The 144,179-nt window shown below is 36.0% G+C and overlaps 3 protein-coding genes across 4 annotated transcripts; 2 read left to right on the top strand and 1 right to left on the bottom strand.

Moving 5' to 3' along the window:
- Positions 1-4,268: 4,268 nt before the first annotated feature.
- LOC129270687 (major facilitator superfamily domain-containing protein 1-like) lies at positions 4,269-24,282 on the bottom strand. Of its 2 annotated transcripts, none has more exons than XM_064106437.1 (13): positions 23,790-24,282; positions 21,852-21,952; positions 20,198-20,307; positions 17,766-17,821; positions 15,964-16,107; positions 15,324-15,409; positions 14,841-14,996; positions 12,994-13,127; positions 11,359-11,473; positions 9,900-10,037; positions 9,104-9,243; positions 7,875-7,989; positions 4,269-4,814 (listed from the first exon to the last, which is right to left on the bottom strand). In XM_064106437.1, exons 1-13 carry the CDS (start codon positions 23,812-23,814, stop codon positions 4,650-4,652), a joined length of 1,485 nt encoding a protein of 494 aa, XP_063962507.1. In that variant the 5' UTR covers positions 23,815-24,282; the 3' UTR covers positions 4,269-4,649. The 2 variants fall into 2 exon arrangements, with proteins under 2 accessions (XP_063962507.1, XP_063962508.1); XM_064106438.1 differs by having other exon boundaries at positions 4,560-4,814; positions 24,177-24,257.
- A 30,456-nt stretch (positions 24,283-54,738) lies between these two features.
- Positions 54,739-82,007, top strand: LOC129271261 (uncharacterized). The gene is made up of 6 exons (XM_064106482.1): positions 54,739-54,796; positions 59,138-59,224; positions 62,001-62,122; positions 70,927-71,046; positions 73,414-73,515; positions 79,653-82,007. The coding sequence occupies exons 2-6, from the start codon at positions 59,160-59,162 to the stop codon at positions 80,135-80,137; spliced, it is 894 nt and encodes a 297-aa protein (XP_063962552.1). The 5' UTR covers positions 54,739-54,796; positions 59,138-59,159; the 3' UTR covers positions 80,138-82,007.
- A 29,579-nt stretch (positions 82,008-111,586) lies between these two features.
- On the top strand, positions 111,587-132,064 carry LOC129271379 (disabled homolog 2-like). Its single transcript, XM_064106529.1, has 5 exons — positions 111,587-111,672; positions 117,704-117,834; positions 118,487-118,576; positions 119,326-119,457; positions 129,265-132,064. Exons 1-5 carry the CDS (start codon positions 111,651-111,653, stop codon positions 129,427-129,429), a joined length of 540 nt encoding a protein of 179 aa, XP_063962599.1. The 5' UTR covers positions 111,587-111,650; the 3' UTR covers positions 129,430-132,064.
- The last annotated feature ends 12,115 nt before the right edge of the window (positions 132,065-144,179 follow it).

Raw genomic sequence — 144,179 nt, forward strand, 5'->3', positions numbered from 1 at the left:
CCCATTTGAAAGGAATATATGACTGTGTTATAGAACCTTTCTAAATGGACCACCTGTCTCCAGTGACCACTTTTTTATCTTTCCTTTGGATGGCCTACATACATAAAGAAATACAATTGAATAAACATGAAAAACATCAATAAAATAGTAACAAGACAATTGCATAAACAAACAGTAAAATATAAATCTGTCTAAGTCAAATCACTTGGAACCATTAAAATCTGTTTGACTTGGGTGACATTTGACCTAAAGCACATCTTGATGATAAGTTAGAAATGATAAAAGCAGCAAAAATAACGAAGAAATAATGGTGAAACTTTGATGAATATCTGGCAAATAAAAGAGTTATGAAGTTTTAATGTCTTTTTTTTTGTGATGTCACAAACAAGCAGCTCCTCTGTTTATTGTAGGATTTAAATTCCCTAAATTGCAAATTTAATATATATATAAAAACAAGAATTGAAGTGATTTCATCTGTGAGGTGATGTATCACACATTCCCTAGCCCCTTTTATAAGAAAACTATTTTCATTTTTCATAATCCATTATAAAAAACTGAAATGAAAATTATATTACATGATATATGGGGAAGCTGCTCACATATGACATCATGAATTAAAAAGTATAAAAATGCATATCTCTCTTATTATTTGATGGGTTTCATCAAACCTTCACCAATATTTTATTTTTTCTGTATTAATTAAGACCAACTTATACCTCATAACTTTAAAATATTCTCTAAAAATTTGAAGGACAGCTCAGAAAAAGCTTGTTTTGGGACTTATGGCATAAGATGCAAACCTCCTTTGCTTAGAAAAGGTTTTCTACAGGAGTTGGAATGTTTTTAGACATGAATTACCACCATTGCTAAATTTCTCAAATATATAGACTTTAGCTGCCTTCAAAACTTTTAAATTTTGAGATACACAGTTTTAACAGCCGAGTGACGTCATAATTAATTTGATTCAACTTAGACAATTATTTAACCTAGAGACATCAACTTACGATACAGATTTGAGTTGGTTTGACTTATCCAAAATCACTCAATTCTATGCCACTATTCAGATCATATTTTTTTTTTTTTTGGTTCAAACAGTCCAGATACATCATTGTTTTTACAAAAGATGAGCAATAGATTCTGTAATATATACCTAATTAGCATTGATTATATACATATTACAAATAAACATAAATAATGTAAATATAAGTTATATTTCAATTGATATGCAGACTACTCTCATGGCTAAATGTGACCACTCATCCCAAAACCAACAGTAAGTCACCTAAAATGAATTTTAGAACTTTATTGAGTTTGAAAGGGCACATCCTGAGCTTTAAATGATATATAACTTTTCAAAATTGATAAACAATAACCTAACAATTACTTGATTGTATACAGTGGAACCAACTCCCCCTTAGAATTAGAATGTCCCAATCTGTACCTGCTTTCAAAATATTATTGAAGACACATCTATGTAGGGAAGCGTTTAAGTAGACCATCGTTTTTGTTTTTGTTTTAGTAAGTAGTATAAGCAATAAGAGTAACCACAGCTCAGTAGAGTATAATATAGTGGTTGAGCTACACAAATTTATCATATTATTATTATTAAGCTGAAGCTTCACAGAATAAGGAAAAAACAGTGTTTGAAGTTCACTCAAGCATGAGATGTGGATACTGTGCAATCTCAATGAAACTTCCCAGCAGTATGAGAAAAAAATAACTTGTTTCAAAGAAACTCTTGTATCGTGCTTTCTATTCAACTTTACAACCTGAATATTTCACAGCATGAATAAGAAGAATTTACCCTTTCAGATAACCTAATTTTTAAATTTTTGCTTTTTGAAGACCAAATTCCTATTTTGGCCATTTACATAGAATCTTTCCTGGTGACTTATTGTTGGTTTTGGGGTTGGGTGGTTGCTAATGGTCTTATGGGTAAAACAGTAAAGCAGAAAATCATGAGAATCTGAGTAATTAGTGAACTGAAATCATATAAAAATATAAATTCTGATACTACATTGATAATTGTGCAGGCTAATACTGGGTCCTGTATGAACAGAAGGTCGTTTGAACTCAAATAGCATGGTGGTACTTTAATATTCAATGAGATAAACACCAACTTTGATATCTTGAATTGTGGTTCAGCCTTCTGATCCACTGGAAAGCAACAATGAATCCATTAGCAACTGGTATTTAATAGTTGACCAAGTACATTTTAATAGTAACATCATGATGCATTCAAAGTAGAAATGTAATAAATACTTTCATAAAGAGTTCATTGACACGCCATTTTAGTCACCTGGTATGAGCAATTTCAGCATCCTGCTATGTCAGGCATGCTTACATAAAATCTTGCTTTCAAATTTGCCTATCCTATTTGAGAAAACCTACCCTGAGTTATCTCCAAACTGGTCTATTACGATCAATCTTTACAATCAACTTTCTGTTAGCAATTACAATTTAGTGAATTGCCAATCCAATTGTCTTGAAATCGATTTCATCTCACTTGAAATTGATTTTAGTTGTTAGTGAATTTACCCTGGTGTTTACACACTAAGAATATAATATACTGTATAAAAAATAAACATATCATACATTCCTATGTAGCAATTCGTGTAGCATAATACCCACTACTTCAAGAGTGGAATGTACGATATATACCACATGTGTAGGCATACTGTCAAATGGCCAAAAATGTCTTCCCATCTAACATAAAGAATTCCTTTTGACCATCCCCACTCCCACAGAACAATAAGGCAAGATTTTAAAACTAATAATACTAACTCTATGAAATAGGAAATATATATTATTTCAGAATAATTAATAATGAAAAGAACATGACATTTAATACTGGTATTGCTTCTCTGCATTCCATGTCTAAACTAAATATGATACTTTCAATATCAAATTCATTAAGTGTATTACAACTTGTTCTATGTAAATGTAATAAGCTTTAATAAATAATTATCAAATCATAATCCTCTGATTTTTTTTTTTAATTGTAGCCTAATTTATGATATGACAACACAGAGATAACTGTCTGCCTTCTTCACCAACACAAATATAATTGTACAAAGTGTGTGAATCATTGCAAATGACTATAATGAAATATTTGATATCATTAAATAAATAAAAAACTATTAGTTAACACTGTGATTATAATTACATACCTGCCAACCCTAAAACTCAAGATATTGGAACAAGTGGGAAGACAGAAGCTGAAATTTGGGACAATGTAGAGTTTCCTATATATTAGTATAGATACATAAATATCAAAACAGTGATTGACAGTGGCTCTCTCTTTCATCAGGCGTACAGAATGCTGCTGCTCGCCTGCTAACTGGTACAAAGAAATATGACCACATCACCCCTATTCTCACAGAGTTGCATTGGCTACCAATTAAGTACAGGATCGAATTCAAAATCCTCCTTCTTACTTTCAAGGCTGTGCATGGTGTAGCTCCAGGATATGTGACTTCCCTTATAGAACAGCGCCGTGTACGTCCTGGCTTGCGCTCATCTGGTACTGGCATCACTCTTCATGTACCCATCACACACCTAAGGGGATTTGGAGACCGTGCCTTTTCTTCTATTGCTCCACGCCTTTGGAACTCCCTCCCTTCTTCACTTCGTGAAAGTGATAGCATAGAACTCTTTAAACAGTCTCTCAAAACTCACTTATTTCGGCAGATGTGTAGTGATTAACCTATTGGATGAGCCTGCGCCTTTGAATGTTTTTAACAGATAAATGGCGCAATATAAATGCTGTGGATCAATCAATCAATCAATCAATATCAAGACCAGGGATAGTTGACAGGTATGCTATTATTGATTTATTTCGCGTTTCAAAATTCAATGTTATTTACATCCCTCTATCAATTTAAGACCTTGTTAAAGACCCACTTTAAAGTCTAGATATTCTACTCTGGGTATTAGTTGTTGATTAGTCTATATGGTGATGCACATATTTGCTTCAATTCCTTGTTTTGCTTTAAATTTAAGTTTTGGTAATTTATTTATTTATTAATATTACAATTTTGTTTTTACAATCCAGTAAATAGTCAGAAATTTGAGAGATTAGAAACATCTGCATTAAGCGCCTTACAAATTTTATAATTATTATTATATCATTATTATTATCACCATTATCATTATTATTATCATTATTATTATTATCATATTATTATTATTATTATCATTATCATCATTATCATTATCATTATCATTATTATTATTATCATTATTTTTATATTATTATTATTATTATTATCATTATCATTATCATTATTATTATTATTATATTATCATCATTATTATCATCATATTTAAGTGATTGAATAATATACTGGAAAATACAGGGTAGGCCTAATGCACAGATCTAGATTAAAATCAGTTCAGTAAAGAGATAAACAAATTGCAATTACTGAAGTCAAAATAGGCAGACACAATCAACAAATTATTTTTCATTGATGCATCAATTTTGCAAAGAGAACAATGGGCTCAACAGCCTTGATCAAAGCAGTGAGAGTTTGATCAACATTTCAAGTTCCGATAACATTTCCTTGATATTGATTACTGAGATTACTGTGGTAAATATGGAATAAAGCATCCATTTCATGATAAGCTCCCAAGGAGACCCCTGCACAGCTTCATATCTTCCTGTTAATGGTTCCTCGACATGGACGCAGGAGAGGATCAGGCTCATAAGAATCTTCGTAGTCTGTGATTTGTGAGCTCCTATCATCAATTTCCTCTTGAAGTCTTTGGCAGGCGATGGCAAGACGCTGTTTCTTGCTTTGATTCAGAACACGCCCCTAGAGGATAAAGATAAAAAAGATAAAGACAAATGATATAAAACTTCATGCGGAACTTCTCACTGCCTGGTAATTTGTACGTTATTCAGGGATTGCATTATAAACACTTTTCATCTTGTGGAATAGGCACTATAGATTTATCAACTTATCAAAATTTCATTATTTTGTTTCAGCAAGATATGCATCCTGTTTATGATTACAATAAAGTACTTACAATTCAGCTATGCTACGTGCTTGCATTAGTGAGATATGTATCCTCTTCATGAATTCCCACAAGCACTTCTTGAAATTTCACCTTTTCAGGTCGGTAGGACTATATCAAATATTTCATCGGTTTGTATTCGCAATACTTGTTTAAGTTAGATACTTATTGTGTTCATGATTACAACATGATTACAAAAAGCGCTTTGAATGTACTGTTTTGGGGTTTAATTCGCAAACAAAAAATTCAGCTCAAACTTCGTGGTCGCATCATGTGTAGTGATATCCATATCCTCTTCATTTTGAACTTTTGGGTCAGTATAAATTTTTTTTAAATTCACTTTGTGTTTCACTTTTGCATTTATTGAGTTACACAGCTTGTTCTGCATTTGAAAACATGCCTGAAATGTCCAGTTTTCGGATGAGAATATAAAAAAAAAAACGCTCATGCTTCAAGCTCTCATAATTTATTTTGAAAGATACCCATTCTTTTCCTGATTACACAAGGTGAATAGAATGTCCTGTGGATTAACTTGTCAACAAGAAGAAAAGCCTGGCCGTCGTACAGTTAGAGTCTTTGGTCAAGTATGAAGTCAGGATTCAGTACACTTATGTGCTCAAAAAAATTGATTTGATCCATCAATTTATATAAGAATACCTGAATAGCATAATGTTACATAATATTGGATGGATCACGTTCATTGCTCTGCAGTGCAATGACATTCTCCAGAGGGGTCCTCTCATAGCATCTTGACACAAAGAGTTACAATCCATCCGATCAACCTCAACTGTATGGAATTCCATTGATGTCATCATTTTTCCTCAGAAAAATTTGCAGTGTCCTTTGTATGCAAAGAGAAGCACTCTGAATTTTCTAGAAATCACTGAATGTATGAATTTACGCCATATCTAGAAAATATTTCGGAACAAACATGGATTTTAGATTTTGACATTGCTGGCTTTCCATAGCTGCGTTTGATTGGATTAATCGCAACTCTTTGTAAGACGGGCCCAAGATCTTAATTGCAACTATTCTATACACACTTTCCAACTGAATATTACAAGTACACAACTCCCATAACAATTATAAAGGGAATGAAAAGAATAAAGCAATTCTCTCTTAACTGAAGTTCTGTAAGAAATATTCCTCGCTCTTACTGTACATATATTATACTACACAAAGTATAATTACTGCAAATTATCACCGTATAACCTTACCAACTATTCTTTCATTCGGGAAAATCACTATGCATATGTATTTCACAGCATTTACAACATAAAATTTCATTATTATTCAGCATTCCATAAACTACTCTCTATTTCCTTCCTCAAATAAATAAGTACAAACATATCTCACAAAACTAATTGGTAAAAAAACTAATTGAGGTTTCATTCAGCATACATACCATAATCTATTGAACCATGTAGACAAAGTCATGAATTTCACATATTAATCTTTCTTTAACTCTTAACATGCCATACACACTACTAACCCAACGCCACAGTGCTAATCCGATGCTAATCCCCTGTGCCAGCCACAAAACCCCCCTGTGCCACATTGATTTGGGGATCACGAGTCGTATTCACTCCTTTCAATAGTCATGATTACAATTGCTTGTAACTCTCTAACGATTAGTTTATCCACAAAATATTGTGTAGTAAAGTTGTAGAAAATTTCATACCCCTTATAATGGTGTCCTCATTATATGGATTGGTTATTATCTTTACTGCTAAAATATGAGTTGTATCAAGTAGTTCTATTTTGTGGAGTGTTTTGTATGGATCAAAAAACCTAGGTCTCTTCCCTCTCGGAGGCGGAGCCATATCTTGTAAAAAATGTAGAAATACTCGAAAAAGTCGAATGTAAACCGCGTGAGTAAGTTGATCTGTCAGAAAGCAGAGTTCGCACTGCACACAATAGTGCTAATTACGGCGTGCATGCGATGCGCAATACAATGCAAAACGGCGTAACAATGATTGTAATTCCGAATGTGCGCAGTCATGCACGAAGCAGGCGAGGGTAGGAAACAATGCAAGCACAAAGCAATCAATAGTAGGCGTGCTAGCACGAGTGTGGCATGTTATAGTAGGATACGTAGCGTGCACGAAGCACTCAATGAGTTAAGGGGAAGTTAAATCTGGCATGAAGTTGGTTTCAATAAAAGAAAAGAAAAATAAAAGAGGTGAAAATTTTACAAAATCCCACTAAAGATCAAAAAGAGTTAACCGATCAGGCATGTGACATAAATTTCATAACAAGTTTCATGAACTAGGTCCATATACTTTCTAAGTTATGCTGTCACTTCAAAAACTTAACCTTTGGTTAAGATTTGATGTTGACGCCGCCGTCGTCGAAAAAGCGGCGCCTATAGTCTCACTCTGCTATGCAGGTGAGAAAAAAGTGCAATTTTCCAACAAAATTGATAATGAATGTATATGTGCATTCATGTAGTCATTAAACACATCATTTCGTACCCGTTTCTACAAGAAAAACATTTTCAGTCATCACGAACCATTACAAATTGAAAATTAATGGAATCATACAGGTATTACTTGACATATGGGTCAGCTGCTGGCATGTGGCATTGGAAATTCAAATCTTTGAAATTCCTCACTCTCTGTAAATTGTTAGATGGATTATTTTTCTACTTTTATCAAACTATCTATATCATCAGGGTGAACTTCCCTTTTAAAGGCACAAACTTACCCTTCTTGAGTCTACTATATTTAAAGGCACAAACTTACCCTTCTTGAGTCTACTATATTTAAAGGCACAAACTTACCCTTCTTGAGTCTACTATATTTAAAGGCACAAACTTACCCTTCTTGAGTCTACTATATTTAAAGGCACAAACTTACCCTTCTTGAGTCTACTATATTTAGAAATACAGTAGAGACCACACAGGCACCAATATTAGCAAAAAGGTAGATCATTGTTAGGGTCCATTTATGTAAGGTCTCTTGAGTCGTTTGTCTGCAATAAATAAACAAAATTATAAAACAAAATATAGTCGCTTAGTCTGCATCCACTTCATCTACTTTCCATTTAGTCTCATCCCACATGGTCTAATCCTACCTACACTGTAGTCTCATTTCATCCAATAAACATTTTTAATTGCCATTTGGCCTATTTACCAGTTTGTGTACTAGTAATCAGGATATACCTATTTCATCTAATAAACATTTGGTCTGACACCAATTAGTCTATTTGGTTAGATGAGCTGTTTTTAACAAATTGTTCATTTGACAAAGAAAAAATAATGAATATATATATATAGAAAACGGGTGTTAGGCGAAAGGATGTTATGTAGGTACAGTATTAAACCAAGATTAATTGTTCACAAAAACACCATTCATATAATGATAAATACTATGTTCAATGACCCTAAATGACATTTCACCTTGATCATAGTACCTATTTTGTACAAGATGATCAGTGATACTTGATTGCCCTTATGTCCACATTTCATGAACTATCCAATGATGGGAATTCAACAAATACCCCCAATATGGCCAAAGTTAATTGATCTCAAATGACTTTTGACCTTATCATAAGTAACCTCTTAGCCCACACACACACACATCTTTTATTTCAAACATAAGCATCTTAGCAAATTGATTTAATCTTTGTTCTGGAGCATTAAATTCAATCACAGGTATGGAATCCCCTAACAAGGAATCATTTCATGAAAGGACTTTTCAGATGTCTTATCCAACAGTCACTGAGTTTCTCAGTCAAACAAAATGAAGGAAAGTTGTAAGATGACAAAACAATGTTAAAACACTCTCCTGGAAGACAGATTCCCAAAACCCTTTCAACTCTTTGTTTATACACACAAAAACAAGAAATCCTTTTATGACAACACAATAGTACTGTGAATTATTGAATGCTACAAGAGCAAAGTTTACAAAATTGCAGCTTTTTAAAAGAAAAACATTTATAATCTTAAATAATTTTAATATTTCAAGCTAATGTATATACATGTATCAAGGAAATCAGATTTTTTTTAACTGTCTTGAATAACATCAATGACATCTTCTTTTTTTTACTAAAAGTAAATCTTTTCAAGATTTTTTTTAAAACTTACGAATTTGTATCACCAAGGATTGCACCAATAACAACGTTAGATATACCGATACCAATCATTTGGATTGAGGTTGCGATACCCATCGCCGTGCCAACCGTTGACTGAGAAACCACCAACGGTATGGAAGGCCAAAGACTAGCCTGAAATAAAGATCAGAAGTAACATAATCATAATCGAAATGTTGATTTATAAAAGACACTAATTCAACTATGTGACTAAAAGACAAACTCATTCTTTTGGAAGACTTTGTACAGGTAATCTTTGGGTAAGAGATATTGGTATCTGTGCATTTCCTATCACACTTACTCTCAAATTTAGATTAAAACTTTCTTTGTGCAAAAGTAAAAATATGAAAAAGGCTTGATATAACAATAATTTCATTATAAATAGTAGATTTTGTGCCTTTTTGAAATAAATATTATAAATCAATTGTGATGATTCACATCTCCAAATTATCTCACTAGCATAGTACGGCAGTGTCAAATATTAGACATCATCATGTCACTCTCATCTCTCTCTCTCTCTCTCTCTCTCTGCAAAATATTCAAAATTTAAAATATTGTCTATAAAAAAAAGAATATATAATTGGCAGGTGTCAAACTTATAAACATAACCATTCATTTATGCAAACAGAACAAAAAACACAGCAGCAAAAAGTACATGAACATCTACAAATTTAAAACCTGACATTAAATATTTCTAATTTAGTCTAGACATTTAAAAAATGTTTTAAAAGTGTTTTGAAGATATGGAGTCATTTCATGGAAAATTGAAAATGAAATGGAATGATTCTTACCGCAGCAAATGAGTATGTGATCCCTAACCATAATGTAGAAACAAGAGGAAAGACTGTAGTAAAGGCTAGGAGACCAAAGACAGGTAGGGTTCCTATAGCACAGGTGAGAGCTAAGATACCTCGCATACCAAATTTATCCTATAGATAAAACAAAATATGATTATTTTTTTTTGGCAAAAGGTGTTGTTTTTTACCTGATTGGTATTAAGTGATCTAAAAAAGCATGAATGCTTGACAGCAAGCAACCAGAGGACAGACGTCTTAAGGTCCTCTCCAAGGGACTTGGTAATGAGGATTCATGCCTTACCAAAGTACCAAAGGGCACTAGCACACCACTTTACAAGAGACAAGTAGAATTCTAGTCTTCAATCATATATGCCAAGGGGAGGGGATTAAAACTGGTTAACATTGAAGGCAATGTATCCACTATTACATGGCTCAGCATGGCAATACTATGAATAATTATAACTCCTTTATTTCTAACTTTGGTCCAACTTCCACCCTAATGCAATTGCAAAGTATCAACAAAAACCGGTGTGTTGGCTCAGTTGGTAGAGCGTCCATCTCACAACCAGGAGGTCGGGGGTTCAAACCCCGGCCGGGTCAGACCAAAGGACGTTAAAAGATGGGAGTTATTAATTCCCCCAACATGGTCTAAGTTCATTGACCCCAAATGACCTTTGATCTGGGTCATGTGACCTGTAACTCGGGCAGAATCTTCAGTAATACTTGATTAACCATATTTCCAGGATTCATGAACTAGGTTTGTACACTTTCTAAGTTATGATGTCATTTCAAAAACTTAATCTTTGGTTAAAGGTATTGTTTAACTTTGTGAGCAGCCAATTAAAAAAATTCTCAAACCAAGATGAAACATGTGTACAAGTGAATGTATTAGAACTAATAAACCCTGAAAACAACCATTATTGAGAATGAAAAGCTAAAACTACAAGGCAAACCCCGATTTTGTAAATAGGTGTCTAATAGACGCCTAAATAGTACACATAAGTGTATGGGATGAAAATAAGATGGTGTTTTCGGTCACTTTATATTTCAATTTTTGAAGCACTAAATAATTATTTTCGAACGCAATTTTTTCTGGGCTTCATTTTTGTAACATATCACAGACACAGGTGACAAGTGTGACCTTCTAGCTCAGATTTTTAAAAGTCAAATCAATGTTAGCCAATCACTTTAAGATTTCAATGTTGACGCCACCACCGTCGGAAAAGGGGCACCTATAGTCTCGCTCTTATATGCAAGTGAGACAAAAATGACCATGTAATTGTGTTGCTTTGCATGGTCAGCCCACCCACTTTAAAAACTGTTCTACGGCTCTAATAAAGATAATTTACAATATCTTGAATTACAAGATTTCCAGAATGGTTTACTGTACAGTGTACCGAGTCAGCCTTACATAAGTCAAACCCGGGTCATCTGATAGTTCAGGATCACTTACTATAAGTACACCAAGAAATGGTGAGAGAAGAAGGGATGCATCATAGACAGCACCAGCAAGATAGGCAGGTACAGTAGAATCAGAAGAGTAACCATATTTCTGCTGGATAAAATCACTACAAAGAAGATAAAGAAAGGATTATCAGAGCTGCTCACCCTTCTGCAACCCCCCAAAAAGGAATCATATTGGAAAAATAAAGGAAGCTCAAACAAAAATAAAGAATTTCTCAAAAGTATCCTTAAAACCAGATCTGCCTACCTCTTGGATGAATGAGAGACTGTATTCAGTGATCCTCAAAACTGTATTTTGAATTACTGACCCACAAATGACCTTTGACCTTTGGTCTAGTTACCTGAAATCAAATTCATCCACTTACCTAAACTGGTGAAACTTTTATGAAATAGAGACACATTTCTCTCAATAGGATATGATTTTCTTTTTTAAAAAAACACAAAAAATATAGTATTTTAAAATCAATGAAAACATGCCATAATATGGTTGCAAGAACAGTTATAATTATAAAAGTGTAATGGTTGGCAGGTCTGAATCATATTTTGGGCCTGTTAATAAAGCCTAGAATCAATAATAAATGCAAAAGAGATATTTGAAATCAGGCAATCCCATGCTAGTTTGTTACAAAAGATCTTTATGAAACAAGACCCTCTGCCATTTTTCATAAAATAGGCTATCAAGTGCAAGTTAAAACCAACAGGGTTTCGGGCATCTGATCACAATAAATCTTTCTTTTAAAATCATATCCAATAATTATTTATTCATAGCATCCACATCATAACAGATTCAGGATCCGCCAGTGAGGCATTCATACAATGAACTGGAATAGTGACAGTCACTTTTTGGAGGTTTACCAAAATTTAAAAGAGACTTTAAACTTTACTTTCCCAGGCCTAACGGTATGAGATGCAGTCTAAAGAATGAACCTGATGGGACATAACCCCTAAAATGAAAGATACAGAGCTCTCTGTTACATTTATTTCTGTGCTTTTCACAGAGTCTGGCTACTCCACATGAAAGTTCAAGACAGAGTCCCTTTAACCCTTATCTAACTGGGGGATCAATTTGGCCCCCCCCCCCCTCGATAAATTTTTTACTTTCAAGTTTGCACATTTTTCGAGACCAAATTTGCGGCCCCTGACACGGTTTCAAAATTACGCAACGTTTTGTTAGCGCATGTCAGACCCAAAATTGCTCAAAAACGTGATTCCGTGTACAAAGTCAATGGAAATTGTGTTTGCATTTTTTTTTACCACGCTGCTAGCTGACTTTTTACTTTCAAGTCTTGCACATTTTTAAAACAAAATTTGCGACCCACGACACGGTTCCAAATTTACACAACATTTTGTTAGCGCATGTCAGACCCAAAATTGCTCAAAAACTTGATTCCGTGTACAAAGTCAATGCAAATTGTGTTTTTCAACCAAAAATCTTAAATGTATGATTATTTTTACTTTTGTTAGTTTAAATGGATTTATTGTATGCTACTTCACTATTTAGGCGATCAGCGGCCAAGATATGAGGGGGTCAAATTGACCCCCCCCCCCCAGTATATATTGGTCTGAAAGAGCCCAGTTAATATAGAGTTACATGTAAACAAGTAAACAATAAAATAAGAATTACCTTGCATCAGCTACAAAAGGGAAAACACCATTGTAGAAGAACATGATAGAAAGAGCCAAGAGCCAGTATGGTAAAGTGAATTCTAAAATATCCCTTAGTCTCACTTTCTTTGAGTTCTCTTTCACTTCATCTTCCTGTCATAATAAAAATAAAAAACAAATGCCTTTAGATGAATTTGAAACACACTTATTAATTTTGTCATCATTGTTTACTTTTATCCAGTGGCAAACCTAGAAAATGTGATCGGGGGGGGGGGGCAAAGCTTTGAAGGAAAAAAGAAAATTAGAAGGGTCATTAACATTTTTGAAAGCCACTATCCCTTCAAAAATAATGTGAAAACAAAATGAAAGGTCAAAGGTCACCACCATTTCAGGAAGCACTTTGCTGAAAGTGAAAGTGTCTGGTGGAGCACTCTGTCCCCTGTCAGGTACAGAGCTTTTATCACAGCAATCATTCTACTTTAAATGCTTTGTCAAAATACATTATATTTAGCAATCAGAAAACATCTTACACATATTGTAGCCACTTTCCTATCACTGATATCCCATACATTTTTCCCCCAGGATTTAAAATGAGACGATTAGGTGTGATATCTATTTATCAATTGGCAAAATCACTTTTTCTGGCTTGCTGGGGAGGGAGGGGGGGGGGGTCAATCAGCTTTCCTAATTCCTACCTTTGTGTCATGTTTTCTGAGCAAGAAAAATTTACAGAAACAAGATATATCTGATAATGCTGCTCATCTAAAGAACTTGAACTCTTGAAATTAATGGAATCTGTAAGCTGATGTCTTATAGAGGAATTTCAGAGGGTAAACACATGAAGAAAAAAATAGGTGCTGCATGCACGATGTCTGCATGCTGGCTCAGTAGTTGAGTGCCTGCCTTATGAGCAGAAGGGTATATGACTGATCCCGGCTGAGTCATAACAAGGATTTTAAAATGGGACCCTTATTCTTCTAGCCAGGTGTTTGACATATTAGAATGGATAAAGGGTAAGAACATTATGTGACCAGCCACACAACAACCAACAATAAGTTGCCAGGAAAGGTTTTCTGTAAGTGGCAAAAACAATAATTTGGTCTTCAAAAAAGCAAAAATTTGAAAAATTATCTTATCTGAAAGAGTAATTCTTCTACCATGAACTGTCAAAATTTGAAGTTTTGAAATTAAATAAAAGATGAGGTACAAGAGTTTCTTTGTCAGTATGGGGGATCGTGGTCTCTTGGTTAAGACTCTCAACTTTCAATCTGAAAAACGTGGGTTCAATTCCAAGCCATGGCGTGTTTTCCTTCAGCAAGAAATTTACCAACATTGTGCTGCACTCAACCCAGGTGAGGTAAATTGGTACCAGCGGGAATTAATTCCTGAAAAAAGCTGTGCACACCGGAATCGGTAGACCAGCTTAGCTGGGGTAATATAGGAGCGCCTTGAGCACCTAGCAAGATGGATATGTGCGCTATACAAATCCTTTATTATTAGTATTCTTTTTGGTCTGCTTGGACGTTTCACAATGATTGCACAGTTCACACAATGCTTGGGTGAACCCTAAACTTTGTTTTCTTCTTCTTTGAATCTCTCACTGAATTTCTTCTCCATTCAATCAAGTACTTGTTTGGGTTACTGTTGACCAATTTTGACAAGTTATACATATCATTTTAAAGTTTAAGATGTAGTTTTTCAAGCTCAAAAATCACTTAATTCACTTAAATGTTGGTTTGGGAAGGTCAGGTCACATGTTATATTCTGCAGGGCTCACTACACGACCAGCTGATAGTGGTTAACCTAAACTGATATTACCATTTTTATTATCATTATTATTCAGGTAAATCAACATGGTCTAATTACCAGTCCAAGTTGTTTGACTCCTGAGGTATCCATGATGCTTGTTACTATGGCAGCGATGAAGCCAGTCAAGCAAAGTACAGCCCCACCCCAAAGGGTCCACATCAATCCCATGGTATCTTCAAACTCCTTGGTGAAGAAGAAATTCAGCACACTTCCCTAGATGGAAGTATTTCAAAACAAAACTTCATTTCATTAAATCTTTTGTTAACATATTTATTTTTGAGATACAGGATTACCAACTCTTATTCCTAATATGATTATATCAAAGACCACACATTTAAGAGCACACATTTGGCTTGTCAAATTTTTAATTTGTCATAAAGTTGTTCATCAATGAACAAGCTGCTTCATGATCCATCCCCCCATAAATATACATTTTTTTCAACATAAAAACTGCATCTATAGTTACATATGTCTAATCACAGTAGCCAAAGAAAGCAAAATAAAGCCATATAAAGCAACAGAAAATAAATATTGTCTCACCAGTCTTGAGAATGTCAGTGTTATTCCAAATGCAAAAGCCAACTCCTTGTTCTTGAACCAGAAAGCAGTAATTCTATTCTGAACAACTGTGGAGAAGATAATAAGATATTATTTACTGATATCAAATGTCTAATAGTATTTGAACAGGGGACTGTGGATGTTTGAGAGAAGTCCCAGTGCAACTAATTAATGCAGTACACGAGGGATTGCTTCAATTTGAATTTTGCAATATACTGAGGAAATTAAGCCTTATAAACATAACGTTTTCATCAATCCATAAGCTAATAGCACATCATCGCTGGTTAGGGGATTCACTTTCAATACAGTAAATCAAGACTGTTGGCTAAAAATTTTGAAAAGTAAACAGAGGTTAATTCACAAAGCATCCCACTGACAAACCTGGGGGCCATTTCATAAAACTGTTTGTAAGATAATAGCGACTTTAAGAACGACTGGTGAACCTTTCTTACGCACTTAACCATCACCAAGGAATATACCATTTACCACAAGAAAGGATCACCAGTCGTTCTTAACTTTAGTCGCTCTTAACTTACGAACAGCTTTATGAAACACCTACCAGCTGTCAGTCATACACAAATATTTCAGTAGCTACTAACAAATAGATTGCCAGGACACTCACTTGTAAGGGATCCATTGCCTGAACCGAATAGGAGACGACCAAAGAGCATCACAGGAAACATGGCTGATGATCCTTTGAAGCTAGCACCCAGGGCAAAGATACAAGACCCAGTCAAACATAGACCAGAGAATAGAAATAGACCAACTGATGATAATGATAGAGAGGGAAGGAGGAAAGCAAGAAAGAATTAAAAGTGATGGGAAATGGGGGAGAGGGGTAGGAAGAAAGGACAGACAATAGAAAGTGAGGAAGAAGCAGAAAAAAAAGAGAGGGAGGGGAAAAGTGGGAGGTAAGGAAGACTTTAATAAATGATAAAATTGGGAGGGAAGGAGAGAGGATAGGGAGGGGAGGATGGAAGAAAGGAAATAAAGAGATAACAGAGTGATAACATGAGAAAAGTGTGAGGAAGAAGGATGAAAAAATGTAAATGGGGAAAAATAATAACATCATGAAAGTGAGAAAAAGAGGGGGGAAAAGAATTAAAAAGTGAGTGATCATAAAGTGAGAGAGTGTGGTTAGAAAGAATGAGAAGAGGGTAGTGAGGATAGCAGGACATGAAGGAGAGAAGATGAAGCATGTTGTAAAAAAGGATAGATGAGGGAAGCAAGAAGAAATAATGTAGAGATAGGATGAAGAGAGGGTAGGAGGGTGAGAAAGAAAGAGAAAGTAAATATATATATGACAAATTGTTAAAAATAAACTCTCATACTGGTAACAACATGAAATAAAATAAAATATTTGCAGAATGGAACAAAACTTACATAGAATTATAAAAACTACAGATGAATGATATCTGTCGAACAATTTTTCAGGTAAAATTAAAATCACAGAGTAATTAGCAAATGAAGATCAGAAATAATTATTGATAAATACTTAACCGTTTATAGTTTGATCCCACATGTTGTTTTCTGTACACGTTAGCTTTACCAGGTAAAGCATGTGGGAATGAAATGAATAGAATTTCAAGCAGGCTTGGATTTTTTAATGAAATTTTCTTGTTCTAATTAAGCATTCTGGAGTATTATAAACACTTAAGGGTTGCTTCAAATCATTTCCTATACTCAAGCCACTACTAGAGATTGCAGGGATCGAATTAAGAATTCAAAGGGGGCAAGGCCCTTTTTTAATAAGGCACATAAAGGAAAGAGAAGATGGTGTAAGGGGCATCCAGGGTTATTGAAAATGGGCATCAATAGTAAAATGGTGTTTTCTATGGGATACATGAACTGAATTAACACACTACACCAAGGCCTTAGCCCAATAGAACACTTCAGTTTGGCATCAAGTCTACAAATATTTGATAGGCATTGGAGGGCATTAGATGGCCTTGGGCAGTTTTGGGCTGATACTAGCCCTTAGCTTGAATAAGGTATCTTGTCAAAAGTCACAGCGGCATCATTCACTTGGGAATCTCACAAGCAGCCTTTCATTACCAATGTTTACATTTCACCATGAACCAAGCAATGCAGAAAGCAGGAAAGTTGCTATGAACAGTGCCTTTTGGGCAGGGTTCTTACTAAGTCTTGGCACAGATTTTGACAAGGTACCTATACTGTTTAAAAGATAGATAAATCTAAATTCTATAGAAACTATACAAATATACTTTACAAGCAGTCCCTGAAAACTGGAGTAGAACTAAGGTCAAGTAATCATAAATTGACAAAGCATAGTTGAGATATGTTATACAAAACATCATCTTTCTAACCCCCCCCCCCCCCTCCAAAAAAAAAGGATCAGGAATGAAAAATACATGAATCTGTAATGTATACATGTAAGATCTCTTTTGAAAAGAAATGTCTCACCAGGATTTCCAACTTTATCAATGAGGAATCCAGCACCAATAACAACCACGGCATTACTGCAATAACAAAAGATATGAAAAGATAACATAGAAGGTATCATTGAATATAACTTGGTGATAATAAAATGGAAGGAGTAAAGAAAGAAAGAAAGAGAAAGAGAGAGCAAGAAGGAATAGAAAGTTTTTTTTTAGCATTTTGACATAAGATTTAATGCCCTCAATAATTTAATTACATTCTCTTTATATCTTCATTTTCAAAATATAGTACAGCCCTCTGTCTGTGTAGAGTATTTTTGTACTTTACTCAGTCCTGAAAAGTAAATGTGCGATATTGCACTGATGATTCTCAGTTAAATATGAATGAGGTTACATAAGGACAAGTGCTCCCTGTGCAAATTTTGGTCCTTTTAATTTGTCTCGAATTGACAGTCTTCAGCAATTACAAAAGATATGTGCATGGCTGATTTGTAACTAGTCAACCTACATTTCCTAGGAATTACCCCTATCTTAAGTGATCTGCAATACACTGTAGTTTCCAAGATTTTTTTCATTGTATACAAGGCACTAATTGGCTAAGCCCTTGTTATATTTCAGGGATGGTATTCTGAGATCAATTTTATCTGAGATAAAATATCTTAAAAACCAGTAAGATAAAATACCTTTAAAATCTCTCCGAATTGGTACTCTAATACCTCTGTAAGACACACATATTTTTGAAGCAATTATCCGATGAGAAATGTTTTATAGCACTCTCATCTCATTCAACCAATGAAAATCCATTCCGCCAGGTGTGGCAAAGGAGCGTGATTGCATCAATTTATTGAATTCAGATGCACTTACACTATACACTAGCGTGACTTTACAGAAATTTTTTTTTTCCAAATTACAATCCTCTCATCATTTTTATTAATTAATGTCAATATTAAAATAATTACAAGCATCATTTCAAAGACAATATTAGTCAAGAAAAGTCTTATGAAATAATTCTTTATTCTACAAGACCAATGTCAAGGTATTGCTTACAATGATTACACCAGTTTTCTTTCTCAATATTTCAAAATCTGGAGCTAATTCACCTAGAAACATGTATCGCTAAAATGAACAGAGACAAAATAGCCCCCAAACTATTTTATGGTTATTATATATTTCATTCAAAGTAACATGGGTGCAAGCAGATCATCCGTATTGCAATTGTGAGATATGCAATGGATATATGTCTACGCAGGCACTGCTCTGTTGCTTATCATCTTTAGATGCAAGATAAAATTTATTACAGATAGAAATTCATATTATATCTCTGATAAAATACCAATTTCATTTTAAAACAATAAAATATTTTAAAGAAAAAATCACCCCAGAATAATGCCCCTGAACTTTTACAATGCAAAGTCCACAGATACTTTGCTTCTTCAAATCCCTGTCTGTAAAACAAAGACTGCACTACATGTTGGAGACCAAGCATTTTCAGGTGCAGCCCTAAAATTGTGGAATAATTGGCTATATCAAATGAGGATTTCCTCATCAGTAGAAACATTTAAAATCAGACTAAAACATATATATCTAAAAAGTTTTTTTCCTTTTCTTTTTTATTTGATTTCCCAAGCATTTCAGGGTCTCTTACAGCACATAGGTAGATTTTCTGCTATATACAGTGTATTATCATTTATTTATATTATAAAAGATGTACATTATGACATAGATGGTGTCCTTCACACTCAAAATAACGAAAGAGTACATTATCTCATTTTCACCAAACAATTCACAAATTGATGTAGGAAAACTGCTGCCAGGTTAAAAGTTGCTATGTTATCAAAGGTCAAGTTCACCTCAGAAAAATGTTGATTTGAATCAATAGAGAAAAGTTAGACAAGCATAAAAGTTTCATCAATATCGGATACGTATAGTGACATTTTAAATTTTCGCTTGTTATTTTTCACAAAATAGTTAAATGCACAATTTAGTCACATGCAAATGAGAGAATCGCTGATGTCCTTCACTCACTATTTCTCTGTTTTTTATTGTTTGAATTATACAATATTTAAATTTTTACAGATTTGACAAAAAGGATCAACTTGACTGAACTATAAAATATTAAACAATGGTAATTCCACATGTTCAGGGCAATAAAGGAGAAATTAGAATATTCCATATTTCATATAATAAAATACAAAAGAAATAGTGAGTGAGTGATGTCATCAATTCCCTCATGTGTATACTGACCAGGATATGTATATAACTATTTTGTGAAATTAAGTGAAACTTTAAAATGTCATAACTATCTTATTTTACATCCGATTTCAATGAAATTTTCACTGCTATACTTGTTGGATTTTTCTCTTTTTATCTTAATCAACTTTTTGTTGGGGTGGACTTGTCCTTGAAAAAGGATGATCCCTTCTGATAAAGGGGAATTATTTCTTTAATGGAACTTACGTCCAAGCGTAAATTGCATACAGAAGGTTATATTGTACATAGGACATTCCTAATCCTTCTTCACAGTCTGATGCATTCCAGTGTACAGATGCATTATCGCATGTAAGGTTCTGTGAAATAAAAACAACATACATTAAAAAGGCATGAGACAATCTCACAACCACCATCAAACAAATAGGCCTACTCTTTTTATGTAATGTAGGTCCCACTGGTAGACAAGGGTAATTAAGAAAGATGAAAAAATGGAACACAACCTCAATTCAAAATATGAATATTACCTTATCAGAATTAAAGGAGAAGTGAAAGTCCACCCTGACAAAAAGTTTATTGCAAAAATAGCAGAAAAATACTAACAAATATTGCTGAAGGTTTGAGAAAAATCCATCAAAGAATGAAAAAGTTAATTATAATTATTTGATTTGTGACATCATATGCGAGCAGCATTCCTAGATAGTGATTGGTAAAGAAATCAAAGAAATGTCATTTTCTCAGAAAATTGAAAATGAAAAAGGTTTTCACTGTACCTTTTGTACATCACTAGACAAAACACTTCACATCCAATCATGAAAAGAAAACAAAAATAAGTCATCAGGGTCCATTTAGAAAAAAAATTAAATTCATGCATTTTATTTTACATAACATACACAGCTGATGGTTTATAATGACATCACAAATCTTATAATTCTAATAACTTTCTAATCTATAACAGATTTTCCTCAAACCTTCAGCAATTTTTTTAATTACTTTTTTCTGCTATTTGTTACAACAAACTTTTCTTCAGGGTAATCATCCCCTTTAAGACAATGTTCAGCAGATGTTATAAGGTCAAGTTCAAGAATAAATATGTATATTTATACATGTACATGAAGGCCTAACTATACAAACTTCAGATTCAGATTCGAGTGTATTGATAGAAACAATTACCTTGCATTGTTTGTACTGAAATTCATCCTGTCATTCAAGATGTTACTGTATCATTTTGTATCTTTTGGGGAGGGGGGGGGGGGGCTCTCCCCCATCTCATTTGTCTTCTCTATATCTTTTTTTCAATTCTTTAAACATCGCGCTGATTTCCGATCTTAGCAGAGAAAAAACGCAAGAGAGAGAGAGCCAGGGTGCCAATATATAGGTATGCCATTCAAAGTCATTATGGAAAGCAATATTAACCAAATTAATAGCAGGGTGCTACATAACTTTTTAGAAGCACTTGCCCAGTCGGGCAAGTAAATTTTTAAATAGTTGGAATATACTTGCCCAAAAATCTTTTTTCACTTGCCCGAAAAAATCCTTGAAAAAAAGTTTTAACTCTTCAAAAGAAAGGTTGGCGGTTTTATAAACCATTGACCCTTTTCTCTCTTTTGACATGAACTGATCTACCTTGTTATTGCATTTCTCTTCCAGAGTGATTTTATCTTGCCTGCCATGACCAAAATTAGGGACAATATCATATCATATCGACCCTAATTTTGGTCATTCTACTGTGAGAATTTTGCTTGCCCAATTCGGGCAAGTAGTTTTGGTCTTTACTTCAAAACACTTGCCCGACTCTAACTTTTACTTGCCCCGGGCAATCGGGCAAGTGCTTATGTAGCACCCTGTAATAGTAAGATTTAAGATTAGTTTTGACCCTCTCGGAGCCTCTCTTCATGCTTACCCCTTGAAAGACACCCTGTAACACACTAGGCATGTCAAAACAGAAGTATGTTCCAAATGTCAACATGCAGTTGAAGAACAGAACCACAAACCTGTAATAAGCTGGAGGCCGGAGGAAAGACAAAAAAAAAGAAACAATATTGTATTGATTATTGATTGAAGGGGGAAAATCAATAATCAAATTAAAAAACCTGGGCTTATCAAATATTGGATCTGAAGAAATAATAATCAGATCAAATAATGGTCTATTCAGATTTGACATGAAAATAGTGTAAATGCCAGTTCTGGTAATAATTTCAAATGCACACATAAAGAATCAAATTTTAGAAAAATAATCGTTTCTAGTTAGTAGTATAAATAAAAAATGTGCGCCAAAAGGATTCTGGTCTCTGGAAAAAATTATGTAGGCCAATCTGAGCAACATAAAGCATGTGTTGTGTTGACGTTGGTGATCATTTTTTTATTGTCGCCACTGCACTGCCTCTGTTCTGTAAGAAAACTGGCAACTTTATAGTCTCCGAGCTTTCTGCGCAATGCTGGGAAGACAAAAATGAAAGACAGAGAATGAAAATAGACTATTTTTTTTGTCTAGAATATATCACTATGGAGTACAAGTAGATACTGTATACTGTGTATTTAGACCGAAAGCTTCACTATCACAGCAAAGAAGTTTTTGATGGTTCAATTTGGTTGTTCCACTGCAACTGGACTACGGTATGTTGTAGGCCTCAGTAATAAAAGTAAAAATGTTTTACACTTACAGATTTGAGCTGTCTAGCAGCACGAGCATGGTCCATGGATGGTCATGGACAACTGCCAATGCATGATCAGAAGTATTCATAAAATCATAAACTGAGTCTGACTGAAGCTCAACATCGAGTTAGTCACTAGTAGTATGCCTAACTCAGGGACAAGGGTAGATTATGGTCAAAATATCTAGCAAGATAAATTGTGAAAACAGAAATTATGCACTTAGGCCTACCACAATTATATGGATGAATCATAACAAAATGGACGAACGAGACTGGGGTAGTAGAGAACTTTTCGGTTTTTTGAGGTTCCAGTCTGTGCCTCGATGTCAGGATTCTACCACTCGATAGACCTTCATCCATATATATAATCGTGGTAAGTGCATAATTTCTGTTTTCACAATTTATCTTGCTAGATATTTTGACCATAATCTACCCTTGTCCCGTGAGTATGGGTAAATACACGGTTACCTCGAGCGAAGTTTGTGCAGGCTCCACTCCACTTCACTACCGCTACACTACGCTTCACCTACCCGAACTTCGAGACCATGAACTCGATCGGATATTCCGAGTGACAAAAGGTGGGATTTTATGGGGAGAAAATACAAAATTCATGCAACATCACGATCTATACAAACAAGTACAACTAATATTTTTACTTTACACAAAGTTTCACTTCTTTTCCATGCTTCTATCAGTCTCAAAATTGATGATTTAGAGCCAACATGAAGTTCCTCACACGTAATAATTCGCTGCCGATTTCAGAACATCGCATGCGCGCGAGGGTCCGAGCTCGGACCAGACCCGGTACCTCCCGCATGCGATGTTTTGAAGTCGGCAGCACATTAATATTTATACGTGTGAGGAACTTCATGTTGGCTCTAAATCATCAATTTTGAGACTGATAGAAGCATGGAAAAGAAGTGAAACTTTGTGTAAAGTAAGAATATTAGTTGCACTTGTTTTTAAAGATCGTGATGTTGCATGAATTTTGTATTTTCTTCCCATAAAATCCCACCTTTTGTCACTCGGAATATCCGATCGAGTTCATGGTCTCGAAGTTCGGGTAGGTGAAGCGTAGTGTAGCGGTAGTGAAGTGGAGTGGAGCCTGCATGAACTTCGCTCGAGGTAATACACGGTGAGCTCCTGGGTTAGTATGCCTAACTTTAGTCAAAGACAATTTAACTTACATTTTGATGCGTGTAGAAGCACCATTTTTTCTGTCTCACTCTGACTTTTGTCACGACAAATTCAAAGAAGTTGGATTCAATTCAGATGTGTCAAAAAAAAATATGTCACAGCCACGCCCACGGGCACGGCTAATGTGGGTCGATTTCTCAATCTCACTCTCACTCTCAGTCTCAGCATCCACCACCGGGAGCATCCATTTCTGGCTGGCTTCTGCTATTTCTTGTCTTTGAACTGAAGTGAAGTTTGATGTAAGTTAAATCCAAAGCAGGCTACTGTCTTACTGGCAGAAATTAGCAAATTCGAGTTGTCCTACATGTATTGTAGGCCTAATAATAGTAATATTTATATAGACAGTCCTGGCTCAATCGAATAACAACAACGCTTACCGGACACAAGCGACAAGTCACAACATTAACAACGTTACAGCTTTTTGTGTCGCATGCACAGTTAGTAGCTCACAGCATCATGTGATCAAAAGAAAGTCATGTGAGCAGTCACCTGAGGTCATGCGTTATTAGTATATATCTCTATGTGCCAGTGGGGCCAGTGCCCCTGTAGGCCCGTATTCTGAAGTCGGATGGGTTTAAAGGAAAAGTCCACCCCAACAAAAGCTTGATTTGACTAAAAAGAGAAAATTCAACAAGCAAAACACTGAAAATTTCATCAAAATCGTAAGTAAAATAAGAAAGTTATGGCATTTTAAAGTTTCGCTTCATTTCACAAAACAGTTATAACTTATGCACATCTCGTTCAGTATGCAAATGAGGAACTGATGACAACACTTACTCACTATTTCTTTTGTATTTTTTATGATATGAAATATGAAATATTATCATTTTCTCGTCATTGTCATGTGAAATGAAGTTTAATTCCTCCCTGAACACGTGGAATTCCATTATTTTAACATTTTGTGGTTCAAGCAAGGGGGTCCTAATTGTCAAATTCGTAAAAATTGAAATATTGTAGGCCTATAATTCAAACAATAAAAAACGAAAGAAATAGTGAGTGACATCATCGACTCTCTCTTTGGATGTAACTGGCTCGTTCATATAACTATTTTGTTAAAAATAAGCGAAGCTTTTATAACTTTCTTATTTTACATCCGATTTTCATGAAATTTTCAGCATTGTGCTTGTCTGATTTTTCTCTATTGATTCAAATCAACATTTTTTCTGAGGTAGACTTGACCTTTAAAGAGATGGTCCGGGCTGAAAATATTTGTATGTAAATAAATAGAGTAAAATTCATAGAGCAAAATGCTGAAATTTCATGAAAATTGGATAACAAATAACGAAGTTATTAAATTTTTAATTTTATCAATATTTTGTGAAAGCAATTATGTGCACATCGTCATGAATATTCAATAGGTGGGCTGATGATGCCACATCCCCACTTTCCATTTTCTGATGTTCTTACATGAAACCCGGACATGAAATCATAAATGTTTCATTTATTATGTGTAAATGATGTGTCTCCATTATGATGAAATCGGGGATGAAATAGGATATGTGGCAATAAATGCACTTACTCAGTTGTCAATCCAATTGTTTTAATTCTTGCATGGTAGAACATTTTTGAATAAACATAATTTTATATAATAGAATACAAAAGAACAATTCAGATTCAGATTTATTTCCAACAGAAATGACATAAATATTGATACAAATCATTTTTCATACATTATAACAAATATTTACAAAACATTAATGATAATTAACATCTGAAGTAATACAAAACATTTTGTAGTAAAATTATAATAAATAGTTTAGATAGAAGAAAGGTATATGTGGAAATGGGAAATTCACTCAAAAGCATAGCTTGTATAATGTGAACCCCCTTGGGGATTTGACATCATCAGCCCACCTAAAGAATATTCATAAAGACATGCCTAGAACAGTTTCACCGGAATAATGCAAATCTTTGAAATTCAATAACTTCGTTATTATCCGATTTTGATCAAATTTTCAGCATTTTGCTGTGAACTTTACTCTATTTATTGAGATATAAATATTTCCAGCCTGGACCATCCCATTAACCATAGAGATATATATATATCACAATATCGTATGGGTTTAACTATATATAAGACCACGGTCTACTGTACTAGAATTATGGGGAGCCAAAAATTAAAAAAATCTGTTTAAATTGTATATTTCTTATGTATACTATTTCAGCGACTGTTCTGCATGATCTGTAAATTTTCCTAGCTGGATCCCCTAGCAAACTGGAGACTCCAACTTGATGAGCGCGAAGCGCACATCGCGAACGCGAAGTCCTTTTCGGCCGGGGTCCAGCGAGGTCTCGTTACTAAAGGGCCAAGGAAGCTCGAGGGTTCTGCTCTCTCTTGCTATCTCAGGCTAATTTTTCAATATATGATGGCAGACCAGTGGTGTTATGAGCCAAAAATTTGAGGGGGCTCTATATGGCGTATCGCATAAAATTAATAACAAGTTGCGAGCAAGCAAAAAAATTAACACTTTTACTTTTGAAATCCAACTTTGTGATAGATTTTTGACATGATATTAATGAAAAGATCATAATTCACCCTAGCTCCGGGCCCTAGCTTCTCTCTTTCCTTTTCTCTTTTGTTCTTGGTCGTGATATTTTTGGGGGTGTACGCCTTCGGATGGTACTTAGTATATAATTACCAATAAATATTCAATGAATCAAAACACAGGAGGGATCATGATAGCTAGCTTGCTCGCGCCCGCTAAATTTACGAGTATACGAGTTTTTATTAGTGCAGGCTTTGCACAGATTTTACACACAGGCTTTGCACAAGCTATGCACAGAAATTAAGCAGGCTTTGTTATATACTTTGCATGCAATTGGTGAATTTACTCTCTTGATAAAATAATATAGGGTATTTATATTGCGCACATATCCACCTTGTTAGGTGCTCAAGGCGCTCCTATATTACCCGGCTAAGCTAGGCGTTCATAGCGCACACAGCTTTTTAAGGAATTACTTCCTACCGGTACCCATTTACCTCACCTGGGTTGAGTGCAGCACATTGTGGATCAGTTTCTTGCTGAAGGAAATTACGCCCTGGCTGGGATTCGAACCCACGACCCTCTGTTTCAAAGTCCGAAGACTAATCCACTGGGCCACAGCGCTCCACCATAAAACCAATTGGTATGTTCATTGTTCAAAATTAATGAAACCACTACATGGTTCATTGAGTAGTAGTATGATATTTTCCCCTTACATTAGTCCTCTACAGTACTTGAGTGTTATCTTTAACGTTTAAACAATTTTTGTGTAATTTTGCTCTGATCAGGCTATGTTCTTGTTTTTTTTTATGATGATGATGATGATGATGATGATTATGATAATGGTAATGATTACGATAAGGGCAATTTTTATTGTATATTTGGTTTCCTATTCCAGTACTGACTACACATAATATTAAAAATCAAGAACAAAATGTACAGCTGAAATAATAAGTAAAGCGAGGTATATTTATTTGATATTATGATATCTATACTATTTAGTAAAGTTGTCTTGAACTTTATTGCAAATATACAGTATTTTATATGTCCATAAACATGAATGAATAGGAACTAAATTATGTTTTAGTAATTCTAAAGCTTTTTATCTTCTTGAATTGTAAAAACATTTTTGATATTGATTGCTTTTAAGAGACAAAGCAGTGATTTACAGATTATTAAAAGTGGGGTATATAAAGTTTGGTGTTGACATTTAGGTGTTGTTTCGATATTGATATCAGCATTGCACCAAACCTAAACTGGAGCCGGTCTTGGGGTTTATCTAACAAGGTGTTGAGCTATAGTAATGAGTTTAAACCTAAACTGAAGAAGGTCCTGGGATTTATCTCACAAGGTGTTGAGCTATAGTAATGAGTTTAAACCTAAACTGAAGAAGGTCCTGGGATTTATCTCACAAGGTGTTGAGCTATAGTAATCAGTGAGTTTAAACCTAAAGTGAAGAAGGTCCTGAGATTTATCTCACAAGGTGTTGAGCTATATTAATGAGTTTAAACCTAAACTGAAGAAGGACCTGGGATTTATCTCACAAGGTGTTTAGCTATAGTAATCAGTGAGTTTAAACCTAAACTGAAGAAGGTCCTGTGATTTATCTCACAAGGTGTTGAGCTATAGTATTGAGTTTAAACCTAAACTGAAGAAGGTCCTGGGATTTATCTCACAAGGTGTTGAGCTATAGTAATGCGTTTAAACCTAAACTGAAGAAGGTCCTGGGATTTATCTCACAAGGTGTTGAGCTATAGTAATGAGTTTAAACCTAAACTGAAGAAGGTCCTGGGATTTATCTCACAAGGTGTTGAGCTATATTGATGCGTTTAAACCTAAACTGAAGAAGGTCCTGGGATTTATCTCACAAGGTGTTGAGCTATAGTAATGCGTTTAAACCTAAACTGAAGAAGGTCCTGGGATTTATCTCACAAGGTGTTGAGCTATAGTAATGCGTTTAAACCTAAACTGAAGAAGGTCCTGGGATTTATCTCACAAGGTGTTGAGCTATAGTAATGCGTTTAAACCTAAACTGAAGAAGGTCCTGGGATTTATCTCACAAGGTGTTGAGCTATAGTAATGAGTTTAAACCTAAACTGAAGAAGGTCCTGGGATTTATCTCACAAGGTGTTGAGCTATAGTAATGCGTTTAAACCTAAACTGAAGAAGGTCCTGGGATTTATCTCACAAGGTGTTGAGCTATAGTAATGCGTTTAAACCTGAACAGAAGAAGGTCCTGGGACGTATCTTACCAGTTGTTGAGCTATAGTGATGAGTTTAATGTGATTTTTTTAGATCACATTAGATGTTCTAGCCAGGGATGGCATCGAGAATTGTACTTCCAACATCAAACTTAAAATCACCCACTGAATGCACATTACCCTTTGGAATTGGGCCATTATTTTCCAGAATTCTGTTATGATTTAATTTGAAATAAATTTCACATCAGTTGAGGTATAGTCATATCTTTCTTTTCACATTATATCCTCCATATTTTGATGCTATGAGGCTTCACAGTAGTTCTTATACTCATTGTTGAATTTTTATCATAATTATACTTTGTAGATGATCAGAAAAATTATTGGGTACAATATTTCTCAGAAAAAAGCAATTGCCCAATATGATAAATGTATTTTAATACTGTATCTTGGGTCTGTTATATAAAAGTTACTATTAAGATAACTTTACCATGTCCATGGTAACACTGCTCTGCAGTGGATCAGATTCAAGGATTGCATTAAATATAAAATAAGATAGAAAAGTTACGATAGTAGTAATTTTTATGCTAAATAGACCCAACCCTGTCTGTTCTGTACTAGATTACTTTGCCAATTGACAACATAATGTACATATTATGTAAATATATATGTACATGGTATTGATATCTTATTTAATAAATTCATCTCTGGAAAGCAATGATCGAAAATGGATATATTTTGTTAGTGGGTTTTGTTGTCTTTGTTAATGGAGGTTTTATTTGATACATAACTGTAATTTTCAATGTTCTATTGTATATAGTGCATATAGTGCATACAGTGGACATCAATTGTCTCATTAACGACTGCTTTACTCACTTTATGTATTCGTGTATCCACTTAATAGCCCCTGGTACCTGTCTGCATGCTTGAGTACCCACCCTATATTGCATTGTTCCACTGTGGTGACACTTTGTCTCACACAGTGGGTCAGTGGTTGGTGTTGTGTTGTGGGTGCTCAAGCATGCAGACAGGGTATATATTTATGTACATTTACTTTATTTATATATTTATACTACATGTATGTGTTATTCTGATGTATTTATAGTTTGTGAATTGTTATTATTTCTTGTTTTAATGTTCCACTGTTCAGAAGTGTCCGAGGACAATTTTTTGTGTTTTTAAACATGACAGTAAAATGAATTGAATTGAATTGAATTGAATTTACAAAAGAAATGCTAATGAGTCAATCGTCAAATTTCAAACTCGTCTTGCTCATTAAAGCGTGAAGTGTTCGTCACATTATGTATCCCAATGTAGATGAATAATTCAATTGTATGATGTAAATGAAATATCATAATTAATTTGCCTTTTAGGAAAATATGTGGGAATCCCGGTTTCCTTTTTTTCTAAGAGTCACTTCGTCGAAAAGCCACTTCGTCTATGGAGCTACTTCACCTAAATGCCACTTCGTTCAATAAATATTTTGTTCAATCATAGTCATTTCATCCAATAGCCAGTTGAGCCAAAAGCCACTTCGTCCAATGATGCATTTGGTCCAATTTGGTCCAGCACCCACTTGGTCCAATTGACAGTTGGTCCAATACCCATTTGGTCCAATGCCCACTTAGCCTATTGTCCACTCGGTCTAATGTGTATAAGTCCACGCAATCGCGTGGTAATAAACAGGTGTGAACGTCCTGGCTCTTCACGCCACCAAACATATACAACTATTGACGTTTCCAATGCTAGATATACAATGTGCATTAATTTTCTCTTCAGATCTTAAAATTTAAAATCTAATTGTTTTCGTGGAACTATTTCTCGCTTGCCACTTGTTTCAAATGCAAAAACAAAAAACACTAAATAAAAAAAAAATCAAGAACAGAAGAGGTTACAATTCCATGGATAAAAAACACATTAATACTAACGATTCCTTGTCCAAATTAACTGACGCCTTGCGAAAGAAAGAGAGAGAATGAAGCGTCCGGGAGAGAAATATACAATATTTAAAGAATAAGAATAAAAACCTCAACATTAAAAAAAACAACGAGACCAGAAACAACAGTTCCTCAAAAATATTAAATATTTAATGAACATTAATTACTCTGCCCAGTTATCATGGTTTTTATTTTAATATCAGAGTCATAAAATAACTCAAATGAGGCAAAACAAAGAAAGGAATTTCCAATATTACATTAATTGGATAATTCTGAAAAAAATCAAGATAAAACATTAAAGGAGGGGGAAAATCAAAGTATTTTGTTTTGTTGTTTTTCTTAAAAATGTACGCATATATGACTCAAATTTAAGTCATATCAAATTTTACATGATTTGATGTTCATGAGAAGAATAAATTGCAAAACCAAAAGTGATTAAATTTGAGAAAACTTGACATAAGATGAATGCATAGCAGAGACGGTTATCAAAATCAGCCTAATAAATCGCTCTTTGTGTCTAAATAATTGTCGTTCATCCTATTGTGTTTTTAACCCTTTTTTACGAGGAGGGGACCTATTCAGCCCCTGATCTGGGAATGGACTAACTGTCAATTAGGAGCAAGTGGGTATTGAACCAAAATGGCAATTGGACCAACTGGCAATAGATTTAAACGAACTGGATATTAGACGAAATGGCTATATTGGAAGAAGTATTCATTTAACGAAACTGCAATTAGACGAAACTGCTACTAGACGAAGTGGCTATTGGACAAAATGGCTTTTAGACAAGGTGGATTTTGGACGAAGTGGCTCTTAGAATAACTGGCCATCGGACGAAATGACTATTGAACGAAATGATATTGGACCAAACGGCATTAAACAACATAACCCAGTGGCGGATCCAGGGGGTAGCGCAGGGGGCGCGCCCCCCCCCTAATATTTGAGCGGCGTTCGGCGCCGCTCAAAAAAAAGAAAAGTAAAAGAAAGAAAACGCGCTGCTTGAAAAAATAAAAATAAAGGAAAGAAAAGAAAAGAAAAGAAAAGGCGCCGCTTAAAAAAATTATAAACTGATATAATATTAGCAACAGTAAGGAAAGACTATCCCCCAGCAAAGCACAATCATATCTTCCTTATCTTTTCTTTTAACTACCCTTTTCCCAACAACTTCGCCGGTTAAAAATAATCAGCAGTGCGCTGCCTGCATATAACTGGCGCCAATCAAGAATAATCAGCGCCACCTTAATCTAAATCGGCGCCGGACAAGAATAATCAGCGCCATTTGGTTATAAATCGGAGCCAGTCGAGAAAAATCGGCACTGCCAGAGTCTTAACCGGCGCCGATCAAGGATAAAGGCTGCGCCACCTAAATCTAAATCGGCACCAGATAAAAATAATCGGCGCCGGTACAGAAAAATCAGCGCCATTTGGTTATAAATCGGCGCCAGTCGAGAAAAATCGGCACTGCCTGAGTTCTTAACCGGCGCCGATCAAGGATAATCAGCGCCACCTATATCTAAATCGGGGCTGGTCAAGAATAATCAGCGCCACCTTAATCTAAATCGGCGCCGGACAAGAATAATCAGCGCCATTTGGTTATAAATCGGCGCCAGTCGAGAAAAATCGGCACTGCCTGAGTTCTTAACCGGCGCCGATCAAGGATAATCAGCGCCACCTATATCTAAATCGGGGCTGGTCAAGAATAATCAGCGCCATCTGGTTATAAATCGGCGCTGCCTGAGTCTTAACCGGCGCCGATCAAGAATAATCAGCTCCACCTAAATCTAAATCGGCGCCAGTCAAGAATAATCGGCGCCTCCTGGTTCTAAATCGGCGCCAGTCAATTATGAATTGCCGCTGCCTGAATATTACGTGACGTCGGTAAAAATAATCATCACTACTTGTTCTAAATCGGCGCCGGTCAAGAATGATCAGCGGCACCTAGCTGGTTATACATTTTATTGTTGAATGGTCATAACAAAGCTTATCGCATGCCCTTACAGAGTGGACTGGGGCGGGGCAGTTGCCCACAGAATGACAGATGTCATGAAATCTTTAATTTATTTTAAAAAATCACAGAATCATACAAAAGCGTAGTGCAAATCTTTTAATTTTGATCTTATTTTCCAATGCTTTAATAAAAAGAAGGTCAGTCACTTTTCTTCTTTACACATTCCACATTGCGCCACCTCTATGGCCTTTAGTTTAAGACAGCTTCTATATAGTGTTTTATGAAGATGATTCGATATTTTAGCCCAAAACTTTGCTAAAACCCGTTGCTAGTACCGAGAGTGTATACTTACGCAACCAGTCGTAAATTGATATTGAGCTACACAACTCGTTCTTTATTTAAAATCGTGCTTAAATTATCCACTTCTCAGATTGGAATATAAAAATTTTCAGCTCGCGCTTCGCGTTCGCATCATTTCTGTAGCAAAACCCCATACTTTTCATGATTAAATAGGTGAATAGAATGTCCCTTTTTCAGGACTAAACGTCAAAAGAACTCCCGCTTCGATTTGCAATAATCTTTTGCTGGATATAATCTTGCTCTTTATTACAAATGTCCATTAAACTGTCATTTTTTTCAGATCGAAATATCAAAATTTTAAGCTCGCGCTTCGGGCTCGCATCTATTGTTTTTTTTAGATACCCATCTTAATCATTGGTACCAAAAATGCATAGAATATCAAGCTTTCTGGTCAGAATATAAAGAAATTTCAGCTCGCCCTCGGCACTCGCATTATCTGCATGTGTAGTGAGATATGTATCCTCCTCATGAGTTACTACAAACAGTCTTAAACAGGCACCTTTTTCCTGTTTTCAGGTCAGTATACTAAAAAATTTCAGCTCGCGCTTCGCGCTCGCATTAATTTGTTGGTGAGATATGTGTTTCTATCTCATGAGTCATATAAATATATATATGCATATATGTGTGTGTGTTTGTGTGAGTTCGTTTGTTTTGTGTGATATCGAGCGCCTTTGGAAAGTTGATTCATGATTTTGCCCCCCTAATCTTAAAAAAAAGGATCGACGCCCCTGTGTATATATATATATACATATAGTAAAAAACTTGTATCTCTATTAACATACAAAAGTATTGGCCTCATCGCAATAAATGGGTTAATACACGAGATTTTGAAATCGCACATAACATGCATAATTTTGTATTACTTTTTGCTTGTTTCTTTCTTTAATAAGTTTTTCAATCTCTCTCTATATATGTTTTAGAAAGATTATATGTTTAAATTGATGTATATTTTCTGTTATAATGAGATATGAAGTGGACTTCAGGGAATGGTCGTACGCAGCAAGGGGGAAGGGGGGGGGGGCACATTCGCGATCTGCCGTTGTGAAAAACATTTTTTTTCCTTAACATTTCATGAAAACTATGAAAAATTTGCAAATGTGAGATGTGCACCAAATTTTCGAGTCTTGCCCGCCCCCCCCGGAAATATTATCTGCGTGTGGTCATGCAAAATGGCATGACTGGAAATCCTACATTTTGAAAATAGCATTTGACAGGGTCAGACTTTACCCCTTTTTTAACATTTTCTTTTGTGGCGCCGCTGAAGTGCAAAAATATGTGCGCCGCTCGGTAGTGCGCCCCCCCCCCTTTCGCCAAAAGCTGGATCCGCCTATGGGCTATTCCACGGTTACCCACGTTACATTTGGAGACACCTTGACTCATACTTGGAGCTGTAACTCCATTATTATTGATAGGAACTAAACATCTCTTTATCACAACATAGTACGCAGTCTGACTATCCTTTGAATAAAAACAAAACTTGGGAAATTTCATTATGCTCCTGGCAAATCTTTGAAATGTGTCGGTTACTCATGTTACATGATTTGGACATGCATAAAATGAAAAGTGGACATAAGTGAAAAGTGTCCTCATACAAGGCTTTTATGAAAGTTGATTATATCCATTTCAAAGAAGCATATTAGGGAGACAAATTTGTATATAATTCAAAAAATAAAGAACACATGGTTTTTACTAGGGATGCCGATAAAGTGGTTACCCACGTTACGGTTCAGATGGGCTTTATGTGCAAAGACACATTGAGAATTGCCCCTATGTAATCATTGAACGTAATGGTATTGGACGTATAGAGGCACATCACCCACCCCCCCCCCCCCCACACACACACACACACACACAGAGAAAAATACTACCACTGACTTTGTCTCTATTACACTCAATACCATCAGTTAATCGTCAAACCTAGTTTTTAAGTTGTTACATGTACATGCACATCACGCTTTTACTGCACATTTTGGTAACATATTTCTAATACCAAAATCAGGCGCGTATCCAGGATTTTGCACCCCGGGGGCCTAACCTAATTTTGGCGCTTCTGTCAGTGGCGTAGCTACGGGGGGCCAGGGGGAGGGCACGTGCCCCCCCCCCCCCCCCCAGGTGCCCCCTGAAAATATTGGCAGAGCAAAAAAGGAAAAAAAATAGAGAAAGAAGAAAAGAAAAAGGAAAAGAGGAAGAAAGGCAGAAGAAAAAAGAGGAGAAAGACGAGTGAATGAAATAATGTGAGGTGAAGACTTGCAAAAAATCGTTCATGTTATTACCATATAAAGTTTTTGCTTGCGCTTCGCGCCAGAATTGCCTGTTCGATGATATTCATATCTTGCTCAATAGGCTAATATGGAGCAAGTTTTGAAGTCAATATACAAAACATATTTTAGCTCGGACATCGAGCTTTCATTATTTTTTTCATTTACAAATTCAAGTGCTCTGTAAATAGTCCGTTTTATGGTCTACATATCAGCATTTTAAGCTCACGCTGCGTGGTCACATTGTTTGATTTGCCAAGTTCATATTGTCTACGTTCCATTAAACAAATGTATTCAGAATGCCCAAATTCTAGGTCTAAATCTAAAACATGCGCGATAGTCTGCATGTTCTCTATTTAAAATGTACTTAAATTATCCAATTTCACATCAGAATATCAATAACTATATCCTATTTATGATTTACAAAATATGAAAAGAGTGTCCCGCTTTAAGGTCTAAAATCTCAATTTTCTTCCTCTCGCGCTTCGCGCTCGCATCAATTTTTTATTACATACCTATCACATTTATTAATACAAAAAGTGCTTAGAATGACAATTTTTAGGTCGAAATGTCAAAAAAATTTGCTCGCGCTTCGCGCTCACATTATTGAAATATATACCGTCTTCGTGGGTAACTGTAAGCAATCCTTAACAGGTTCCTTTTCGATAATGCTAGAACAGTTAATAAAAATTTCTGCTCGCGCTTGGCGTTCGCAGCAACCATCTAGTTACATTTTTTACATACGAATCTTGTTCAGGATCTCACATAACATTGTCCAGAATATTAAATTTTCAGGACAAAATACATGGAAGTAAAAAAAAAAATCGCTCGCGCTTCACGCTCGCACTTTTTATAAGGCTTATGAGATTATTTCATGCTTATGTTGTTTTGTAATAATAAAACTAAGTGACTGATCGGGGAAAATATAGGTGAAGATAATTTCGGGCCCCGTCCCCTATTGGCGAAAGTCGGATCCGCCCTTGTGACACATACACACACACCGGAAAAAAATGGTGCCCCCCTGAAAAAGCAAGGACCCCCAGTGCCCCCCAGGAAACAAATCCTAGCTACGCCACTGGCCCCTGTGCACTTTTCGGAAAATGGTGCACCCCCATCCCCGCCAGGCAATCATAAGTGCCTTAAATGCATGTTGAATGATCTCATTTTATAATCACGTGAAACAAGGTAATCGAAGAATACGTTGTGTTCATGAAAGAATATCCATGAATATGCTGTAATATACCACTTTTTGAAAAGAATAAATGCGACCAGAAAGCATCGATTTTAAGCACCTTGGGGTTTCAATTTAGTTAAACTTCTCATCAGAGTGGTAGTCCCTACTAACATTATGTGTGCGGGAGCTGTAATTTCTTTACCAGGGGCTGATCCAGCTTTCAAAATAGGAGGAGGGGGGGGGAATATTTTCAAACACTTGTGTTTCCAGAACATTTTCCAACCGTGAACATCATGGGTATACGTATATCTAATATTGATGCAAGCGCGAAACGCGAGCTGAAATTTTTGATATTCTGACCTTAAATTTAGACATTCTAAGCATTATTGGCAATCATGAACAAAATGGGTATCTAACAAATCGTTTTATGCGAGCGCGAAGCGCAAGCTTAAAATTTTTGATATTCCGACCAAAATTTAGACATTCTAAGCACTTTATCTATATAATCATGAACAGGATCGTCACCTTATCTATCTCAACATTTTATGCGAGCACGAAGCGTTAGCTGACAATTTTTTAATTTCCGACCCAAAACTGGAATTCTAAGCATTTTTATGTAATCATGAAGAGGACGAGTATCTACTTAAACAATATTGTGCTAGCACGAAGCACGAGCTGAACAAATGATATTCTGGCCTAAAATTTGGACATTCTAAGCACATTTTGGTAATCATGAACAGGATGGTCATCTAACTTAGCAATTGATGCGGGCGAGAAGCGCGAGCTGAAAATTTTTGAGATTCTGCCGTAAAATTTTGACATCCTAAGCACTTTCTGTAATCATAAAGAGGATGGGCATCTAATTAATCGATGTGAGCACGAAGTGCGAACTGAAAATTGTTGATATTCCTACCGAAAACTTGTCATTGTAATCACATTTTGTAACCATGAACAGGATGAGTATCTATTTTAAAAAAAATGCAAGTGCGAAGCGCGAGCTGATTCTTTTTTATATTCTGATTTAAGATTTGGACATTCGAGTGAGCATTTTTTTTTATTATGAACAGGAACAAACATTTTATGCGAATGAGAGGCGCGAGCTGAAAATATGTCGATTTTTTACCAAAAGTTGGACATTCTAGCCGTTTATCTAACCATAAACTGGATTGTCACCTTACTAAACAATTGATGTGAGCGAGAAGAGCGAGATGAAAAGTTTTGATATTCTGCCCTATAGTTTGTCCTTTTGATAATCATGAACAAGATGGACATCTAACTTTGCGAGCAAACATGAGTTTGGCGCCCCTCTAGGTTCAACATCGATTCGGCGCCCCTAGGTATAATATCAATTTGGCGCCCCCTAGGTTGAAGATCAGTTCGGTGCCCTTATGTCGAATTTCAATCGGCGCCCCTGTGCCGAACATCAATACGGCACCCCGTCCCTTACGTTGAACATCAATACGGCGCCCCTAAGTCGAACATCAATACGGCGCCCCTAGGTCGGACATCAATTCGGCGCCCCCTTCGCTCTTCCTTTATTTTCCTTCGCTCTTTCTTTCGACCTTTTTCTTATTTCCCTCCCTTTTCCCTCTCTTTAGTCTTCCTCTTTTTGGCTCCCCCTTTTCCCCTACACGGGGGCCCGGGCCCCCAAAGCCCCCCCCCCCCCCTCCCCCAGAACACGCGCATGAAAATATGCCGTTACCAAAATGAGCCGTGTTACGGCACATTTGGTAATCTATTAAATTATGCCGTAACGGGGATACTGTGATATTTTGATTGTGCTGGGTCTTAGACATGCATTTTTTTTTACCCTTGCCATTTTTACCCCTGCCATTGTATATAAGTTGAAGTGGCCTAGTTACCCTTCACTTCAAGTTAAAGGAAACCAAAACCCAAGAAGAAAAATGCAAATTCCCTGCTATGTGGTACATCTTCGGCTAACATCCAGCGACTTCAACGAGCTCAGAATCGTGCAGCCAAATTGGTATTCCTTGCCAAGAAGCGAGATCATGCCTCTCCCCTTCTAAATCAATTACACTGACTCCCTGTCCATAAGCGTGTCACATACAAAATCCTCACCATTTACAAATGCCTCCATAATTGTGCTCCATCCTATCTTAATGACCTATTTCTCTGTACCAGAGTGAAAGGCGTGGACTACGATCGGGTAATGATACCACTTTGTTGGCAAGACCAAGAACTGCTACCTCCTCAGGGGACCGATCGTTCGCTGCTGCCGCGCCACGCCTCTGGAACCAGCTACCCCACTGCATCCGTGAATCGTCATCTCTGGGAGCATTTCAGCGGTCATTAAAGACATTTCTTTTTAATAGTTAATTTATTTGTTATTTATGTATGTATGTATTTTTTTTTCTTCTTCTTTCACAATTTTGATTTTGCTCATTTTGTAAAGCGCTGTGATACAACCATTGTGAAGAGCGCTATATAAATACTTATATTGTATTGTATTGTATTGTAAGAAAAGTAATTTTATTGGAAAGAGTGAAATGAGAGGAAAAAGTTTAATCAAAATCGGTTATGAAATAAGCAAGTTATGGGAGTTTGAAAACTCTTGCTGTATCTTTCAAATTGCATCTTACCCCCTACTGAGCACAACATATGTCATGAGAAAATAATAATCCACACCATATATGTCAAGGTCAGGAGGAGATAACGTGAAATATGTAAAATAAAGGGGAAAATCTGAAAATATGTGTACAAAACAAATGGAGAGTTGTCCACAAAATCAGCCATTTTGAAGCACGTTTGCCAATTTGAGGATCCACATAGTATATAAGTACAACAAGACTTTTTAATCGTCCATAACATGCTTATTTCATAACCGATTTTGATGAAACTTTTTTTTAATTGTTCCTCTCATTTTACTCTTTCCATTAAGATTGCTTCTCTTTTGGGTTTTGGTTTCCTTTAACTGCACAGTTAAATACTGATGCCATTGATAAAATCAATACCGTTAATAGAACACTTAAGACAATATTCACCCTATCTCTACAATTTTATCCATTAAATCGGAAAATTAATATAATAGATTTCAACCAAGGATTTAATTTTGTTCAGAATTTTGAATGTTGCATCATCTGCATGTAAACACTTTTGCCTTTCCTTTTCATTTGTATTTCCGTGCTTTGTACACGTTTTTTTTTAAAGTATGTTTGAATGTAGGGGTTAATTGTGTCTTGTGATTTATTTCGTAGCTAGTGCACCCTTCATTGGCGGATCTACAGGTGGGTGCAAAGGGTTTAACCCCCCCCCCCCCCATTCGATGATGATGATGATGATGATGGGTTCTTGTATAGCGCCGGTATCCGCCTCAGCTGGGCGCTCATGGCGCTTGCTCAAAAATAGGAAATATCTCACAAATTTCAATGTCTTCAAACAGTGCTGTGGATCATCATTCAATTCAAGTACTGTCCTAGTAATGCTACAATTGAGTTAATCTTGCAATAATGTTGGAGTGGGAAACAGAAAGGTCTTTAGGTAAGACTCAAAAGTTGATTGGGTCTCTGATAAATTGGGGAAGGCTATTCCACAGCTTTGGTACAAAAAAAGTAATGACCTACGTTTTGGAATCAACCCTTTTTTGTGCTTTTCATTTTTTTCGTGACCCAAATTACCTTATTTTATAATGAATTTTATTTTGGCTTGTCAAATTTCTCGGCCAAAACGCTCTCCTTGGAAGATTTGCCCCATGCAGAGTCCTGGGAACGATTTCTTGAGTGGAGGTGCTGAAGTAAATTTGAAAAGAAAAGGTTCCCCCTTCCAAATTGAAAGGACGTTTTTGTCCATGCTTCCCAGGGCCATGTCCGCCCCTGCACTTATTCCTGACAATCATGACCCAATCTTCAATTTTCCTCTTACCAGTGAATAAATGATTTTTCATTGAACAATTCTTCATTGTTTAATCCCTGTTTGTTAATTTTGATTCCCATCTCTATTTGATTTCCCTCTTCTTCTGAAGTTTCATTTCGTTATTGATAATTGACCATTTTTTTTTCACTTTAATATAATGCAAGACTAAAGCAACTTTTGTAAGGGTCGCTCACTACGCTCGCTCGCAACAAGACTTCAGTCTCTCCCATATACTTATACATCCCTTTGAAAAACGTTTTGGACACCATTCCGTGCTCCAACTTCTTATAGGGTGTAGTTTTAACACCTCAGGGTGCGGTTATCATTTTTGGGACACCATGGTGGCAATTTTAACATCCGAATTTTGACAGTTACAAAAGTTCACAGGAATGGACGAAAGCTTGCCTTCGCAACGTACAAGCTTGTATGAGAGTAATAACATCGCTTTGTTTCATCGAAGTTGTGATGACTTATCAGCTTGTAAAACAGTAAGTTGATTTTGATACAATACAAGTTTTTTGTTTACTCTACTTTTGGGATATATGATCAGAATCGATGAGTATGTTATTCCGTTATAGTAATCCAAGGAGGCGCATTTGATATACCAAATGGCATTGGGTTCCAAGTGTATAAAGAGAAAAAATAATGATGTTATCCGGTATGACAAAAAGTCCTTGTTTATATGACAAAAGAGAAAACATGATGGATTCAAATGGCTTTGAAATCAGAGAACCATTAGAGAAGTCAATATGGCCTTATTTCCGGATATCACCGGTATACTTGGATCTTCTGTATCGTTTAAGGACGTTCTGCAGTTAAAATGAAGTCCATCTCATTATCAATGCAAAAAATATTATAGGTTCATGTGCTTATTTTTTCTACGGGTCTTCAAAGTAGCCGTATATGAATGATATGCAATCGTGCGCAATCAAGAGAATTACGCCTCTCTTATACCTCACGAATTCACCAAATGGGTTTAAATAAGGGTTGTAATAAAAAAAAAAAAGTTTTTCTATAAAAAAAAAAAAAAAAAAAAAAAACTTTTCTCTAAATCAATTAAACTATACACTAAATACTGTATGATTTAGGCTTTTGATGTTTTAAATAAGAGATGACCACAATTTTGTTAATGAATTTCCAACAGAAAAGTTCATATTTCCCCCAAAATTACTAACTCATGGAAATTGAATGCCTACAAAAAAAGAACGCTTTATAAGTAATTTGACATTTTATTCTTAATACATGAACATATACATGTAGTCCCGAGGTACATTGAGTCTTGTCAATCTGGGGGGGGGGGGTGAGGAGAATTTGCACAATGGAAAAAAATTGACGTACATGGGGTTTCAAAGCTTAATTTCATTACCGGTAAATCAATATGTTTTATTTCATTGGAATCAATTATACCAATTTTAGTGCATGAAATACAAATTCAATTCAAATCTGTTAATAAAGCCTTGAACTACTTTTTTTTTTTTATTCAGGAATTCTTTTGTTAACTTGTTGTACAGATTTTTAAACTTTTTTATTACAAATAGAAATTTTTGGCAATAATTTTCCAGTGATTAACAATAAGCAAAAATAATGATACACATACAAATTTTGGCAAGAACTCACATTGGGTTTTGAACAATTCGATATCTGATAATATGCACTTGTGGTGTATAACTGCATACCCATGCATGCATCCCCCAAAATAGGCTTGAACGATATAGCGTGGCCCTGTCGTGTTTATGAATTTATCATAGAAATTGTTAGGGGGCCATTAAGGTCCCCTGGAATCGTTAGGGTTAAGGTTTGCTAGCTGATTATCTTATACTGTTTAAAGTACTTTTCTTTATCTTTACGAAGCACAAAGTTTTACCTGCTTTTGTGTGTACCTCAAGAGTATGATGTCAGGTTTACAATCTATTTGTAAAATATCATTGTGCTTGTGCAACACTTCCATTTCATTCAAGTACTTCTATTACATGTACATGTATTTGAGCTCATTTTAAATAGTGTTTCTATACCTGTCCAAAAAATGAGCACAACACTGAGATATGTTTGTTAAAATGAGAATATTCTTTATATGGATTGATGTGCACAATTGAACAGGGAGAAGAGGAACGTGACAAAGCAATGGAGAAAGAAGGAATAAAGGGGGAAATAGAAAGAGAAGAAAAGGAGTGGTGTTGAAAAAGAGTTTTAGTTAGTTAGAAGAAAATAATATACCACTTCAGAAATAACAATGTAAAAAAAAAAAACATTCATCTAAAATCACATCCATGCAAATTTATAACACACAAGTCTATGCGGTGTTTTAAAACACTTTTTTGTATAAAAAAACGGATGTTTTAAAACGCGTTTTAAAACACACCGTTTAAAACGTGCCAACCCTGGTTTAAATTATCTTTACTCAGTGGATACCGCATCAAAATTCATCAAATTTTTATGATATACTAGTATAACAAAGTGTATACTAAAATAAGAGAAAGTCTTTTAATTGGTAAAACTATATCTATTTGTAGTCAACAACGCCCTCGTCTTCAAAGACGTGAATCTACTCAAAAATTAAAAAAGTATTTTGTAAGCTGCACTTTTTTCAAAATCCATGTCATTTTCACCACATTCGGCAAAACTGTAAAGGAATGCATATCGAAGGTGTAGGAAAGTTAGAAATATGGGGTCCATGTGCTTGTTTTTTTTAGTGTCCAAAGTGATGCGAGTTGGAATGAAAATCGCCTAAAATGTGCAGAAAACGTGCAAAGTCTCATAATACCGTCCAAAATGCAAATTTTGATCATAATATCCATATTTGTAGAGGAATATAATCCCAATTCGTTAAAATATTTTTAAAAAGGGGTCCATGTGCTCGTTCTTAAACTATCAGTGTCCAAAGTGTTGCAAGTTGGCTTGAAAATCGCCTAAAATACGCCGAAAACATGCAAAAGTCTCTTGATACACTCTAAAATGCAAATGGTTCCACATTTCGCGCCAAAACATTCAAAATCTATGTCATTTTCATCATACTCTCTATTTTTGTAGAGGAATATATTTTGAAGGCATTTAACTATTAAAACATGGGATCCATGTGCTCGTTTTCAAATCATCAGTGTCCAAATTGTTGCGAGTCGGCTTGAAAATATTGAAACCCACCTAAAATGCGCCGAAAACGTGCAAAAGTCTAATTATACCGTCTAAAATGCAAATGGTTCCGTAGTTTTTTTCCCAAACACTCAATATCCATGTCATTTTCATCATACTCTCTAGATTTGCAGAGGAATATATTCTAAAGAAGCTAAACTATTAAAAACATAGGGTCCATGTGTTCGTTTTTAAACTAGTGTCTAAACCGTTGCAAGTTGGCTTGAAACAGCCCAAAATGCGCCGAAAACGAGCAAAAGTCTAATCCCGATTAAAATACAAATAGTTTCATATTTTGCTCCAAAACATTCAAAATCCATGTCATTTTCATCGCACTCTCTAGATGTGTAGAGTAATATATTCTGAAGACATTAGAATATTAAATATAAGGGGTCCATGTGCTCGTTTTTAAACTATCAGTGTCTATAAGGTGTTGCGAGTTGGCTTGAAACAGCCCAAAATGCGCCGAAAACAAGCAAGTACCTTCCGAAATGTCTAAAATACAAGAGGTTCCTTAGTCCTGCTCCCAAACACTCAAAATCCATTTCATTTTCAGCATGCTCTCTAGATTGTAGCGGAATATATTCTGAAGAATTTAAGACATTTAAGGGACTTTCACACCGAGGTTGCGTAGAGTTGCGTAGAGTTACGTAGAGTTGCATATGGAGTACGCGAAATTTGCTGCGTACTCATCGGCGTAGTCTCTGTGTAGGGAAGCATAGTGTCGCGTAGAGCTGCGTAGGGTTGCGTAACTTGTCTGCTTACGGTTGCGTATGGCATCTTTGCGGAAACAAAATGCAGTAGGCCTATATCATTCCCTGCTTTATTAAATTCTCAAGCAACACTTTGTTGCTCTTTGCTTCTTCTCCTGTCCCCAGGAGCCCAACAAGCTTTTAAGATTTTGAAGTAATTCATTCTCGAGGTTCTTGGTTCATAGGTTTATTCATTTTAAATATACTGTTGTCTATTTTATGTCTTTTACTCTGCCTTTTTATTATTGTTATAATCATTTTCCCCCCTTTTTTCAAATAATTTCAAAACGCGTGTTTATATTTTAATTTTCTTTGATCTGTTTTATTTCTAAACATTGGAGATTTATTTATATATTATGTATTATATGTTATGCATTGACTTTTTATAAATACATAAATAAAGAAAACCTCTTTGCTGCTGTCCGGAACACTGTGCTGCTGTGAAGTAGGATAAAAATATAATGAGCTGTCTATTAAGTCCATTCTAAATTTTTCGGGGCAAGACATGACATAAAGGAATAATTTCAAAATGCTGTGAACGAGGGAAGCGACCGAGCCAAAATAGCCTTTTGAATAGATAAATCAAATTTTTGCTACTGATCATGATATGTTTTAAGCATCATGACAAAATCCGTCATAACAAATTGATTTATGTATTAAAAAGCTATTTTTGGCTCGCTCGCTTCCCTCGATCACTCACTTAATTTGAAATTATTTTGCCCTTTTGTCGTGTCTTGCCCCGAAAACTTTAGTCTCATTACGCCACTGACCTCCGCCCAAACTAAAAAAATAATAAAATAGAAGCTATTAAAAAATATCCCTCACAAGAGAACAAAGCAGCCCCCAACCATGAATACAGATCGACACCCATATGCTTGCCAGTATATATGCTAGAACGGTGGTTTACTTTGAATTCTATCCAGATAATTATGAAATTTGACGCTTTAAACATTTTGTTGACGTATAGATGGTGTTCTTTAATATTGATGAACGAAAAGTAAATCAGAAATCAGAGAGCCGACGTCAATTTTGATGTTTGCGGTGAAGTTGTCCGAAAACAGAATTAAGGAGCGGAAAGAGTGTTGCAAATTGCTTTTTGCGTTTTTGCAAACAGAACCACAGAGCTGAAACCGTTTTCTGACTTTGTATTTGATATATAAAAACACAAATTGAGAATGAGAAATCAGAATAACCCCACTAAGCATTTTTTATTTCAATTTTCCATTTTTGATCTACAAAGTACCTTGATTGTCTTGCCTGTCTCTTTTTCTTGTGTTGTTTTGGAGTTTCGTATAATAGCTGCCTCACTATGTTCAGAATTTCAGATTGTGATGCAGGTGAATCTCCACCTTGGTCACTTGAAACAGAAAGAACAGGAGATTTCTTGCCCCTCTTGGTCTTATTTTTTGGCATCTTGCATCAATATGGACAGAACAATCAAGCATTCAAATTTAGTGCAGTGCTGATTTGGTTATGGTAGAGCTTTTATCGTGACTGACTGCACAATCAGCAAAAACCTGATGAGAAACAGTAGGATCCATCATGAGTACGCCAATAATAACAACTATACGCAACTGTACGCCAGGTCTACGCAAGTCTACGCAAGTGTACGTCGGTCTATATGCAACACTACGCCATTCCAAAAAAGGCGTTTTGAGAAACCGGGGCATTTTGGCGTAGTTTTGCGTCGGAGTGGCGTATAGTTGCGTAGTGTTGCGTAGGCTTGCGTATGGCCTGCGTTCTCTGGCCCTACGCCAACAGTACGCCAAAAATTAAACATGTTTAATTTTCTGCGTTCCTCCCGCGTACCCACTTTCGTAGTCTTGCGTAGACTTGCGTAGACTAGCATATGCAAAACAAATGGCGGCGTAGTGTTGCGTAGTCTCTACGCAACTCTACGCAACCTTCGGTGTGAAAGCCCCTTTAATATCTCAGAAGAAGTTAGGATTGTAATAGAGTTTTTGGTTCAGAATAATGTAAGGATATGGCTTAGGGTTTATTTAGAAGGTTTTATGTTTGGCATAACGTGCAGATTTTACATCGGGAGAATTGTGATGGAACCCTATATTCAATGGTGAACTGAAAGTTGACAGTATAGAACTTACTCGAGGATCAGACAATGTCCGGTCAACATTATAGTTACGTAATAATATTGGTTGAATTTTATCCATCTACAACTCCTTGAGTAGTGACGGTATACTAGTAGTAGATATGATTATGATGAGCTGGGGTTATTTAAATCAAATTTGCCAGCACCGGCAGGTTATCGATAATGAAACTTGCTATAACTTCATAACACTTTAATGTACATCAAAGCAAAAGACACATTTATAGAAAAAAAATGTCTTTCCAACATGAAAATCTTATATAGGACCTTGTCCGTTGGATCAACATGATTAATGTGTGCATTATACTCGACCTAGAATTCTGTACATAAACAGAGATCAGCGTAAATGATATGAAATATCAAGATATTAAAAGAATACAGAAAATAACATACCTATATACAGTTACGTCTAAAGGCCCCCTCACACCTAACCGAATTGCCGCAAATATGCCTTACGATGGCTGGCGAAAGGCATTTTTAAACAAATCGTTTTCAATGGTAACTAATAGTAAATCATATTTACCCTTCGTGTTTGGGTTCGTACATCTTCTGAACTTACGCTGCGATTATTCAAAGTCGCGCAGTAATTTTGAACATGCTTAAAATTTCCCGACGAATTGGAAAATCGTTGGTCATCTGTTTGAATTCGCATCTCTTATTTAGTCTGCGGTAATCGTTTGTTTATCGTTCGTGTGTTTTTGTCGCGCATAGTCCCTCTTCGCGCTTTTGCCAAAGTGGACCGATCTCGAAAGAACCCGTAACGAAGCAACACGATGACAAAACGAACAAGGTTGCCCGATCTAATCCCTCGTCTTCGCTTCTAATCGCACGCCATATCAAACCATTGCTCACTGTTCGTTCGTCTTATTTAGTTATATCAACCCTTCGCTCGCCTTCGGCCGCAATTTTCTCAAGAAGGTGAACCGAAAAATCGATATCGTTCGCGTGTCATATTTATCCTTCGCTTACCGTTCGTTCATAACATTTGACAATAGTTACTGATCGCATGATTTGACGAAATTTTTATTTGAATTCGTTGAATTCGCGTGCATTTCGTTCTTTTTCTCATTCGTCACCCTTCGTCCGCCTACATTCGTTCAGGTGTGAGGGGGCTTTAAGATTCGTACCTTTTCATGATCGGAGTGATAATACTCTTGTGATCAGTCCACAATCTTTTTAGCAATTTTAAGCTGATATAGCAACGCTTATCGTATGCGCTGTATACTCTGTAGATTGTAATCTACATCATGTAGTGGTACATATATTTTTTAATCTCTTTGTTTGATATTATCTTCGAAATGAATTGTACTGTTTATAGGTCTGTGGCAGTCATGAAGATATCATGTCGATATTGTTCATTCATGAAACAATTATTATAACCATTATTACGTACTGACAAACAATAGATGTTTGTGATAATACACATATTGTAATCAGCCTAAAGCCTTGGTTTCAGTTTTCTTTATCAATTTCCTAATCAATCCATGAAGGACTAATGAACTGAAATCTATATTATTGCAAAAAGGTTTATGAAACTCCGCCTCTTCCCCTCAACTAAAGTATAAAATTGGATAAAAGAGTGAGAAGTTCATTATCCATATCCTCTGGTTTGAGTAAATGCAAACTGAAGCGTCTGTTATAAAAACATAAAGTACTATCATGAACAATGTGTGTATTACCATTTTTTGAAATTGCCATATAATGTAAGCCAGTGATTGTAAAATGTAATAACTACTGACAAATCACTAAACTTACCATTAGGATTAAAAGATTGTACCATTTTCTCAAAGAAGTCGTGGTAGAAATCACAGAATATTACACAATCTAGATAAATGCCACAACTGAGTACTACTGAGTCGATATCTCTATTATTAATACGACTCTTTTACAGAAGAGGATAGATATCACTTGAAAATTAAATCATGGATAAGAACATAATTCAACTGTCGCTCTTTCTTTATGGAAATGCTACGGAGCTAGATTTTCAAAGGTAATGTGAAACAATGCACTTTGTAAATTATTCTCCACAAAAGCATGTATAAAACCAGATAAACACTATTTTGATAAATCGTTTTCCGAAGAGAATAACACATCCTTTTATGTAAACATAATTTTATGGCATTTTATTCAATAGATTTTGATATAACGCTCAAGCATAATTGTTCATGCTTGGATGTTGTGTAAGTTCAATCTAATCATTGACCGAAATGCATGTTCTGTGTATCGATGGTGACTGTCACTATAGAGATGATGTTAACACGGACAAGTGATTTTCTCTGAAATGTACTATTTCGTACCGGATCTCGTACCTGATTCTTTTTCTTATAGAATATTGATTTTTACTAATGCTAATGCGTTAGTCTATAATGCAATCCACAAATCAATTAAATTACGTATCAACTGAATTCAGGTGTATGGAACTTGCAGAGTACATTGTAGAGCAGCTGCCAAATAACTACATTGTCTCACATTTCGATGATACATGAAGTTAATATTGAGCTTTATAGTTTCGTTTGAGCTTTTTAATCATGTAAAGATTGCGTATTTATCGGTTGACTCATAAAAAGGAAATATCTCACAAATTGCAATGTCTTCAAACAGTGCTTAGGATCATCATTCAGTTCAAGTACTGTCCTAGTAATGCTACAATTGAGTTATTCTTGCAATAATGTTGGAGTGGTGAACAGAAAAGTCTTCAGGTAAGACTCAAAAGTTGATTGGGTCTCTGCTCTCCTGATAAATTGGGGAAGGCTATTCCACAGCTTTGGTCCAGAGATGTAGAAGGCTCTGTCACCCCAAGTTGTGTGGCTGAGAGATTATGTCAGCAATGCTTGATCTGCTGATCTGAGACTGCGTGTTGGTCTATGCTGAGATAAGAGCTTTGATATGTAGGGTGGAGATTTATCGTTAAGCGCTTTAAATACGAGGACCCCAAGTTTATAGGCTATTCTCTGGTTGACAGTACAGGCAGCCAATGTAGGTCACGCAGAATTGGAGTAATGTGGACTCTCTTTCTTTGAAGGGACACAAGACGTGCGGCCATGTTCTGCAGACGCTGAAGTCTGTGCAGTTGATGTTGAGTCAAACCAGTCAAAATTGAGTTGCAAATGTCCAGTCGGGTTGTTACAAAGGCATGAACAAGGAGTTCAGCAACTTTCTTAGTTACATGCTTGCGGATCCTTCCAAGATTACGGATAGAGATACAGGCAGCCTTGGAAGTGCCTGTGACATGCTGCTCCATTGTAAGTGAGGAATCAAACACTATTCCAAGGTTTCTCACTTGATCAGAAGGCTTGATTAAAGAGTTGCCAATTCTTAGATGGTTTATTGTAACTTTGGCTCGTTGTTGACGAGATCCCACAACAAGGAATTCCGTCTTGTCCTTATTCATCTTAAGATAGTTATTAGACAGCCATTCCTGGAGGTCAGCTACACAGGATTCAATGCGCTGAAGTCCTAAATTGACCTCAGTTTGAGATGAGTTGACGGTACAGTAAATCTGTGTATCATCTGCATATCGGTGATACTGGAGTCCGTGCCTCTTGATGATGTGAGATATGGGCGAAGTGTACATGCTGAACAACTGCGGGCCGAGGACAAAGCCTTGTGTTCGCAAGCTCAAAGCAAATTCTTATCTATTTAGTCTCATTTTAATAGTGGAAAGTCTTTACCACCTTCAAATTATAAACTGCACCTAAAGTTTACTAGAGTGTCTTCTTTATTTTATATTGTTTTATGTTTGGCAGCATGACGTTTCGTTCTATAATTGCCTTAGAAGGTTAGGTAATTCAGATGATCTTCCTAAGCTCCTTTACATTTTTCTATTTTTTTTTGTCTTTAATCATTTAAGTCATCTGCCAAATGGACTAATATTACTTGCGACTTCTCAAGCAAATCCATTTACCTTTTTTCACATGGATCTATCATGAAAGCTTTGAACAAGTTGAACATGATATCAGATAATTAAAAATTCAAAAATTAAAAGATTAGATCTTATTGAGTTTTGGATTGGATACAGATCCATTGTTTGGTTGGTCGCCGTTTGCGGCCCCTCAGTGCTGGATTTGTTTTGATCCTTGATAATTTAGGTGTACTTGATATATTTAATTCATCCATTATTATTTTGTATCATGCTCAATTTATTCTGTTGAATGTTTATGCATGAAAACGACATTATTGATGTACTACTTTCATATATATTTTTGTGTAGATACGATTTAGACACCCGAAGTCCCACACACACAAAACAAAACATTTTTGAGACCACATTGTAACTGTTATGTTCCCTACAATGTTAGAATTGTTCATACATGACTGCATGCACTCTACACCACCCCCCCCCCCCCCCCCGTCCCCCCCCCCGACACCTTCCCTCACGCTTGGTCCTTACATGTGTCATCTCCCTTTTTAAAGGAACTCTAATTTAGATGAAATAGACCAAACAAATAACAAGAATGAAATTCGAAATTGCGCTTATGATACCTCCCAAGAATTTATATCAGCTTTTGAATCAAATGATAACAACGTCAATAATCTCAGTCTTGTACATTTTAATTCAAGAAGTTTTAACAGAAATTTTGATTCCGTAGAAACTTTTTTAAATTCCCTAAACACTTTTTCTTTTTCAATTATTGGTGTTTCTGAAACTTGGCTGAGTTTACATTCCCCGGACATATACAATATACCTAATTATCGCATGGTACATGTTGATAGAAGAAGAGGCAGAGGAGGAGGTGTGGCAATGTATATCAACTCAAAACTACAACACAAAGTAAGATCAGACATTTACATTAACGACATAGAAACTCTCTTTATTGAAGTAGAAAACAAATTTGGTAAAAATATATTGGTAGGAACATTACACAGACCGCCTAATAACAACATCGGCAATTTTATCGATAATTTTGATAAAGAACTTTAGAAGATATCCCGTGAAAATAAACAAATCTATATAATGGGCGACTGAATATTGATTTATCAGACATTTTATATAACAAACCATTTTATAATAACATTAATAAAGTAAGGAATCATAATAGCTATAACAATGCAAACATACTTCTCAATTTTCTCATATGTTTTTCATCCTGCATTGAAATGTTTACTATAGTAATAATCGATGGTAACCGACAGACATCTGTGCTTCTCAGCCAATAAAAAAAATGCAAAGTTTAGTTATGAGACGACAGATATTGATGAAACAACCCAGGTCTTCAATGTCTTCATGATGTAAAATCAGCAATATAAACACTTTTCTTTGAATTATTTTTCTGGTAGAAAATTCTTCAAAACGATTGAAAGCACGTTTTATGTTCTTTATATATGTCATAGTCGTCTATTGAAAAAGACAACGCCAGAAAAAAGGTGTATACTGTTATTTCCATTTTATTCAGCCTGTTCAAAGTTTACAAATTACAAAAAAATTATGTTCAAAGGTTGTGTCTTGCGTTTGTTCGGTAAATTATGTTGCGTGAACTATTATGGAGCTGTCACGTGATGATTGTTATTGATGTTGCCAATAATTTAAATGGGGAAAGTTCATAACTATTCCAAATTTGATCTAGTTGTAAAATTAGGTGACGATGAGGAGATGAGTGAGAAGGAGAGAATGTGGTGGTGGATGAAGACAAGGAACAGACCGGAGGATGAGGAGGAGCAGAAGGAGGAGGGCCGGGAGAAGGAAGAGAAGGGGAGGAAGAGGGAGACAGTGGCGGCGGTGGGTCTTTTTCTTACCTAATTGCTAAGAAAGCATTTGTATATAAGCAAGCAATCATGCATTGGATCGTTATATAAGGTCCCTTCCGAGCACAGGGACCAGGGGAGCGCGTCATGAAAGGAGAATTTTGAAAATTTAATTAAACCTTCCTAATGACGTTTTTGGAATTTTTATTCGCTTAATAAAAATTGTTTAATTTTCAAAGAGGCAGATTTCGATCCACTCTACCTTCGTCTACCATGGGATTTTTTTTCTTGTGAACTGAACTTCCAAAAATGTTACTCACCCACCACCCCCTAAAAAGAAAGAATTGAAAACCGTGTTGCCATAATAATGAGCGCCCTAGCGATGAAGTGGAAGTAGATATAGAGAAAATACATGAAGCAGGAAGGATGGGGCACATAATAAGCAGGGGGGGGGTACTGTGATATTTTGATTGTGCTGGGTATAAGACATGCATTGTTTTTTTTTTGCCTTGCCATTTTACCTCAACCACTACTGATGCCATCGATGAAATTAATCGCATACATTCGTAATTCCGAAGGTTCGGATATTCTGAAGGTTCGTTTTTCTGAAGGTTCGTAATTCCGAAGGTTCGTTAGTCCGAAAACGTGATGATTAACAAACGTTATTTCGTTTTCGGACTAACGAACCTTCGAAACAACGAACCTTATTTTGTTTTCGGATTAACGAACCTTCGGAACATCGAACCTTATTTCCATTTCGGATTATCGAACCTTAACGAACATCGAGGTATAGGCAATTTACGTGTTTCGGAGTTACGAACCTTCGGAATAAAGAACCTTCGGAATTACGAAGTGTAACCGAAATTAATACCGTTCATAAACACTTAAGACAATATTCACCCTACTTCTACAATTTTATCCATTATAAACTAACACAACAAAGAATTAAGTTGAAAGTTGCATCATCTATGATTACAATTTTGCCTTTTCTTTTCATTTGCATCTCCGTGCTTTGTACACGTTTTTTTTTAAAAGTATTATGCATGTATTGCGTTCTGTGATTTATTTCGTAGCTATAGTGCACCCTTTTATTTAGTCATGTTAGTGGCAGGTTTACGGGGGGATAGGGGGTTAACTTTTGTTTGTCAAATTTCTCGGCCAAACCCCCTCCTTGGAAAAAAATCTATATCCGCCCCTGTCCTTATTCCCGACAATCAAGATCCAATCATTTTCAATTCTCATCTTCCTCTTACCGGTGAATAAATGAACTTTCATTGAACACTAAAATCCCGACTGTTGAATCCACGTTTGTTCATTTAGATATACCGTCTTTGTATCTTTACATTTATTTTCCTTTTTTCTTCTGAATTTTCATTTCGTTATTGATAAATGACTTTTTTCACTGTAGTGTGCACGGCTGAAGTAACTTTTGTAAAGAGTCGCTCACCACACTCGCTCGCAGCAGCCGTTTATTCTCTTGCATACTTACGACTTTATACCATGCAGCTTGTATACCAGTAAATTGAAGTTGATGAAATTGATTGAAGTGTTCTGCTTACTCTAGAACTGCATCGATGAGTATGTTAGAGTAATTCAAGGAGGCGCATTTAATATACCAATTGCATATTGGGTTCCTATTAAGTCTATATAGAGAAAAACAATCTTCATATCCGGGTCAAAGTATGACAAATAGTGAATTGTTTGAAATCATAGAACGTGTTCGCTTTTTCTTTTTGCAAGTATAAAGTATAGCCTCATCTCAAAACATCACCGACACACGTCGGTGATATCCATTGGCGGCGGAAGCAAAAAAATTTAGGGGAGGTCCACCTGAAATTTTGGGATGGACACAGGTAAAAATTTGACAAGCCCCCCCCCCCCAAAAAAAAAAAAGGGGGGGGACCACAAACATTTCAGGGGGGTCCACGTGAATTTAGGGGGGACGCAGGAAACAAAATTGACAAGCAAAAAAAAAAAAAAAAAAAAAAAAAAAAGTGATCAACAAAAAAATGAGGGGGACCGTCCCCCACCTCAAATTTAGGGGGGTCACGTCCCCCCTCTTTCGCCGCCTATGGTGATATCGCTTATTACTAGAACTATATACGACTCGTCAAAATCCCGGATCAGATTGATCCGAAAGCCACTGTGCACCCTGTCCGGCTCGACGAATACCCGGAATAAGATCCGAAATGACACAGAAAGGGCCTTTATTTTATTTGTGATTGGGAATATTTATCGTATTAACAGTATTAGGATCTCAAATGGAAATTGGCCTGGTATTTCTATTCAAATTTGGGGACATTTTGTCCAAGATTATAAGAACCAAGCACAGTGAACATTCTGCTTGAATAAAGATTCTTTCACACTCTTTAGAACAAAGATGATGACTGAAAATGTCAGCTAGCTGAGCCGTCTGAGCGCAACTGCTTTTCTATTCTTTTTTACTATTTTAGTCATATTTAACTAGAACACATGAGGGATTGCGTCATCGTCTCGCTCATCCCGACCATAAATACGGAAAATATATAAAATAATGCTACACTTTCAAAATTATAATGTACGAACTTTCAAATTTTTCATCCTATTTCAATGAAATTGTTTATTTTAATGATTTGACTCTATTCACCAACTTGATTTTTGGCCACACTTTCTTTTTCACTTCTCAAGAGGCAACTTTATGAGAGAGAGAGGGGAGAGGGGGGCGGGGAGACAGGGAGAGAGATGGAGAGTGGGGGCACCTGCTTCTTCGAAAAATAGCTAAATAAAAAGTTAAACAGACCCCCCTTTTTATATAATTATCAGGTCGGACGTCGTCTTACAAAAAGTATACCCCCCTTTTTTTTTATACAATCCTATGTTGTTGACAGTAATGACGGATCGTTCTCAACGAAACAGTCGCATTGATTGGCTGTTACCCTTTAGTGATGGGCGGGACTTAGTCCTCCTCTCAACCAATTAGAATTAATAAACATGACGCAATACTATTCCACGTTTCTTCTTTATAATCATAAAATGCAATCACTGTCTCTTAACAAATCAGACAGCAAATCTAATTTCAGAAAAAGGGGCAAGAGAAGTACCGCATCGCAAAGAAAAGAAGAGGTAAGGAAATTACATTTCTCCAAGTCTTATCAATTCTTCATCACATCTATTACTAAGCAAGGTTTCCACTTTGGCGAGTTGGAGTTGCGAGTCATACGCGAGCTGCGCGAGCTCTAACTCGCCTTAACTCGCACAAGCTCACGTGAAATTTACATTTTTTTCTGGAATTTGCTTGAGTGACAAAAGACTCAACATCGAGTTCACTACGCTTGCTGTACGAGTGAACCGAGCACGAAACGAGTCAGACCGAGCTGAGTATGAGCTGCAGTGACCTTTATACGACTTTAAGCAAGCTATGAACGAGTTATCAAGATTTTGTTACGAGTGATAAGAGTTTCATACGACCAAGGTGAAGGAAATGCACATTTTGGGCACTCAAAGATGGATGCCGGCGGCGCACAGTGGGCCAGAATGAGTTGAAAGTGCGCCAAAATTATATTCCGTGTTAAATTTTTACTTTAACATGTTGATTAAGGGTAATTTTGGGCGTAGAATCGACTGAACATAATTTAAAGCCGATATGACATCACCTTGATACCAAATTTTGATTGGCTACTAAAAACCTATCTGTGAAAAGACAAATTACGCTAAACAATGTGTAGTATATAAACTTTGTGTTATGTGTTACTTTAAGATTAACCAGAGTGAATGTTGGCTTATGCTTCTCACATGCCTAAAAAGTGTGTATGAGATCCTGAAAATAATTTTATGGCATCAAAATGATCATTAGATTTGCAAAAAATACTTTAAAATCTGAAAAATATTAACCGTGCTTTATAAAACTGTGTAGACTTGGGTAAAACGCAAAGTATAACACCACGAATGTATCACTATGAGGAGGGTTTTTGGCTGAAATTATTCTACGAGTAACTTTTATCTCTGGAAGAGGGGTGGGTAGCCTTTATATGCGTTATCAACCTTCATTTTGTTTACATTATACCCGGAATTCATGTCATTTTCATGGAATGGAAGGGGAATCGTCCTCGCCGTCCCGGCTCGCCTTGCAAAAATGAACGGCAATGTTCACCCCGTACGGTGCGCTGCGATGACTGCGCGGTATAAAAATGACCGTTTTGGGGGTGATTTGTCAAGTAAAATTGGCTCTAACATAAAAACGGGCAAAAACGGGCAGCTAAATTTGGTATCGACTAAAAGCTTAGACGTCGGGAAAAATGATGCTGATAGAATTTAGACGGAAATCCACGGAAATACAAACGTTTCTCATGTAAATGCAAAAAACATGGATTATCAGCCTATTTCGAGGAATAATTATCCTATAAACCTCCTGAAAGGTGTCTTTTATCTACTTTGAACCATTTCACACGAAAAAAAGAATATATCAGGATTATGTGGGAGCCATTTCAGATTCGTTTATGAAAAATTACCTGTGAAATGGCCTGTTTTTCAACTAGGTTGTCATTTACGCGGCATTTCGCAAAATGTCACATTTTACGATTTGAGGTAGGAAATGAACAACCTTTATGCAAATTCCGGAAAGAAATATTTTGCTGAAGTATTCTTCAAAGTGTTGTCTTTCAGCTGGGCATGACAAAAATTAAAAATCTGAAATTGCCCAAAATGACTTTTGGCGCACTTTCGTTTCGCCCCGGCCCACTGTGCGGCGGCGTCAACACCAAATCTTAACCGAAGGTTAAGTTTTTGAAATGACATCATAACCTAAAAAGTATATTGACCTAGTTCATGAAACTTGACCATAAGGTTAATCAATTATTATTAAACATCCTGCCTGAGTTTCAGGTCACAAGACCAAGGTCAAAGGTCATTTAGGGTCAATGAACTTAGACCATGTTGGGGGAATCAACATCAAAATCTTAACCCAAGGTTGGGTTTTTGAAATGTCATCATAACTTAGAAAATATATGAACTCAGTTCATGAAACTTGAACATAAGGTTATAAAAGTATTACTGAACATCCTGCTTGAGTTTCAAGTCACATGACCAAGGTCAAAGGTCATTTAAGGTCAATGGACTTTGGCCAATTGGGGGTATTTGTTGAATGCCATTATAACTTTGAAAGTTTATGAATCTGATTAATAAAACTTGGACATAAGAGTAATCAAGTATCACTGAACATCTCATGCGAGTTTCAGGTCACGTGACCAAAATCAAGGGTCATTTAAGGTAATTGAACTTTGGCCATTTTGGAGATTATTATTAGATTGCTGTGATAACTCTCAAAATTTTGATACAGTTTAAAAAATTTGCATATAGGGGTTATCAAGTATAACTGTCAAGTCTTATGGGTCACATGATCAAGGTCAAATTCAAAAGTTGCAAAATGACACAATATTGAAAGTCACTGGTCTTTTTTCCGTGGTGATGAGTGCAGCGGCGTAACAGGGGTTGGTGGCCAGGGGGGGCAAGAGCCAAAAATTTCCCGGTCATATCATGGAACAGGCAATGGCGTCATAAGGCAAAAATTTTGAGGGGGCGATATGGCATATCGGGCCAATATATATATATATATAAGCGAGCGAGCGAAGCGAGCGAGCAAAATTTTTTGACATTTTTATTGCAAAAATCCCATTTTGTGATAGATTTTGACATAATATTAAAAAGATGATATCATATTACACCCTCCTCTCTTTCCTTTTTTCTCTCTTTTTTGTACGCCACGGTGAACAGGATTTTTGTTATGATTGTGAGCATCAGGGCGAAGCTCTATATGCTCGAGGGGGCCGAGTATGGCGCTTCTGGCAAGAAGAAGCTTAATATAGGTCCCGAGCGAGATAAAAAAAAATCACCTTTTCATGAGAATCTAACATGAAGATAGATTTTAACGTGATATTCAGAAAAATATAATACACTTTCCTTTCTTTCCTCATTTTTATTGTTTGGTTGTAGAACTTTTGGGGGCCATGGTCCAACTCATCCATATAACAGTGCTTTCTGGTGGGGTCCAGGGTAGAGCCCCGGAACCTCTTGATATCAAAGCCATTTTAAACCTTGCAGATGGCCACTTATTTTAATCAAATTGCGTGTATATTTATATAGCTTTAACACAACACATAAATTCAATGCAGTTGTGTATCGTAATCATCCACATATTGTGAGGGGCACACCATAGCAAATGTGGGAAAATTTGTAAAAAGTCGCCAGCGAGCGAAGCGAGCCAGACAAACAAAAGGCCTGTTAAAATGAAATTCTAATTATGTGATAGATTTTTACATCATTATAGCAAATATCATGTCATATATTTTTTTTCATTCATCTCATTTCGCTGCCTCCTTTATTTTCTTTTATTTCCCCTTGGCTGTGGAACCACCCCCGGTACGCCAGTGCTTCAACGTAAAGCTTAATGCAGGAAGGGTCCATATAGGGGCCCGTTATAGAACCCATTAAAGGTTACAGATGAAGAGCCCCCACTACACGGGGTCTTGACTCTTGGACAGAGCCTTTGGAGATTTAGCAAGTTTATGATAGACTTTCATACGACATTATGCTGTATACCATCCATTTTTCTTCCCGCTCGTTATCTCAATCCTCGGCAGCCCGGTAGTGTACGTTATCTTGTCTCTATTCTTTATTTTCCAATTTAGATTTTGGCTAATTCCATTCTGCCTTTATTTCCCGATTTTGTTTGCCTTTTTGTCATCTTTAATTTATTTCCCTGTCTTACTAATCATGCTAATGTATTATATCAAGGCGAATTGTTTTTTCTCACTTGTTCTTTTTTCCTTCCTTTCCCCGTTATCTTTCCGTTTTCCCTTTTTCATGTTTTTTCTTAGTTTTCTTTTCCCTTTTCCTTTCCCTTTCCCCTTCCCCTTTCCCCTTTTTTCTTTTCTTTCCTTTTCCTTTCTTCCTTTCTTCCTCCCTTTTTTTTCTTTTGCCCGTTTTTTTTTTATTTTCCCGGTGAGCTCCGCCAGGGGGGGCAGCTTGCCCTCCCTGCCCCCCCCCCCGCCTGTTACGCCACTGGATGAGTGAGTGTCTCAGCGGTTCCTTTTAATTGTTTTCATGCACCTTAACATCAACATTAACATGGAATCAAACACACCTCTGCACACTAGCGTACCTACGGGGGGGGGCAGGGGGGGCACTCTGCCCCCCCTGACGAGCCACAACCCATGCAAAAACGTATCTTTGCTCCCCCTGACGGGCTTGAAAAACCTTTTTTGCCCCCCCCCCCTGACGAGCTTTAAGACCTTCAATGCCCCCCTGACGAGCTTGAAGACCTTTTTTTTTTTTTTTTTTTTTGCTTGTCAATTTTTTTCTGGTACGAAATCCTTTATATGTGATCGAAGACCTTTTTTTTTTTTTATTGTCAATTTTTTTCTGGTACGAAATCCTTCATTTGTGATCGAAGACCTTTTTTTTTTTCAGATGTGGCGAGTTATTACGAGTTATGACGAGTTTATATCGAGCTTCTTACGAGTTATTGCGAGTACTGCGAGTATATGACGAGTTTAGGTGAGTTCAACACGAGTTACAGCGAGTTAGCAAAATTTTTGAACATGTTTAAAAATTTTGAAACTGCTCACGACTTCAAGGAGAGTTGTCCCGAGCTTGAAAGAGATCTGCCGATGCCCACGAGATTAGCGCGACTTTAGATCGAGCACCCCGAGTTACAGCGAGTTTCGTATGAGTTCATTCCGAGTGCGTTGCAAGTGCTCATTGACATGCCAGCTGAATGATAAATGTCCAGTGATCTATATCTTCCCACATATAAACCCCTCAAAAAAGTTTGGAAATCTGAGTTTGGCCATTAATTTCTCCCAACTCCCAATTTCACACAATATATATTTGACATCATTTAAAAGATCATTTAATTTTCTTTACAATGATACCATGCTTGTTATGATCATGCCATGACGAAAAGAGCAGGATTCAAAAGTGTTGGATGAGGTCTGAACTGAAAAGCTGCAAAACGAGCAAAAAAAGTTTGGAAATCTGAGTTTGGCCATTAATTTCTCCCAACTCCAAATTTTAAACAATGAATATTTGATATCTTTCAAAAGATCATTTGATTCTCTTTAGAATGATACCATGCTTGTTATGATCATGCCCTAAAAAAGAGCCAAATTCAAAAGTGCTAGATGAGGTCTGAATTGAAAAGCTGCAAAACGAGCAGAAATAGTCATGAAGGGTCAATACAGAACATGATTTTTTTTGTCTGTGTTAATAGAGATGAAAATCCATTCTGCTTCTTCATATTTTATGTTCTGTTGTGGTTTATGTAGTGATGGTTTGTTTGTTATGTGTTTGCTTGTGCAGAGGTGTGTTTGATTCCATTTTAATGTTGATGTTAAGGTGCATGAAAACAACTGAAAGAAATCGCTGAGAAACTCACTCATCACCATGGAAGAAAAGAACAGTGACTTTCAATATTGTGTCATTTTTTGCAACTTTTGAATTTTGACCTTGCCCCACATTTCAAGGCACTGCACCTCCACGTGAGCCATAATTATATCATGTACAGTATAATTTTAAAGAGAACTAAATGATCTATTCATTAATATTAGTTACACATTGATATTTACTAAAACCAAGGCGGGATTATCAATCAAAGTCAAAAGAAACCGCTGAGAAACTCACTCATCACCACGGAAAAAAGAACAGTGACTTTCAATATTGTGTCATTTTGCCGCTTTTTAATTTTGACCTTGCCCCACATTTCAAGACACTGCACCTCCATGTGAACCATAATCATATCATGTAGGGTATCATTTTAAAGAGAATTGATTCATTGATATTAATTACACATTGATATTTACTAAAACTGAGGGATTATCGATCAGATTCAGATTTCCAAACCTTTTTTGAGGAGTTTATTTTAAAGTGAGATCACATTTTAACTGACCCACGCATGTACACGTACTTTTAAAAAGGCTGTTGTCACTGCATTATTACAACTACCAACAAATAAGGAGAGAAATATGCCTGGACCCAAGTTATCCAAGAGTTGTGGCCATTCAGGTAGGAAAACACCGAAAGAAGATGTCATTTAAACAAGGGTAGAAGTAGAAGAAGTGCAGGAAGAGACAACTGAAACGGAAGAGGAGGTCAATGACGAGCAGAGCCAGGTAAAAGAACAAGACACCAAACTAGACCAGGTGGAGCGCCTCTGGCAGTCTCACCTACATCAAATATCCCCAATTGGCCAAAGTCCATTGACCCTAAATGACCTTTGAGCTTAGTCATGTGACTTGAAACTCAAGCAGGATGTTTAGTAATACCATGGACCTATGTGTAGTAGGTCTATGGTAATACTTTAATAACCTTATGTCCAAGTTTCATGAACTAGGTTCATATATTTTCTAAGTTATGATAACATTTCAAAAACTTAACCGTAGGTTAAGATTTTGATGTTGATTCCCTCAACATGGTCTAAGTTCATTGACCCTAAATGACCTTTGACCTTGATCATGTGACATGAAACTCAGGCAGGATGTTCAATAATGCTTCATTAACCTTATGGCCAAGTTTCATGAACTAGGTCTATATACTTTCTAAGTTATGATGTCATTTCAAAAACTTAACCTTCGGTTAAGAATTGGTGTTGACGCCGCCGGCATCCATCTTTGAGTGCCAAAAATGTGCATTTCCCGACCCTTGGTCGTATGAAACTCTTATCACTCGTAACAAAACTCGTTCATACATGTAGTTTGCTTTAAGTCGTGTACATGTCACTGCAACTCATACTAAGCTCGGTCTGACTCGTTTCGCGCTCGGTTCACTCGTACAGCGAGCGTAGTGAACTCGATGTTGAGTCTTTTGTCACTCAAGCGAATTCAAAAAAAAAATGTAAATTTCACGCGAGCTTGTGCGAGTTAAGGCGAGTTAAGCATGGTTTCCACTTTTGTTTCAAATTCAAAATTTCTGCTATGATTTTCAAGTAGTGAAAAAACAAACAAACAAGAAGAGTCTGTATATTGGTACAGAGAATGGGGTATATCTTCATCCCTCCACTAAGGCTGGTGGTGCCATACAAGTCATAGAAGATAAGATCGCGCGAAAAAAGGGAAAGTATACCCAAAACACTAGTAAACAAATTCAAGAAATACACCCATTTCTCGTTTATTCCCCCTCTTATCTTTCGAAATATAGACCCACCATTATCATTGACACGAACATTTATGCGAGTCGTGCATGTCTCAACCATCTCTAGTTGAGTACTCCTCCAATGATCTTTATGTATCTTTAATTAATGTGATATGTAAACAAATTCCCTTTACTCCAACATGAGCATCAAATACATAGCTGTGACATCGGAATCCAGGACATTCAAGATGGCCAATCTATTACTCTGGATGATTTCTGTTACCACAATTGCTACTTCTTCTGGTCACACTATTGACAGGATCAGTGGTATGTAGTCCCGCAACATTTTATTGCCTTCTGACCGTCTTTATAAAACGGCTTGATAATATTTAATGATATTCTTATTTGTATATTAATTAATTTGGGCTTCAAAGACTCTGAATAATGCATGATTCCAGCCAGGAGTGGATCCAAGTTTTTCCGGGGGTGGCATTTTTGTACAGGAAAGAATTAAGACCCCATAAAAGGGTGATTTATCACAGGAATAATATGAAAAGAAAAAAAAGAGATATTCACTACTAAATGGAAATCATTGTGTTCCAGGAACAATTTGACAAGCAAACCCATAAAAAAAAAAAAAAATGATATTCACTGCGAAATAGAGGTCATTTAGTTCCAGGAACAATTTGACAAGCAAAAAAAAAAAAAAAAAAAATATATATATATATATATATAGGAGGAATTCCTTGAATGCTTGATGCGCCCGATCAGGGTAGCCGTGCTAAAGCCGGGGTAATAGTTTGGTTTGGTTTTATTTACCGTATAAAAATCACAATAAAATACATTGCACAAGATATGATATTAAATATAAATATATAAACATGCACATAAAAATATACGGATGGACCACTCTATATATTCAGAGCCATTGATATAATGACTCTGTTCTTCCTAGTATGCAGCGCTTAGAAACATTTGTATTAAGCGCTATATGAGAAATTGCTTATTATTACTATTATTATATGATAATAATAAATGAATAAAGTATTCACTCCAATATTGAGGTCATTTTGTTCAATGAAAAAATTGACATGCAAAAAAAATGGTATTCACTACAAAATTGAAGTCATTTCGTTCCAGGAAAAAGAAGACAACTGAAAAAAAAAAAAAAAAAAGGTCATCACTCGAGTATGAACGACATATTCCCCTTACAAATATTTGCTATTACTCTCAGGGGGGGGGGGGGGGGCACGGGTCGGATGTGCCCTTACCTGAATCCGCCATTGATTCCAACTTTCCAAGTTTCAATATAGGCGCATATAATTATACACTGTAAAAACGTTGTTTAAAATTTTGAGCATGTTGTTTAAACCTGTCACTCTAACAACTACTGTTTAAACTTTTTTAAACAAGTTGTTTAAAAGTTTAAACAATTACAAACAAGTTTAAACAACTTTTTTGTTAGGCTTAAACAACGTGCTTTTTTATGTGTATAATTGAGTTTATTCAAAATTGGATGATTAATATGAAATTTATATTGTCTTTTAAAAGATTTACTTAAAATAACAAGGTTACATAAACTGAAGTATGCACGTTACTGGTGCTATTCCAATCATGCCAATTGGATAGCCGCTGATATCACAATATTTACTATTTCTTTTGTATTTCATTCAAGTCTTTTACGGATTAAAAAATGCATATAAGACAACAACATCAAATACATAACGAATTCCAAGTTAGATAGAAATGAAAAAAATGCCTGCTCAATGTATAAAACCTATTAAACTTCACGCTTGCGCCAATACAAACTTTATTTCAAGAAAACAGATTTTTAAAACCAAATACCAGAAAAAATCATAAAGAAAGTGGTAAGGCAGAGAGAGAGAGAGGGAGTGAGGGAGAGAGAGAGGGGGGGAGATATGGGGAGAGAAAGAGGAACAAATCTTTCTATACTTCGGGGTCTATTTTTTAATATTTCTGTCTATATCTTAATTATTCACTTCGGCAAATAACAATAAATTGATATAAGTATTACGATAACACGTAATAAACTCAATATTGTATAACAGGATATTGAATCTGCACCTACCATCTCCACTGGTGGACTTCAGTGGCAGTGGCGTACCTGGCATATTTTGTCAGGGGGGGGGGGGGTGCAAGCGACAAGGATGAGCAAGGTGGGTTGGGGCAGTAGGCATGGACGTATAGGCACAATTTTTTTCAAGGGGGGCTTATAATCATTGCCCAAATATCAACTTCACAATTTTAAGTCAATTTACACTAAAATAGTATTTAAAAAAATAATAATTGCGAGCGGGAAGCGCAAGCTGAATTTTTGATATTCCCAACTGGACACTAGACATTTTAAGCAGTTTTACAGGATGGGTATCTAAACAGTCGCGTGGGTGCGAAGCGCGAGCTAAAACTTTTCATATTCCGACGTAAAATTTGGATATTGTAAGCACTTTTAGTAACCATGAACAAATTGGTTTTTAACTGAATAATTAAATGATGCGAGTGCGAAGAGCGAGCTGAAAATTTGAGATTTCCCCCCCCCCCCAAAAAAAAAGGACATTCTAAGCACTTTTTTAAAAACTATGAACAAGATGGTAGTTAAAAACAATTAATTGGTGTGAGCGCGAAGTGCGAGCTGAAAATTTTTGATACTTCGGTCTGAAAACTTTACATTCTAAGCACTTAATTAAATTATGAACAGGATGGAATTTTATGCGAGTGCGAAGCTCGAACTGAAATTTTTGATATTCCGGCCTAAGAACTTTATATGCTAAGGCTAAGCAATTTTTTGTAACCGTAAACAAATTGGTTTCTAACGATATATATTTTTTATTTTTTATGTTCCGATCTGAAAACCGGACATTCTAAGCACTTCATTTAACTATGAACAGGATGGATATATACATAAACAGTTATATGTGAGAACGAAGCGCGAGCTGAAATTTTTGATATTCCGGCCCAAGAACTGAATATATAAGCACCTTTTATAACCGTGAACAAATTTGTTTCTAACTAATCAATTGACACAAATGCGAAGTGTGAGCTGATTTTTTTTATATTCCCAACTGGACATTCTAAGCAGTTTTACAGGATGGGTATTTAAACAGTCATGTGGGTGCGAAGCGCGAGCTAAAACTTTTCATATTCCGACTTAAGAACTGGATATTGTAAGCACTTTTAGTAACCATGAACAAATTAGTTTCTAACTGAATAATTAGATGATGCGAGCGCGAAGAGCGAGCTGAAAATTTGAGATTTTCCCCTTTAAAAAATTGACATTCTAAGCACTTTTTTATAAAACTATGAACAAGATGGTATTTAAAAACAATTAATTGGTGTGAGCGCGAAGTGCGAGCTGAAAATTTTTGATACTTCGATCTGAAAACTTTACATTCTAAGCACTTAATTTAATTATGAACAGGATGGAGTTTATGCGAGTGCGAAGCTCGAACTGAAATTTTTGATATTCCGGCCTAAGAACTTTATATGCTAAGGCTAAGCATTTTTTTGTAACCGTAAACAAATTGGTTTCTAACGATATATATTTTTTATTTTTTATGTTCCGATCTGAAAACCGGACATTCTAAGCACTTCATTTAACTATTAACAGGATAGATATATACATAAACAGTTATATGTGAGCACGAAGCGCGAGCTGAAATTTTTGATATTCCGGCCCAAGAACTGAATATATAAGCACCTTTTATAACCGTGAACAAATTTGTTTCTAACTAATCAATTGACACAAACGCGAAGTGTGAGCTGATTTTTTTTTATATTCCCAACTGGACATTCTAAGCAGTTTTACAGGATGGGTATTTAAACAGTCATGTGGGTGCGAAGCGCGAGCTAAAACTTTTCATATTCCGACTTAAGAACTGGATATTGTAAGCACTTTTAGTAACCATGAACAAATTGGTTTCTAACTGAATAATTAAATGATGCGAGCGCGAAGAGCGAGCTGAAAATTTGAGATATTCCCCTCTAAAAAGTAGACATTCTAAGCACTTTTTTAAAACTATGAACAAGATGGTAGTTAAAAACAATTAATTGGTGTGAGCGCAAAGCGCGAGCTAATTTTTTTTATACTTCGACCCGAAAACTTTACATTCTAAGCACTTAATTTAATTATGAACAGTATGGAATTTTATGCGAGTGCGAAGCTCGAGCTGAAATTTTTGATATTCCGGCCTAAAAACTTTATATGCTAAGGCTAAGCAATTTTTTGTAACCGTGAACAAATTGGTTTCTAACGATATAGTTTTTTATTTGTTATGTTCCGATATGAAAACCGGACATTCTAAGCGCTTCATTTAACTATTAACAGGATGGATATACCTAAACAGTTATATGTGAGCACGAAGTGCGAGCTGAAATTTTTTGATATTTCAACCAAAGGTATCAACTAAAAAATTGATGCGTAGCGCGAGCGAAATTTTTATTTTTATAATTGTATTACCTAAAAGTTGTTCTCTACCTTTTTCCTGTCCCTGGTCAGCCCAATCCGTCCTCACTATCAGTACAGAGAGCTCTAGAAGTCGCATTGCGTAAAAATCACAATTTACCGATAAAAATTTAAGTGACATTTACCGACAAAGACGGTGGAACTAAAAAATCGAATCAGTTGGAACAGCCACGTGTACCCGACAGTTTATCATTTTTCCGACAGTCTGCAGTCAAATTTTTCCCCTTTCTCTTAAACTCTTTCTTCTTTTTCCCCTCCCCTTTTTTCATTCCTTTTCCTCTTTTCTTTTTTCTTTCCCTTTTTTCGCTTCCTTTTCTGCTTGTGACTCGTCGGGGGGGGGGCAGTCTGCCCCTTGCCCCCCTTAGGTACGCTAGTGATCAGTGGTAAAGAAAGGTTAACTGAATAACTGTAAGCAATAATAAACTAAATACTTGATGCTTTTAAAAAAAAAGAAATGAACCTAAAACAATAATGACATAACGAGTATGTTTAAAATCTAACTTAAACTTTAACTTAATTTGACGTAGCTAAAAACAATTCATAAAACATAATTATTAAGGTAATGAATACGGAGAAAAATTTATTAGTTTTCATTTATATTTACTCAGATGATGCCTTTTTTCGGCGCCCTAATATGGTACAGAGATGAACCATGCAATAAAGATGAAAATTTGAACCTTTCGTAACCTCGCCTTAAAAGGTGAAAATGTTGCTCTTCTCAGGATGCAATCGAGCATTTATTGGTACAAATAATAGTAATAGGGTGAATTTTTGCACCTTTTCCCACTTAGCGTGAAAGATTACACCCCAAAGGTGCTACCAATGATTCATGAGCAAACTTGAACATTTATTTCTTAGAGAGTCAAAAGGGGCCTAAGCTTTCGATCCTAGCAGAATCTTCGTCGGAGGCAAAATGACAAACATATAAAGTGGAACAACCATAATATAGACCACAGACATGCAGCAACACTAGAAACAAGGAGACAAAAGGGGCATTAGTGAGTTTAGAGATGACCAATCAGGTTAGTGAAGGGGATGAAAGAAAAGGAGTAGGCAGACACAAACATGACAAAGGGAAGTTAGTGTAAGTAAGGCCAATGAAAGACCTCAAGCCAAGAGGGATTAAGATAATGAGGCAGGCAACATCAAACAGGATCTGGAACAAAACAGTGAAAGAGCTTCCCCTGTTTAGTCATCATGAATTATTAAAGAAATTGCAATTTATGCATTTTTTCACGGATTTTCCTCAAACCCTCATCCATGTTTTTTTTATTACTGTTTTTCTGCTATTTTTTACAACAGAATTTTCGTCAGGATGAAATTCCCCTTTAATGTATTTTTTCGGAACTACCTGTGTTAAATGATCGCACAACATACTACGAAATGGGAACATTATTGCTGCCATAAAACATATTTTCGTTATACAAGGAATCTTTAAAAAAAAACTTCCTGCAATAATATTGCAAATCTTTTTACTCACCGTTAAACAGGTGAAATTTCCGGTATTTGAAGGGGAATCAAACCAAAACAAAAACTTGTTATCAAAGGAAAAAAGAAAAATCAGACAAGTTGATAGGTGAAAGTCTGAACAATATCAGACAAAGAATAAGAAAGTTATGAATTTGAAAAATCACTATACCCATGGGGACTTCATATTGGCCGCATAAGTATTGTCATAGTGATGTAAGGCAAGGACTCCATGTACACCAATTCATAAAATGGATAAATGTATTTTTTTTTTCAAAAGTTTTACTTCAAATTTTATTTTCTTTCACGAGGACATAAAACAATATACTACCCTGGCTATATTTAGATCTCTGCCCACGGGGGGTAGGTACTTCAGAGAAAACCGCAAACCCCTGATAATTAAGTACATGGCCAAGGGAAAATTGTCCTTGCCCCTTGTCATAATTTACTAATCTAGTTGCCAATTTGAAATCTACATAGTCTTAGGGATCTCAATTTTAAAGAAGCCATAACTTTCAGTTTCAGTTTTATTTTTTTTCTCATTTCCAACAAAACAGTTGACAAAATCGATCATAAATACATAACAATTGAAATGTAATAAAGAAACATGTAAGACAATATATATATATATATATATTCATCTAAATTATACATTTGAAACCTCAATATGGATCATGAAATATTTGTGGCTGAAAATAACATGCTGGAAATGGAGAGGTCCACTGTGAAGCTGTGCTTGTAAATCGTGGACTCCTCAAATCAAATTATTCATTAATATTAAATTACATAATTAAAATAATGATAGTGGACAAAAGAGGGGAAGAAAAGTGTGAAATAAACAATAACATAGTGCATGAAATAAGTAATTTACAAAGAATAACAAGGAGAGACGATGAGACGAACATATCTGCATGTGGACTAAAATAAAATAATGTTTCACAGGTGATGTATAACGAGTATGAAGTAAACGCGCAAAGGAAACGGATCAAAGTGTATGCCTGGTTGAGAAGTGGTGACGAGTTCTTCGGATACCAACAATGATAAAAATGACGGTAATAATAGAGATAATAGTATAATGTTAATGATATTGATAATCACAATGATAATAGTAATCATGATACTAATAACAAAAATAATCATGATAACATCATGAAAAACTAAGGGAAGGGCACCAGAATTAAATCTATACATAAATTCTCCAGGATGAAACAAGTAGAGATCGTTTACTTTGAGAATATTATGTTGATGGAAAAGTGGATCCAAGTGGCGGTATGGGCACGAAACGGAGCATTGCAGATTATACGAATTACTTTTTTGTAACAATATAATTTTTCATAACATAGTTTGATGAGTGTTTTCCCAAAGCAAAAGTCCGTAATTTAGGTAGGGTAAAACAAGAGAATAATATAGAATAAGCAAAGATGGTTGTGGAAGATGTAATTTTAGTCTGTTAATGATACCAATATTTCGAGAGATTGTTTTGCAAATATTTTCGATATGTAATTTCCAGGAGAGCTTGCTATCAACCAAAACACATAATAATTTTGTATGAGAATACTGCTTAAGTGGGGTATTGTCAAACATAATTTGAGTCGGTAATGAAGCTAAGGAGTTACTAAATAATATGTAATTCGTCTTCAAAGGATTTAATGACAGTTTATTGGTTCTTATCCATTCTAAAACATTTCGCAACTCTGCATTGACGACATCAACAAGAACATTTTGTGTCATCTGCAAATAAAATTGATGACAGTGAATTGGACGATTTATGAAAATCATTTATATAAAGAATAAACAACAAAGGGCCTAAAAGACTCCCTTGCGGAACACCACAAGTAATATTTCTAAAATCAGATTCTTGCTCATTTAAATATTAACAAATTTTTTTCTGTTAGAGAGGTAACTCCTGAACCACTCCAAGGCCTTTCCACGGACACCGATATGATTGAGTTTATAAAGTAAAATATCATGATTTATCGTATCGAAGGCCTTGGAGAAGTCCAGGAATATACCAACTATGTGAGAAGAAGCAGTGATAAATTAAAGATATGGACAAATGGATCTACAATGTAAGGAATAATGGCCTTTAAAATAACGTTACTGATTCCGTCAAAGCCGGATTTTTTTTTATTTTGTAAGTTGGAAACAATGTTTGTGACTTCTTGTCTAGTCGTGAAAAAAATAGAACTTGGATTAGCAGGACCTAAAAAGTCAGTAAAACACCTGTCAGAAGGGGAAATATTCGCTATATATTTTGGATCTTCAAGAATTTCATTATTATTCCTGATTCTATTTATTTTAGAAACTCCTTTCGTTAGGTTCATCGCCCGTTTGATGATTTTCCATGTGTTTTGGGTATCGTGTTTGAACATTTCCAAACGATTTACAAAATATTTTCTTTTTTCTAAACGAATGATATTAATTAATGTGTTTTTATAGGACGTATACTTTAATATTGTTTTTTTAGTACCTTTGAATTTGTATTTATAAAAAAAGTTAATTTTTCCGATTAATTGAGCGCAGAATAGATTTTGAAATCCAAAGAAGTTTGGGTATTTTTTCATAATTTGTTTTGATTTTTTTTGTTTCGGCATAACAATGTCCAGCTGATTGCTTAATATTTGGGAAAATTCTTCATATGAATTATTTATGTTTTCATTCATATAAACACTCGACCAATCATAATTTTCCAAATTAATTCCAACACGTGCCAATCTTTCGGCGTTAACTTTACGTCTGAATAGTGAGGAACTATTGGTATAGGTTGTCCCAGTGGATAGTGCATTGCAATAGGGTATTGTGATCAGTAATGTCCGAAATTATTATATAAGAATCAGGATGTGGAATTACATTTGAAAATTTATCAATTAAAGTAGCAGATGTATTTGAAACGCGCGTTGGTTTGGAAACTAGTGGCAGACAAGAGGCCGATAAAATAAACTCAAGAAATTCTTGAGAAACATTGTTGAGTTCATGGTTCTATAAGTCTATATTAAAATCTCCCTAACTTTCTTATCGCTTGTCCGATTTCTTTCAAACGTTCACCATTCTGTTTTATTTATTTTTCTCCTTTCCAACACAACATTTATGACCAAGGCTGGATTCCCCTTTAAACAAGAAAATTGATATACATTTACATGTAAATTTGATCTGCATAACTGAATAATTATTTATTTCATGTCAGGTCCGTGTTCTCTATGTCCAGAAGGAGCTCCCGGTCCCCGTGGACCACATGGAGACATTGGCCTGCCGGGAAGAGACGGTCGTGATGGGAGGGACGCTCCGTGTAATGGCCAACAATCAGGTAGAATAATGATGACGTTAGTCAGACTTTTGTTAATACCTACGTCACATTTGATCTACGGCGAGTCGAAACCGTTTTAACATTTTTTTTTACCAGCTACATAATTGTATCTCCCGAACATGCAGAGTTCGGGGGATACTATGGATTTGGCCTCGTCGCGCCGCCGCGGCGCGCCGCAGAGATTTCCTTGTGAGCGATCTACCAGCTGCATTTCTTCTCCGATCATCTTCAAATGTGGCATGAAGGTCCATTATGGTAAAGCAAAGCCGCCTAATGATTTTGGTGTGGGTGGAGACATGGTTGCCATGGTAACCATATTTTTGTGGAAAATTTGGTAAAACCTAGCTGTAACTTTTTTTTCAAGTTTGTCATAACAGTTGGCACACAGAAGCAATATCAGAAGGTAAAGCGAAGATGCCTATCATTTTTGTTGGGTGGGGGGGTCTTTATTGCCATGGTAACAATCCAAGTGAGTGTTACCAATAACTATGACAATCCAATGTATCATGCCTACTTCATCCCAAGGTACATGTATCACAATACCATGCTGTTCCCATATATATAGAAAGTTTGTCATAGCAGTTAGCACACAGAAGCAATATCAGAAGGTAAAGCGAAGATGCCTATCATTTTTGGTGGGGGGGGGGGGGTCTTAGGGTTAGGTTTACGAAATATATCGAGATTACTTTATTTCTCTAACAGATGCTACAGGAGATTATTTAGGTTCTACAGATTCACGCTGCTGCGTCATATTATTGTCATCAAATTTGGTACCCAGAGGCAAAATATGGGCAGGGTCATTATTGCCATGATAATTGTATTTATAGGCCCTATGTCAAATTTCTGTGTGATGTCTATCGCAATGATGGATTATGTGGTGGATTCGCCGTAGGTTCGGGGCGTACATGTGCTCGGCCGCGCGACCCGCCGAGCATTTTTAGTTATAGATGGTTTGAATAAAAAAATCGACTCGCCGCACGGCCGCCGTATAGCAAATGTGACTGTGATGATGATGACGACGATGATGATGATAGGAATGATGATAATAAAAATAATAATAATAATTGATTATAATAACGATAATTGATAATAATGTTACCTGATGACAAACTTGATACACTCGAAATACAATCGTTGTGTGCAATATCCTAACTCCATATTTGCTTAGTATTGAAATTAACTTTTATTTACCATAATCCAAACAGTCAGGGATGGCGTCATTCACGGGGGAGGGAGGGGACGATATAAGTTGATGAAGGGTAATTTCGAATTACACGACACGGGCCTTTATACTTTCTTAATTTTCTGAACTTTTTCATCAAAGACTTAAACGTTCCTTATGTGGGAAAGGGTGCCCCTGTCCCCAAACTGTTGCCCATGGTTACTGTCATAATCGAGAGAGCGAGGAAAGTCACTCTGCTTCTTGAAATATGTCTTATATATCATCATCTTAATTGTAAAATCTTTCGTTGTCCCGTAATTGGAATCTTGTATGTTCTTTAAAGGAGCAGAAAGTGTCCTTAACAGTTCTTTAGATCCGGTTCTTGCTTGTACAAGGACCTCTATATAGCATATACAAACTATATGGAGTTCTTAATGTTGTGGATAACCCTATTTTTAATAGGGTTCTTTATACAACCCATGTAAGAATGTTTTCACCACCAAGAACCCCATAGATTTTATAGGTTTCCTTTTAGACCCCCCCCCCCCAAAAAAAAAGGTTTTAAAACACTGTATAGATCCTTCTTCTTTGCTTTGATTCTGTTATTTGAAGATAATGTTAAGGTTTCAAATACGGGACAAAGAAAGATTCTAATCAGCAACCATTTTCTAAGCATGTAAAATGAGCTATGATAACAAAACTTATTTTGATTAACCAAACTGTACTGGTTGCTTTCTGAAATCGCGTCACGTTGCAGCTGTATCTTGTAATAATTCATTTTGTATAACGAATACTGGAATATGCTATCTAGGTTAGCTTTTCACCGAACTATCGAGCATTGGCCATAACTTGCTTTGATTCAGCTGAGGCATGGCGGCTTGTCATCATTTAAAACTTATCTATATACACCCGACAAAGGAAATTTAAGGGTCAGCGTTAGGATCAATCGGATCGGGGGCGCCCTAGCCACTATAACCCGCCTATGTGGTCTAGTGGTTAAGGCACCGCGTTCTATGGCCGGGTCCCAGGTTCGATACCCGGCAGAGACATTTTCGGCCTCACAAATGTTTCCAAGGGTAGATAGCTCTGTGGAACTTTGATTTCAGCTACGCCTACTATTGTTCTCTTCATTAATTTCTTTCACAATATGTTTATAATTATATATACACATATTTATATTCAAAACGTTGTTCCGCCCTCTTCAGGAATGCCGAGTGGTGGTCATACAGTAATCAATAGTAGTGGAGCTGTGTATATAAGATGGGGTAGAGATGTTTGTGTTGATGGATCAGAACTGGTTTATGCTGGTAAGAAAACATTTTTTTAAATACGTTGTATTTATTACCCTTTATTCATTGTCATTGATTCACGCATGTTCAGTGGACTTAAAGCCGTGCGATGGGAGGGGGGGTAGGGTAAGACTAACTTTATTTTGCGACAGAGTTAAAATCAATATGGCAACAAATATAGTAATATTTTGTAAAAATAATAGAAATTAGAGTGTACAATAGCAACGGACAATAACAATGATCATTGATACAAGAATGATCAGTATAGATTAATGAGCAACAAACTTGTTTGTTTTACATGTAAGTGAAGAGAATACTAAGAGTGTTATATAAGTGGTATTATACAACTCCCAAGAATGTTCTGTAATCTGATTGGTCCAAATCGAATCACATGATATTAAGCGAATTGCACTATTGCATCCAATAAACAAATGTACCAGGCTTTGAGAAAGTATAGTGGAATTATTATCCGAGGTTGGTCTGGCAATTACTATTTTTCCCGAGGGGCGAAGCCCCGAGGGAAATATAGTTGTTTTGCCAGTCCGACCGAGGATTGATAATTCCCACTATGTTTTCGAATGAAACGCCTGATATATTTGATTTATATCCTACTTTTAATAATTCATAACCAAAATCTATGCGCTGAGCTTGCAAAGTCCGGTTACTTACTGGTTAATTACATATGATTATAATCATAGAGATGTATATCCTGTTCTCTTTCACTGTATTTTGCTACTTCTTTTTTCTCTTTCCAATGCACTTAGAAACTGTTGTATTAAGCGCTATATAAATGTTAATTATTATTATTATTATTATTATTATGTATATACATGTATCTCTATGGATATAATGCGTTTTATATCCTACATAGATTGAATCCTGTATAGATTGTGATTGGTTCAAATAGCATCATGTGACCGAATATATTTCAACTATGATGTTGCGTGACGTCAGACCTGGATATATTTTTTGCTACACCAATATTCTGACGTCATTATTTCAGAAAACTGGATATTTAGCTATACTCTTGGCCGCACCAGCCAGCGAGCTCTCTCTCTACCGGGCAAGTCCCGCGATGTGTCGGCGCAGGCACTAGTCTGCGTTCCGCTGAGCGCGGTAGCTCGGAGAAAAGTAGGTAATTAACCAGTAAGTAACCGGACTTTGCAAGCTCAGCGCATAGATTTTGGTTATGAATTATTAAAAGTAGGAATTATTAAAAGTAGGATATAAAACAAATATATCAGGCGTTTCATTCGAAACTGATTGCACGCTCGATGTAGATGGTTTTAATACAATTCGTTTAGATAGAAATAGACAAGGAAGAGGAATTATATTGTATATGCGGAATTCAATTAGATATTCTGTTATCTATGAGCTAAATGTAACCTTGAATTACTCTGTATTATAGAATTGAATCATTTAAACAAAAACCGTTTTATATTGTGGTTTGGTACCGACCACCCGATTCTTTAACAAGTAAGTTGCTTTGTAGAATTTGAAAAAATCTAAGAGTATCTAGATTCGAATCCAAACGATTATATAATTATTGGTGACCTAAACTGTGATGTTATGAAAAGTTATCCATCCAGTCACAAAGAAACTATTTAATCTTTCAAACGAGTATGGATTACGACAATTCGTCTCTAAGCCAACGAGAATAACAACTGAAACTATACTATTATTGATTTGTTTATGTCATCAATTGATGACTTTTTTCAATTTTGCGATGTAGTACCAATCAGTCTTAGCGACCACTCCATGGTTGTAGCTGCATTTGGTAAATGTAAAGCATCAAACTCAAACCATAGGTACTATAGAATCTCGAAACCTGAAAAGCTTTGAATCTCAATAGTTTATTTAATGACATATACTGAATCTTGGTGCGAGACACTAAGTGTAAATGATGTTACAAATTACAGTAAATGGTACACTGCTTTTAGGAACATTCTTGATAAACATGCTCCCCTAAAACGCAGGCGCATTAGGAAGAAAGGTGCTCCTAGGAAGAATGATGAAATTGAAATGCTCATGAGAGAAAGGGATAAACATAAAGCAAAAGCTCGAGTAACTAAACTACAGAGTGATTGGAATACGTATACAGCATCTCGAAACCATGTAACAACTGTTATTCGCAAATATAAGAGAGACTATGTGACTGAAACTATTTTGAAAAATAAAGGTAAACCCTCAGAAATTTGGAAACTCTTACGAACTCTGAAGGCAAAGTCGAATCAGTCAAATGTAATAAATTGCATTCAATGCGGAAACACTGAATTTGTTAATCATAAAGATATTGCAAATGTTATAAATGATTCATTTGTGGACGTATCTAAAAACCTAAAACTTGCTAATTCGCTCACAAAAGGCAATGCCATTCAGTATCTCGATAAAACGGAGACTGCCTTTTCTTTCTTACAAATCACTGAGCGTGACATCATTAAGTCTTTTGACACCATTCCTAAACACAAAGCAACAGGATTAGACGAACTCCCGACTTGTATCTTAAAAGACTGCTTACCTTACATTGTTAAGCCGCTGTGTCACATCATGAACTTATCTCTTGCTGAGGGTAAGATTCCAGACGACTGGAAATCAGCCCATGTGACTCCTATCATTAAAGGTGGTAGTGTTAAGGATCCGCTGAACTATATAGACCGATCTCTATTCTCCGTTTATCAAAAATTCTTGAAAAACTAATATTCAAACAAATTTATAAATATTTTCAAGAAAATAACCTATTTACAAATATGCAATTTGGTTTTCGGTTTTCCGAAAATATTCGAGCTAGTTTAGACAGAGGCCTTGTGGTCGGAAAGGTTACCTTAGATTTGAAGAAAGCGTTTGATATGGTTCCCCAAGACGTCATCATCGAAAAAATGCATGGATTTGATGATCAAAGTTTGGCCTGGCTAAAAGACTATCTTCATATGCGTAAGCAGGTAACTGTTATCAATGTGAATTATTCTGAGCCCCGTTCGGTAATTTGCGGAGTACCCCAAGGAAGTATCCTTGGTCCGATGTTTTTTATAATGTATTTGAATGATATTGTTGGGGCCGATGTCGGCCGCAACCATTCACTCATCAAGGGTGACAAGAACAAATGAGAGCAAAGGGACAGGCAGATAATGTGGTGTGTAGTGTTTAATCATAAACTGAAGAAAAACGGAAAAAACCCTGCATTGTACAGAAGACAAAAGAAAACATCATGAGTATAAAATAACATAAATTGTTACAAGTTGTATCATCAGTTATTAGACTTCTTTACAAATAAGCATTTCAATTAAAGTAAGTTGATATGGAATATCAAAATTGTAGTTATTTAACCAAACATAATTATTATCATATTATAACATTATAAATTGTAATACTGTAGGCGTTATCATATATCACACGTGTCAGCTTCATTTTCCGGAAAGGAAAAACACCTGAAATTATTACATCAAAGTATTTCTGACTCGGATGGTCATGTTAGAATTTGGCGTAAATCACCGTCTAGATTAAATTACTCGCCCTAGTATATAATAAGGTACCAGGATTATACATGTATGTCTCCTGGTCAGCTGCGCCCATGGTCAGCAGCCATGTATAATCATCAGCCTCTATATCAGCGGCTATAAAAAAAAAAAAAGAAGAATAGATCCATTATCTACTATGTATTTCATCATATAAACCGTTAATTCAAAATGAAACAAGTAATTTCGCAAAACCAAAGCGGGTCTGATATCTAAGACTAAGCATCAATTTAAATATTGTAAGCAAAGATCGCAAAGAGTACGCTTACGTACATAATTATACATTCCATCGTTTGGTGAATGAATTTAAACATGTCATATAAAAAATGCAAAGTGATTAAATATCATCACTGTCAATCAAATAAGCTGCATGAAATATTGAGCAGTTTATTTCGTGGTAGATAAATATTAAGGTGTGTTCAAAGATTTAAAAGTTATAAGCTGGATATACATAACGACACAATTCAAAATGTAAAACAGTGTGTTTTCTAACACTGCTTTGTCCGGATAGTAATGAACAATTCCATAGAAATAAGAATATTTTTCGAGTAACGAGATCCTATAAATTCCAGCAAAGTAAAACATACATCAGATAAAATTCAATTAACATACCTGGTAAATAACAACTGCAAACCTACAGTCAAAAGCTAATGTGCAGCTTCTAAAAGGGTCAACAAGCCGCGACGACTTCGTTTTGTGTTGTGCGCGGGATAATGTCACTGCCAAGCTACCGGGCCTTGCCTAATATATCTCCGCATTTAGATATTAATGACGTCACACTCTAATGCATCAAAATATGATATGCTAGTGAATATAAATTTAAATCGACATTAATGTGTAATATATATATGTATATTTATATTCATGCATCTACGTCCAACAATTGTATCATAATACATGTTTTTAAAAATAATAAAGGGGAGGACTATTTTTCCTCGGTGGGATGACACTAGACCTACGTGACCCAAAAGTGATTAGGTTTCGCGGTCTGTGATAAAATTTTACCACACCCGAATTGGTCGTAGGGTGGTAAAAAATAGATAAATCAAACAGAAAAAAATAAGAAATTAGTTTGGTCACTACAATATAACCAAAGTTGTTCGGCACATGACGCAGTCGAACTTGAGCGTAAAATCAATGAAGATTTGAATAATATTGCCAATTGGTTACGTTGCAATGAGTTATTATTGAATAAAAGCAAGTGTGAATATAATGATCATTTCGTCAAAACGCAAACAACGTCAGTTGGCCAATGTTCAGATCAAGATAAATAATTTTCCTATAAATCGTATGCACAAATGTAAATATCTCGGTGTTGTACTAGATGAATATATGACGTGGAATGGCCAAATTGATAAGATAAAAAGCAAAATTAATTCAAGTCTATACTGTTTAAAACGCATGAGACCATATATATCCTCAAGATAATGCTATGTCATTGTATAAATGTCTTATTCTACCCCACTTTGACTATTGTTCATATATTTGGAGAAATGCAGGGAAAACCCAAATTAATCGTCTCATTGTAATGCAGAATAGGGCTCTTCGAATTGTGCTCAAAGTAGATTCCCTGTTCAGCACATCAGCATTATACACCAAATTGAATGCTGAACCAATCGTGCTTAGATGAAAAAACAAGCACTTGTATTAATATTTGTGCGACTCAATAAGCTTTTGCCGCATTTTATATGTAAGATGATTAGTCTTAAGCAACATTCTACCCACACACTCCGTAACTCAAACAATATAATGAACCTAAAAACACCCAAAACAGACTTTGCACGAAATAGCAGCCTATATCTTGCCATACTTGATTTTAATTCATTGGTAGAACGTATTCGCACTTTACCAAATCTAAATTCATTTGAATCTGAAATTGAAAATGTCCTGAAATCTTGATTTATCCTTTTTTTTTCAAACTTTCTATCTATTTTTCTTACAATTGTGTTTGCGTTCTTTTGTTTTTCTGTTTTGATTTTGTTTTTGTTTTGTTTCATCCACCCTCTTTGGTTTTGTATATAGATTTTTGCTTTACTTATTTTACTTTGTTATTATCTGTTATTCTTTATATTGTTTGTATATTGCACGGCCTCTCTGAAAACCAGCCATTGGCTGATCGAGGGCTTTTTACCGAGTTTAAATAAAATAAATCAAATCAAATCCAAATGCACGTAAGCGCGTGCATGCAGGGCAAAATAATGAACGATGTGCGAGAAGAGCCAATGGATATACCGCACCGAGGTCCGCAGGACCGAGTGCGGTCTATCCCTTTGGTGAGTCGAACACAGAGTTCATTATTTAGGTCCTCTATGCACAAGAATGCGTGCATTGTTTTATACAACCTCTCGTCTCCCATGTTACTGAGTTGCCCCGAATGCTATTGTTGATCTAAATTCTAGATAATTCTAGATCATTCCAGACCTCGTACAATCCTGCACCCTGACATCAGAGTGCAGGATGGTACTTTTGGTGTGATGTCAGAGTGCAGGATAGTGCATTTTGGATGCAATAGTGCAATTCGCTGAATACCATGTGATCCGATTTGGACCAATCAGATTACAGAACATTCCTGGGAGTTGTATAACATGTTATAATTTTCTGCTGAACTTTACTTATAGGGATTGTTGTGTGCGCAATTTGCAGGTACTGCAGCAGGAGCACACTACTCACATACAGGAAGTGGTTCTAACTATCTATGTATGCCACCTGACCCTATTTATGATGAACATAAGTCTGGTGGAAATCGTGGTCTGCTTTACTCTGCCGAATATGATACCATCACAGCCATCAGTCGTCTCCATGGTATCCACGACCACACACCAAAATGTGCAGTCTGTAGGGCGCCCTCAGGACGATCTACCAAATTGATGATCCCTGCGCGGAACGAGTGCCCTTCTGACGAGTGGCGCCTGGAGTATAGTGGTTACCTCATGTCAGCCTATCATGGCCACAAACGTACTGAGTTCGTTTGTTTCGATCATGACATGGAAGCAGAGCCTGGTACAGCTGGAAACGAAGATGGGGCTCTCTTCTACATGGTAACAGGTACATGTGTGGCCGGAAGTGGGCTTCCTTGTGGACCCTATATTGACGGTCAGGAACTCACTTGCGCTTTGTGTACGATTTAGAAATTGTTAAGATCGAGTGATGATAATTATAGTGCGTACTTTGAATTATATCTGTGTAGTGTAGTTCATCTATTGAAACATGTAGTGGACAAAAGGAATTCCCGAAGGAATACATGTTAAATTTGAAGTAGCTAGGACTTAGTTGCACCCACTGTTTCTTTGTCCAGCGTGCCATTGACAGATAATTTTAAGAAACCTTGATTCTTTTGGGTTTTTAGGTTGTTAACCTGTATACAGCGAGGGAGAATATTGCCCACCCCGACCCCCTACTTTTTTAGTGTTTTCAATGGCAAATTCTATGTTTTAGCTACACATAAAGAAAAACATCCTCAGGCTTGACCTTTTTGTTGCCTCCCACAATTTTGTCGCATACAATGTTTTCTAATTTCATAATTATCATTAGCTCCCATAATGCTTGCCTCAAAAAAAATTATTGCATACAGTTATGTAACTTTCATTAACAAAGATGATTGCAGATTGAGCTATAGGAACCATTATTCAGTGTCTCCTGTCTTAATATCTCAGAGGGAGTTAGGATTGTAATAGAGTATTTGGTTCAGAATAATGTAAAGATAATACCTCTGTGACATTTGCTCTACTGGCGGCCGTACGGCAAGTCGAAAACAGCCGTAACATTTTTGTACCAGCTCCATATTATGGGTTTGAATAAAAATGAATAAAACGGCTGTTTTTGACTCGCCGTATGGCCGCCGTAGAGTAAATGTGACCGAGGTATAAGGCTTAGGGTGTAGGTTTTATGTTTGGCATAACGTGCAGATTTTCCATCTGAAGAATTGAAAGTTGACAGTATAGAACTTACTCGAGGATCAGACAATGTCCGGTCAACATTATAGTTACGTAATAATATTGGTTGAATTTTATCCATCTACAACTCCTTGAGTAGTGACGGTATACTAGTAGTAGATATAATTATGATGATCTGGGGTTATTTCATCAAAGTTGCCAGCACCGACAGGTTATCGATAATGAAACAATTTACTTTTTTAAGGATGTTTTATTATATTCTCTCAAATAAAAATAAACATTCACATTCAATAAGCAAGTTGTACAAACTATTTCAAACATGATTATAAATTATACAATAAATCCATAACAATTATAATTATACAAATTATACACCAAACTTCAAATATACTAGAAATTAATACTAATGCATTTCAGCAATTACAAAATGAAATATTATCAAGATGTATGAAGTGATAAGAGAGAAAAAAGATAAAAAGTGTTGTTCTACCTCCCAACCACCCCGTCCCCAGGTTAGGAGCACCCTCCCCTTTTTATGTCTATACTCTACATGGAAGGGACTACAATTCTCCGTATTGATTTTTTTTTCTGTGTACTTTTGTGTGGTTTTGTCTCTCGTTGTATATATACGTTTGCCTCACTCTCCCTACGTTATTTATAGGGAGAGTGAGGTTTAGACATACCAACATATTTATTTATTGCGCCATTGTTCAAAACAAAAATAAATGTCTATCAATTCGAATATTGCTATCCCTTCCATGTAGAACATTTACTATAGTAATAATCGATGGTAACCGTCAGACACCTGTGCTTCTCAGCCAATAAAAAACATGCAAAGTTTCGTTATGAGACGACAGATATTGATGAACGCCCCCAGGTCTTCAATGTCTTCATGATGTAAACCCAGCAATATAAACACTTTTCTTTGAATATTTTTCTGGTAGAAAATTCTTCAGAACGATTGAAAGCACGTTTTATGTTCTTTATATATGTCATAGTGGTCTATTGAAAAAGACAACGCCAGAAAAAAGGTGTATACTGTTATTTCCATTTTATTCAGCCTGTTCAAAGTTTACAAATTACAAAAATTTCTGTTCAAAGGTTGTGTCTTGCGTTTGTTCGGTAAATTATGTTGCGTTAACTATTATGGAGCTGTCACGTGATGATTGTTATTGATGTTGCCAATAATTTAAATGGGGAAAGTTCATAACTATTCCAAATTTGATTTAGTTGTAAAATTAGGTGACGATGAGGAGATGAGTGAGAAGGAGAGAATGTGTTGGTGGATGAAGACGAGGAACAGACCGGAGGATGAGGAGGAGCAGAAGGATGAGGGCCGGGAGAAGGAAGAGAAGGGGAGGAAGAGGGAGACAGTAGAGGCGGTGGGTTTTTTTCTTACCTGATTGCTAAGAAAGCATTTGTATATAAGCAAGCAATCATGCATTGGATCGTTATAAAGTCCCTTCCGAGCACAGGGACCAGGGGAGCGTGTCATGAAAGGAGAATTTGGAAAATTTAATTAAACCTTCCTAATGACGTTTTTGGAATTTTTATTCGCTTAATTGTTTAATATTCAAAGAGGCAGATTTCGATCCACTCTACCTTCGTCTACCATGGGATTTTTTTTCTTGTGAACTGAACTTCCGAAAATGTTACTCACCCACCACCCCCTAAAAAGAAAGAATTGAAAACCGTGTTGCCATGATAATGAGCACCCTAGCGATGAAGTGGAAGTAGATATAGAGAAAATACATGAAGCAGGAAGGATGGGGCACATAATAAGTAGGGGGGGGGTTACTGTGATATTTTGATTGTGCTGGGTATAAGACATGCATTGTTTTAGCCTTGCCATATTACCTCTGCCATTATAAGTTTAAGTGGTGTAGCTACTGATGCAATCGATGAAATTAATCGCATTCATTCGTAATTCCGAACCTTCGGAATAACGAAGCTTCGGATATTCCGAAGGTTCTTTATTCCGAAGGTTCGTAATTCCGAATTACGTAAATTGCCTATACCTCGATGTTCGTTAAGGTTCGATAATCCGAAAAGGAAATAAGGTTCGATGTTCCGAAGGTTCGTTAGTCCGAAAACGAAATAAGGTTCGTTGTTCCGAAGGTTCGTTAATCTGAAAACAAAATAAGGTTCGTTGTTCCAAAGGGTCGTTAGTCCGAAAACGAAATAACGTTCGTTAATCATTACGTTTTCGGACAAACGAACCTGCGGAATTACGAAACTTCGGAAATACGAACCTTCGGAAATACGAACCTTCTGAATATCCGAATCTTCGGAATAACGAAGCCTCGGTAATCATTACGAATGTATGCGGGAATTACGAAGTGTAACCGAAATTAATACCGTTTATAAACACTTAAGACAATATTCACCCTACCTCTACAATCTGATCCATTATAAACTAACACAACAATCTAACAGATATTTCAACAAAGAATTAAATTTTGTTCATAATTTTGAATCATTTGCATCTCCGTGCTTTGTACACAAAAGTATTATGCATGTATTGCGTTCTGTGATTTATTTCGTAGCTATAGTGCACCCTTTAGTGGCAGGTTTACGGGGAGGGGGTATGGGGTTAACTTTTGTTTGTCAAATTTCTCGGCCAAACCCCCTCCTTTGAAAAAGGTTATTTCCACCCCTGTCCTTATTCCCGACAATCATGATCCAATTATTTTCAATTCTCATCCGGTGAATAAATGATTTTTTCATTGGACAAATCTCGACTGTTAAATCCCCGTTTGTTCATTTAGATATGCCATCCTTCTATCTGATCTTTATATTCATTTTCCATTTCCTTCTGAAGTCTCGTTTCGTTATTGATAAATGGCCATTTATTTTCACTGTAATATGCACCACTGAAGCAACTTTTGTAGAGGGTGGCTCAACTTACTCCGCCTTCCCTTACTGTTAACACTTCATGCGGGACTTCATGGTGCGATCATTATTTTGGGGGGACACAACTGCATGATGTCAGTTCTAACACCCTAAAAGTTCACAGGAAAATCTTACCTTCGCAACGACCAGGTTGGTAGGAGCATTAATATCAATTTTTTTTATTAAAGTTATGACGACTATAATGCAGCTTGTATTACAGTAAATTGATGTTGATGACCTTCATATAAGTGTTTTGCTTACTCTGCATTGATACTAAAGGTGCATTTAATATACCAATAGGGCATTGAGTTCCAATATGGGTTCCAATGTATATATTGGGTCAATATAGAGAGAAAAACAATCTTCATATCCGGGTCAAAGTATGACGAAAGTGAATTGTTTGAAATCGTAGAACGTGTTCGCTTTTTCTTTTTGCAAGTAAGTATATATAGCCTTATCTCCAAACATCACCGACACATGTCGGTGATATCGTTTATTACTCTATCTATCTATCTTTTTATCTATATAAACTCCTCAAAAAAGGTTTAGAAATCTGACTTTGACCGATAATCCCTCCTCGGCTTTAGTAAATATCAATGGGTAATTAATAACAATAAATAAAGCATTTAATTCTTTTTTAAATGATACCCTACATGATAAGATTATGGTTCACATGGAGGTGCAGTGCCTTGAAATGTGGGGCAAGGTCAAAATTCAAAAGTTTCAAAATGACACAATATTGAAAGTCACTACTCTTTTCCGTGGTGATGAGTGAGTTTCTCAGTGATTTCTTTTAATTGTTTTCATGCACCTTAACATCAACATTAACATGGAATCAAACACACCTCTGCACAAGCAAAAACATAACAAACAAACATATATGGGTATTTCAAACCACGACTCAAACCATGTTATCTCACAGTACCATCACGACAGAAGCAGATTTGAATGGATGTTCATCTCTATTGACACAGACAAAAGAATCATGTTCTGCATTAAAGGGATGGTCCGGGCTGAAAGTATTATAGCTTAATAAATAAAGTAGAATTCACTGAGCAAAATGCCGAAAATTTCATCAAAATCGGATAACAAATAACAAAGTTATTAAATTTTAAAGTTAAGCAATATTTTGTCGTCATGAATATTCATTAGGTGGGCTGATGATGTCACATCTCCACTTCTTCTTTTGTATTTTATTATATGAAATGAGGTTTATTCAAATTTTTTCCTCCAAGAAATAGAAAAATTAGATTGACAACTGATTTAGTGCATTAGATATGTATTGCTGCAACTTATTTCATTATAAGGGAGACATATTATTCACACAAGTATGAAATAATGAAAAAAAACATGATTTTAGGTAATAACATAAGAAAACGGAAAGTGGAGATGTGACATCATCAGCCCACCTAATGACTGTCTCTTAACAAATCAGACAGTAACTCTAATTTCAGAAAAAAGGGCAAGAGAAGAATTGCATCGCAAAGAAAAGAAGAAATAAATTTTTAGGTAAGGAAATTACATTTCTCCAAGTCTTATCCTTTCTTCATCACATCTATTTCTTTTGGCTAATTGCATTAATGTTTCAGCAAAAGATGCGCAGAGATAATCTAAGCTTTTTTCAAATTCAACATTTCTGCTATGATTTTCAAGTAGTGAAAAAAAAACAAGAAGAGTGTGTATATTGGTACAGAGAATGGGGTATATCTTCATCGTGCATGTCTCAACCATCTCTAGTTGAGTACTCCTCCAATGATATTTATGTATCTTTAATTAATGTGATATGTAAACAAATTCCCTTTACTCCAACATGATCATCAAATCCATAGCTGTGACATCGGAATCCAGGACATTCAAGATGGCCAATCTATTACTCTGGATGATTTCTATTACCACAATTGCTACTGCTTCTTCTGGTCACACTATTGACAGGATCAGTGGTATGTAGTCCCGCAACATTTTATTGCCTTCTGACCCAGTGGCGTAACTGCGGGGAGGGGGGGCAAGGGGGCACGTGCCCCCCCCCCCCCCAATCGGCTGACCCCCCCCAAAAAAATAAAAATAAAAAAATAAAAAATAAAAAAGAGGAAAAGGAGAAAAGAGGGAAAAGGAAGAGAAACACAGTGGGAGAGAAGAAATTATTATGCATTATAATGGTATATGATATCATAATTATGTTATGTTATATTACATATAAGAAACATTATTTTCTTATTTATTATTATTTATTTCGGCAATGAAAAGTATAGGAAATTGGTACGGTGTAGTACAACACATTATAAACATAACAGAGTATAGGTTGAGCACCCACTGGACTGTCAGGGTCAAATAAAGTTAACTGAATTACTGTAGTCAATAAATACCATTTGACCCTATCCAGTGGGTGCTTACATAAAACAGAAGCGGATAAAAGAGTGAGTATGAACAAAAAGGTTTAAGATCAATTATAATAGAATAACATATATAGGTCTACTTGATATCACTTCATCTTAACTTAGAATATCAATATTAATGAATTTAAATTTATAGATAAAATAATCGTTACGAAAATGTAAAAATAACAAGGATAACAGCCACGATGACAGAATCCTGTAAGTTAATTATAAGTATACCTAAATTATCCCATAATCACAATAACATGACCAGGGAGAACCATCCACTACCACGGGGGTATTTTGCCAATAATATTCAGCACATCGACTTACAAACTCGGCACAGCAACAAACAGTATCCTCCGCGGCAGGGTCCACGAATTATAGATATATCACAAAACAACGAATATATGAACTGTGAACTTCAACGTAAAAAGGATCTAAGACTATAATAAAATGGTCATTACTTATTTGCAATTATTACAACTATTACAAAATCAGCTGTTTAAATAAATAATAAACTCCTGCAAAGATGAATATGGTCATTCATTACCAACCGCGTAGCCAGGATTTCATTTTGGAGGGGGCGGTAAATGCACGCGAAGCGTGCCAACACTTACAGAGCGCGCGAAGCGCGCTCCCTAGGGGGTGGGTGCAGGGTGGGGGAGTTTCTCCCTCCCGCGCGAAGCGCGAAGCTTTTGGTGTTTCATAAATTAAAATGAAAAGGAGCCGTCTCTCTTGTCTCTTGTACCTATATATCAGCTCCAATTCAGTTGACTATATTGTGATTTTGAACCTTGTTTTCAAAAAAGATTGTGAACGCACAAAAAAAAGGAATACAATGGAGGAAATTAAAATGATAACCCCGCGCGAAGCGCGGAAACTAAAGCGTTTTATCAATTTTTTGCCATGAAAAGGGTCCCGAGAAAAGGGTATTCTCAAACACATATTGAATACTTCCCTTGGAAAGATCAGATTTGATTACAAACAATTTAGCGACAGTGCATATCTTTAACTCGCAAAACAAAGGAAAAGAAGTGTATATGCCGGGAGGAAGATATTTCTCCCCGCGCAGAACAACGAAACTCTGAAATTTCAAAGGGCGGACGTTTCATCAAATGCAGATATCTCCAATACCCCATCGGCTCTAATTCAATTAATTTTCTAAGATTATTGATCTTCATTACAAGGAAAATAGTGCGCAAAAAGTTGAAACTTCTGTGATTTATTGAAATTATATAAAAAGGATACCTAATTCCTTTGACTTATCCTGAAGCGCTTCATTTTGAATTATAAAGAAAGTTTAGTGTCATTCAAAATTTCAAACTGAGGGCGCAAAACAGGACAGGAGATGAATGTGCAGGGAAATGACATGAAGTTTAATAGAATTTGATAAAAAATATTGTACTTTTTTATTTAATACGATACGAATTTTATACCTTTCTCTTTTTAAATTAGGAACCTGTTTGCCCAAAAAAAATATGGCTGTTTAGTAATGAGCTGAAAAGCGGGAGAAGTTGACTTTATGGAGGTGACGGCAGAAATTTATATAAAGATTTCACCCGCCCGGAGCCGACCCGACCAGAAGTTGCGCGATCAATTAAAAAAAAAGATAACTTCATATACTTCGGCCTAACCTTACTCTAATTCCATGCCCTAATGTATACATTTGAACATTAACTGGCAAGAAACACATATAGCTGAGGTGGAAAAACAGGGTTAGAGAAAGGGTGGGGGGAACAATGGAGATCTTCAATATTGTCATTTAACCGCGCGCAGCGCGGAAGCAAAATTCATATATAAATCTAGAGCAAGAGCTAGTGAAGGAGTTTCTCTTTTGAGAAAAAAAAAGAATAAAAAGAAAAAAAACCCACAAAGCTACCTTTCTTCCCTTTCCTCCCTTCCCTTTTCCTTTTCTCCTCTCTTTTTTCCCTTCTTTTTTTTTTCTTTTAGGGGACGTTTTTTTTGGGGGGGGGCGACCGCCCCCACCGCCCCCCCCCCTGGCTACGCGCCTGTTCATTACTAGTTAAGCATAAAATTGTCCCTTAGTTCATTCATCCATGAAATAAGTGAGTTAACAACCACCCCAGAGCAAACTTACCGGCAATTCATCCCAGTAACGGGGAAAAGAATTATAGCTGATAGGTGAAGTCGATTTGTTCGCGCTCGGAGGTGGTTGAACTTCACGACCTCCAAATGCCGACTGTTAATCATAACGGAACATCTAACTGCATCACAACGTACAATCCCATACAAAGCATTGACAACATAAATTAGTAGTGAAAATTTCCTTCTTGATTCCAATGTTCGCCAGTTGAGTTTTAGTAATCTGTCATGATAGGACATTTCTTGTCTTTGTTGTTTGAGTATTATGCGGGTGGCTCGTCTCTGAACATTTTCGACTTTTTGGGATAGATATTTCGTATGCAAGTGCCAAGCTGGTTGACCGTACTCAAGAATCGGAAGAACAATTGTTTTTAACAAGGAGAATATGGAAGATGCGGTCAAGGACTTAGAGACTGACAATACAAAACCGAGCATACGATTTGCTTTCTTAACAATGTGTTCAACGTGGGTATTCCATTGTAACTTATTATTAAGCATTATTCCTAGATACTTGTATTGCTGAACTGATTCTAGAACAATATTGTCGTTAGTATAGTAAGGTACTCCAGGGTTTAGATTTGGATGAATTAATACGCATTCTATTGTTCGTACACCATGAATGAATATTATCAATATCGTTTTGCAACAGACAACTATCAGAGGGTTTAAATATTGGTCTGTATAATAACGTATCGTCAGCAAAAAGTGCACATGGTGATATGGTTTGGGAGAGAAGGTCATTTATAAACAAATTAAAGAGACACGGCCCTAAAACACTGCCTTGCGGTACACCAGAAGTTATGGGCAACCAGCAAGAGGTGGAACCCCTGTAAATTACTCTTTGTTCCCTACCATAAAGGAAGGAAAAAGTCAAATTCCAGACACTTCCAGTAATGAAGAATTGTGAAGAGAGCTTTTTCATCAACATGTCATGTGGCATTATATCGAAAGCTTTTGCGAAGTCGAAAAAGATAACGTTTTGGTGTGGGAGAGGTATCAAGAAAATTCAACCATTTGTTTGTAATATTCATTAACTGAGTCACACAAGAGCGGCCTTTCACAAAACCATGTTGGTTAGGGTTAAGTAGACAATGGTCACTGATATGTGTTTGAATACGATTAAGCAAGGTTTCCACTTTGGCGAGTTAACATCGCGAGTTATGGCGAGTTATAGCGAGTTGCCAAAATGAGGCACTCGCAATAACTCGCATAAAGCTCACCATGAAACTCGGGATAATTCGCGACAACTCGGCATGGCTCGGTGGAGCTCGTTCAAGCTCGGGACAACTCTCCTTGAAATCGTGAGCAGTTTCAAAATTTTTGAACATGTTCAAAATTTTTGCTAACTCGCTGTAACTCGTGCTGAACTCACCTAAACTCGTTATATACTCGCAGTACTCGCAATAACTCGTAAGAAGCTCGAGATAAACTCACAATAACTCGGAATAACTCGCCACATCTGAGTATACGCGAGTGCGTTCCGAGTTTTCAAGAGCGAGATACGAGCATTGCGATCGTTTTACGAGTCAACTGGAGGTGCCCACGAGATTAGCGCGACTTTAGATCGAGCACCCCGAGTTACAGCGAGTTTCGTATGAGTTTATTCCGAGTGCGTTGCAAGTGCTCAGAGGCATGCCAGCTGAATGATAAATGTCCAGTGATCTATATTTTCCCCACATATAAACCCCTCAAAAAAAGTTTGGAAATCTGAGTTTGGCCATTAATTTCTCCCAACTACGAAATTTACACAATGCATATTTGTTATCTTTCAAAAGATCATTTGATTCTCTTTAAAATGATTCCATGTTTGTTATGATCATGCCATCAAAAAAAGAGCAAAATTGAAAAGTGTTGGATGAGGTCTGAAGTAAAAAGCTGCAAAACGAGCAGAAATAATCATGAAGGGTCAATACAGAACATGATTCTTTTGTCTGTGTCAATAAAGATGAAAATCAATTGAAATCAAACCCCTGCTTTTTCATTTCATAATGTTTTGTTGTGGTTTATGTTTGTTTGTTGTGTGTTTGCTTGTGCAGAGGTGTGTTTGATTCCATTTGAATGTTGATGCTAAGGTGCATGAAAACAATTGCTGAGAATCTCCCTCATCATCATGGAAGAAAAGAACAGTGACATTCAATATTGTGTCATTTTGCAAATTTTGAATTTTGACCTTGCCCCACATTTCAAGGCACTGCACCTCCATGTGACCCAAAATCATATCATGGAAAGTATCATTTTAAAGAAAATTAAATGATCTATTCATTGATCTATTCATTGATACTGCAAAAGCGTTGCTTGCGTATTTGTACAAACTCGCATTATTTAGCTCATTATAAACCTCTATTCAAACAGTTAAACACATTAGATATTTATAAATTGAACACTTATCAAATTGCCATTTTTGTATTCAAGTGTATCAAAGGAACCGTTTTGCCTCCTCTTGCCAATATGTTTGAAACTAATTCTATGATTCACAAATATAACACTCGAAATAGTAAAAAATTACATATCTGGAATATTGATAAGCAGTATATGCAAAAAACAGTTAGATATACAGGGCCCACAGTATGGAACTCATTACCAACTTCGATTACGGAGAATGTCTTTTTGAATACTTTCAAAAAAAATCTTAAAGTTTATTTGTTGTCATATTAATTTTATTTCAATTTAGATTTTAACCTATATTAATTTTGAATTCTACCTGAGAGAGAGATGGGGGTAGGGGGGTGGGACAGGGGGCAGGGGGGGATGGGGACAGGGGGCAGGTGGGGATAGGGGGAAAGACGTTGAATTCAAATACATGCGCCATCTAATATTGTTATCATTATTATATTTGTATTTTGTTAACTTTTGGACTCCTGCCATTTACAAGCTTTTTTAAAAAAGCTTTCTACAGGTGTTCCATTTTCCATTTATTTCTATCACTTACAATATTAATTTACTATGCTTATGTATTTGATCTATTTTTTGTATATACATGTGTTTCTCAAATGTACATATTTTGTTGTTTTTTTAATGGAAAAGAATAAATGAATTGAATTGAATTGAATTGAATTGAATTGAATTGAATTGAATTGAATTGAATTGAATTGAATTGATATTAATTTAACATTGATAATTACTAAAACCGAGGCGGGATTACCGATCAAACTAAAAAGAAACCGCTTAAAAAACTCACTCATCACCACGGAAAAAGGAACAGTGACTTTCAATATTGTGTCACTTTGCAACTTAATTTTGAATTTTGACCTTGCCCCACATTTCAAGGCACTGCACCTCCATGTGAACCATAATCATATCATGTAGGGTATCATTTTAAAGAAAATCGAATGATCTATTCATTGATATTAATAACAATTGATATTTACTTAAACCGAGGAGGGAGTTTTGATTAAAGTCGGATTTCCAAACTTTTTTGAGGAGTTTATTTAAAAGTGAGAGCACATTTTAACTGACCCACGCAATGTACACGTACTTTTAAAAAGGCTGCTGCCACTGCATTATTACAACTTTCAACAAATAAGGAGAGAAATATGCCTCGATCCAAGAGATCCAAGAGTTGTGGCCATTCAGATAGGGAAACAGCGAAAGAAGATGACATTCAAACAAGGGTAGAAGAAGTGCAGGAGGAGACAATTGAAACGGAAGAGGAGGTCAATGACGAGCAGAGCCAAGGTAAAAGAACAAGACATCAAACTAGACAAGGTCCAAGTGGAGCGCCTCTGGCAGTCTCACCTGCAATACGCTATCCAATATAGTAGCAGTGCTGACTTTGAAAACTACTATAAAATAATTATTCACAAAAACACCATTCATACAATGATACAATACTACGTTCATTGACAATAAATGACATTTGACCTTGATCATGTGACCTAAGACTTGTCAGTGATACTTGATTACCCCTATATATATCCACATTTTATAAACTGTATCTAAACTTTGAAAGTTATGACAGCAATATAGTATTAATCTCCAAAATGGCCAAAGTTCAATAACCTTAAATGACCTTTGACTTTGGTCATGTGACCTGAAACTGGCATGATATTTTCGGTGATACTTGACTACTCTAATATCCAAGTTGATGAATCATATCCATAAGCTTTCAAAGTTATGATGGTAATTCAACAAATACCCCCAACATGACCAAAGTTCATTGACCTTAAATGACCTTTGACCTTCGTCATGTGACCTGAAACTCGCACAGGATGTTCAGTAATACTCGATTACTCTTATATCCAAGTTTCATGAATCAGATTCATAAACTTTCAAAGTTATAATGTTAATTTAACAAATACCCCAATTGGCCAAAGTCCATTGACCCTAATTGACCTTTGACCTTAGTCATGTGACTTGAAACTCAAGCAGGATGTTTATATACTGTAATAACCTTATGTCCACGTTTCATGAACTAGGTTCATATATTTTCTAAGTTATGATGACATTTCAAAAACTTAACCGTAGGTTAAGATTTTGATGTTGATTCCCTAAACATGGTCTAAGTTCATTGACCATAAATGACCTCTGACCTTGATCTTGTGACCTGAAACTCGAGAAGGATGTTTAATAATGCTTGATAAACCTTATGGTCCAGTTTCATGAACTAGGTCCATATACTTTCTAAGTTATGATGCCATTTCAAAAACTTAACCTTCGGTTAAGATTTGGTGTTGACGCCGCCGCCGCCGGCATCCATCTTTGAGTGCCAAAAATGTGCATATCCCGCCCCTTGGTCGTATGAAACTCTTATCACTCGTAACAAAATCTTTATAACTCGTTCATAGCTCGCTTTAAGTCGTATAAAGGTCACCGCAACTCATACTAAGCTCGACCTGACTCGTTTCGCGCTCGGTTCACTCGTACAGCGAGCGTAGTGAACTCGATGTTGAGTCTTTTGTCACTGAAGCAAATTCCAGGAAAAAATGTAAATTTCACGCGAGCTTGTGCGAGCTAAGGCGAGTTAGAGCTCGCGCAGCTCGCGTATGACTCGCAATTCCAACTCGCCAAAGTGGAAACCTTGCTTAACGTTCCAATACTTTGCATACAACCGAAGTTAGGGCAATAGGTCTGTAGTTTTGTACCAGAGCCTTATCCCCGGATTTGAACACAGGGGATATATTGGCACGTTTCCAAGACATAGGCAATCTACCACGAGAGAGTGAGAGGCGAAATATCTAGAACCCAATTTCAACATCATTGGAGTGATTTTGTCTGACCTGGAGATTTTTCCTTCTTCAAACCCTTTACCACATTAAGCACATCTATTTCTTTGATTTCAATAGTACGTAAGTATGTAGCAAGTGGATTTTTCCTCTAATTGGGGGGTTTCTATCGGTGCATAAGAATAGGGCGTGAAAACAGAATTGAAATATCGACCAAACAACTCCGCGATCTTATCAGACTCATACAATATTATGTTATTATCATTGATTGTTAGAGGATCTTGACTCTTTTTCTGGGCCCTGACGAATGAGAAAATTCTCTTCCTGTTATCAGATTCATCAGAAAATAAGCGATTTATATAGGAATGGTATAATCTACTGGTAATAATTTTAATGTGATTCCGTAATCGTCTATACAGTTCCCAATGAGTGTCTAAGCGTGATTTCTTTGCTTTTTTGAAAGCTTTACTTTTTTCAAAGGCCAACTTCCGAACTTCATCCGTGATCCATGGGCTACGTTGTTTGGCATGAGCCACTTTCCTTGGAATGCAATCACGTGATATAGCATCAAACAAATCATGAAACCCTTCCCATGCCTTATCTATATCGGTTTTGTCGAAAAACAATTCCCAAGGGGCGTAAGTAATTAGATTATTGTAATGTTAAACATCGTCTTCAACAGTTTTATCGTACCGTAAGAATTCCCTAATAATATTTTTAGGAGATCGAAGCTTCTTGAACTTTATTTCGAAGGAAACTGCGTCATCACTTGAGGCTGGGTTTTTTTAACTTAATGAAACATAATTTGCTCAGGACCTATGTCTTCATTGTTCCTGGTGCTCGCATTGTCTGTTTAACGAGATATATAAATCTGTTGTACAAAAACCTCCCGTTGTCAAGTCAATATACACCAAATATATTATTGTATTATGTAGTGACATATGCTTCTTTTCATGACAAGAACTACTTAAAGTGATTGCCCCATGTCAAGGTCTTAATATAAAACATTTCCTGTCCATGATTACGTTCGCATCAGTGGATTGGTGAGATATGTCTGCTCTCCATGAATTCCTAAAATCAGTCCTCATAATGTCCCTTTTTCTGATCTGAATATAAAAAATTTTCAGCTTGCGCTTCGCGCTCGCATTATTACTGAGATGTGTATGTTATTCATGATTACAATGACTACAAGTGCTTCCTTAAAATGTCTCTATTAGGTCAGTATACCTGACAACTGAGCGCGATATGGTTTGATATGTCTCTATCTGGGCTCAGGCGATAAACCACATCGCCCCTATAGATGGCGCATGGGGCCCATATGGTTTACTTATTTTTTGGTTTCAGGTAGAACCAATATAAAGGGCCCATATGGGTTTGATACGTTTCTTTCTGGGCTCAAGCGATCCCATATACATACAAAGTGGGGCCCATATGGTTTTACTTCGTAGGTTCTAGGTGGGAAGACCCATATATTTTCAATATATGTTAATAGTTTACCTGAATGTATTCATGAAGGTATCATAGATATGTACGCTGACGACACGACACTTACCGTCAGTGCGAATGATGCGACAGTTTTGGAAGAAAAATTAACTGTAGCATTAAACAAGGTCATGGCATGGATTAAAGATAATCAGCTCGTCCTCAACACTGAAAAAAACTTGTGTCATGATAATAGGTTCTCGTGCTAATCTCAGGAAAATAGATTCTTTCACGATTTCGTTAAACGGTAATTTGATAAATAGAGTTCAATTCACCAAATGCTTAGGAGTTTTGATAGATGAAGAACTGAAATGGTCAAAACAAATTGTATTGGCATAATAAAGAGAGCGAAAAGTTCTTTGCCTGTGCAGTCCTTAAAGTTGCTTTATAACAGTTTAGTGTTGCCAAGATTTGATTACTGTTCTGCTGTATGGTCGAATAGATTTCAATCCCATACAATTAAGCTGCAAAAAATTCAGAAGAGGGCTGCAAGAATAATATTGAACAAGACATACGACACATCGTCGGCTGATTTGTTCGCAAGTCTAAAATGGATGACACTAGACAAACGATTTGAGCTCAGTCGCGTTTTGATGATATATAAATGTGTTCATAATTTAGCACCTTCTTACCTTCAGGTAAACTTAACCAATCCAAATGATGTACATGAACATCAGACCAGACAGAGAGACAGTGGATATTTACGTGTGCCCAAGTTTCGCACTGATTGTTATAAGTGTAGTCCAATTGTTTCTTCAATATTTGAATGGAATAAGCTTGATAATTCAATTAGAACAGCTCCTTCTCTTCATTTCATTTAAGAGAATGTTTAGAAGAACTTGTATTTTATAAATAACTTGCGGAACATCCACTGTTGTGCGTATTTTGTGTTAGCATGACCTTGATGATTTGGTGTATATTATCATGATTATCAGTATTTTCAAGATGTCGTTCTTAGTTAATTTGATATATTGATATTTGATTATACGTCAAACGAGTGCCCGTCTGCGTTTTGTTTGCTGCTAAGTTTGTTAATGTTTCGTTTTACATTCAAATCCTAATGTGAATCTTAATGCCGTAACATTCTGTACATGCGTTATGCATTTTGTAAATATGTTTATTGTTATTCAGGGCCCCATGGAAGACCACTACTTATTGGTGAATGGGCTACCCTGTCAAAATATCAGAAATAGATAAATAAATAAATAGGCCCCATATGGGTTAGATATGTCTCTATCTGGGATCAGGCGATAAGCCACACCGCCCATATGGAAACAACATGGGGCCCATATGGTTTTTTATTTTTTCTATCTGGGCTCAGTCGACCCAGAAATATGCCACTTCGCCCATATAGATACCACATGGGGCCCATATGGTTTTATTATGTGGGTTCTAGGTGGGAAAACCCATATGGGCCCCTTATGGGTTTTATATGTTTCTATCTGGGCTCAGTCGATCCATAATTATGCCACTTCGCCCATATAGATACCACATGGGGCCCATATGGTTTTATTATGTGGGTTATAGGTGGGAAAACCCATATGGGCCCCATATGGGTTTTATATGTTCCTATATGGGCTCAGGCGATCCATAATTAATAATAATAATAATAATAATAACTAGCATTTAGTACGCTCTCCATAGTTAACTATATTATGCCACTTCGCCCATATAGATACCACATGGGGCCCATATGGTTTTATTATGTTTCTATCTGGGCTCAGTCGATCCATAATTATGCCACTTCGCCCATATAGATACCACATGGGGCCCATATGGTTTTATTATGTGGGTTCTAGGTGGGAAAACCCATATGGGCCCCATATTGGTTTTATATGTTTCTATCTGGGCTCAGTCGATCCATAATTATGCCACTTCGCCCATATAGATGCCACATGGGGCCCATATGGGTTTTATTTGTTTCTATCTGGGCTCAGTCGATCCATAATTATGCCACTTCGCCCATATAGATACCACATGGGGCCCATATGGTTGTATTATGTGGGTTCTAGGTGGGAAAACCCATATGGGCCCCATATGGGTTTATATGTTCCTATATGGGCTCAGGCGATCCTTAATATGCCACTTCGCCCATATAGATACCACATGGGGCCCATATGGTTTTATTATGTGGGTTCTAGGTGGGAAAACCCATATAGGCCCCATATGGGTTTTATATGTTTCTATCTGGGCTCAGCCGATCCATAATTCTGCCACTTCGCCCATATAGATACCACATGGGGCCCATATGGTTTTATTATGTGGGTTCTAGGTGGGAAAACCCATTTTGGCCCCATATGGGTTTTATATGTTTCTATCTGGGCTCAGTCGATCCATAATTATGCCACTTCGCCCATATTGATACCACATGGGGCCCATATGGTTTTATTATTTGGGTTCTAGGTGGGAAAACCCATTTGGGCCACATATGGGTTTTACATGGTACATATGGGCCCCAGTAGGCCCACATGATTCCCATATGGGCCCCAGATACTTTGCTATCTGGGACGCTCTTGGCATTGTCGTTGGTGCGACATTATCGGTTGTAACAGGGCCTACCACTCTGATGAAAAGTTGAAACCCCAAAGTGCTTAAAATTCCATGATTTCTGGTTTCATTTATTCTTTTAAAAAAGTGGTATCATTTTTTTTTCATGAGCACATTAAAAAAAAAAAGTGGCCTCCGACTGCCTTTTTCACGAGATTATGAAATAAGATATTTCAACATGCATTTAAGGCGCCTATATCATTGCCAGGCCGGGGGAGGGGAGCCTTTTTCCGAAAAAAAAGTTCACAGGTGCGCCAACATTAGGTTGAGTCCCCCGGGGTACAAAATCCTGGAAACGCGCTTGTAAATAATATGACTTTTACAGTATAGTTCAGTTATTCCGGAGTTATTCAAGGTAGTTACATTTCATGTTAAGTTATTTAAGGTAGTTAAGTTGGATAAGTAAATGAGTTTATTAAGTTAGGTATAGGTTTTGTAGCGTAAAGCGCTTAGAGAAATTTTAATCGGCGTTATATTGAATTATTGTTATTATTATGTTAGACCGGGGTGGCCACCGTACATGGTCTGCGACCACATTTGTTGGAATAAAATGTCGTATATATGACTGCTATTATTGAGACATGGATATCTTAATGTGTTCTGAAGTACGAATACCTATATTCAAATATATGACTATGCTATCATCCCCACTGCCGCTGGGGGCAGTTGCCCCCCCCCCCGAAATTTTGAAAACTGACATGTTTTACTGAAAATGTTTCACGAAATTCATGATCAAAATTATTTAATTTCACTTTACATAATGCAAAAGCGTCCAAATGACAAGCTCAATTGTTTCGCACCCTCACTTTCAATTTTAAATCTATATTTACGGCCATGATCATCCTTGTCAGAATCAGTGGCGTAGCTACGGGGGGGGGGGGGGCCTGGGGGGCACGTGCCCCCCCCCCCTGAGATTTGGTGTGCCCCCCCCCCCCCCCCGGTGCAAAAAAAAAGGAAGAAAGAAGAAAAGAAAAAAAGGAAAAGAAGAAAGACATAAGAAAAAAAAAGAAGAGGAAAATAAGAGGAGGAAGACGAGTGAATGAAATAATGTGAAGGGAAGCCTTGCAAAAAAAATCACAAATCTTTCATGTTACTATATAAAATTTTTGCTTGCGCTTCGCACCAGAATTGCCTGTTCGATGAGATTCATATCTTGCTCAATAGGCTGATATACATGTAAAGCAAGTTTTGAAGTCAATATACAAAACACATTTTAGCTCGGACATCGAGCTTTCATTATTTTTTTCCATTTACAAATTTAAGTGCTCTAGGCCTCTAGCTGTAAAATGTCCGTTTTATGGTTTATATATTATCAGCATTTTTAAGCTCACGCTGCCTGGTCACATTGTTTTATTTGCCAAGTTCCTATTGTCTACGTGTATTCTTTAATGTTCCATTAAACAAATGTATTCAGAATGCCCAGATTCTAGGTCTAAATCTATAACATGCCCGATAGCCTGCATGTTCTTTATTTAAAATGTCCTTAAATTATCCAGTTCCATGTCTGTTCACGCTTCACGATCGCATTATTAATGATACCCGATTAACTATATCCTACTTATGATTTGCAAAATATGAATAGAGTGTCCCGCTTTTAGGTCTAAAATCTCATTTTCTTCCTCTCGCGCTTCGCGCTCGCATCAATTGTTTAGTTACATACCTATCCCATTTATTAATACAAAAATGCTTAGAATTACAATTTTTTAGGTCGGAATGCCAAAACATTTGCTCGCGCTTCGCGCTCGCATTATTGAAATATATAACGTCTTCGTGGGTAACTGCAAGCAGTCCTTAACAGGTCCGTTTTCGATGATGCTAGAACGGTTAATAAAAATATCTGCTCGCGCTTCGCGTTCGCAGTAACCATCTAGTTACATGCGAGTCTTGTTCAGGATCTCACATAACATTGCCCAGCATATTGAATTTTAAGGACAAAATACACGAAAGAAAAAAATTCGCTCGCGCTTCGCGATCGCACTTTTTATAAGGCTTACAAGATTATTATTTTCATGTTTATGTTGTTTTATAAGAATAAAACTAAGAAGTGACTGATATAGGTGACGATAATTTCGGGCCCCGTCCCCTATTGGCGAAAGTCGGATCCGCCCTTGTGACACCTACACACACCGGAAAAATTGGTTCCCCCCCCCCCCTGAAAAAGCAAGGACCCCCCAGTGCCCTCCCGGGAAAAAATCCTAGCTACGCCACTGGTCAGAATAAAGGCGAATTTTATATCTAGTCGTAATGATCGACGTCATAGTACGATTGGCTATGATTTGAAACTAATTTGGCCTTTACTCTGAAATAAAGGCTTGCAATCATTTAAACTATTATGACTATTCTTTCAGTTAATTCGAAACTGAAATAAAAAGATATGATCTTTTGAATGATATCAAATATGCACTGTGTAGAATTGGGAGAAATTAATGGCAAAACTCAGATTTCCAAACTTTTTTTGCCCATTTTGCAGCTTTTCAATTCAGACCTCATCCAACACTTTTGAATCCTGCTCTTTTCATGATGGCACGATCATAACAAGCATGTATCATTTTAAAGAGAATAAAGGATCTTTTGAATGATGTAAAATATGTATTGTGTAAAATTGGGAGTTGGGAGAAATTAATGGCCAAACACAGATTTCCAAACTTTTTTTGAGGGGTTAATGTAAAGCTCCAGAATTGAAGAGCTGGATAGAGTGGTCGAGTGCCATCTCTCGACTTCTTTCAGTTAATGTTTATGTATGTGTATGCGATATGCCTGTTTGATCTTTGACTTGGAGGACATACATGTCGATGGTAGCACGTTCTGGTCCCGAGATTACGCCCACCGGAGGTCAAATATATCAGAAAGAGTAAGTAAATCATCGTTTATATACATTTGATGATTAGAAACATCATTTTGCCATGTTTTCTTATTTGCCTTTTTTTTTAAAGTGAATGAGAACATGTGGAATTCATTCTTGTTGGTGTTTCAGAGATTTTTCTTGCGGTATGATCGCGAATGATGAATGAATGAAATTGGTTGGAGGACGTCCCCTGGCTTGGCCTTGCTCGCGGAGCAGCAGCAAGGGGAGGGTCCAATCTGAAACGACCGAGTGCTGCGATTATCATGCCGGGTGAGCTGTAATTATAAGGCAAAGCTCGCTCGGCAGGTGCAGGTACAGGTGTGAAGTGAATTGTCAATTAAGCCTTTCGGTGGTATAGATCAGAAATATTTTGAGTCATTAAGTTTTAACTGGGTTAGACACATTTTTTGCCCCATTATATATTTTTTTTCTACCATCGCATTGTGGATTAGCAAAAACAGTCAGTCCGCAAGCCCTGAAAAAGTAGCTTCTTTTATCCAAGTGATATTCATGACAAGAAGGTTTTTGCATAGTTAATGAGCTTGGTGCGAACCAAAACACCTCTTTTTATTCGGCCATTGCTGCTCTAAATATAGACCAAATTTCATGTTTTTGGTATCTTTGTAAAGAAGAAGAATCATTCTTTTAGGTCATGTGTTTGGATTTTTAAAGGAATGTTGAAATATAGGAAAAACTTTTGATCTAAAACATGAAACAAAATATTTTTTTCATGCAATAAAAGTTGTTGTTTTCACACTTAATTTCTGTTTAGGCACAAATGATTTTTAAATCATGATAAAGCTGAAGATCTAAGCTTTAATATGATATAATTTTTATAAGAAGATGTATTTTAGATGGGTCAGCAGCCAGCTTTTCATAGGCCAAGTACATTTTGCAGCTCAAAAACAAGAATACTGCGCTCTGATTGGTCATAGACCACACACTCACGCAAATTCCAATGTTCCCCACACTGGGCCTCTGCAAGGTCACACTCACCATGTGGTAATCTCTTCAAATTACCCGCGCCTGTTTGTTTTGAAAACAGTATTCAGCCAATCAGAACTCTGGATTTTATGTTACTCAGAAATTTCAGAAATCTCGTCTTGCATCTTGATGGAAATAACTGGCTGCTGACCCATCTAAAAGATGCCACATATCAAGAGTGACATTGTAAGAAAGTATAGAGTTTGAGCTTTCTAATGATATAAATAATGTTGGTGCCTAAAACACAAAATGTTGCACAATTTGCAAGTGAAAACAGAGGAAGAAAATTCTGTTTGATGCATCTTTTCAGGTAAAAAATTCACTCATTTATCAAAATATTTCATTCAAAAGAAATGACCAATATAAAAGGGTAACATTTATTCTTGCCCATGGTACAAAAATGATCAATATTACTCAAGGAGAAAGTGGTTAAATTCTTTGAGAAAGAAAGTCTCACAATTCACGAGATTTTGCAGGGACATGAATTCAGCCACGAGAGGACTTGGATAAATCTTGCTCATTTGCTCAATAACACAGGGGCTTGCGGACTGACTGAAAACTGAGTCTATTTCGGTCAGAAAACATGGTCTCTGCTGAGTCTTTTCTTTCTGACATCAGAATTTAAGAACTCCTCCAAGTCCAAAACAGGAAGATTTTTCAGTCTAGGCCAGAATTCTAAAGCCAGGGCTTGAGACATTTGTAGAGTAAAAATAAAGTGGGGATGATAAGGTAACTCAAGACTATAGCAACCATGCACTGGAATCCCATATCTGTACTAAGTTTTTGTTTGTTCTCATTTCTTTCTCATGTCAATATCAATTGTGTTTATACTTGATACAAATGATCTTTTGGTATTACCACACGTGTGTTCTTGAGGATGATAAGGTCAAAGGTCATCTAGGGGTCAAAGGTTTGTGTTGTATATTTTATTGAAGGCGAAATCAGGCGAGACTCGTGGTTCGTGAACCACTTTAAATGTGATCAGCGTAATAATTGACAAAGTCTAAATGTATGTATAGGAGACCTAACTGAATGTATGTACATACAACTGTAGAAAACCCCAAAACCTAGATAATTATTAATAGAGTTTGAGGGTTAACATACATAATGAAAAATTAATTTATAACACTAGTTTTCCTTTTTTGATGAATCTATTCATCATAGCTTTAATGATGTGTTGGTTTATTCATTTACTCTACACTGTATAAAGCCTGAAATGAAATAATGTAGCTCTTCTACGTTTTTATCTGATGAGGATTTCATTTAGAACACTACTAGTGTTTTTTAATAACAATATATTTGCCTTAATTAGCCCAATTAACATAATGAGCTAATTACGATATGTGCAATATAAATATTCCTATATATAGTGAATTATGCTAATGCTAATTATGCTTTAAAAAAAATAAAACCATTGTCATTACAAATTCCTCGCTATACAGTATTTCAAACCTTAATAGGTCTGTTATTCAGGTTCTCTGGTTTTCTGGAAATATAATGACAAAAATATATTTTAAATTATTCTACTTGTAATTAAACTGCTTTAGAAGAAAAACCATTGTCATATAAAATGAATTCCTCATCATAGTGCTGTATTAAATACGTATATTTTTATGCTTTCTGGATACGCATTCACAAATGGGTCTATGTTTTACTTTATACTCTTTTGTGCCAATAAAGACACATGATTACGATGACGGCTTTTAACACCGGGGACATTAATGAATTCCTAGTCACAGGAACCCATAGAAAATGGTATTTTTAAGTATTTCTTGGTTAAAATTAGTAGCATTTTAGTGATGTATGCACTAATTATTGTCCAAGGTTGGCAAATTGGCAACCAAGGTGAATTTACTTCAATACCCAAACACCATGTGAGTAAATAAAAACTTGACACCTCATAAACCTCATACTGAATTCATGTTCTACCTTGTAAAAATTTAAAAACCTTGACAATGACTCCTCACAAACCCCCAATTTAAGGAAATGTAAATTAAGGAAATGTAAATTAAGGAAATGTAAAGTAAGGAAATGTAAATTTTTAAAAATGTAGCATATTAGTGATGTATGCACTAATTATTGTCCAAGGTTGGTAAATTGAAAAGTCACTTTCGAAAGGCCGTTTTCGTGCATTCCGTTCGTTTTCTGCAATCACGGAAAATCAAGTGCTGGTACCTACATAATAGCAGGTATTAGCCGCAACAAGAGAGCAAAAACAAGCGATTAGTGATAAGGAGGTTATTGATAACAGCATACCAAATTATTTGGGAGGACATACTCATCCAGGCCAAAAATTATCATTAGGTGTTCATGACTGTTGTATTCAGGCTTTTCCTTAAAGGGATGGTCCGGGCTGAAAATATATATCTTAATTCACAGAGTAGAATTCACTGAGCAAAATGCTGAAAATTTCATCAAAATCGGATAACAAATAATGAAGTTATTGGAGTTTAAAGTTTAGCAATATTTTGTGAAAACAGTCGTCATGAATATTCATTAGGTGGGCTGATGATGTCACATCTCCACTTTCTGTTTTCTTATGTTATTACATAAAATCATATTTTTTTTCATTATTTCATACTTGTGTGAATAATATGTCTCCTTATAATGAAAAAAGTTGCAGCAATAAATATCTAATGCACTACATCAGTTGACAATCCAATTTTTCTAGTTCTTGGAGGAAAAATTTTGAATAAACCTATTTTCATATAATAAAATACAAAAGAACAAGTGGAGATGTGACATCATCAGCCCACCTAATGAATATTCATGATGACTGATTTCACAAAATATTGCTAAACTTTAAAATTCAATAACTTTGTTATTTGTTATCCGATTTTGATGAAATTTTTGGCATTTTGCTCAGTGAATTCTACTCTATATATTAAGCTATACATAATTTCAGCCTGGACCATCCCTTTAAATTGGGGGTTTGTGAGGAGTCATTGTCAAGGTTTTTTATATACTTACAAGGTAGAACATGAATTCAGTATGAGGTATGGACAATTTTTACTGGATTACATGTATGATTGAACCATGGTTCATCTGTGAATCTCTCTTTGAGCTTCTGTCCTTGCTTTACCTCATTATTGATTGTCCTTGTCTTATTCTTTCTGTTGACAACTATTCTTCTCTTCTTTATTTATTCCATTTGTGGGAATAGTTAGAAGAAAAGAAAATGGATCTATAGATTTTCTAGTGGAAGACATGCAATAGACAGATATTTGTATCAAAGATTATGAAGGGGGAAATACTTGTCGGAAATGTTAAAATATGTTTGGCTGAATAACTTGGTAGAAGAGTCCCTATATTTACTAACTTTCGTGAAAAATATATTCATCTGCCAAACTTCACAGAACATTACACATGAGATTATTGTGGTAGTAGTACTCAAAGCAATATTGTCCCGTTTCAAAGTTCACTGGAGATAACTTTGTAATATTTGAAGGCAGAACCGAAGCAGAAGCCTATAAACAATACCTTCTCAAGTCCTCAACTACTCGATTCTGGCCAGGTAAAGTTACCCATAATGCAACACTCGGAGCAGTGTAGTCTTCTATAAATGTAAGACTCACCTGAATGATAACATATTACATGTAATTCACTATTCAATACATTCATAATAATAATTTATGTAACAAAAGCAAGTTCTTTCCTCTCAAAAACATTTTAGGTGCTTTGTGATTTTATCCAAGTAAGATTAAAAGTTTATTTATCTCAAAAGGTGTCCTTCAATTCTAGCTATTTCCCCGGGGGGGGGCCACTTCCATTCACGAGTGGATACCATGCGCGACCATGGGGTCTCGAAAAGCACCCTAAACACGTTATTTCCATATTCTGAAAATGCACCCCTTAACAAGTATTGGTAACAAAACGATACTCTTGGCAAATGTTCCCTGAAATGAACCCCTAAACAAGTACAGGAATGCTTTAATGTTACGGGTCCTTCGGTCGTCGGCTTTACCTTATTTGGTTTAGTACGACCCAACCTTCTACACCTCGCGCAAATCGGACTCTAAACACGAAGTGTTGGGGCAAAAAGGACATCCTTTATAAAACATTTTAGTTTTGTTTTATCATCCCCGCGAATTCGACCCTAAACACGTAATTTTCCTAGCGAAATAGATACCCTTTTTTCATTATTTTTGTGTTTTTGACACCCTTATCACGTTACGTACGTAACGTGCCCTATCCTGAAAAAGACATCCTTTTTACGTGTTTTTTTGGTCGCGCATGGTATCCACTCGTCAATGTATGTGGCCCCCCTGGGGCTATTTCACAGTGTTGGTCAATTTGCTCCCCTTTGAATTTCTACCTTTCCTGCTTCCATATCATTGTCTGCTTGCTGAAGCATGATATTCATGAATTCATTCCAATGTTCTTTGTAGCAAATTTTGCTTACTATTTGTAGTATATAATTTCTGAAGGTTTCCATGGCGAAGAAGAATAGTGTAGTAGGTTTCACGGTACACCATGTATCTTTCTTGGGCATATGTTGGTCCTGAAAAGGACCACCCAATCTCGACGTTTCGACAAGTGTGTTCTTGTCGTCTAGGACGACAAGAACACACTTGTCGAAACGTCGAGATTGGGTGGTCCTTTTCAGGACCAACATATGCCCAAGAAAGATACATGGTGTACCGTGAAACCTACTACACTATTTGTAGTATGTATTTTGAACATTAAAATAACCTCTCTAAAAATTGCATAGGCCTACTATTAGGATAGGTATGTAACAGTTCCTGCCACTAATGATATAAATCGAATCACACTAGAAAAAGGGAATTTGGAATTGAATTAAAATATGAAAATGACAATACCCTTGCTCACTCATTCATAATAATAATAATAATAATGATAATAGACATTTGTATAGCTCCATCTATCTAGAAACATCTATCTATTCCGAGGTGCATTGTTTTTTATCATTATTATTACCCCGGCTTTAGCTGGAGCTGCCTTTCAGCACTCGTACATTTAAGGAATTAATCATGCCAGGTACCCATTGGCATTCACCTCACCTGGGTTGAGTGTAGCACAGTGTGGATAAATTTCTTGCCGAAGGAAAACAATGCCATGGCTAGGATTCGAACTCACGTCCCTCTGATTGGAAGACGAGAGTCAGAACCACTAGACCACGATGCACCCACATTATACATGTACATGAACATGATGTATTAAAGGTCAAGTCCACCCCAACAAAATGTTGCTTTGAATCAATAGAGAAAAATTAGACAAGCACAATGCTGAAAATTTCATCAAAATCGGATGTAAAATAAGAAAGTTATGACATTTCAAAGTTTCGCTTATTTTTAACAAAATAGTTATATGAACGAGCCAGTTACATCCAAATTAGAGAGTCGATGATGTCACTCACTCACTATTTCTTTTGTTTTTTATTGTTTGAATTATACAATATTTCAATTTTTACGAATTTGAAGATTAGGACCTCCTTGCCCGAACCACAAAATGTTAAAATAATGGAATTCCATGTATTCAGGGAGGAATGAAACTTCATTTCACGTGACAATGACGAGAAAATCAGAATATTTCATAATTCATATCATAAAATACAAAAGAAATAGTGAGTGAGTGATGTCATCAGTTCCCTCATTTGCATACTGACCGGGATGTGCAAATAACTCTTTTGTGAAATGAAGCGAAACTTTAAAATGTCATAACTTTCTTATTTTACATCCGATTTTGATGAAATTTTCAGTGTTATGCTTGTTGAATTTTTATCTTTTTATTCGAATCAAGTTTTTGTTGGGGTGGACTTGTCCTTTAAACATATCAATTTTCACTTTTACACAAAAATGTGCATTCAGTGGCTCTCATCATAAGGCTTGGCTTGAAAGGGTTGCCTTTTAACCATTTGGCTGTCTTGTATTGTTTTCATGGTCTTTTTTTTATTAAATAGAATGGATATTGATTTTGTTTTTCTTTTTTGGGGGGTGGGGGAGACTTACATGTTCTAGTTTTTTTTTATTTTTACGGGCAGTAGTGCAAATAGTATACCTTGAATCTGTGATGAATTTATTCATATCATATTAGATACATTTAGGTTTTGATAAAAAATGTCAATAATATGTTTTAAAATTGAAAACAACTTTCTTGAATAATCATCCTGAAATCACGTCTCACAATCCCAGGGTAAATGATAAAGGAGTGTGAGTTATGTTCTATCTGACAATGCTAAAAGTGATAAAGCATTTACTAGAAAAGCTTAAATTGGTCACAGCCTAGCCCTATGGAGTCATAAAATGTGCATTAACCTTTGTCCACTATGCAAAGTTTCAAAATATTCCATGAATGTCTGGGAGAGCAGGCTCAGCGTACACTATGCAATGCAATGAAATTTAAAAAAAAATGAATTGTATTTTGCATCAGTTATGAAAGTTTCAAGAAGTAAAATGATTTTCTTTGAAGTTTTGCATAATGTTAGGAATTATAAAATCAGAATTCTGCTTACTAGCAAGCCCTTTAGTTTGAGTAAAGTCCAAATCGACTTCAAGTCGCAGCCGATGATGACACTTTTCTTAGTTACAGGGAGGTTCCAGATGGACTTAATTTTAATAACAGTGGTCCTAGTGTTGATCCTGGAGCACACTAAATGATTCACTGTGATCCAAATTTCAAAGAAATACATATATACAGTATGTACATTCCAACCAATAGAATCATAGGATAAGAATTCGGAATAGTGGTAGGACAGTCCTACCACTATTCTGAACTCTATACGCTTCTGGATTGGCAACCATTGTAGCTTTTGGAGAATAAGTGAAATGTGTTGATATTTTGAAGTGCCAGTTAAAAACCTGGCAGCTGTATTCTGAGCATACTGAAGTTTACTAACATTGCGTAAGGTTATATTAAAAAGAAGAGCGTTTCCAATATCTAATCGAGATAGTACAAATGAGTGTATAAGCATGGTGGCCTGCCAGGTTCCCATTCACCTCACCTGGGTTGAGTGCAGCACAATGTGGATAAATTTTTTGCCAAAGGAAGTCATGCCATGGCTAGGATTCGAATCCACGACCCTCTTTTCATAGAACTGTACAAGACTGATCCACTAGGCCACAAAGCTCCATACATTCTTCAGTTCATGAATGTTTCACCATGGACCCGATCACCCTAGGGTCCATGGTTTCACGCTTTCACATATTGAGTCCTTATCAAAGCTTTTAAAAGTTGTGATAAGTGGGGGGGGGGGGGGGGGTGCAGGCTCAGGGTCTTCTGACTTTGAGGCTTACATGTACATCAACAAGGCATTTTATTTGAGTTCTGAATTGTATCATTTGGTTTTGCTCATGATTTCCCCTTTTGGTAAAAAAGCTTTGAGAGAGGAGGATCCTGGACGTTTCCTAGGAAATTGATTTGCTGATGTCACCAGAGTTCAGTGAGATAGTGTTTGATTTCTCTCCAGCTATTTCAGCAGTGAATCAATGTTGAGAATCAAATGCTGAGAGTCAGAGGTGACAGTGAGAGGCAGGCAGCAGCAACATTGCGTTTTGGAAGTCTCTCTATAATCTTTGTTTAATAGCTCACTGCAATTGTCATCTTTCTTGGTCGTAGTTTATTTATCATTTACGTCACCAAGTCCACATCTGTGCTAGATGATCTGCATTCATCTTGATTGGGATACATGCATTGATCCTTTATTGTGTTCTCATTGTGTGAATGGAGAGTTTATTTATAATGAAAAGTAAGTTTTACTTGCCGTTTCATGTTTGTTGAGAAATACATGTAGTCTGTTTGTGTTTTTGAAATTATGCATGTGGCATTGTTTATTTCCACTGAAGTTGCACAAAAGAGTTTCATTTACAACATAATTGTTCAAAGAGAAAACTTTGTAGATACCTACATGTACTGCTTTTTACATGAGATTGGAGGACAAATTTTTCACAAAATATATCATGCCTTTTGGAAAAAAGAGAACTGTCATTAGATTAGAATGAGCAAAAATAGACTTATTGGTGTGTATTTCCAGTGCAAAAAGGGGAGAGTTGTACCTCTATGACATCACAAATCTTGGTTGCATTGTCATTGAGAGGATCTTCATAATCTAGTGATTTTGCTCTTCACTTTCTCCTAATTTTCCCAGAGGAATTTGGCCACTTTGCCCAAATATTCTCAAACTTTTATCTATCTAATTCTAAATATCATTTGATCTTTCTTTTTAAACCTATTCCAATTATTTTATTCTGTAATAAAGTGCTAAATTCTGTGTAGATCAAGGACTTACTCCATGATTAATCTCACAAGTAGGTAGGTGTTTTGTTATACCGTAGGTCTATTATATACACATAAAGTAGGAGGTGTCCCTAGCAATCGTTTTATGATGGTAATAAAGTTCAGAAAATAATAAAAAGAATATTGTTTACTTTAGAAAATAATGTTTGTAGAGCCTGATAGAGCCCAAATAAACAGTCATTTTGTGTGTACTTGTGCAATGAAAATATAAAAATCATACTTCATTTTGTGCAGTTTGTGTTGGCTTTATCTTTTTAATTTCAATTCATTGTTTTGTTCATTTGAACAATGCAGTATGAAATTTCAAAGGTTTGTACATTTTCAGAATTCATATGAAAGTACAAATTCATCATGTGAAATCTTAGAAAATTGTACATATAATTAAAGAAGCATTTATTTTTTTTTACTTAGGCCTAAAGTAAAATTTCAGTTATTTTTTTTCTGTATTTCTTTATATTTGAGAGTTTAAAAAATCATCAAAGATGCAGAACGCAAATAATAAAGACAAGAAAACTTGATGCAATTTACTGTATGATAGTACACAAATAATATTAATGAGTTTTGTGTGGTATTGTAAGGTTATTCAAAGGTGAAATTTACAAGAAAATACTATCATTTGTTTTTAAATGTAATTTTATAATTTTCTACATACGTACATGTACATCAAATTTACTTGCACCATGGATCTACAGTACTAGTAGCTCAATGCTTGCACTTTGATATTGCACCTACAAGTGTTGCTGAAGTACCAGACGTTTAGTGCGCAATGATGGTAAACAATTTGTGTATGTTAAATCTCTGTTTTGCTCTAGATATTAAAGAACAAGATATCTAGAGTAGTGCAAAATCAATAGGTTGATTGCTGTTTACATGGTAAAGTTCAATTTCAAGATGATGGCTTAACAATTTTATAATGATTTGGAAATTTAGCATTGATTATTTGATTTGCAAATAGACATAGTTTAATGGTAAAGAAAAAGGACCACCTTGATCTTTTCACCTTGCTGTTTGAAAAATAGAAAATCTTTTGACCAATTTGTATCTGAACTGAATTAAAAATAGATAACATTTTGTGATAAGAAATCCACAACTTCAAAATTAAATGAGTGAATATATTGTTTCAAAACTTTAATATTCTTGTACATATTGATACAAATTGATGAGAATTAATTGTACAGGATATTATTCAATCTAAACTGATTCTATGGAGGAAGTAATTAATTAGAGATTTATCAATTAAATATTAAGTTAGAGTTAGGGCATGGGGGGGTCCAAATAATTGTCATTGTATGATTTTGTTGTCGTATAATTTTTTTATGTACATGTACATGTATATCTTTGTGTACTTAACATTCTTCGAAATCTTTCACAATATTTTTTTATCATACATTTGTAGCTTTTTTATTTTTTGCCAAATGCCAACAAAGCTATCTCTATTTATAAGTAATAAACTATGAGACACAGTAATGTGCAAATAAGGGAATTGTTAAAGGGATAGTCCAGGCTAGAGATATTTCATGACGATGTGCATATATATAAATTTGTTTTCACAAAATATTGATACATTCTAAAATTCAATAACTTTGTTATTTGTTATCCGATTTTGATGAAATTTTCAGTATTTTGCTCTGAATTTTACTCTATTTATTTATCTATAAATATTTTCAACCTGGACCATCCCTTTAAATGACATTCCTCACACACAATTTTTATATATTTTTTTCTCTCGCTAGTTTTTCCGTATGAAATAACTTTGTTTTTTCACTTTCATAGATAAAGAAAAAAACCAAAGAGCTCTTTGAATCACAATTGAGTTAAAGGTTGTTTTATTTGGTTCCATGCGAAGTTCAAGAGGCATTTTTTGTTCCATTAAAGTTGAAACTTCATGTTTTTATCAAGTATAAAAAGAAAAGTGAATGGATGATCATGACATTGAATAAAGCTCTCCTTTGTTTTGATTCATACCAAGACCTCAGAACACCAAAACTTTCCTATTTTCTTTAGAATAGTAACATATTGTTTTCTTCTTTCTTCTTTTCAGAGACCAAGAAGACGGATCATAGTTAGTTAGAATTATTTCAAAGCAACAACACTGACACAAAATCATGATGAAGAAGACAAAATTAGGTAAGTTTTAAATTTCTCAATCAGATCTATTTGTGAAAAAAGTGTTGTCTTTGGAAAGAGTAAGATATGTATAAAGATTCTTGAAGAAATGGATTTTGGCAAAATGTTACATTTGAATGAAAATCTGTTTATCATGTGGCAGAGTTGAAAATTAATCTACTGTGTACATCTGAGCTGAGGTATGATTTCTATGAATAAATTATCAGATTGTAGAATGTCAACAATGAAGAAGTTGTCTGAAGAAAAGTCCTGTATTTTACTTTTTTTCGTTTATGCTTTTTAAAATTAAACTTCAGGCTCTTGGCTTTACTGCAATTTCCTTGTATAAAGTTTAAAATGTGTCACCAGAATAAAGTGACAATCATTTTTTTTAATATTTCATTTTGTTGAAAGCATGAGGGATGGGGGCAGGGGGCGGGGGTTATCACATGGTACTGATTACTGAATTACTTTCAGATCCATGTAACAAAACTCTGAAAATGATGTACAATGCTCGAGAAGAATCTTTTTATATGCCTGTCCTAGATGGGACGTACAGTAGTATCGTATCACGCTCGGTGTGCGTCCGTCTGTCCGTTCACTTTTCCTTGTAAACGCGATAACTTCAGTTTGACTTAACCTAGGCTCATATAATTTGGTGCGTATGGTAAGAAATAACCCAGAGGCAGAGGGTTTGTTCGATACATGTATGATTATTGTCGTCATAGTCTGCAGAAGTTGATAGGAATCAGAGATAGAGTGAATAAAAAATATAATAAAAAGGAGAGGGGATAAGGACTTTAGGAGAAGGGAAATTCTGTGGAAAACAAAAACTTGGTCAGGATTTTATCTTCTTTCTGTTTAACATGGGCATGTAGGATTGGGATACTCTGTCAGATACTGGAAATTTCTTTTGATCCAGGTTATTTTTCCCTGACCTACTAGGAATCTGAGGAGGTCAATCAAAAGGTTAGACAACAGCCTCAGTTTTTATTGGCAATCTGGGAAATGGGAAAATTAGGATGACTTTGATGATGAGGTTGGGTTTACACCAAAAAGAATTGCGTTTCAAATCTGTATTAGATACTCTGAAATTCAAATATACTTATAAATGTTTGGTTTAATTGTTTGTAACATGTTTGTGTTGTAATATTGCTGTGCTTATGTACATGTATTTCTAAAAAAGTTGTAATATTTGAGAACGATGAATATTCTTGGCCGGCTGCTTTTTGTCTCGCCTACATAGCAGAGCGAGACTATACATGTAGGCGCCGCTTTTCCGGCGGCGGCGGCAGCGTCAAACATTAAAGCTTAACCTACATAACTTTTAAAGAATATGGACCTAGTCCATGAAACTTGGACATAAGGGTAAATGAGTATTACTGATCATCTTGCCTTGGTTTCAGGTTACATGACCAACGTCAAACGTCATTTAGGGTCAACCTAGACCATGTTGGGGGAATCAATTAATATAAAATCTTTTCCTAAGGTTAAGTTTTTGAAATGGCATCATAACTTAGAAAGTATGGACCTAGTTCATGAAACTTACACATAAGGGTGATGAAGTATTATCGAACATCCTGCCAAGTTTCAGGTCACATGACTATTAAAGGTTAAAGCTCATTTAGGGTCAATGAACTTTGGGCATGTTAGGGGTATTTGTTGAATTTCCATCGTAACTTTAATTTTTTTATGGAGCTAGTTAATAAAACTTGTACATAAGAGTAATAACGTATCACAGAACATCCTGTGTGAGTTTCAGGTCACATGACCAAGGTCAAAGGTCATTTAGAGTCAATGAACTTAGACCATGTTGGGGTAATCAATATCAAATCTTTAACCTAAGGTTAAGTTTTCGAAATGTCATAACTTAAAAAGTACATGGATCTAGTTCATTTAACTTAGTATAACTGAACATCTGGTCCAAGTTTCAAGTCATATAACCAAGGTCAAAGGTTATTTAGGGTCAATGAACTTTGGTCATGTTGGGGTATTTATTGAATTGGCATCATAACTTTCAAAGTTTATGGATCTAGTTCATGAATCATAGACATAAGGGTAATCAAGAATGAATCATTGTTTTGCACACATCTTAGGTCACATGATCATGATTAAAGGTCATTTTGGGTCAATGGACATAGTATTTTATTTTCATATGAATGTTTTCTTTTGTGAATAATTATTCAATAGCTTTTTCAAAGTTAGCACTGTTACTATTTTGAATCGTGTAATGCAGGTGAGACTGCCAGAGGCGTTCCACTTGTTTATGGTAATTGCCTACCTTTTGCGGTATAAACCAATTCATGATTCACTTGCATTACATTGTTGAACACCAATTAAATTCATTTTATTCCCTGTCTGATTAAAAAGACAAGCACAGATTCATTATGTAGACCTACATGTAAAGGGCTACAATGATAAAACATTAAAATGAAACATTCAGTTTGAAATGATAACTTGATGGGAATGGACAAAGGCCAAATGTACGTTATCTACTTTAAAAAAATTATTTGAATTTAAGTTAATATTTCATGTATAATTTATCTCAGTGCAACTTATTTGTATAATTTGAATATTTTACAGTAGAGGTACATAGTTTTATTTGAACTTTACAGTTATTATTTATTCAGATATGTTTTTTGAAATTGTATTTCATTTTATTTGTTTTTATTCTTTCTTTTATTTATTTATTTATTTATTTATTTTTTTTTTTGGGGGGGGGACTGTGGAGGTGGCCTATTTTTTTCAAGTCTGTCAAGCTAACATACATGTACATGTATAGATTAAAAGTGTTGCACACTTTTGTAGTGTACAGTATGTTCTACCTATTTGCAGACTATAACCCCGTTCTCATTACAGTCCTAAACTACATGTAATTTAGTAGAAACCAGTTTAGTGGAATAACAGTAATGGAAAGGCTCAAAGTGGTCTTGGAAGTGATCTTCCAAACCAGTGTGGAAACCACTTCGTGATATGGTTTTCAAGACCGCTTTGACTCAAGTGAGGACACCAAGTTCTTCAGGAAGCGATCCTCGCAGAATGTCTATGCTGCAGTCCCGGGGGGGGGGGGGGGGAGGCCTTCCATTGACGACTGGATACCATGTGTGACCATGGGGTATCGAAAAGCACCCAAAACAAGTACTTTCCATGTTCTGAAAATGCACCCCTTATTGCCGTGTGAAACCCTACCCTTAAAGGCCAAGTCCACCTCAGAAAAATGTTGATTTAAATCAATAGAGAAAAATCAGACAAGCACAATGCTGAAAATTTCATCAAAATCGGATGTAAAATAAGAAAGTTATGACATTTCAAAGTTTCGCTTATTTTTAACAAAATAGTTATGAACGAGCCAGTTACATCCAAATGAGAGAGTCGATGATGTCACTCACTCACTATTTCTTTTGTTTTTTATTGTTTGTATTATACAATATTTCAATTTTTACGAATTTGATGATTAGGACCTCCTTGCCTGAAGCACAAAATGTTAAAATAATGGAATTCCACGTCTTCAGGGAGGAATGAAACTTCATTTCACATGACAATGACGAGAAAATCAAAATATTTCATATAATAAAATACAAAAGAAATAGTGAGTGAGTGATGTCATCAGTTCCCTCATTTGCATACCGACCGAGATGTGCATATAACTGTTTTGTTAAATGAAGCGAAACTTTTAAATGTCACAACTTTCTTATTTTACATCCGATTTTGGTGAAATTTTCAGTGTTATGCTTGTTGAATTTTTCTCTTTTTATTCAAATCAAGTTTTTGTTGGGGTGGACTTGTCCTTTAACAAGTATTGGAAACAAAATGGTACGCTTGACAAGTATTCCCTGAATTGCCCCCCTAATCAAGTACAACAATAAACAATATCTGAATTGTTATGTCACGGACGTCGGCTTTTTTTTTACTTTCATCTAGTTTAGTACCACCCCACACAACTCGCTCAAATCGGACCCTAAACGCGTAGTGTTGGGGCAAAAAGTATTTTCGCCTTTTTATGCCCTTGCAAATTGGACCGTAAATACATAGTTTTCCGAGCTGGTTTCCTGAACCTGTCTCTAGTGTAAGGATGGTATTGAGAACAGGGTTTTGTGTGTATATTCTCTTTTCATGCCCTCTGAGCTGATATAGGTTCAGATTTCAGGAAGATACCATCTAGTGTGGAAGATCCATGTAGATACATAATGTTAACAGAACCTTCTTTTTCTCTCTCAAGTTGGTAGGCCTGAACACTCTCTCACTGCTTAAAGATTTATTACCCACAGATTTGCATTGTTTGGAGGATCATGTGGTCCAAGACAGAGTACACAAAAGGGGCGTCTTCATCAGAATAATGTTGGTGTCTACACTGCTATTTTTAGGGAGTTTTAGAATTGTACAGGTCTCAAAGTAGACGATTGGTTCAAGATGATGTCATTTTAAGGCATTGCGCAGACTCTATGAGCCTGTTCAGACCGGCAGTGGAAGGTACAACGTCGTTTCGGTCCGCCCAACAGCGAGCCACGGCGAGCCAAAACGGCGTGCCACTGGAGCACCTCTTGGGGGTGGTCCACGAGAGATAGCGCGCGCTAGATCGCGCTATCTCTGCCGGTGTGAACCCGAGCTACGATAGCACGCCGGAAGTCATCTACACGCGGGGAATTTTATACTCATTCTATTTTGGTGCGATCTGAATCTGAATCGGTACAACTCAACACTCCTAATTTTATGGAGTAAAACGCGTCGGAACATCGTGAAAATAGAAATATAGTAAGTAATGCGTCATGGCAACAGGACCTCTCAAAAAAGGGGGTGCTACGATAGACCGCGCTATCTCACTGCGGTGTGAATCCGGCGAATGCCAATGGGCGGACCGTGGATCGCGCTACGATAGCGCGATCCACGGTCCGCCCACGGTCCCCCCTTGCGGTGTGAACAGCCTCTATGTGCTTGTGAGCATGTCATGGCCCACTCGCTATTACGCTGTTTCATGTGCAAGTACACGTTGAGTGAAAGCTAAAATATTATTTCTGAAGTGAACACAGACAGACGACTACGTTGACTCTTAATCAGTGGACTGGTACCCAATACTTGTTCACTGCATTCAAAAACTCCTTTTATCTGGATCGTGTATTACATGTATGGTTCAGTATTTGTGCCATTCAGTGGAATAGATTAAAAATAGATATAAATGTCTATTATTATTATTATTATTATTATTATATTATTATTAAGATTAAAACATACAATCACGGAAAGTTGCCATTATTGTAACAACTTTTATACTATAGGAACACATTTCAGAACATTATGTATTTAGGTCAGCCATTTTATGGTAGGAAGAGTTTGGTGTGTATGTGAAAATAATAGTATCCTCTGAGAACCAGAGTAAAGGTGCCCTACAATGTACATGTATAGTAATGGTAACTTTCCATGATTTTTATGTTTTAATCTTAATAATAATAATAATAATAATAATAGACATTTATATCTATTTTAATACTGAACCAGTGGACTGATTAAAGTGATTGGTAAACATTGGTTTGACTTTTAAAAAATCTGTGCTAGAAGGTCACACTTGTCACCTGTGTCTGTGATATGTTACAAAAATGAAGCCCAGAAAAAATTGCGTTCGAAAATAATTATTTAGTGCTTCAAAAATTGAAATATAAAAGTGACCGAAAACACCATCTTAATTTCATCCCATACACTTATGTGTACTATTTAGGCGTCTATAAGACGCCTATTTACAAAATCGGGGTTCGCCTTGTAGTTTTAGCATTTCATTCTCAATAATGGTTGTTTTCAGGGTTTATTAGTTCTAATACATGCACTTGTACACATGTTTCATCTTGGTTTGAGAATTTTTTTAATCGGCTGCTCACAAAGTTAAACAATACCTTTAAGTGTCAACGTAGTCGTCTGTGTTCACTTCAGAAATAAATAATTTAGCTTTCACTCAACGTGTATTAATATGTAGACACAGGTGGACGAGCCACAATCTGGCCATTGCCTTTTTTAATATTCAATTTTCTGCTCTTAATGTCTTATTTATTTGTTTTAATTTCAGATTTTGGTGAGGCCCGGGAGGATCGTTTCATGCTTCCAGGAATAGATTTCAAATCTAAGATGATAGGAATAGAACCTGTAGGAGAGGCTAGGGGTGATAAGATGTGTATGGATGCTATGATAAAATTAAAGGTACAAATCTTGTCATGAATGTCATTGTGTGCAAGTCCTTGTTCCAGGTTCAGTTGAATCTGCATAATTTGACCTTTTCTTGAGTAATCGCCATATTAGAAGCAATTTTTCAGACCAGGGACCCTTTCCATAAAACTTGTTATAATAACAAATTTGCAATAACAGTTCAAAGCCAATCATTTGCTTTGATCAGCTGATACCAGAGTTGTTTATAGAACTCGAGTATTTCTTATTTGTTATTGACAAGTCTCAATCAAATAAGATCCAGTTTGTCAAATTAACAATCAAACAGATTTTATATGGTCCCAAAAGATATGATTTGATTGCACTCACCTGTATGTACTTGTGTGTGGTTAGAACATGTTAAAAGTTTAAGTACTATAATGTGATGAGTACACTGTCCTGGTCACAAACCGTGATAAATGGAGGGGATGGGCAACACTGAAAATATTACAAAATCATTTTTTTCAGTTTAGAAAACAACCTCACCTACTATGCGCCACATGCTGCTATTGGGAAATTCCACTCCAGTATTAGATTTATTTGAAATAGATTATTGTTTAATCTGAAGCAGTTTTGGATTTATTAAAAAATAATTAAAGATCACAACTGTATAGAATGATGTATATTTTCCCCTTTCTCTCCATTCCAGTACTTAGTGAAAACATCAGGAGAACATAAAGCAAGAATTATAATCAATGTTTCTATTGAAGGTATTAGAATTCTGGATGAGAAAACAAGGGTAAGAGCATATCAGTTGTTTCTATTCTACATTCATTTGTCTTATTTTGTGAAATTGATTTTTAATGTCCTATTTTTGTTGTAAAATTCCCTACCTTCATGATAATTGTATTAATGTCACAAATATTTTTATAGACCAATAATATTACCTTTTCTTTTTATATAGATTATATTTTTATCATAATGAGTTATTATTTCTAAAAGTTGATTATTTTTATATGGAGTTGTTATTTAGAGCAATTAGTTTAAATTTTTGACAGCTTTGTCATGCTTTATGATGACTTTTTCAAACCATTTTGATGATTTTTGATACTTCAATGTATTACATACACATTTTGGGTAGAGTCTATGTTTAGAGCCTAATTGATGTCACATATTTAGCTCCTCAAATTAGTAGCTAAAAGTCTGTTTTACTTTTTCTTCTGAAAGCAATTTTCTCGTGTATTTTTTCTATTCAATATTTTCAACCATCATCAGCGAAAATACAATTGAAAAAAAAGCAAAATATATATGTAATATATCACTCTTTAATGTCATCAATAATAAACACATATGATGGGTTATATGAGCTTATCAACAATATTCTAGATTTTTTATTGAAAGCAAATCATATGAAGCAGGTATTTGAAAAGAGATTTGCAATAAAGGCTCAGATAGTATTCTACAGGAAATATTTGTATCTAAATACATTGCATTGATGATTCTTTTTTATTTATATTTTAAGATTGTGTTGTTTTTACTTGATAATAGGAAGTACTACACCAACATGAAGTCCATAGAATATCCTTCATATCAAGAGATCCAACAGATCCCAGAGCATTTGGTTATGTCTATGGAGAGCAAGGAAATCACAAATTCTATGGAATCAAAACAGAAAAACAGGTAAACATTGTAATCCAATCCTTAGCTTTACTCTAAAGCTTCAGTGAATTCATTAACTGCATATAAATGTTTTACTTGTACTGTACACCTGTCAAGCACAAGGTACAATAAACTGCCGGTAGAAGACTGGAGCAGACCAGAAGAAGAAAAATCCAATGAGTATTTTAGTATAGTGCATTTTCCTTGCAATTAAAAAGCATTTCATATATTCCTCCAGATAGCCTACGTGAAGGCTATCAACAGTGATAACATTTCAAAAGACCAGTTAAGCAACCATCAAAGTTACTATTGGGAAACTGTCACGTGGGAAGTGACTTTTTTTTATTATTTATCTACTGCTGCTTGACGCCAAATAAGAAATACGTAAAACTGAGGTATACAGTTAGTAAAAGATTTAATCAAAGCTCTTAAATCATAATGTGGTTTCCTTTGATATCTTTTACAATGATTTACATGGAAATATACATGGATATAACAAAATATAACTTAACTTAAACAATAGTTGAATAGAGCCAACATCATCTGTTCTGGCTTGACATGCCCCACTCGGCCCTGGTGGTCGGTCCAGTTCCTGGCCTCCGCAGCTTGCGATGTCTCTTCCACTCGGCCTCGGCCTCCGCAGACAGTTGCCCCCTGATGAGTAGCCCTCAGATCAGAGATGTGGCTTCAACGAATTATTGGACGAGATCGAGCCCCCATCGATGACATGCATTTTGATCAATCATGTCGGTGGAGAACCGGTGGCAGCTGGGGTCGTTATCTCGTCACCGATGTAGTCCCTCAGTTCTAACTTCGACTGCCTAGAGTAACATCTGTAGTCTATTCTAGCTTAGGTGGTTCTCCCTGAATTACCAAAATTAACCTCCTAATATACCCTACCGTTACTAGGACTAACTGTAAGATTTCTAAAAAGTAATCCAAAGAATTTCGATAACAGATGAGTGCATAAACGACACATTCTTATTAATAAAAGACACTTCCTGTGTATCTATACATCTACACTCATCAATGCTAGATCACTTTAGGTTATTTACGACACCTGTATGAAAATACTTCTAATAAGAAATATTTCGAACACCTGTATAAAATATGACATAAACCTGGTACACTTGTACTCTAAAGGGGGGGGGGTATCAAGCGTTTCCAATGCTTGCTTTCAAAGTATTCAAAACATATCAACATGCTTGGACCAAATAACTATTTTAAACACATGTTTAAAATCTGTAATTAAATTTCTATCCTGACAATATCCCCCACCTTAAGATAAAATTAAGGGAACCTGAATTATATCCATTAAAGAAATTTATAACAGAGTCTCCTTTAACAAGGTATTACTCAAATCTCTATCATAATGAAAAAGTTAACTATCCATATTATTACGAATAGTTTATTATCTATATTCAGTGATACATATAAAGATATATAAACATCCAAATATACATGTCAAGAGCTTATTCCAAATAAGCCATCTGTATTAAAGTTTTAAAACATATCGTCTTTTAAAGATAACAGTCCAAATGTCAATGTGTTTTGCAAAAGCTGTTTTGAATTAATTTCTACAATCAATTTAAAACTTGTTTAAGATAAAATAAAGAGAATTATCAAATTCAGTAAACTTCTTTTGATTTTTTTTTTTTTTATAAAGTACAGTGCTTAAAAACTGCATGCTTTTAAACCAAAATCATTAAACTGTCTTAAAATTGTATTTTCTTAACAAAGTGAAATGATTTTTATATTGTGGTTTAAAATTCTACATCACAGAAATTTTACATCTTTTACCACTTTTAAACATTGCTTTGCTAAATCAAAATCAGTCTTTTTCCAAAATAAGTAAATCACTTTTTTTTTTTAGATTTGAAAATTCAAAATGACATTTCATATATAAAAACAAGATGTCTCATATCTGAGACAATATCTTTGACACAGGTATGTATATATATGACATGCAAGATACGAGTTTTACTTTTCATTCAAATCCTGACTAGTTAAAGTACAATTTTTTTTTAATGTAATGTTACAATTCAGTGTATAATTTAGAACACTTCTGAATCTACAAGAAAGCAGCGTATAATTTCGCAAACTGTCAATTCAAATTTTAACTTTATATTCAACATTATTTCGATGAATGAATGAGACGTATTTCCTTTTTTAAGTGATTTATATATAGTCGAAACATTTCACAATTGAATAGTGTCATTAAAATGACTGAGTTTTTCCTTTTAGAGCAATTAACAAATGGCTCATTATTTCAATTTTACAAAATAAACAAGATTCTTTTTTCTTAAAACTACAATTACAATCTTAAATCAACTTAACTAAAATCTATCGGCCCTAAACTAACCTATACTATGTATAACTAAGCCCTACCACACACAGTTTCCTAAACCTAAAAATTACAGAATACTGAAGAGCCTGTTGAAGCGTGAACGTTGTGTGCTGGTTCCAGGGTTCCTGAAAGAAATGAGAAAACCTTCATGAAGTATCTGTCATGTGTATACTAAACATATTGAAGTGATTATTATTTTTTTTTTATATACCATCATAAATGAAATAAATGATTTTGGGTAAAAATCAATATTTACAGTAATCTCTTCATTAAATTAACAGCTTTGTTTTCTATTTTGAGACCAAGCGAAACTTAAAACATTGTAGGCACAAAAACTGTCTTACAATTCGCTTGTTTATTTCAAGGTGGATATTTATCCGACTCTGACGTTTCTTTGGTGCACAATCGTTTCAAAACAGACTTCACAACGTTGCAACGCTTGAGCAACCAGTTACATAATTTCGCAGGATAGTACCGAGAACTGCTGGTCAGTCGCTTGACTGGCAACAAATTAGATGCTTCAAACATCAGATCCGAAACGACTCGAGTACCTAAGTTCGACATGACCGAGGGAATATCGACTCTCTTACAAACATGAGTCTCCACCACATCAGTTTTCCGAGATATTACACATGACCTACAGAAATGTGCGACATCTTCTGACATCCCAGGCCAGAAGAACTGCGCCTTGGTCTTAGACAGGGTATCATTGATACCTAAATGTCCATTTAGTAATGACTCATGCGCAACTTGCATTATCTCTTCTCTTCGAGACTGGGGAACTACAAGGAATTTAGGACCTATACCTCGATCATTTCCATCCTTTTTCTGTCGGAACAGAAGCTCACGTTCACACAAATACTTGTACTGTGAATTGTTAAGCATATCAATTCTCTGCCATAGAGGGCCTAACGTTACGTCATCTTTTTGTTCTGTCAAAAACTCATTGGATTCTATGTTAACTAAAGGGTCAACCAAAGTCAAGCCTTTAATGGGCTTAGAGTCTCTCAATTTTTGCGAACGAGTCTGAACCGCCTGCAATTCAACATCAACTTCCTCCGAAATCACGCCTTCAGCGTCAGACTTCAAGTCACTTGAACACTCCCTATCTATTCCTTCCTTTTGTTCTACCACATCAACGACCTCAACATCATTCTTCGGGACCCAATGTAAATTGGGGTCACTCGCTTTACGAGCCCCTTTTACATTACCAATAACTAGATCATACAAACAATCGGGCAGACACACAGCCACAATCTCTCCTTCGAAATACGGCGAATCTACAACTATCTTAGCCAATGGAAAACGCCTGATTGTAGTATCTATTAACCTGACTGCTCGATATTGACCTATAAACTGATCTTTCCTAACCAATGCCTCTTTCACTACACAGGCAGTGCAACCTGTATCACGCAACACTGACACGGGAACATTCCCAGGCATCAATCTCCCAGATACGACAAACAAATCATCGCCCATTGAATCGATATCATCAGCTATTCCAATTTTTTCAATAGCTTCGTCCCTATTATCGAAATCATCGACCACGGACTCAACAGACATACAACATGCCGTCATGTCTACAACTTCAGACTCTATTTCATTTACCTGAGGACACCCCTCACCAATGTCTAACTTAGGGCCTCCTCCCCCTACAAACAGCATACCTTGAGCCGCCGCAGGCCTGGACAACATGGGACACTCCCTCTTTATGTGATTAGGATTCCCACACATGTAGCACCCTCTCGTTTGATAAGGCCTATTACCTTCAATCTTCCTGAATCTAGTCTGAACTTCACCAGATTTCTGAATGCCTGTAGTTTTTCTTAATGGGCTTGACGGAGGGCTCTTTCTACCAAACTTCGGCTCTGATCGGAACTTTTCGGGTTTCTGCCCACTAGAGAACACATGAGGCCCATGCGCACTAACATAAACTTCCGCACAATTAACGGCTTCATCAAAATTCATGCATTTTCGTTCCCTAATGAACCTAGCAACCTCTTTTGGACAATCAGTCAAAAATTGCTCTCGCAACATCAGATCCTCAAGAGCCCCTCTACTACTATCTATCTTAGCCGCCTCTACCCACTTATCAAAATGAGCCTTCATTCTAGTAGCAAACTGTTTGGGACGTTCAGAGTTTAACGGCCTACTTGATCTGAAATTTCGCCTATACCCTTCCTCAGTGAGATGATAGTATTGCATCAGCTCATCTTTTACCGCGGTATATTTCTGGCGATCATCTACATTCATCCTATTCACTACATCTAAAGCTTTCCCTGTTAGATTAGAGATTAGATATATTACCCATAAGTCATCAGAAACTTTTTGGCTTTTCATTAACATCTCAAATTTGGTTATGTAAGCATCGAACTTATCGTGGGCATCGTCAAAACGACCTACTTCAAGCTTTATCCCACCTAACTGAGGTACATTATTCACCTCTTCCTTACGCATATGCGCTAACTTCAGTTCATGCTCACGTTCCTTTTCTCGTTCACGCTCACGTTCGTAAGCTTCCTTTTCTTGAGCTTTGAGCTCCTTTTCCCGAGCTTCACGCTCAGCCTTAATTTCTTTCTCACGTTCTATCGCCTGGCAACGCTCAGACACAAACCTACTCAACTCGCCACCACTAAGGCCCATTTCCCTACCTAACGTGGAAAATTCTTTCATTTGTTCAATGCTAGCCATAGCGACTATTAACAATAGATTCCAACAAATTCAAATATCCTAACAGGCTTTAACCATCCGCATAAACAAAGCAAAAGCTTTAACACCTGGCAACAAATGCCAAACCCCTAGTGCCTTTTATCAAGCACACTAGAATGTATCTCCCAATGAGCATACAATTTAACCATGCGGAACCACACCAATCCACTTCACACAAGAGGATTCAAAGCCTAGTCAAATTCAACACTGGAATCTATTCAAGCACGTAAACTTGAACATTCAATGCTTGCTACCATGCCAACGAGTTACCCGTAAGAATAGACAGTAATTATGTGAATTAAGAACAAACGGTTCTTCCCGACATATCCTTTATCCTAACGACCAACAGCCCACTATATACCATAGAATTAAAACAGGGTCTGCTTTCCCTAAATGCTGTTTACCCGGCCGAAAAAGGTATGAAATATATTTTCCTAGCGAAAATTTCCCACAATAATTCACTGTACTATCCAAATGTAAATTCAAGCATAGCAAGTATGATTATAGTACCAAGGCTTCAATGCACACCTTGGGGAGAAATACTTTAAGAGCTATTACCAATAGACCATCATTAAAGTATCCATTCGGAAAGATGACCACAGATTTATTTCTTTCCTAAATAATTTTGAATTATTTCAAGCAGCAGTATCTCGGTGGGACCTCCAAATTGTCACGTGGGAAGTGACTTTTTTTTATTATTTATCTACTGCTGCTTGACGCCAAATAAGAAATACGTAAAACTGAGGTATACAGTTAGTAAAAGATTTAATCAAAGCTCTTAAATCATAATGTGGTTTCCTTTGATATCTTTTACAATGATTTACATGGAAATATACATGGATATAACAAAATATAACTTAACTTAAACAATAGTTGAATAGAGCCAACATCATCTGTTCTGGCTTGACATGCCCCACTCGGCCCTGGTGGTCGGTCCAGTTCCTGGCCTCCGCAGCTTGCGATGTCTCTTCCACTCGGCCTCGGCCTCCGCAGACAGTTGCCCCCTGATGAGTAGCCCTCAGATCAGAGATGTGGCTTCAACGAATTATTGGACGAGATCGAGCCCCCATCGATGACATGCATTTTGATCAATCATGTCGGTGGAGAACCGGTGGCAGCTGGGGTCGTTATCTCGTCACCGATGTAGTCCCTCAGTTCTAACTTCGACTGCCTAGAGTAACATCTGTAGTCTATTCTAGCTTAGGTGGTTCTCCCTGAATTACCAAAATTAACCTCCTAATATACATGTACCCTACCGTTACTAGGACTAACTGTAAGATTTCTAAAAAGTAATCCAAAGAATTTCGATAACAGATGAGTGCATAAACGACACATTCTTATTAATAAAAGACACTTCCTGTGTATCTATACATCTACACTCATCAATGCTAGATCACTTTAGGTTATTTACGACACCTGTATGAAAATACTTCTAATAAGAAATATTTCGAACACCTGTATAAAATATGACATAAACCTGGTACACTTGTACTCTAAAGGGGGGGGGGTATCAAGCGTTTCCAATGCTTGCTTTCAAAGTATTCAAAACATATCAACATGCTTGGACCAAATAACTATTTTAAACACATGTTTAAAATCTGTAATTAAATTTCTATCCTGACAGAAACAAAACCTTGGACCTCAAAGCTGATGGAAATTTGAGTTCTTTTTAATTCAATTAATGAAGCCATTGTGCTGTGTACAAGGGTAGACTTCTAAACCACCAGAATCCTTGTTGATTGATTCATTTCATTTGATAGCATTTATTCCATTCATCGTAAAACATACAGAACAAAACAAGGTACATGTACATTCAAAGTTAACATACATTACATGGGAAAATCGTAAAATAATGCAATGATAGAACATTTGAAATAAAGAGTTCATATGAATGAATGAGGAGGCAACTAGAAAGGCAAAGCCTGATGAGTGCTGACACCTTTACAAAAACTAGAAACTGTAATAAATACTGTATACCAGATAAACATTTAGTGTAAAAGGGGAAATACAAATTTTAACATAATGACAAAATATATATATATATTAACGATAATTACTACAAAAACAAGAGGAAAAAGAAACCTGATCAAACATCATTACAATATTTTCTGAGAAGTTGGGTTTTATTTCTCATTTTAACACATGATGGACTAGATTTGACAGAAAATGGTAGTATGTTCCAGATAATTAAACCTTTGTAAAAAATACATTTTTTTGTGAAAGAGGTGCGTATTTGGGTAGGTAGATCATCGCGTATTATGAGAATGAACATCGGCATTATAACAAAAATATTTATGAGACATTCTTTGGTACATTGCTTTTGTAACATGAATACATAAAAATTGCAATTTCATAATCAGAAAAATCATACATGTACATTCAACAAATTTAACTGACTAAAGAGTGGCTTGGTATGGGCAAGAAAATTGTCATGTGTAATGATTCTTACTGCTCTCTTTTGTAGCCGGTATAAAGGTTGCATTGAATATGAAGTACAGGAACTCCAGGCAATGTTGCAGTATAAAAAATATGGTGAAATAATAAAATTATATATCATGTTAAGAATCTTTTTGGGAAAGAACTTTAACTTGTTAAGGATACCTATTCTTTTCAAAATTTTCATGCAGATGATATCAATGTGTTCATTAAATGATAAATTTGAAAGAAGTACATCTATTAATAATGTTATCATTCATAGAAACAACCTAATTATTATAATCAATGAACTCATTTGAAAAAATGATGTGATGAGTTTTATTTATGTTTAAAACCAATCTATCGGAGATCAGCCATGAATTTATGTTATTGATTTCGTTATTAAAAAATTTAAGAATCAAATTTGCGATATTATGATCACTCACGAACACACTGGTGTCATCTGCAAATAATATATATTGTAGTATGCGAGATGTGTTACAAATGTCATTCATATTTAAATTAAAAACAAAAGTGGGCCAATTAATTTATTATTCAAAGGAGAAGATTCCCCTGACAAAAGAGGTTTATTGTAAAAATAGCAGACATAATGAAAAATATTTGTGATGATTTGAGGGAAGTCCATCGGAGATTGAAACAGAATTTTTCAAAAGTTAAAGGACTTTCATTTTGTCTCACCTGCATAGCAGAGTGAGACTATAGGCGCCGCTTTTCCGACGGCGGCGGCGACAGCGGCGGCGTCAACACCAAATCTTAACCTGAGGTTAAGTTTTTGAAATGACAGCATAACTTAGAAAGTATATGGACCTAGTTCATGAAACTTGGCCATAAGGTTAATCAAGTATTACTGAACATCCTGCCTGAGTTTCATGTCACATGACCAAGGTCAAAGGTCATTTAGGGTCAATGAACTTAGACCATGTTGGGGGAATCAACATCAAAATCTTAACCTAAGGTTAAGTTTTTGAAATGTCATCATAACTTAGAAAATATATGGACCTAGTTCATGAAACTTATACATAAGGTTAATCAAGTATCACTGAACATCCTGCATGAGTTTCACGTCACATGACCAAGGTCAAAGGTCATTTAGGGTCAATGAACTTTGGCCGAATTGGGGGTATCTGTTGAATTACCATCATAACTTTGAAATTTTATGGATCTGATTCATGAAACTTGGACATAATAGTAATCAAGTATTACTGAACATCCTGTGCAAGTTTCAGGTCACATGATCAAGGTCAAAGGTCATTTAGGGTCAATGAACTTTGGCCAAATTGGGGTATTTGTTGAATTACAGCCATAAATTTGAAAGTGTGTTGGTCAAGTTCATAAAACTTGGACATAAGAGTAATCAAGTATCACTGAACATCCTGTGCGAGTTTCAGGTCACATGATCAAGGTCAAAGGTCATGTAAGGTCAAAGAACTTTGGCCACGTTGGGGGTATTTGTTGAATTGCCATCATATCTCTATAATTTGGTCTAGTTCATAAAACGTGGAAATCCGAGTAACCAAGTATCACTGAACATCTCGTGCAAGTTATAGTAGTTTTCAAAATCAGCACTGCTGCTATATTGAATCGCGTGATGCAGGTGAGACGGCCAGAGGCATTTCACTTGTTTTTATATGTGACATCATGTGCACACAGATTCCTGAAATATCATGGAGTAAGAAATCAATGAAATGTCATTTTCTAAAAAGAATAATAAAGCTAGTTTTTTTTTTGTTCCTTGAGAATATCAACAGACAATTCATGTCATCATAAACCATTAAGAAATTAAAATATATGCATTTTATATTATATAACATATGGCAAAGCTGCTCGTATATGTCATCACAAAGCAAAACTTCATATTGTAATAACTTTCTGAGACTTTAATGGATTTTCCTCAAACTTTCACCAATATTTTTTTTATTATCATTTTTTTCTTGGTATTCTTACGACAAACTTCCCCTTTAATTGAAAATTAATGATAAGATAATGTGTGCAATGCTATTTCAGTTATTCAGACCCTGGACCAGACAACATTTTTTCCCCCAAGTTGAATTTGATTTGTAAAATACACTTTGCAAATGATGAATTGTGTGTTCTTGTTATTAAAGTTGTATCAATGTTGCAAATCTCTCTTTTTCATTCTTGCAAGACGATCCCATACTGACCATTCTGACCAATATTGATCTTTAACCTTACGGGATGAATATTCTCTTTAAAGTGGTCTTCACTTCTTGACCTTACAGTACATGTATTTACCTTTTAACTTTATAGGCTAATGCTGACCCTCATTTCTTTTTGAAGTGATCATCACATATGATTCTTCCTCCTTGACCCTATAGGCTGATGCTCTTGTACTGACTCTCAAAGACCTCTTTGAAGTGGTCCTGGATCTGAAGAAACAACAGATTGCACAACAAAAAAAAGCAGAACAACTCACATCATCATCACCACCTACAGAAGATAATAATTCTGAGCCTAAGCAGGTCGTCTCATTCAAGGTTTGAATTCATCTTTAAAATATCGTTCAGTTGACCCCCTCTTCCCTGAGTGACAAAAGTTGATTATCCCTGAATTAAAAAGTCAAAAGAATATGGAATCAGAAGTTTTATGTATTGGTGTTTTTGTTTTGTTTTACGTTTCTTTTTTATTTTCATTTTCCATTTATAATTCTGAGAAATAATGAAATAATATACAACATTCTGCTATGAGTGTATTGGGTCTGATTAACGCATGCGATGCGCAGTGAAGTGGCTTCAGACAATTCTGAAGTTATCAAGAGTTGATTTGAAGTGATGCGAACGAGAACCTCACGTTTTAAATGAATAGATGGTGATTTCTAGGTGTTTACATGATCACAATCAGTACTCAGTTGTAGGTAATCATGGACATTGATACTATCACCCTGTTCAGACCCGGGACATCCCCCGGAAAATCGACAGTCTGGACGGTCTGGAGGATCGTCTCCCGGTTCTATCCCCCGGGTTTTTCGAAGGAAGAGCGACCTTGGCTCGTAATCCGAGATCGCGCACCTGTTTTAATCATAAGTGCGCATGCGCGAAATGTGGTGTCAACAGAACTGCTTCCGCTCAGGTCGATCATGATTGACTGTAATTGCATTTCCCGTGTTATCATGTGCGGGCGCGCCTTACGTAACCATGCCGATGACCTAGCCCACTCATCCCCCGGTGCCAATTACATGTGACCTATTGCACTCAAGTGATAACATTTTGCCACAAATAGTGGGATTGCTTTAATAGATTGTTCAATATCCATGCTGAAAGCAAATATCAATAGATGATGTTTTCTTATACGGTGGCATCTTACAATGTATATTGCATCAATAATTTTAGGCTAAATGTAGCATCAGATACATGTATGTCAATTGTATATTAGCAACATTAATTTGCAATTGATTGCAAATATTTTCTTGTAACACCCTTTTCATGATACATAATCACTCCACATTTTGCATGGTTTTGCTAAGAGCTGATGCATGGATAGAAGTAGGAAGAATTTCTTGGCAAACTTTGCTTTTAGTTATGTTAATGCCAGGGTTATCAGAACAGTAAAGCTTTTATCATCATAAGTCAAGGCTTAGAAAGATCTAAATAGTTTTAAACTTTCTGTGCATTTTAAACTTTCTTTATGCATTTACTAGAAAAAAGGTCATTCCTGCATCTACATGTAAATACTAACCACTTCATATCATCTTTTATTTTTTACCATTAAATACATACATCCCTTTGATATCACTTTACACTGAAGTGTTTGGACTTAAGATTCTATTTATGCAAAGCGCTATGGGAATTGAAACAAGTCATGCCCTAAAATCCCAATTTCATAACAACATGCGTTCAGTACAGGTTTATTCACATAGGGGTAACAGAGCTCCTGCTTATAGATTAGATAACATGTGTATTTGTAAAAATCTGAGGAGTCTTAAGTCAATAGAAAGATTGTAAACAATCCTTGTAGATGGTTGTGATTAAGAATGCTAATCTTTGGACTTTGACTTTGGTTTTGAAAAGCTTGCTGATTTTTAGAGATTAATATCAAGTTGTTGTGAGTGATATCAAGCATTCCTAGTGGATTTATGAACTACATGTACAGTCTTAAAATGTGCAAACTTCTAATGTATTGTGTAGTTATGAAACAGGATAACAGGCTGAAGTGTACAAGGATTAGATTCGCACATTTTGTTATTTTTAATGAGAATAAATAGGTTGGTACTGCATCGGTTGCAGTTGCAATAATGAAAAGACAAAGTAATTAAAGAGAAATTCCAGTAGTTGCATAAACACTGATTTCATGAGAAAGTCTGTAAAACCAGGCTTAATTTTCAGTATATCATCGAGGATCTAGATCTGGTACAGTTACATAAACTGAACTTTGTGAAATCTTGAAATCTACGCTGAAAATGTTCAGACTGAACTTCCCCAACACAGATAAGCGCACGTGGGACAGTGTATAATTATTGCTTTGAGCGTCGGCCCGACGCTCTACCCGAATCCTGTGCTTATTTGCTGATTTCTCAGCAATTACACAATTTCTTCCAGAATCCTTTGGCACACGCGTTTTATTTATACAAACAGACACTTTGGTGGTCATTTCATTGGATTCTGTACGAACTCATTTTGATATCATTACCAAAACTAGCATTTACCTTTAAGACAACCATGTGTGAAACAAAATAAATAAATTTTTCACCAATAGAACTTCATCAGGAAGTGATGAATTCTATGAAATCATAATAGTAAGGCAGTGCACAATGCGTGGCAATTAAAGATTTAGACATTAAAAGTAAAGTGTGAAGCACAGTGGGGGCATCGTCGTGTAGTGGTTATGACTCTCGTCTTTCAATCTGAGGGACGTGGGTTCGATCCCAGTCAAGAATTTTACCCAATTGTGCTGCACTCAACCCAGGTGAGGTGAATTGGTACCCGGTAGAAGAAATTCTTTTAATGCTTGAGCGTCTATATGGGGAGCACAGCTAAAGCCAGAGGTGATATGATAATAATAGTGCTACTATTAATAATAGCAGCGCTTTGTATCCTCAGGTAAAAAGTGCTTTATGAAACCAGCTATTATTATTATTAAAGGAGAATGAAACTCTTGGAGCAAGTTAGCTTTTGTGAAAGCAGAAAAATTAAAGAATAAGATCAACAAAAGTTTGAGTAAAATAGGACTAGCAATAGAAGAGTTATGAGCATTTGAATGTCGAGATCACTAATGCTATGGAGATCCTCCCATTGGCAATGCGACCAAGATCTATGATGTCACAGATGAACAACTCTCCCCTTTTGGACACTGAAAATATACCCCAAAACATCTATTTTTGCTCATTCTAATCATATGACAAACGATTCATCAATGATATAATGTTGTGAAACCTCTGTACTTGTCCTCTCATAAAGAGAACACCTCACCTTGTGATAGACTCTATAAAAGTGAGAATGTAAGTGAAATAAGTACTAAAGTAATGAGGGAGTTGTACGTGTGTGACATCACAGATCTTGGTCGCATTGCCAATGGGAGGATCTACATAGCATTAGTGATCTCAATATTCAAATGCTCATAACTTTCTTATTATTCATTCAATCTTCCTCAAACTTTCAACAATATGTTTCTTTGATTTTTCTCTTTGATATGGATTCAGCTGGTTTCAAGGGTTTCATTCTCCTTTAAGGACGTTCCACAGTTATGTCTGTGCGCATTATGATCTGCGCATAGTTTACACTCTGCGCGCTGACGTCACAATGGATGAACAGGTGATTAATTAGCTGCGGGTATGAGCTGATTTTTCTCATCTTCTGCACTTTAACTGCAGATCCGATGCGTTATTTCATGATGCTAAAAAATGGAATTATTCCATGGACCATTCAAAAAAAAAATTCTCTACAATTTCAAAATACTTTACTCTGCAGTGCTGCCAAGAATCACTAATATTACCCCGAGTTTGAATAAATGGTAGAGTGGTTTTGATTTTTTCTTCACACAGATACAAAGCATTCGGCGCATTTTTGGTGTTTTAAAAAGCACATTTGCTCTAATAAAAATGCTGATAGTTTAAAAACAAGCACATGAACCCCTATTTTTTAATGTTTGTACCTCTTAGGTATACCTTCCTCTACAACTCTGCAAATTTTGGTGAAAATGACATGGATTTTGAATAAAGTGCAGCATTTATTGTACGTTTGTAGTTTGTTACTGAAATTTCACATTTTTTAGATTGGGATTTTGTTATCTTTTACGCCATTTTTAAGAACTGACAGTGCTGTTAAATTTAAAATTGCAAATAAATAGCACTATACATAGATTTTCCATTCTAATGATATAATCATTAACTCTCTTGTGAAATTTGATGACTTTTTCATGTATTTTGACTGAGTAATAGAGGTTTAAACTCATTGTAGTAATCTTGGGCGGTCTAAAAATGCCAAATTCTTTTGAATGCGCAATTCTTAAGAACATCAATTTGGGTGAACTTTGAAGCTCTATAGCAAAAAATCAAGCACATGGACCTATGTTAATTTTTGCATATTTCGAATATTAAGGTTCTAAAGTATCTATGTGCAAAGTATGGTGAAAATGACATGGATTTCACTTTAACTGTGGAACGTCCTTAAGGCAAAAAAGAAAAGAAAGAATTTATTCAATTTTTGAGGTTCATAAATTGGAATAGGACAAAGCTGAATATTCATGAAACAGATTAATCAAAATGAACCGCTTTGATTACATTTCCATTAGAAGGAAAAACACAATTTTGAAAATTGTTAAGTAAAAAGGCTGATATTCATAAAATCATTATCAGTGTATTGTTGCATTGGTCATAGCAGATCTAATGAAAATGGGCCCAGTGAAAGGGGAAGTTCAACCTGACAACAATTTTATTGTAAAAATAGCAGAAAAAATGCTTTAAAATATTGCCGAATGTTTGAGGAAAATCCATCAAAGAATAAAAAAGCTATTAGAATTTTAATTATTTGATTTGTGACATCACACACGAGCAACTTTCTTACATACTAGTATCACATTGTAAAAAAATCAATGAAATGTAATTTTTTAGAAAATTGAAAATGATTTTTACTATACCTTCACTACATGTATATCAATAGACAAATCATTTTACACCTGTTCCTAAAAATAAAACAAGCATAAGTCATCATGAACCTTTAAAAGAGTGAAATTTTGTATTTAATATTACATAACATATGGGGCAGCAGGCTCGTTTATGACGTCACAAATCCAAAACTTAAAAATTCCTTAATCTTTAAAGGGGAAGTTCACCCTGACAAAAAAATTATTGAAAAATTAAAATTATTGCCAATGATTTGAGAAAAATCCATCAAAGAATACAAAAGTTATTATAATTTTAAGTATTTGATTTGTGACATCATATGCGAGCAGAATTCCTACATAGCTAATGGTAAAATATCAATAAAACGTCATTTTCTCAGAAAATTGAAAATGGTTTTTACTGTACCTTTGTATATTAATAGGCAAATCATTTCACACCCGATCATGAAAAGAAAAGAAAAATAAGTCATCAGGAACTATTAAGAAAAAAATTCATGCATTTTATGTTACATATTAACATATGTGGCAGCTGCTCGTTTATGACGTCACAAATCTTAACCCTTTGGGTACGACGGGCTTCCACAGAAGCCCAGCGAGTCGTTCACTTAGCTACAACGGGCTTCTACAGAAGCCAAGATTTGTTTGGTTTAATTCGATGAAGTTTTTAAGGTTTTTCGTAATTGTTATGTACTATTCCTATTTCGATAACAGAATGAAAAAAATACATGTATACAGCTACGTGGGAAAAAATCGCGAAAATAGGATATCATTTCAACTTTACCCGATTTTTTCGGTGGAGTCAGACGGGGAGGATAAATTCTGTGACGAGCGCGTACGCGCGCGCACAAGGCCTGATCACGTGATTTGTTCTTTGGATCCATATCGTTCTGATAGATACGCTAACATTTTTTCTGCAAGATCGTCACATAATAAGCTACGCGTTTATTCACCATTTTGGTCTTATTATTTGTTTCATCAAGGAGATATCACTCTAGAATGATATCTCATTGGTTTCATCGATTGTATTTTCAGAAAAACAACAAGCTTGTACAAAAGTAATGTCTTGGTACTTTGAGCTGATCTCGGTGCACTTTTGAACTTTTCCCTCCCCATCATCCCTCTTCTTCTCATATTGTTATTATTTTTGTCTCCTATTCTGAAAAAAAAAGAGAAAAGAAAGCAGTTTAGCACACCATTCATCTTATGCTCTTTTCAAAAGGGAAACGTCCATGTAGTTCTTGATATGGCACTTGTGACTACCCGAACAAAAGATTGTCAGGGCGGCCACTCAAACAAATTCCTTCCGAAAAGAGCAGGACACAGATGGTCAACACCCCGAACAAAGGGAAGATGACCTATTGAATGCTTTTCGTACTTAGCAATACAAAAAGCTTTTATGAATACTTTTTTTTTCTTTTTATTTCGACCAACATACCGTATCTAATAAAAAGAATAAATAAACTTTGTCTCATTTACCGACAACACAGGTGCTTATGACATCGTATGAATTTTTACCGTCAGTGATTTATATATGGCATAAAAGCGCTTTCCCTTGGTGATGATGCATAAAGGGTTGAAAGAAGAATCATTTGGGGAAATTATAGAAATTTTTTTTTCCAGATGTCATGGAGAACGAAAGGCAGAGAGAATGAGAGAGACAGAGATAAAAGGGGGAATAGACAAGTGCGCTTTTGCAAAATTCAATGAATATCTACTTAAAAGAATAACATGACTTCATTTTTTGGTTACATTACTTTTAAAAAGTTTGACCTAGCCCTCCCCCCCCCCTAAGGAAAATGTTCTGACTTACGGTAATATTGCTTGTTTGTTGCTTTCTCCAATTTTCTTTTTTTGATTGCGAATAACGCAGTAGAAAAGATAAGAATAAAGATCGACCTGGCCAGTTTTTTCCCCCGTTATGACCACCAAAAAAAATGTTGATACCGACTCGAATTTTATTGATTTTCTTACATGTACTTTTTCGCCAATTATTATTATTTTTTTAACTGGCGAATAGTCACATTCTCTCTTTCTCTCCCAGATGAAAAATTTTGCACTGAAAAATTGAAAAAAAAAGCATAATCAGTTCAAATGATAAAACTAATAATGAACCATAGTAGAACGAGACGAGGAGAGCGTTGGGAGGTTGATTTCAGATCCACAATTTGAGTCACATTTACCCTCTTCACTCTTTGAAATTGCAACAGGAAAACAAATCGAATACTGGTATACAATCTTCAGGAACAAAATTGTTTTTTTATTACAACAGCGCTGCGTGGAAAAATAGACTGTAAAGAAAACTATAATGTATGAAAAGAAGATACGAAAGGCGATATTTAGTGAAACCGCATTGAGGCCACCGTCTTGAAGCCCAGAAGCCAAAAATCACAAAATAGTTTCGCACTTTCGTTGCACAGTGTTAAATCATCATCATCGTACTTGCAAGGGAATATTCACCCTTTTTTATTCATTCTGGAAAATAAAAGTATTTGGTATGCTGTGATTACACCCAAAACAGATTATCGTCGTAATTATACACTTTGCAAATGATCTCTATACAAGAAGCTAAAGAGACCAATAGGCAAGGAAAATAGCACGAGAGCAGACAATAAAGCGGTATCGATCGAACCCGACCTGTCCGCGCGTGCTGATTGCCCTTACGCATTTTTGTACACAGTGGCTATTGACTTGGGGGAAAGCGAAGATTTGACAAAATAACACGACTTTTTCCTCGTAAATTTGTTGATTTGAGAAGCGAAACCTTTATTTCTAGAAAGAAAAATGTCTGGTCTTTCATCTTTACATTTACTAAAAATCCTGAAAACACATCAGTTTGGCACAATTAGCAATTGATTCGGAAAACACCGCCACAGATCCAAATACCAGCAATGTACCAAAAACGGCTCCGCCGCAGGGAGAACTATCCTGATTCGCGGGCCCGCACCCAAAGGGTTAAACTTAAAAACTCTAATAACTTTCTTAATCTTTAACGGATCTTCCTCAAACCTTCAATATTTTTTATTATATTTTCTGCTATTTTTACAAAAAACTTTTCTTCAGGGTGAACTTCCCCTTTAACTTTAGAATAATTTAGAATAATGCAACAGTGATGCCTAAACATAAATTGTTCTAAGACACTGTAGTACTTGAGTCACAGTTTCCTTTCCAGCTACCCTATCTTTTGTGGATACTCAATAAGTATCCGTTACATTTTTTTAGCTTCTGCTAAGTGATAACAGGATGCCTAGTAAAGTGGTTTTTAAAAGAATAACATTGCAAGGATGGGTAAATGCATAAGAGTGAACAATTAGATGGGTTATAAAGGCAGAGGCTAATTTTCCACATTCAACATTATTATTATTATTATTATAACTACTGATTCGGTAGCATAATAGCATGTTTGCTCATAATGCAATGTTAGCGCTGTATTTATAGGAGTATGATCATCCCATTCGGGTAGATCATTGTTTGGTTTCAAATAGTCAAAACATAGATTCTTTCAAGTTGAATTGAGTTAAAGTACATGAAATATTTCATATGACTCAAAAGTGTTCACTATGGAATCATGCTTGGGATATATTAAAGGGTATAAGAATGTATTACTTGAATTTAACTGAAGAGTGGAGTTTTTTTTCAAGTAAATTTTACTGTACATGCTTGAAGCTTTCAATAGGATCTTGTCCTTTTATGTGATGAAAAGTGTAGCTTGCCTGATGATCTGACCGGTATCGATTACTTTTGTTCAAACTTCAAAACAATAAAATGCCTCATAATAGCATGAACATGCCCTACTCTGACACGGGGGCGACGGGCGATTTTGCCCCCATGACAGCCCAAATCGCCCCTAAAAATTCTCAAAACCCAATGCTTTGGGGCGACTATTTATTTCAGAATCGCCCCAATAAAATACCATCGACAATGTAAAAAATACTTCACATAATTACGTTCTCCGGCGGCGGAGCAAGCGTATCTTTTATATCGCTCTTGCCAGCTTTAAGTTGAACGGTCGATGCAATATCCGAACCTTCCGTAATACCGGAAGCTTCGCGATTGTAAATAAACGCGCAATGCAATATGGGATGCGGAGTACGCATAGTCTTTAGCACGGGTTTTTTAGAATTATTGACGCACTTGCCGCATGGCTTATGTACATGTACGCGTGCACGATTAGACTGCACAGCTGGTAACGAGACCACGTGCATCGTACGGTATATTATGTGTACTAGGCATGCACAGAATTGTATGCGATCAGCTGGTGATTGTGACAGCGCTGATTATCGACATCGTCGAGTCGGAGTGCGAGATGGATAAGTTTCTAATTCGAGTTCAACCTGGCTTTGCCAAACGGCCAGAGCCAGCGCCAGAAGCCTCTCCAAATCGAGATACTGTTGAGAAGGATAAGCCAAAAAAGAAACAGAAAAAGAAACAGTACTGTACAGAGACAATTGACAATAAAGTCTTGGGGCCTCGATTGGCTCAAATCTGAAGTGTGTGAAGCTGAGGGCGACTCTGGTGCACTAGCGTACCTACGGGGGGGGGGGGGGTCTGCCCCCCCCCCTGACGAGTCACAACCCATGCACTTTTTTTTTTTTTTTTTTTGCTTGTCAATTTTTTTCTGGTACGAAATCCTATATTTGTGGTTGAAGACTTTTTTTTTTTTTTTGCTTGTCACATTTTTGGGCGGACGAATTTGCCCCCCCTGTGGAAAATCCTAGGTACGCCACTGCTCTGGTGGGATCACTGTTGTTTATTGTAAGGCCTGTAGCCTACAGTAATTATAGTTAAAAATGTTCTGAGCTTTTAGGCATCACATTGAGTCTCGGAATGTCAAAAGGTAATTGCTGATATGCGATAAAAAAAGTAGCCCCATGAATTAGAAAATAGCCCCAAGATATTCAGTGGTAGCCCCAATGAAAAAAAAAAAGTAGCCCCTAAAAAAAAAAACTAATTCCTACCCTGTACTCTGCACACAAAGCATTAATTACCAAAATTTCATGTGAGGAAAAGATATTCCTGTTTAAAATCCAGCTCTTGCAACTATTCTGAACTTGGAAGATAGAATCTGAATTTGACCCCTCAGATTTCTTGTACTTACTGATATTATTGAGGATGGTTCATTTAGAGAGAAACTTGATATTATTTCTACAAAATAGTGTGTGACAATTCCTCTTCAAAATTAATTTGATACTTAATGATCAGTGTCACGGAAAACTATAGTCAGAAATTATATGTATCTGTTAAAGGGCTTGAGTGCATTGTCCTAGGGTATGGAGTAAGACTGTGGACTGCTGCAATATAATATATTATAATCCCATATCTCAAATTAATTTTCACTGTGTGTAAAATTATTTTTAAAGATTGTTTTGATGTAGTAATGAATACATAAGGTTAAAGGTATATTAAAAAATTGCATACTTTCATTTATTTCATTAAGAAATCTGTACATAAATTTAAAGTACATGTGATCAACAATAATGAAGAGAATATATATTCCATGTTGACCTGTAACGTTTGACTTGTAACCTTTGAACCCTAGAATCCACCCCCAGCAGAAGGAACAGTGAATGGTTCTGATCCTATATACGCCCAGGTTGACAAGCCTAAACTGACAGCGCTAGCTGCTGAATTAGACACTGCATCACCACCATCATCAGGGCTTTTAGATCTGGAACAAGAAGTCAAGAATATTCAAATGGTAAGACACTCGATGGGTACCCTAAATTATCATTTAGGAGAGTAAATTATTCATGCATATTTTCAGAAAAATTCAGATTTATTCGGAAGGTATGTACATGTATACATAGGAGAATTGAGGCTGCATGAATATTGAAGACAAGAGATAAGATTTTACAAAACTCCAATATCTCCAATCTGAAGTATGAGATCTCTCAACGTATTTACAATGATGAATTAGTAAAAGAAAAATTACAAGGATACCATTTACCAGTGATACATTAAATTGGCTAAAACTGTATAAACCTACGGTTTTAAAGTGATTCTCTTTAAGGCTAGAGCAATGCTCCACAAAACAGACAGTTTTAAAGTTTGATTCTCTTTAAGGCTAGAGCAATGCTCCACAAAACAGACAGTTTTAAAGTTTGATTCTCTTTAAGGCTAGAGCAATGCTCCACAAAACAGACGGTTTTAAAGTTTGATTCTCTTTAAGGCTAGAGCAATGCTCCACAAAACAGACGGTTTTAAAGTTTGATTCTCTTTAAGGCTAGAGCAATGCTCCACAAAACAGACAGTTTTAAATTTTGATTCTCTTTAAGGCTAGAGCAATGCTCCACAAAACAGATTATTTCAAAGTTTGATTCTCTTTAAGGCTAGAGCAATGCTCCACAAAACAGACAGTTTTAAAGTTTGATTCTATTTAAGGCTAGAGCAATGCTCCACAAAACAGATGATTTGAAAGTTTGATTCTCTTTAAGGCTAGAGCAATGCTCCACAAAACAGACGGTTTTAAAGTTTGATTCTCTTTAAGGTTAGAGCAATGCTCCACAAAACAGGCAATGCACCATGCAAGCTACATGTAGTACGCTTGCACAAATGAAGTAAACTGTAATGCTTCATGCACAGTAAAAGGATCAATTTATGTAGAAGGTGTTCTGCATTTACAGAGCGCCATCTACTGGGCAGATTTAATTTGACACTGCTTTCTGCTTGTGTTCATGCAGTGTTATTCATAGAAATAGGGCTAATAAAGAAAGAAAAAGTAAAGGAGGAAGGCGGAATGATGGGGGTGTCAGGACTGATGGTTGAAATCCTTGGTTTTGATTTTCTGAGAAGCTTTGTAACTCTCAGAGAATGGCAAAGTGCTGACAAACCTGATGAAAGGATACCCTTGTCTTACATACATCACCTACTACTAGCGTTCATTTGCTGAAAGTAATCAACAAAATGCTAAAGATTTAATTGAAATACTGCCACTCTCCTTCCCATGTATCTCTCCTCATACATGTATATTTCATTTAAGATTAATACACTTTTTTTCCAACCAAAGTATAGGTTTATAACATGGAGATTTTTCAGTGACGTTTGATGGTTGGTTTGCTTGTTGGTTTTCAGATCATGAACAATGCAAAGATGCAAGTCATCCTGTATAATACATGTAATTGTCTCCTGACTTTATGTGATAAATATCCTGCTTTACAACATACCTTGTACATATCTCTTCCTCTGTCTTAAGGCCCATGTATTATGGTATCACGCTCGGTGTCTTTCTGTCCGTGCGTCCATTTACTTTTCCCTGTAAACACGATAACTTCAGTTTAACGTAACATAGGCTCATATAATTTGGTGTGTATGATACTAGCATGGATCACAGAAAGCCAATTGATTTTGAGGTCAAAAGGTCAAGGTCACAGTGACGTGTTTTCATTTTACCCTACTGAAGTCCTTGTAAACGTGATAACTTCAGTTTAACTTATCCTTGGCTCATATAATTTGGTGTATATGATACTAGCATGGATCTCAGGAAGCCTATTGATTTTGAGGTCAAAAGGTCAAAGGTCAAGGTCACAGTGACATGTTTTTATCTTACCCTTCTGAAGTCTTTGTAAACGTGATAACTTCACTCTTACTTAATCTTGGCTCGTATGATGTGTGTATGATACTAGCATGAATCCCAGGAATTCTATTGATTTTGAGGTCAGAAGGTCAAAAGTCAAGTCGCCACCTTCCACTTTTCTTGCTCGACCAATAACTCCATTTTCCACATTACAGGTGGGCGTATTATGTGCTCGCCCTAGCGACACTCTTGTTATTAGATTGAATGGAAAACACAAAATGCTGAACTGTTCAAGATACTGTTCCATAAACAGTCCCAGCATCATAACATCACAGAGAGCAGAGTTATTAGGAAGGGGATAATAACAAGGAAACATCGCAGGTATTTGGGCCAGAGAATATGAAACTAGAAATAGGAAATTTTGTCATTGGTAACAAAAATTAGGTGGCTGTTCTTTATCTCAACACCTACCAAGAATTAGTTGGTTTAGAAGTTTTCATTGTTTACATGTATATAATAGCCTCACAGAGGGATTTCTGAAATCTTATTTGGAACAAAAAGAGGGGTGTTAGAGAGGGAGAGAGAAAGAGAGAATGGGAAAGGGGGAGAAAGGGGGGAAATAGAGAGGGGGACATGAAGAAGGGGGAGTGGATATGATTGAGGCTGGAGGGAGTGTTGGTAATTCATGACAAGATTGAAGAGTTATGAGAGGGGAAGAAAATAGATATTCATAGAGAAAAGGAGAGGGGAAGGTAAATAAAGAGAAAATGGAAGAGAGACAGAGAAAAAAAGAGAATGAAGGGAAGAGAAAAAAAAAACTATTTCTAATAAAGTGATAATGGAGAATGGAGGAAATTATAAAGAAAAGAGGGAGAGAGTATTCAGAGATAATGTAATTATGAAAAGGGAAGGGGAGGGGAACGTAGTAAATAAAGAAGTGAATGAGGAGAGATACGACCTCTCACATGTGTCAATGAAGACCATTGAGAGAAGAAGGAAGGAACAATGGAGTGTTTCATAACAAATTTTATCAGTGATTTCAGTGACAGATGTTATAAGCTACTGCCAATCCTTGCATCAGATTTACTTAGAGCAAAAAATTCAGTGAAATTCACTTATAAAACTTTTCCAGAAACCTTCCCAGATAATACAAAGTGAGGGAAAGAGAAAGTTTATTAGACAGAGTGGTGAGAATCGAACACTGTAGGCCTACAGACAAAATTCACACAATCATGAACAAATAATTATTCTTAGCTAATGAGACGGTCATCTGATCTTGATGGGGCCTTGGAGACCATAACAGCCCGGGGATAGACACATAATGACAGCATTTTCCTTGGTTTGAGGTCATGAATAAGAAAATACCTCTCCTGCCTGCTCAGGAGTAACTCACTCAAATGGCACGTTCATATCAATGGCCCGCTCAGGAGTAACTCACTCCAATGGCAGGTCCATATTAATGGCCTGCTCAGGAGTAACTCACTCAGACGGCAGGACCATATTAATGGCCCTCTCAGGAGTAACTCAGTCAGACAGGACCATATTAATGGCCCTCTCAGGAGTAACTCACTCAGACAGCAGGACCATATTAATGGCCCACTGAGTAATAACTCACTCAGACATCAGGACCATATTAATGGCCCACTGAGTAGTAACTCACTCAGACAGCAGGACCATATTAATGGCCCACTCAGGAGTAACTCACTCAGACAGCAGTACCATGTTAATGGCCCACTGAGTAGTAACTCACTCAGACTCATAACCATATTAATGGCCCACTCAGGAGTGACTTACTCAGACAGCAGGACCATATTAATGGCCCACTCAGGAGTAACTCACTCAGACAGCTTGACCATATTAATAGCCCGCTTGGGAGTAACTCACTCAGACAGCATGACCATATTAATGGCCCACTGAGTAGTAACTCACTCAGACAGCAGGACCATATTAATGGCCCACTCAGGAGTAACTCACTCAGACAGCAGGACCATGTTAATGGCCCACTGAGTAGTAACTCACTCAGACTCATAACCATATTAATGGCCCACTCAGGAGTTACTTACTCAGACAGCAGGACCATATTAATGGCCCACTCAGGAGTAACTCACTCAGACTCATGAGAATAATTGCCCGCTCGGGAGTAACTCACTCAGACGGCAGGACCATTTAATGGCTCGCTTGGGAGTAACTCAGACGGCAGGAACATATTAATGGCCCACTCAGGAGTAACTCACTCAGATGGCAGGACCATATTAATGGCCCACTCAGGAGTAACTTAGTCAGACAGGACCATATTAATGGCTCACTCAGGAGTAACTCACTCAGACAGCAGGACCATATTAATGGCCCACTCAGGAGTAACTCACTCAGACAGCAGGACCATATTAATGGCCCACTCAGGAGTAACTCACTCAGATGGCAGGACCATATTAATGGCCCACTCAGGAGTAACTTAGTCAGACAGGACCATATTAATGGCTCACTCAGGAGTAACTCACTCAGACAGCAGGACCATATTAATGGCCCACTCAGGAGTAACTCACTCAGACAGCAGGACCATATTAATGGCCCACTCAGGAGTAGCTTAATCAGACTTATGACCATATTAATGTCCCACTCAGGAGTAACTCATTCAGACAGCAGGACCATATTAATGGCCCGCTCAGG

This window comes from Lytechinus pictus, chromosome 11, assembly GCF_037042905.1.
Source record: "Lytechinus pictus isolate F3 Inbred chromosome 11, Lp3.0, whole genome shotgun sequence".
Taxonomy (NCBI): domain Eukaryota; kingdom Metazoa; phylum Echinodermata; class Echinoidea; order Temnopleuroida; family Toxopneustidae; genus Lytechinus; species Lytechinus pictus.

Excerpts from the sequence above, each read along its gene's own strand:
- LOC129270687 (XM_064106437.1), bottom strand. The coding sequence starts at position 23,814 with ATGGTGCTTCTACACGCATCAAAAT. Across the intron at positions 10,038-11,358 it reads CATTTCTTGGTGTACTTATA|GATAAATTTGGTATGCGAGG; the intron begins GTAAGTGATCCT and ends TTTTATCTATAG. Across the intron at positions 7,990-9,103 it reads ATCCTTGGTGATACAAATTC|ACAAACGACTCAAGAGACCT; the intron begins GTAAGTTTTAAA and ends TATTTATTGCAG.
- LOC129271261 (XM_064106482.1), top strand. The coding sequence starts at position 59,160 with ATGACGAGTTTATATCGAGCTTCTTACGAGTTATTGCGAGTACTGCGA. Across the intron at positions 71,047-73,413 it reads GTGTAATGGCCAACAATCAG|GAATGCCGAGTGGTGGTCAT; the intron begins GTAGAATAATGA and ends CGCCCTCTTCAG. Across the intron at positions 73,516-79,652 it reads ATCAGAACTGGTTTATGCTG|GTACTGCAGCAGGAGCACAC; the intron begins GTAAGAAAACAT and ends CGCAATTTGCAG.
- LOC129271379 (XM_064106529.1), top strand. The coding sequence starts at position 111,651 with ATGATGAAGAAGACAAAATTAG. Across the intron at positions 117,835-118,486 it reads ATGCTATGATAAAATTAAAG|TACTTAGTGAAAACATCAGG; the intron begins GTACAAATCTTG and ends TCTCCATTCCAG. Across the intron at positions 118,577-119,325 it reads TTCTGGATGAGAAAACAAGG|GAAGTACTACACCAACATGA; the intron begins GTAAGAGCATAT and ends ACTTGATAATAG.